Source organism: Tiliqua scincoides, chromosome 1 (assembly GCF_035046505.1).
Source record: "Tiliqua scincoides isolate rTilSci1 chromosome 1, rTilSci1.hap2, whole genome shotgun sequence".
Classification (NCBI taxonomy): domain Eukaryota; kingdom Metazoa; phylum Chordata; class Lepidosauria; order Squamata; family Scincidae; genus Tiliqua; species Tiliqua scincoides.
In genome coordinates, this window is record NC_089821.1 from 31,345,196 (window position 1) to 31,471,162 (window position 125,967).

The 125,967-nt window shown below is 43.9% G+C and overlaps 1 protein-coding gene across 1 annotated transcript; it reads right to left on the reverse strand.

Moving 5' to 3' along the window:
• Positions 1 to 10,574: 10,574 nt before the first annotated feature.
• On the reverse strand, positions 10,575 to 90,940 carry PRR5L (proline rich 5 like). The gene is made up of 9 exons (XM_066636423.1): positions 90,711 to 90,940; positions 60,629 to 60,905; positions 58,559 to 58,639; positions 53,939 to 53,987; positions 45,369 to 45,426; positions 38,841 to 38,932; positions 28,404 to 28,544; positions 27,247 to 27,373; positions 10,575 to 12,344 (listed from the first exon to the last, which is right to left on the reverse strand). Exons 2-9 carry the CDS (start codon positions 60,796 to 60,798, stop codon positions 11,962 to 11,964), a joined length of 1,101 nt encoding a protein of 366 aa, XP_066492520.1. The 5' UTR covers positions 60,799 to 60,905; positions 90,711 to 90,940; the 3' UTR covers positions 10,575 to 11,961.
• Positions 90,941 to 125,967: the final 35,027 nt, after the last annotated feature.

Consider the following 125,967-nt stretch of genomic DNA (forward strand, 5'->3'; position numbering starts at 1 on the left):
CTGCGATACAAGGACATCTGCAAGAAGGATCTGAAGGCCTTAGGAGTGGACCTCAACAAGTGGGAAACCCTGGCCTCTGAGCGGCCCGCTTGGAGGCAGGCTGTGCAACATGGCCTTTCCCAGTTTGAAGAGACACTTGGCCAACAGTCTGAGGCTAAGAGGCAAAGAAGGAGGGCCCATAGCCAGGGAGATAGACCAGGGACAGACTGCACTTGCTCCCAGTGTGGAAGGGATTGTCACTCCCGAATCGGCCTTTTCAGCCACACTAGACGCTGTGCCAGAACCACCTTTCAGAGCGCGATACCATAGTCTTTCGAGACTGAAGGTTGCCAACTACTAAATATGGCCTCCCTTCTGTCTTAACTGTCCCAATGCTTTGTGTTCTACTCCAACTTCAAATAAGCAGGTTAGAATAGTTGGTAACCACATAAAGCAGTGGTTCTCAAACTTTTTCAGCTGGGCCGTTGGCTACGGCTCTCCGTTAGGACTGCAATTCTATGTATATTGTGGGGGGGGGGGGTTTCGTGAGGATTCCGTGGCTCCTCTGGCTGGTTTCTGCAGCTCCCCAGGGAGCCACGGCTCACAGTCTGGAAACCACTGCACTAACGTATTAGCACCATATCATTTTGGATCTACTGTTTCCTCAGAAATCAATATATTAATTGACAATTATATTGTAACTAATGTACAAACCTGTATATAATAAACTAATTAAGCTATTATGTTGTTAACTACATTTTTTGTTGCCACCTGCAAGACAGTTGCATTAGGGATTACAATTCAGATCTCAGCCTGTCTACCTTAATAGGATTTTGGATGTGGTGTTTTCTGACAGCAGCCCCTTCTGAATCTTGTATGCTTACCCCACACACACTGCACAGCAAACTGGTTTTGCAACTGTAGGACCATCCAGTGCTGAAAATAAGCATGCTGCTCTTGGGCTGACCAGGTACTAAACTTCACAATCTTAAGGATTCCTTTTGATGTATGGAGATGTTGTTTTGCATATGGACAAAAGGAGACTACTTATTACTTGCTTAGTGCTACGTGCTTGTACATCTTTTTTTAGTACATCTTTTGATCATTTTTTTTACTTTTGTTTAAATGACTTACTAAAAAAAACCAAAATAATACTTTATATAATTTTGGTAAGTCACCACTACAAGATGCATGACAGATCCTAAATGAGGTATTTTATCTTTTACTTTTCACTTTTTTATCTTTTACGGTTCACTTTTATTTATATTGCCCCATTCCTGGATTCCTATCTGACCATCCCCCACCCACTCCTTGCCTCTGTAATTCCCTCCCAGCACTGTTCACAGTAACCAAATATTCTTATTGGAGCAGAAAAGGTTACCATGAAACCCAGCACTAGTGACAGCTATTTTAGCACAATTGCAAGAACCTGAGCAGGACTGGGACACAATCCCTTGACACCTGAAGGGCTATACCAGATGCCTCCCCCTTTATTTGGTGGTGCTCTGGTCCAGTGGTCTTTAACCTTTTTCATTCCCATAAATTGCTGCAACCCCACTCAACTCCCAAGGTTGAAGAACACTGTCCTAGAGATTATTATTATTATTAACAGTATTTATATACCGCTTTTCAACTAAAAGTTCACAAAGCGGTTTACAGAGAAAAATCAAATAACTAAATGGCTCCCGGTCCCAAAAGGGCTCACAATCTAAAAAGATGCCAGGGAATACCAGCAGACGGCCACTAGAACAGACAGAGCTGGGGTGAGGTGGGCCAGTTACTCTCCCCCTGCTAAAAAAAAGGAGCACTCACTTGAATAAGTGCCTCTTACCCAATTAGCAGGGTTAGATTGTGAGATGGCTGCTCCATTATAATGTGATGAAAAGCTCAGCCTCAAAGAAAAAGACTGAATTTCCATTCAGTTTACTATTTCACTGAATCCATGAAAGGGACCCCTCCCCCAGTTGCATACAGCTGTGCGGGAATAAGGACCTCTTTGTAATCAAGAACTTTGATGTTGCAGGGTGCCAGATCTCACAGAAGCCACTGCATGTGTGTAGGCTTCTTTTCAGTGGAACTCAAGTATGTCAGGGACAGGGCACTTCTCACATTCACTGAATTTGTGGAAGACAATGCCTGAATGGGACTTAGGGGAAGGCTAACATGCCAACTATGTCCATAAATTGAATAATTCCATATACTTTTGCTAGTCATTAGTTGATCAGTGCCCTACTACAGGGCATTTTCAAACCATGGATCATGATGTCTAGGGCATTGCAAAGCTCTGAAGAACTACAAATAAAATATTTTTCCACTAGTGATTTGCCTGTCCACCAGATAGTTGTTGCAACTGTGCCTGCTTAACTATATGCTCTTCCACTCCTGTGCCATATGGAGCACTCCAAGACCACCCCTTCTAGGTGAGGCAAGTGGGCAAGGAGAGCTAGCTTACGCTGGTCCGTCAACTGTGACGGTGTGTCAGTGTGATGGTGGGGTCAGTAAATTTATAAATTACACAGGCCTACCAAAAAAAAGCCCCTTTCTTAGTTGCCAAGGATGTTTGAACAATTTTAGGATATTTTGGGGTGTGCTGAATCCAAAACAGGCATCAGTTTTGTCCAATTGGCTCTAGTTGGGGGGGTACAGAATAGCCACCTTATATGCTGATTCAAGCAGCTTCCTCGTGAGGAAGCCATACTTGAGTCAGCATGTCAGGTGGCTATGCCATACCCCCAAAACTAAAACCATTTGGGCATAACCAATGCCATTTTTTCATTTGGCACCCCAAATATACCCAAGAAGAGGTCTAACTTTTGTACTGGTCAGTGACCGTAATAAAAGATTCTTCTTCTTCTAGGTCTAACTTTTAAGATAGGAACATGTGAATAGGCCTGTGTTATTTTTGGAGTTGTGGTAGCACATTTGGAGAACCCCTGCCCTCCTGCTTTGTTGGCAGCAAAGTTAACCGAATGGGTGCTTGTCCCTGTGCAATTGTGTATAGATCAGGGGTGTTAAACAAAAGACCTGCAAGTAGGATATGGCCCGTGATAGCTCTTCATATGGCCCACATGGTAATGTACCACTTTCCCAGCACCACTATCAGCTGCTGAGCTGCAAAATGATGCCTTGGCAGTGGTGAGAGAGCCCAATTATCATGTGGGCTGCCCTTTCAGCAGTGCCACTTCTACAGAGTTGTCACAGCTGAAAGGCAGACTGCATGATACCTGAGTTCCCAAGTAGTAGCTTATTATCCTATTTTAAAGTCAGCCATGTGTATGATCCTGTAACAGTGATCCAATTTCTGGCCAGTTCTTTAAATCGTACTTTCTGAACATGTGCCTTTTGAATTTCTGAAGTTGAATTTTTAGCTCAGAATTATTCTTAATAATTATTATTATTCTTAATTCTTAATAATGGTTTTTGACAGCTGGAGATTGCTTCAATACCAGTACTTGTATAAAAACAAGTCTAACACCAGGGGGCAGTGTTACTCCAGTTTTCAGGCAGTGTTTTCTCTGGGTTTCAAAAGAGAGCTTTGCCACAGAGATGTCCCTGGGGTTGATTTAGCAGCTTTGAAAGAAAGGTGTTTTAACATGCTGTTCAGTGAGTAAATGGCCGTCCTGTTTAACTAAACCCATGCTTGTTATCAACCATGACATTCCACCTTGCAGTACTTGGCCAAGAGACAGTAAGCAGTTAAATTTTAGTTGGTTGCTTTCACATTAAGCCTGTAGGTTTAACCTAATGATAGATGGAACTCCTGATGGAAATGCAGCTATGGATGGGTTTAGGTTGGCATTACAGCCACAAGGAAGCAACTTCTAAATGCACTTTGTGAATACTACAGGGAACTCTTCAGTAACACTATATCTTCATCTTGGTTAAGAAGCAATTAAACTTGAACAGATGATGGTTTAGAAGGTGTGTGCATTTATCAAATATTAAAAAGTGGTGAAAATCCTAGTGCCTGAGCAGAAACATCACAGAAGCAAATGAAGCAGAGAGAGTCAGGCAACCTGAGCTGAATCCTTAAAGCACTGGAACCAAACCGTTGGCATACTTGGCAACATACTTGGCATACTTGGATACTGGTGCCCTTCAGCCATGCAGGGTGCAGAGCTGGCCAGCAAGCCTTTCCATTCTTTATAAATATGCACCCAAGTTAGAAATGCATGTAACGTAAAGCAGATTTGCAGCTTCACTGTTGCCCAATTTATTATTATTATTATTATTATTATTATTATTATTATTATTATTATTATTATTGATTTTTGCACAGTCAGACAGGTGTTATCAACTGGTTTGTTTTATCCAGACATCGAGTCCTTCTGAAGGATGCCTGACTTTTATCGTATTTTATAAATACTGTCTGGGTAGCTCAAAACTCAAATACAGTATACTCAAATATTCAAATACAGTAGCTCAAATACTGTACTGGGAAGAGCAAAATGTAAGCTCTTCCCAGTAAAGCTGCTTTTTTGCAGTTGGTGGATGATAATTTCTGTGGCCCCTATGCTGTTCAGGTTCTTTTCAAGGTATTTTGGAATTGCACTAAGGGCACCAATCACCACTGTGGTTGGTCTTCTTCTGCCACAGCCTTTCAATATGAAAATCCTTTATATTTTGTTATTTTTTCCAGTTCTTTTTTTTTTTCTACTCTACCATCCCCTGGTGTTGCTGTATCAATTATTTTGACTTGTTTTTCTCTCTTCTCAATTACACTTTATCTGGTGTCTTCGGTTACCGATGTATATCTATTTGTAGTTGGAAATCCCATAATATTTTTGTGTCTTCATTCTCAGCAACTTCTTCAATTTTGTGGTCCGGCCATTTTTTGGCCAAAGGCAGTTTGTATTTTTTTTTTTTTACAGATGTTCCATTTGCTACCTTGCCATGCCTTTGTCTGTAGTTCATTTGGGCAATCTTTTTACAGCAACTAATTAGGTGGTCCACTGTTTCATCTCTTTCCTTACAGGCGGTACTGCTTTTGGGCTTTTTTATTTTTTACTCTTGCTTTTATTGCATTTGTTGTTAATGCCTGTTCTTGTGCAGTCATTACTAGGCCCTCTGTTTCTTTCTTCAAGTTGCCTGTTTTGAGCCACTGCCAGGTCTTGATGATGTTGGTTTTTCTAGTTATATCTCACAAATATTGTCCATGCAGTGGCTTGTTTTCCCACTTTTACACTGGGTTCTTTACTTGTTCTTTCTTGTAAGCCTGCAAGTTTCACTGATATTTAATAATGTCTTGTTTTTAACCATTTTAAGTGAATCCTCTTTGCTACTCTTTATATTTTTCAAGTCCCTTTTTTTCTTCCCCTGCTATTTGATGGACTTACAGCTTTTTTCTTCTACCTGAGCTGCGAGGGAGATACAGTGGTGGGCCAAGATCTCCACTTCTGGAAAAAATTAGTGCAGTGAGAGAGTCGTAAGCAAATATGCCAAAGAGATGGTGTCACCAGGGCCCAGCCCTGATGGTCAGGAGTTCCTCAGGAGCAGGGGTCTCCTCAGGGGTAGGGGCCTCCTCAGGGGTAAGGCCTGAGTACTACCAGGACTGGAGTCCCAGGCAGGACACCTACCTGGGAGTAGGGCCTAGTGCCAGCTGGGAGCAGCCACGTGGCCAGAAGGGGTAGAGCTGGCCAAACCCAAGGCTGGCTTCATAAGGAGCTTGGGAAGCCTAGAGAGAAGTCGTTCCTCTCCAGAGGGGAGTAAGGCCAGAGGGAAGGCCGAAGGGGATAACCACCCCAGCCTAATTGGGAAAAGCCAGAACCCCAAAGGGGTTGTGCTTACTTCAGCCCTGGAGAGAGGGGGCCGGGAGGGGGATCTCCCAGACCCAGGACCCACCCAGGCCCTGGGGGTGACTCCAGGAGAGCTGGGGTTCCAGAGACAAGGACTTGCAGCCAACCATACCCAAGGGGGGCCAGCTGATTGAAGGGCAAGCAAAGAGATACCTGGGGTCCTCCTAAGGCCAGCTAGTCTGACCCCGAACAACAGTGTGGCAGCTCTTGAGAACCCCTACCCCTGGCCAAGAGACACCAGTCGGAGATCTTTGCCTGGAACCGCAAGGGAGCAGGAATGGTCGGGGACAGAGTCTATCAGACGACGACAGCACGAGTCTGCATGAAGTATGGTGACCTGTGACGTAACAGGCCCCATGAATGTAAAGCGACTGACGCAAGTAAACCGTCTGTGTAGAACAGCTGTATCTGCCTCTCGTCCTTTTTTCCGCCGCTGACCAACCCTCAGCGACAGGGTAAGCCCTCCGCGCTCGGTAACGCACCCAGGGGCGGGGCCTCCTCCCGCCATGGACATTACAGATGGGCAAATCAAATGTCTGGAATGGCTTGCCTGTTTTGCACCATTCAGGAATTTTTGTGCTTCTGTATTATCTCACTGTAGCCAGGCAACTCAGGCTGTGCATGCTGTTAATTTTCCTGGAGAGAGTGAGGCCTTCCCCATTCCTCAGAAACAACCAGGACAGCGTTCCAGAGGCTGCGATAGCAAAAGTATGACTAGCTATACAGTAAATTCCCTATTTCAGTGGTATTCAAACTGGGGCGTCGCGACGCCCCAGCCTGTGGGTCCTGGCCTCTGCCCCCTTAAGGGGTGGGGGCAACCAGGAGACAGGGGGAAGGCAGCGGCACTCAGGGGCGCTGCAGTGGCGTGGGTGCACTTGCCCAAGCCTCCTGCAGCCTCTCGGGGATGCGGGGAGCCCTGCACAACCTTCGGCAGGGCTCCCCAGGTCAGGAAAAGTGAAAGTGGAGCGATTGCGTCCCGCTCCGCAAAACCGGAAACAGAGCACAATCGCTCCACTTTCCCTTCTGATGGGGCTGCAGGGACTGGGGTGCACTCACCAGTCCCTGCAGCAGCCGTCCCTGTTCGTGGGGAGCCCTGCGCAAGCGCCTGCAGGGCTCCCCAGGTCAGGGAAAGGGAGAGTGGGGCGATCGTGCGTTTTGCGATCAGGAGTTTTGCAATCGCTTTTGCAATCCTGGGGATTGCGTTGCTGCCTCCCCCCGCCCCTGCTGCCTCCCCCGCCCCCGCCCCCACAAAGACTTACTGCGGGTTTCAAACTCCTGGAGAGTTTGAAAACCGCAGCCCTATTTGTTCAGTGCTGAACAATTCCAGCTGCCAGTTTATTCCAAGGAAGGAGCACTAACCACTTAATGAGCCAACTTTATGGCATAGGAGTAACTCAGCAACTGTCTATAGGTTATCTTTTGATGATGCAGGACAGGCGGTGTTAGGTGGAATAGTTTTATTTCACAGGAAGCTAGCTAGACCCAGGTCTGTTTAGTGTGATGATGGTTAACATAGCAGTTTTTACATTAAGAAGTTGCAGTTTCTCCTAGTATATCCAAACTGTGGTAGCATTTTTTGCCTACCCTTGTATCCATTTATAGTGAAAACTCTGCATTGGTTCTATGTTTTGAGCTGCCTAAAGCTGCTGTAGGCTGCACCAAGGATCATTGAACACGAAGCACTAAGCTTCGTAGCCTACCAATTATCCTCTTGCACTTCATGCTGTGGAAGGTCAACAATTCCAAGGGGTCAAGGCGCTGCCATTCAAGTGCTCTTCTGGAGATGATTGCACAGCCAGCTTACTAGGGCCCTAGCGGAGCCCTGTTGCATTGTGCCTACAACCTGGTGTTACGGCAGTGAGATTCAATAGCTGCTATTCTTGCTCTCCCTGCAGTTAAGGCTAAACTGTGGCGCAACTTGGCTGTGAGATACCTTGTGGGTGGCAGGCCTACTCCAGGTTGGAAGCCAACTTGCAAGAGTGGATTGCTTTGCTGCACTTGTTGCCTACATAATCTCAAACAGGCGTGCAAGTGTGTAGGGTGGTGTGACACAAAAGCCTAAGTGCCTTGAATGTTGGCTTGACAACTCCCCTGGGGGGAGGGAGGAGCAGATGTCAGATAATCTTCTGTAGTATTCAGATCTATGTATGCATTATGAAGAAAAAAACTTAGAACACTCTCATAAATTAGATCTTCTACCCCTACTAAGTAGGCAGAGGCACTTTTTCAAGAGGTGCTCCTCTTATATTTCGCAGGGGTAGAGTAACTATCCCTCTTCATCCCAGCACAGTGTCTTTTCTAGTGGCTGTTCGATGGTTTTTCTCCTGCATAAATTGTGAGCCCTTTTAGGACAGGGAAGCATTTAGTAATTTGATTTGGTCTGTAAACCATTTGGTGAACTTTGTTGTTGAAAAGTGGTGGTGGTTGTTGTTAAGAATCAAGAGCTAAGAACTGAGTATAAAATATTTTGTTTTGCTAGGTATGTTTTTTTGGGGGGGGGGGGGGGACGACTCCACAAAATATATGTTCTCTATCAGCAAGATCAAGGTGACTCCTTTATTAGGGATAGCTAGTAGAGGAAAATCAAGAGGAACAGAGCAACTGATGCTGTCCAATTATTCCCAGCTGTGAGGCACCTGCTGTGAGTGATAACAGAACATTTATTAGTAGGAGATTTATGAGTAGTGCCCAGCTTGAAAATTAATAGAAAAAGAGGCCTCTTTCAGTTTCTGGAGGAGACTACATTTGTTGCTAATAAAACTGTAGCATTCCTGAAACGTGGGGTGGTGGGGGCAGGAGGAGAAAATATTGTATTAAAAAATATAGGCAAGACCCCTTTTAAATCTGTATTTAGAAACTATGTCCTTGGAGATCTCTGGTAGTGGATTGAGAGCACCTCCCTTGCCTAAAGATGGCCTAACCGGATGCTTCATGCAGCACAGGCAGTAGGAGCAAGTGGGACTTTCTCTATGGTGAAAGTGCATTCAATATGTACTTTTAGGTCCAAACTACATGTTGCATTAAACACGTGGTTGGTTCTGCTTTTTAATTCTAAATAGCAGCTATGTTGGGGGGGGGGGAGAGAGCAGGAACCAGACTATGGAGCTAACTTTGTTGTCTTGCATCGCAGTCCTGATGGAAACCACTCTCCCTCCCCAAGCCCTAAAGTGGTGCTTTTGACCTTGATGGTGTAATTCCTTGAAAGGACGTGATTGAAGATAGCACTGCCTCATTCGAATGCATTGTGTGTGACAGCTTGCCCTTTGGTTTCAATGCCGATATCTCAATGCAGGCCAACAACGAGGTAGGTGAATTAGAGCAGCAAAGTCCATATATGGGCGAAATTCTGTTTAAAAAAATGCTTTAAGGCTATCCTTAATGCTGACCACATCAGTTATAAGAGGGAGTAAAAATCTTGGTCATAGAGTAGGGGTATAGATGAAATCATTATCAGAAGGAAACTGGATCAGTATGTATGTACTGTACTGAAGATCTGGGAATACAGTAGAAGTTGTTGGCAGGGACTGTCTTGGAGGGTGCAAGACAGTCTTAGAGGGTGACTAAAAGATGGCATCCCAGCACTTGAGCTGCTAGTGCTTTGTTGGGCTTTAAACTGGAATGGATTTCTTTTCTGCCAAGTATATTGAACCTTAAGGGTTGATGGTTTTCCTTATGTTGAATGGGAAAAATAATGGTTGCATGAGCAATGAGATGTGCAAGGGTGATGAGGATGTTCGTGCATGTAGAGGTACGGGAAGAGCAAATTATGCAAAGACCAAAACATCTTTTAAAAATGTGACCCTAGAAAACTCAGGCAATGGAAAGCAGAAGTCATGCTTGTGAAGATGCAGGTACCTGTCCATATGACATGCCAAAATGGATAGATTTCCATCCCTGTGGTGCAAGTGAAAGCAGAAGTCTCTTGGGTGGAGTCCATCAAAGCTGTTTCAGGGGCAACAGGTGCCCCGTAAAGGGGCTCCATCATAATTCTTTAAAAGAATTTCAGTTTGGCATGTTGCCACAGGTTAGTTTCCAAACCTTATTTTGAACAATTCCTTTTTTTCTTTGAAAGTCTGATTGAGGAAAATATACAGTAAAACTAAGCAATACTAAGCCCTTCATGGATTAGAGAGAACCACCATTGTTGCTTTCTGATATTTCACAAGGGCAACTATACTTCATAAACTCTCCCTTTAAACTACATACAAAATCAAATGAAGACCAGGAGCTGGTTTCCATATCTCTAAATTTGATACCCATCTTGGAGAAAGAAAAAATGCTGCCAAACTGAACATTTTTTTTTTCGGATGAAGGCTATAACCTTACACTCACTTGCCTGGGAAGTAAAACCTGTTTAAACTCAGCAGGGTTTACTTCTGGAGTATAACACATTCCAATTATATGCATGGAAGACTAAAACCAACCCAGTACTGGTTTCTCTTCTTTAGAAGTGATCCTATGCATGCATACTCATGTAAGCCCCACTAAGTTGAATGGAGCCCTTTTTAGTAGAGGGCCAGATTATAAAAGAGATTTTCTCTAGCAGTTTTATTCAGCAAGTCTTCTTGTCCAATATGGTCTTTTACTTCTTACAAACTGAAGTCATCCTGGTGAAATTATGACAATATGCTCAGTGGCAAACTACTCAGAATTATCTGTCTCTGCAGTTAAAGATCAGATCATATATCACTCCCCACCTCATCAGAATAAAGGACATTCAGACTGAATTTGGTTCCTGGAGTTATGCTGTGCTCTCATAAGTACAGAATAAGTAATGGACACAGAACAATACCACAAACGTAGTTTAGAATGGGACATTTTAATAAGTCTGGCTTTTCTAATTACCAAACCATTCAGTTCTAGTTCTCAGAACTTTCCCCCTGCAGGGGAAGGAGGCAGGCCCCACACCTCATGCAAACTTTCCCACTAGATTGATTTGGATTCCCAAAGGCACTTGGTAATAGCTGAAAACTCAGGAATGGAGCTACAAGAAGACCAATTCTTAGAAAAAGAGACCAGTGAGGTCCAGGAAGTCAGAAGTCCCCAGAAAGTGAACGGCTGGAATTTGTGACATAGCCAGAAACAGAGCCAGGAATGGGTGGTAGACACACTCTCTAGTAGCCCACAGATTTCTCCCAGTTGTTTCTGAAAGTAGGAGTGTTGTCTCCAAAGAGGCTAGTTCTCTGGGGCTTACCCACAATCCCATACAATCCCAAGAGAGTCAACTTTCTTTAATAACAAGATTGTAGGTGGGCATACAAGCCATCTGCAATGTAACCATTTTTCTGTCAGCTACTCAAGAGTTTTAGCAGCAGTAGCACAAAACTGGTCTGTGATGCTTATGAGCTCCCCACTGGTGCTGTTTCTCTTGCTTCCAGAATCATGCAGGTAGAGAAATAGTCCCTAGAACAGGAGACAAACTGCCCCAAACCATGTCTTCTAAAATTTAAGGCGGTTCTTTGGAATATAGATGCACACAATGAAGATCCCTGAGAAGAACAATGCTTAAAAGAGAACCTCAACCCCCCTCCCCACTAAGCAACATGGCTTGAGCATCTTCCTCTCCCAATTATCGCTGTTAATTCCATGCAAGATTCGGCCCAACTCTGGACAGCTGTAATGCTGAAGCCTCCATAACTCCAATCCCTGCAACTATGACTGGCACTGTGCTTCGATATACACTGGTTATTGCAATCCTACAAAGACCACAGTGCAAGCTTTGAGACTGGCCTCCTACATTCCCCATGGGTGTGCCAGGGGCAAAAGGACCTGCCTTTTCCCACAGCAACTCTTACTTTCCCTTTTCCGCACAACAGAAACAAGCTTGGTTCATAAGGCACCACAGTCTGGGGTGATCCTAGAAGAGAAAATTAAAAGGACCGCTCAGGTTTGAAGAAGCCATTCTTTAAAAACAGCTCCCTTAACATCTCACTAAGGTAGATGCTGGAATGACTGATTTGAGCAGCCTTGTACCTTCACTGAAAAGAAGTCACACGGTTTAGCATCTGGAAAGAAGAGTATTTCCAAAGTGACATCAACAGCTTAAGTCACTGCCAGGATGTGGCAAGCAGATTCTTTTCTCAAAGTCTGAATGCTCTGCTCTGCATAGTGGTGCTTAGCATGCCCTTGTTTTGTTTAGTGCATGTGATTTTCTTTTCCCAAGATCAGCAGTGCTGGAGGCAGCAGTTCAGCAGACTGAGGTGCAGTTCAGTTCTGTTGGTTCCTGCAAGGGTGGTGTTCCCAGCTCTTCAGGCCCGTCTGTTATGCTGGGCTCACTGGAGCATTGCCTATGGTTAAAAGTGGGCTGAAGTAGAAGACAAGGGTCACCACTGTCTGGTTCTTCTACCACCATCCCTGAGTGCATCATAGAAGCCATGGCCAAGAGCTGGATGTCCGAGTGAGCATTGGCAACGGTGTGGCGACGAATACTCCCACATTTCTCTAGATATGCCTCCCCCTCCTGCTCAGTCAAGGGTGTCAAGGCTGTTTCGCTGGTCTGTCGGGCTGCCACAGTGTGAGAAGAGAAGCTCAGTCCATTGGGCTTGGGACGAGGTCGATGATACCTTTTCTCTAGAAGGAAAAAAAGGAATGTGGCTTAATCATGAACCTTAGACAAAGCCAGTAGCATAGATCAGGGGTGCCCAAACCCCAACCCTGGGGCCACTTGCAGACCTCAAGGATTTCCAATGCAGTCCTCAGGGAGACCCCAGCCTCCACTGAGCCTCTGGCCCTCTGGAAACTTGCTGGAGCCTGCACTGGCCTGACACAACTGCTCTCAGCGTGAGGGCGACTGTTTGACCTCTCGCGTTAGCTGTGGGATGAGGGCTCCCTCCACTGCTTGCTGTTTCACGCCTGTGATGTAGTAGTGGCAGCAAAGGAAAGGCCAGCCTTGCTTTGTGCAAGGCCTATTATAGGCCTTGAGCTATTGCAAGACGTTCATTCATTCATATAAGTTTCATCTCTAATATATTCATTTATGTAAATTTATTCCAATTTGAAATGTAAATTAATTCTTTTTTCCCAACCCCCAACACAGTGTCAGAGAGATGATGTGGCCCTCCTGCCAAAAAGTTTGGACACCCCTGATATATACCGTGATGGTATTATTCGTACATACCAAGGTTATTCACAATTTTGGCCAGTAGTGTCAAGTTCAGCTTGTTGCCCTGTGCAGTTGCCATCCCTGCACCCCCTTAGCTATACCACTGGACAAAGCCCAGAGCAAACCAATGTCTAGTCATGCCAGTGCCATTTTCCTCCAGCAATCTTGTTTTTAGTGCAGGATATAAGTCTGTGGATCAGGGCCTATAAAAAAGAAAAGGCATCCCACTTTCCCAGGTCATTCATCTATTTCACCCATATGTGCCCCAAGTTAAACACCTATTTGATCTTTTTATTACTACAGTAATAGCTCTCATTACTCTTCATTATGCAGGGGATCCAGTCTAGAAGGTTGAGTGCTGAACAAAACAGCGCCATGTAATCCATAGTTGATCTATAGGCAGGAAACAGGAGCTGACCTGCCAAAAGGCCTGGCTCCCTTGGACTAGAAGAGCTGTCACTCATGCCAGCACAATGAGCTCTGTAACAAGATTAAAGCACAGAAAAGGGCCCTTTCTAACAGTTAAATCCTATAATCGAGTTATGCCTGCTGAGTTGCAATTTTCTCCTCACCCAATCTCATCTGCCAGCAGAACTGATAGTGTGAGGTTACGGCAGCATAGTGAGTTTGGTGTACCACCATCCCATGAAGTCCGTCTCAAGTATGATGCTAATTGTAACCAGGACAGTGTAAAGAGAAGAAATGCTGGACTAGGAGTGTGATGAGATGGGGAGTGGCTTGTGTGGTTGGAATCCTATCCTCTGCATGGCTAGATTCTCATCCATGTGCAATTACAACAGCCATGGCTGTCCTGTGGCTCATGTCTGTCCTTCTGTCACCACATCAGATTGCCACGGAGGTTTTCTTGGCACAGGCAGGTGGTGTGGTGAAGCCAGCATTAGTACTGTCATGAAATAGAAGCACCTGCTTCTGCCTTTGAGTTCTAGAAGTCCAATGTGTGGGTCTGCACAGCTGTGAATCCCATGTGTGTGCCTGTACAGAGACCGTGAAGGAGAACCACCAGGTAATGGCAATCAAATGCTCATCTCATGGCCTAAGCCCCTTGGCAGACTACCAAAGGCTCTCAATCTATGTCTTCTGCTTCTGTGGAGTGTTATTTATGAAAGGCACCAGTGTCGCTCCAAGGTATTTAGAGTCATACACACTGATTGCTGCTCTTTCTCCAGTGCTGGGGTTTCACTGTGGCCTCTTCTGGCTACTGGGCTTTGCACAGTATGACAGCAAGACTTCATCATGCACGTGGACTGGTACTTTTCAAACACAGATAGCCTCAGTGAGTTATGCTGTCATTTTAGCTGGGCTGTAGGACTGACTTGATGAGTCACTTTTGTGTCCCTGGCCTCCCTTATAAAGAGGAGCAATTCCCAGAGAACTTCCATTGTGATTAGGGACATACTTTAAAGCTTCTGTGTGCTATAGTGAGGGCTAAATGTAAGAGAGGACACCACTATTTGTATGGATCCAGCATCCATTGTATGTTGTGCCCATGAAATTGTTTATTTTTAATTGTAAATTTTGGTTTAGCACTTCCCAGGCTGGCAACACCCTGCTCCTGGCCGGTCCAGAACCCAGAACTGCCAATGATGCAACAAGAGGATATCAGCACTTACTTCCAGGTTCCACAACCTAAAATCAGTATAAATTAGGTAAGGGCAGGTGGGAGGGCCCTAGAAACCCAGTGAAACAGGGCATAGCACATGGAGCAGAGGCTCTGCTCCATGGTAGATCACATCACAATTGTGCAGATGAGCGGCTTGGCCAGGGCAACTCCTGTACCACAGCAGGGACTTTTTGAGATGGCCCAGGGCACTGTGACACACAATTTGGGAACCCCTGTTTTAGTCCATTTAAATATTGTAACGATTACACAAAAGAATGCTACCCCCCCTTACAGCTAGACGATCTGAAGCAACGGCTTTGCTTTGCATTTTTCTAAGCTGTCCTAGGATTCATAAAATCTCACACAACTCCAGAACCAGGGGACAGCCACAAAAACCGATGGGCAGGAGACTTAGAATAGCCAAAACATTTCTTGACCCAGCCTGTGATTAGTTTCTGGCCCTCCTGGCCACAGCATGTGGTGCTGGCATCTGGTCTAAATGATTTTAAAAGGGGAGTAGACAGATTTATAAAGGAAAAGTCCATCACAGGTTACAATCATGATGTACCTCCAAGGTTTAGAGGTAGCCTATCTCAGAATGCCAGGTGTAAGGGCATGACAACAGGATGTAGGTATAGGTGGACCTTAATACTGGCCGAGTTTCCATTTTGGACTCCCCTGTGGATACCTGAAACTGTGGATAGGGGGGTGCCTTTAAAAAGATAGGGGAATGTTTAAAAAATCTTGTTCACCAAGATTTTTTAAATGTTTCCCCTTTCTTTTGAAGAGGTAGTCATGTTATCCATGGTACCCGTGGATAACTGAATCCATGGATACCAGAACATGCCTGTGCCTTGTTGTCTTGAGTGTTGTTTGAAGAATCTGATGGGTAACTATGAGATACAGGAAGCTAGACTAGATAGGTCCGAAGTAATTTACTGAATTTTAGTCATCTACTCCAGCAGAGGAAAGGTGGGATATAAATCTTTTAAATAAAATAAACCTCTCTTAACTTTCTAAGATACGTTATTCTAATGAAGTCTCATTAAAGGCCAAGTTGGTCCTGGTGGCAGGGCCCACCAAATTCTCTCCCTCCAGTTTATGTTGTTACTGATTTTGCAAAGTTACCCAATTTGAAGTTGAGCTACACTGGAAAATGCAGTGCATTACAGTTTGATGGTGTAATTGCTGATTTTTCTGAAAGTTAGCATTTGCACTGTTTCTACAAAGCTATTTCCTACATAGAATCTTGTTGCAACGCACAGTTGAGAAATATAAAAAGGCCTTTTATAAGGTCCCCTAGCACACTCTAAGCAAGCATGAACAAGAGAACAATTGGTACAAAGAAAGAAAGACGCAGCCAAATATTCCTCACACTCTGCCATGGACATTTCAGAAACTCTTCCCTGGGGAAGAGAGAAAAAAAGAGACCTGGCTTAAGTGAAAAAGCAGGATGGTGGGGCAGACAGACTAGGAACCTTAAAAGGCTTGCATTGCATTCATAATAAGAACACTCTCCTGGGCAGGATTCATAAGGTCTGAGTCAACACATTTAAATGGGCTCAGTTTGACTTGGGCCCAGAATAAGCTCAGAAACGGTCTGTCGAATACTTTATTTTGCTCTAAACCGTCACCATAATTATCAGGATATAATAGTTAAGACTTCAGCCATTTTATAGAAGAGCAAATTTTGGCAGGTGCCGCTCAACACAGAAGGGTTTAAAAAGCTGCAACTGCCAAAATCCCCTCTTCTGGTCACACAAAGTTCAAGGACTATCTCCCCCCCCCCTTTTACAGTCATTTGATGTTACCCAGAAGGCCAGATGTGTGGTTATGGACTTCCAGGCAAGACAAAAGGCTGAAACTGGGTTCACGTGTGATCTACTACAGCATGCCAACTACTAAAGACAACTACATTTTAATTTGGATATATGAAGATTACCTGACAACACAGGTTAGCATTCCAGCTAATAATTTTCTTCTGCCAAGCTGGGCAAGGCTGCTTGCAAAGTTTTTGTAACTTTTTGTAACCCACCAAAAATCAGCCCACAACCCACTGATGGGCCCTGACCCAAAGTTTGGGAAACACCATGCTACACTATTTAAAAAGCTAATATGCATCCTACAAAATTTATCTCAAAATTGCAGATGGAGCCCAGCCTCCGCAGGGTATGCATTCCTCCCCCCTTGGCTACTGAAACTGTGGATATGAAGGAATGCTATATAAACAGCACCCCCACAGCCCCCTGTGTGCCCATTGCAAGTACTTTTTATTTTCATAGTGCTTGCAGGTCTGCTACAGAGAGGAAACTAACTGAACATTAACAGGAAGCTTCCTGTTAGCGTTCAGTTAGTCAGCCTCTGCTATGCAGGCTGATTGCCAGTTTAGCAAGAATGTAAAGGAAGAGACACTTATGCTGCAAGCACAACTACAAAAATAAAAGGTACTCGTTATTTTATTTATATCCTGTATTTCCTATGTCAGAGCAAATGCTCAAGAAGGTTTACAATTCAAAAACTAAAAATATACAATATATAAAACAATAATAGGCACACGGGGTCCCCGCATCTGTGGATCCATGGATAATTGAATCACCGGCTACCAGATCTGCAGATATGGGGGCTTGCCTGTAGTCTAAATTTGATAGGAAAAGATTCCATGCCACATCCAATGACAATACAATGGCTGATGGGGAATAGATTTAGAAAAACTGTACTAAATTTATTCACCCATATTATCATGAAACATTTCTGTGTGTGTGAGAGAGAGAGAGAGAGAGAGAGGAGGGGGCAGTAGATTCTTCGACTTAAACTTTAGTTCAGTTCCAGGCTCTGCTTATGACAGTCACAAAATGTGACTCTCAGATTAAGGTGTTTTTTTTTATTCTTGAGTGTTCAACTACTTTTGTAAGCTTCCTTAAGCTTTCTAGTGTTTTTCTGCAACCAAAGGCTACACATGAAAAATATTACATCAGAGGGGAAAATCTAAGTTCATAAGTACTAAAATAGATTCCTAGGCATGATTCTTTCCTACAAAATCCACACTGATTCTTTTCATTGTTAATAATGGGTTTTGCAGTACTCCACAATGTATGCAAACTTGTATGCATTTTAGAATACAAACCTTGACGATTTCTAATGTTTACCTTATCCCAGGGGTTCTTAACCTGGGTCCATGAACCAGGCACAGAAAGTTTTATGTTTATGTGCATTTCTTTTGGGAGGGGGTTCATAGTTTTCATCAGATTCTCAGAGGCACCCATGATCCCCAAAAAGCTGATGAACCACAGCCTTAAACTAAGAGTTGTAGCCTAAGTAGCAATTGATCAAACTACTTTCCCTCGCCCCAGCCAGCTTTCCACTCATGGTGAGTGGGAGCTTCCCACTCACTCCATGCTCCTGCACCAGTGGGTCACGACCCAAATTTTGGTAAGTCATGAAACTAACGAGGCAAATTAAACTATGTGCATCAAGGGTTACACAACCTGCTACCTGGAAAGCGCTGCTGCCCAGTTATCATTATAGCCACAGAGGCTTGAGCAGCTGGTAAAGTGAAACTTTTTGGGGGGGTTGGGTTTGGTGGCTAAAAAATTTGGGAATCACTGCAGTAGGCTATTTGTGTCCTACTTGTTACTATTTAGAAGTTTGAGGGACCCTCCCTCCCCAATGTGGACACACACACACAAGCCTTCCACTTTTGCTGAAACTGTAGGCACCAATTCATATTTAAAATTGCTCACTCATCTTTAAGAGTTATGAAGCAAAAATACATTCTACCCAGACTGGATTTCTACCCTCTGTGCTATCACAAGCCGGTCTTTCTACAGTGCCTTTGCAAAAAAGTTACAGCCAACTGCAGTTCCTCCCACACAGAGACTCTCCCTCTGGTACTCTAAAAGCTGCAAACTGCAAGTTTGGTGGACTGAATATCAGACATTTGGTCTTTATGAGGAGCAAAGAGATGAGATTCCTACTGTTGTCATGGAACTCTGCATCTCTTTCCCTCCTGGGCTTTCAGTTAGAAATTAATATCATCGCCATTGTTCATGCTACAAATGATCACAGAGCACTGCTGAAGCAGCAGATCTCTGTATTCCGGCCCAGGGAAGATTGCATTGCAGCAATTATTTATCACTGGCTGAAATAATGGGGTGGAGGGCAGGAGCGGAAACATCACTTTTCGTTTTAACAGATGACTGGCTCCAACTGCCTTTAGCTATTGACTGAAGTGCACCTTAGCCCTGCAAAAGTAGCAAGCTGTAGTGCCGTGCCAAAGCACATTCATATCAAGAAGACTAGAGCCAGGTAGCAATGGCAGGACCCCACCCTCCACCACTATAGATAGGGATCAGATGCACTTGCACCAGGATCTGTGGCATCCCTAGGCAAAAAAAAAAACAAACCCTGTAGGTAGGGTGTTCATCAGGAATGATCACTTCTGCTGAACCCCAACTCCAGCGAGTATTGCCAGTGGCGTAGCTAGCGGGGGGCAAGGGGCGGTCCGCCCCGGGTACCACCCTTGGGGGGTGTAACACCACCAATACCCCAACATCGCTAACATCGCCAAGGTTAGGAGTAACCCCATCATGCTATATACCATTGGATGCAGAATTTCCAGCAAAATGCAACTCAAAAAACCGGATTGAAATATCTCAATTCCATCAAAAGTTATGGCCAAAAAAACAGAAATGAAAAAAAAAATGCATAGAACCCTATGGAAGATGAAACAGCCATATCGTGTGTTTACTCATGAGTCAGCAAACTTGCCATAGTTTGTCAGAAAGGGCAGACTGAGAAGAATCCAAAGACACCTGAATGGTTCCTATCCAATGAAAGCAGCCCCCAAAAATCACCCAAGAAGGAAGTCCCTCCCTCCAAGCAGGCAAATGTTTTGAGCACTATGGAAAGTGAAAGTAAGCCACCCAGTTGCATTTACTTGTGAGTAAGCAAATGTGCCTTGGCCAAGTCAGACAAAGGGGAATGCAAGGCTAGCTGCATGGTCCCCATCTAATGAAAGTGGAGCTCAACAAATGCTCCAGAAGGCACCCCCCCCCAAAAGAATAAAACAGAGGCTTGAGCTGGTACAGTGGGCACTGGAAAGGGCTGAAAATCTCACTGATTTATGTGTGTGTGTTTGGGGGGGTGTTATGGCAGGCAGGCTACAGAGAAAATTCACTTGGTGAAACAGGGCTGGCTTCCCCTTATTTATCTGTTTTTCTTTAATTTCATTACTTATAATTTTATTTTGCTTGATGACGCCACTTCCAGCCATGACATCACTTCCGGTGGGTTCTGGACAGATCATCATTCTAAAAAGTGGGTCCCAGTGCTAAAAGTTTGAGAACCACTGCCTTAACTCAAAACAGGCCAATGAGACATCGGGGTGGGGTGACACCCTAGTGACCAAAATCCTGGAAATCGTGCCTTTTAGGAATAATACCATCATGTTATATACCATTTGATGCAGAATTTCATCCATTGCTTGCGGGGAAATATTCACTGCATTTATTTTTCTGGCCATTATTATTATTCATTCCATGTCATGACTATTACTATCTCTGTCTCACCCACCTCACAGGGTTGTTGTGAGGATAAAATAAGGGGAGGAACCATGTACACCACCCTGAGCTGCTTAGAGGAAGGGTGGTATAATAAGTGAATTAATTAATTAAGCAATATAATTAATAATAATTAAGTCATATAGGGTGACAAAAATTTATGGGTGTCAAATGACCTAGCTACGCCTCTGAGTATTGCAATATTATTATTATTAATAGTATTTATATACCGCTTTTCAACTAAAAGTTTACAAAGCGGTTTACAGAGAAAAATCAAATAACTAAATGGCTCCCTGTCCCAAAAGGGCTCACACTATAAAAAGATGCAAATGAATACCAGCAGACAGCCACTAGAACAGAGAGTGCTGGGGTGATATGTGGGGCACATGAGTATTACTAGTTGCACTGGGGTCTGGGCTAAAGTTGAATACTAGCACCAATTGCTTGTCTCATAGGGATCATCACCATAGCAGCTCATAGGATCAGGTTGTTGTTGGAATGGAATATGGACGCCCTTCCACAAAAGCAGGATGGTAGAAACTTAAGGGCTCCAAAACCAAAAGCCAACAAAGAAGAGCTTCCAACATAGCTAACCAAGCTCTTTCGCATGGCTCCAGTTTCCAGGGCCAGAGCTCATTTAAATTGCTGGGTTTTATTGCAATCAGATGAGACAAGGAGAGAGCTGAAAAGCTGCATTCTGCTAAGCCAGCATATGATCCCACTTCTCAAAATTAAATTTTGCAACAGTTTCTCATGCATCTCATTCGTTCAGAGGTCTCAACTCAATGCCTCCAACTCTCTACTTCCAACTTGGTACTGCAGCAATAAAAAGCAGCTGGGGAAGTGTGTCTTGAAGGTGATGTGTTCCAGGGAAAGCTCTTCCAAAACTCAGTAATGGCCCCAATAAAAGCGACAGAGCCAGGAGAAAGCAAACATTGACGGCTTTGTTCCACAGTACTGCACTTGTCTGGCTAGCAGCCTAATACCGTATTCTGCTATGGCTGGACAGGCAGCAAATTCCTGCCCTCTGGCTGAAGCAACAAGAGATCAACAGGTTCAGCAGAGCAGATAAAGGACCGAGGCTAAAAATAGACAGGCAGTGGAACTTGAAAACACAACTTTGGCAGACAGAAGGCCAGGAACAGCTTTTGATCCCATCATCACCCAGAGTCAGGCCAGCACCAATATCTCCCTCCTTTGGAGGTTCCTGGGAAATAAAATTCACTTCACTGAATTATTGATTGATCCGACTACATTGGATGAATGTCACTTGAATAAATGTGCAACTCCAAAACCCCCAAACCATTTTTTTTATTTGGCCATTTAGATTGGGGGGGGGGGGAAATCTGCTGATCCCATTGCATTCAAACTGCTGACTACACAGACCGCTGGCACGAGGAGCAATTTAGCACTGCCCCACACTATGGACTGAAATGTGGAGGGTTTGGAAAGAATCAGCCAAGGGTAAGATTAGGAAGATGGTGTGATAGAATGATAAGCACAGGAGCAAAAGAACTGGGGGGGGGGGGGCGCAAAGGAGAAAGATAAGGCAGCACAACATTGATTCACTGCTTTCATTTCCATGTTCCGCTGCCAGCTCACTTCTACAAATCAGCTCTCCCATGAACAGAGTAGTGCTGGATCAGCAACAAAAGGCCGCAGAGGAGTGCAAGGTGTATTGAAAGAAGATAACCAAGACTGGAGAATAAAGAGGAGCTGCCACCATGAGAATATGGACAGGTTTTTGAAAAGGAGGAGTTCATGAATACTTCAGATTAATCAGTCTCAGAACAGAGCCCCAGAAAGAAAGAGGACCAAGAAAAACTACTGAGTTAGCCGAGGAGGAAACAAACCCAAAGATCAGCAGATATTGGAAGGCACGAGCTGGTAGACAGGCAAACCTAGGCAGAAGAGAGGGACAAATAACATTGGTGCTGAAACTGGGCACCAGGGTGGCCAAAAGAAGAGAGCAAAATTGGTTGAGTATTCCAAACTCTCCTTGGGTTTTACAGGGTCCCGGCTGAAAAATGCCACCAAAACCCCACATCAAAATGTTCCCTCAGTGCAACCTTTGAGCAGTTACCAGATATGGCTGTCGTTATCATTCTCCCCCCCCCCCACCATGAAGCTTAGTCTTCAGCCCACTTTCCTCTTACACCCCCCCCCCCGGTATCCTTGCTGGATCAGGCCAAAGGCCCATCTAGTCCAGCACTCAAGCACCTTCCGGTACTCAAGGAAGACTATCTGTGGGATGGTAGTGGGTTGACCATGCAGCTGCCTCAATAGAAAACACCTTGATCATCAACAATTGAGGAACTATTAATGTATCTCCATCAGTGTGATGCCATGGTTCAGTATGTACTGAAATATTAACAATGGTCAGGTATTCTGGATATTTTTCTTCAAACTGCCAGTAGATGGAGCTATTGCTTAATTCTGCTATATTGTATACTGTAGTAGAGGAACAGCAACATCAGTGGAGGATCTAAGGGCCCAACTACGCCTTATGTGAAGTATGTCATGGCTGTGCTTGGTACTTATGTTTCCTAAATAGAAATGGGGGCCATGATCAAGGCTGAGACTGCAGTGTCAGGGTGAGAGAAAGGGGATTTAACTCTTTGGCCCCATCACAATCCCAATCTAGATTCTGCTTCTCCCCATGCCTATCAGCCAACGAAGAGCTGCCTTCCAGATCTAAGGGCAACCACAGTGGGTACAGAGTGGTGATCCAGATCAGAACTGTGACAGGGGAAAGGGTTAAATCTCCTCTCTATATCCCATGTTGCCACATAGGGAGCAACAACTTCCAAAAAGCACTCAAAGACCAGGGAGATGCTTAATAGGCCTCTTCTAGTGGTGCAAGGGCTGGGATGGACCCAATTCTCCAAAGTCCAGGCCAGTTCAGAATTGAATGGTTTCTTTTACCCACTTCCCAATCACGCAGAGATCTCACAGCAGCCATAAGGTCTCAACTCACAGGACCATGAACACGCACATCAGTGTGTACCAGACATGTTCCATCCAGGAAGTAAGTAGAATGCAATTCCCGCACTTCTCAGAGCGTATGGAAGTTACTATGAGCAAACACTGCAGTACCCAGGTGCACTAAGAAGCATGAGAACTGCACTTTCATTGTTAAGTTGGGGGAGGGAGAGGCACTTGCTTTGGCAACCAGCGGCCTTGCCACATCACACTCCAGTGACAACATTGGGAGCACAGCAGGATCTCCATATGGAATGGATCCAAAATATAAACTCCAGGGGTCTGGCAGATGTACTTCAAATTATCTGTTAACTGTTCCTATTCTTAATGGGACAGACATGAATCTGTCATCAGTAATCTTTGCTATTCCAGATGGGTCACAAAAGTCCCTCCTGCTATCTCATCTATTTGTCTTCTGACTTATACCAGTTCACAATCACTGTCCACATGTCACCTGGGCCACACTTCCATACTGGGAAGCAGGTGAATCAATGGATACCTACAAAGGTACCTTGTGGTGACATGCAACAACCATGGCTGAATTGGGGAAAAGTGTTTATATATTTTTCCATAGCCAGGAGTTTTAGAATTAACAGTCTAACAACGAGGAAGCTAAAATTGGTTATCTTGAAAAAGTCTTCTTGATAGTGGAACAGCTGGGAGAGAAGGCTGCAGCAGGGCAAGGAGAAGGAGTGGAACACCTGTGGACCGCCTGCTGGATTCCAACTGCCTTTTCTTCTCCTCCTCCTCCCCACGTCTTCAGGCACATCGGCCTCTGGCATGCCAGAGGCACGAACCTTTGGCACGAACCAAAGGGCAAGAGCTAAAGGGCTCTTTGTCCATGGCTCTTCGCCAGTGGATCAGGAGACTGTATGACTCTTTGCTGTGTCCCTTGCTGCTGAGTGGCTCATCATCTTGGATCCCTGATCACCAGCTCTATAAATTATAAGAACATAAGAACAGCCCCACTGGATCAGGCCATAGGCCCATCTAGTCCAACTTCCTGTATCTCACAGCAGCCCACCAAATGCCCCAGGGAGCACACCAGATAACAAGAGACTTCATCCTGGTGCCCTCCCTTGCATCTGGCATTCTGACATAGCCCATTTCTAAAATCAGGAGGTTGCGCATACACATCATGGCTTGTGCCCCGTAATGGATTTTTCCTCCAGAAACTTGTCCAATCCCCTTTTAAAGGCGTCCAGGCTATTATAATTTATAAGTTGCCACCTTGAGTGCTCTTTTGTGGAGTAGAAAGGCAGGGTATAAATTCTTCTAGTAGTAGTAGTAGTAGTAGTAGTAGTAGCAGCAGCAGTAGTAGTAGTAGTAAGAATACTTTACAGCGCTTGCACAACTAATTTAAAAATAGTTTTAAAATATATTTTCCCAAATTCTCAGTCTATTCCTTCAAGACACAAAAAGGAGAGTGTCTGCCACTTGAAATGATGATGGCATTCCTCCTTTTCCCAAGTCTCTAACGAAGATAGTGTTCTGGAACAAAGACACTGAGAGTGCAATCCTAACCTCTTATGTCAGTACTTTCCAGCACCAGCATAGCAGTGCCAATGGGACATGTGCTGCATCCTGCATCTATTGGGTGTCACGCACGGAGGCCTCCTGAAAGTAAGTGAATGTTTGTTCCCTTACCTCAGAGCTGCATTGCCTTTATGCCAGTGCTGGAAAGCACTAACATAAGGGGTTAGGATTGCACCCTTAGAAAAACTAGATATGAATAGATTCAAACTGTTGCTAAGTGACTGTCCACTACATTTGTGAATGACATGTTATTCCCCAGCACACCCACACAGCTGCATACCAAAAGGTGCCCTTTCAGGCCATTTCCAGTAGCACATTAGCTGTACCAAGGTCTCAAAATATCAAGGTCCACAGTTGCTTTTCAGTGGTATGGCATCAGTAAGTGCTCTCTTGAAATTAACCACTTTAGATTTGCACCTGTGTTCACAGTGGCTGGGACAAATGTCAAAATAAGACATTTTGTCTATGATCCCTTCAAGGCCATCGAGTATATAAAGCTATGGTTTATGACACCAACCCAGGTTTATTGGCAGACAGAAAGATAGCAGGACGTTTTCACAACAGTCACATGGCTACCTTTCAAACAATCATAGCAACGTACAAGTAAGTCCCTGTACACATATTATATTCCTCCTGTGGAGTAAGGGGCATTGTTTTATTGGCTGTGAATCTCAAACAGTGCAGTGATGTTTGTACTGCAGGAGAGGTGCACCCAGCCAATTAAAAATATGTATTCACAGCTACTGAGATTTTACATAGCAAACAGATGCAGTATTACCTCTTAGAAACCTGTGGATCGCTTCCTGGAAAACAGAGTGCTACGTGATTCATCAATATAAGAGGTATTTATAACAGGTATTGGTCTAACATAGATGTATGCACAGTACTATGCTCACCAGTGCATTAGGTAGAAATCGATGGTATAAAAGACCACCAATGCTGTCACTCCTCCTAAATGGCAGTAGTGGAAGATGATGGGAAGAGCTACTCCCAGGAAGATGAGCCATGTTGCAAGTTATCCTTGGGAACTACAAGCTTCTTGCTGAAGAAGATGTCTTGGGTAAATTGCTCTACCCACTATTCTGACTCCCAAAGCATTTCATGGTAACAAATGGTTGACCCTGAGCTACCCAGGGTATACTGCTCTCATTGGTGTAGCACTAGCTAAAATACACAGCTTCCAATGGCTGAAGTCAGAGTGCAGACAGCTGTACTTTTCTGCACCAAAGCTTTGAATGATTTTATGGAGTTTAATCTTTTCCTTCTTTTATATATTACTGGGACAAAGAGTGCCATTACAAAAGTTTGTCACCTCCCCCTGGAATTATATTGTTCTATGTGAGAGCATGTTTTGGGTATACAAGTTTAACCATCTTCAGGAAGTAAGACTAGCAAAAATCTTTGCCCAGACTTTATGGAGCTGCTATCAACCAGGGTATTGTGAATTAGATGGACTATTAATCTGAACACATAACTTACTCTCAGTAATAAGTTACTTGCCAAAGTACTTGCCAATAACACTCCAAAAATAGGCAGGCCACCATAATTATGACCTAACAAGACAACCTCAATAACAACTATTATTGAAGATACGTCAGACCAGAATTAGGTGGGGGTCCTGATGATGTTAAAGGAACAGTGGGGTGTTCTGTGAAACCAGTAAACCAGCATTTCTCAGATTGTGAGTCAGGACCCACTAGGTGGGTCACGAGCCAATTTCAGGTGGGTCATGCAGCAATGAGCTCAGCTGCCATTGAAAATACAGGGTATAGAGCAGCTGGGCAGAGCAGGGGAGAGGCATGGCGCTTCACCCTGAGTAGGTGGGAAGATGGAAAGGGGAGAGGACTGTGTGATTGGAGAAGGATCCAAATCTATGTTCTGCTTTGATTTCCGAGCTGGAATGTTTTAATTCTGAACTAGGCAAAATAACAGCATGAGTGCATGATGTAATGGAACCTTTGGCTGTTTGTAGCTTAGGTTTGAAGCCTAAATTGATTATCACTTCCAGGTTTGTGACATCACTTCCGGTGGGAACCGACAGATTGTCATTCTAAAATGTGGGTCCCGGCACTAAAATGCTTGAGAACCACCGAGTTAAGCACTCCAGCTGCAAGAAATAAAGTCACATTGTGCCAGATGCTTTGCTTGCTTAGACAAGGCTTTAAGCACCTACAGAGGCAGCTTCCAAATAATTGTACATGTTTTATTATCGCTCAATAAGGTTCAAGAAAAAAAGAAATGAAGGTTAAATGCATACACCCAAATTATATTAAAAGGCAGCATTGATCAGTATCCGTTCAGAGACGCTTTAAGCTTTGGTTCTCAACATCTTTTGCACAGCGCTGCAAATTGATTGGATCTTTCTCATTGCAAAGAGACAGTCTGTAGTTTCCAACAAAGTTGGAAGCAGTAAGATAGAGGCAGCACACACATTTGGGGGCACACACATTTCTTTTTTTTTCTTTTTTTTCTTTTTTTTGCTGTCTGGTCAAACACGGATTGTGGATTTTGATCGAGTACAGAGGCAATTGTGGGATGACCGTATATTCTTTGGGCATTGGTGGATCCCTTCTACTGGAAAAAAATTGACTGCCTCCAGACTCCTTTTCCATTATCTGCCTGGCACGAATTCCCAAGTTACACCAATTCACAAAAGATCCTTCTGCATCTTACCCAGGGCACAGGTGCTGTCAGGGAAGCAGTGTTCTTCACACAGACCAAGGTATGGCGAGACCAGCCGTTTCACCAGCTCTTCCAACTGCATGAACACCTTACTGGGACCTGTAGGCTCGTGGACACCCTGTAGCAAAATAATCAAATGCACACATTTCAACATACACCTCAGGGTGCGTATATGAACACATACACTTGCTTCAGGAGTATGTCATTCTGCTACTGAAAGGAAGAAAAGGACTTAAGAAAAAGGGAAGCCATAGTATATAATTACCTACCGTGTTTGACTGATCATACAGCACTCTCCAACTCAGACGTGGGGGTGGAGTTGAAAAGCTGAAAATATGTTCCTTGCTAGATGACCATTGCAGTCAGTGCCCAGTCATGAACATCCCCCAACACAACCCCAACCTGAAGCAAGCAGCAATTCTACTTCTGCTTATTTTACTTGAACTACTTATTTCCACTATTCGTACATACAGACTCTGAGCAGTTTATAACAAGCTAAGCACTATAAACACATTAAGGGTGCAATCCTAACCCCTTATGTCAGTGCTTTCCAGCACTGGCATAAGGGCAATGCAGCTCCAAGATAAGGGAACAAACATTCCCTCAATTTGAAGAAGCCTCCGTGAGTTACACCCAGCTTCAGGATGCAGCACCTGTCCCATTGGCACCGCTATGCCAGTGCTGGAAAGCACTGGCATAAGGGGTTAGGATTGCCCCCTGAATGAAATACGATAACTACAGCATAATCTTATACATGTCTACTCCAAAGTAAGTTTTATTGTGTTCAATGGGGCTTACTTCCAGGAAAGCTTGGATAGGATTTCAGCCTTGGTCAGGAAACTGTTAACTAAGCTAATGGTAACTAAGAGGCACACAGTTCAAGAGAGCTTGAATCAGCCATGCCAATTCCTAAATTGCCTGAGTTCTTACAGATATGTATCTCTTTCATCAACCCTGCAGATTTTAAGATGGACTTTTCAACCAGGGGTTCCATAAAGCCACTTCTGGGACTGTCTCAGTTCCTCTTCAAACTGTACAACTTTTACTCCTTCAGGTATACACAGACCTCTCCAAGTCTTCCCACCCATTTGTTAGTAATCTAAACAAAGCATATATAGAAGAAAGGGAAAAAATATGTCATCTCCCACCTGTAAAATCAGCAGCATCTGGACAATGGAAGGTGGGACTTTGGTTTGAACCTGAGGTAGAATGTCATCCAGCTTCAATCTTAACAAGACCCAGTCTCGGAAGCCAAGCAAGGAAATCTGACGAATAGTCAATTCTTGACCCTGAAATGCATACACACTCAAGTCAGTACCCACGGGGATACATTCAACCAAATTTATAGCAGGACATTCGTAAATAGCGCCCATTATTTAAATGCATATCACAGAGGAACAAGAAAGCATAGCAAGAGAATGCATTACAAATGAAGACATTGCAGCTGCCTGGCCTTCCGAGGAACCCTAAACTTTGCTTCAGGTATTTGGGTGGAGGGGTAAATCTGCTGTTGTAAGAGTATATGTTATCAGAACATATCCTAGTAAGCAGGCTAAGAGTTCCCATCCAACTTTCCAGCACCAATGCAGGTGGCAAGAGAACAGGCATTTCCTTACCTTGAAGACACCTCCGTGACTGCCCCCCTCCTGCTACATGATGCAGTGCACGCCTTGTTGGCATGGCTGCATCAGCGCAGGAAAGTTGGATAAGGTTGGGTTCTAAGCTATCTATTGGTATCCTTTTCAAAGAAAGGTAATTGAGGGCTCAAAACACAAAGTTTGGAAATCAATAACAGAATTTGTTATTTGAGGGTGTCCTGTCCTTTTCAGTTCATTTTAAGATTTTTTTTTAAGGCTATTACAAACACTAGATTTTATTTTTTAGCACATTTAAACATGGTTGAAACAGATCCAGGATTTCATTAACCAATATTATGGGCATATTTGCAAGAGTTTGTTACTGCCTTAAACCAGCTGATGCCAAGATGAAGCAGCTCCAAACTGCCTCTCAACCCTTCCCAAGGCTTTGTTTAGTGCCGGGCCTCTGACCTCTTCTTTCACAAGTTGAACTGTGCCCTGTATTCTCCCATGGGAATGGGTGTATAGCTAACCACCCCATAACCAATGAAGCAAATCTCTGACTAGAGGGAATCAATGTTTGTTAATCATCAATTCATAATGGGGTTAATGCCACAATTAGCAGCTTCATCAAAATGCAAATGAGAACTAAAGGCAATAACCCTGAAGCTGGACTTGCTATTCCAAATATGTGTTGCCTTCTTTAAGCATCAGGGGGTGTTTACGGGCAAAAAGAAAAAAAAAATGTGGCCAGGACAGAATTGTAAAAGTTCAGGTTTCTACTGGATCACAACATTAGCTTTGTAAATGCACATGTTTGAGCTCAGTCATTTAATCTTGTAAAATGAACACATGCTGAACGATAGTTTCTTTAAAGTGAACTGTAGGGCTTTAAATAGCCAGAGTGGGAACAAGGTGTTATCTCAGCAAACACATGGCCTATATTTGCCAAGGTAACAAAAAAGTAGGGCCACTTGCTGGGAGAAGAGTCCCATGAGAGGGCTGAGGTGTTTAAGCCCCATACCACCTACACATTCCCACCTGAACATGCCACTCCTGTAGAAGATATTTTCTGCCCAATTTGTGCTCACTTCTGCTTCTGGGGTGACGAAGGGGAGAGAAGGGAATGATAAAACATCCAAGGGAGATGCATTGGCAGAGAGGTGCAGAAAGGTTGAAGCACATCCCTGTTCACCAATGCCCTCCTCAAGTCTCCTCCCACCTCCACACTGGCTTTATGAAAGAAACTTATTGGTGATGGTGTTATGAAAGTACTCTTAGAATGACCGGTTGAGGTGTCCTGGTAGCTACTAACTCACATGCTCCCTCCTCCCTTATGGCACACAAGAGGGTGAAGCAACAAAGATTTTACTTTTGTGAACCCCAGTTCTGCATGGCGTACAGACTAAGGAATATATGGGTTAGCTAAAACTTGAAGTAAAAGCTTTTTATTTCCTTTTAGTATGTGTGAAAGGAGGAGGAGCTGCGGTGGGAACACTGAAGCCCACAGAGGTTCATTCTCATAGTTTAGGTCTCCCACCATGTGGGAACTGGACAAATGCATTGCAAATGTTGTGAACTACTAACTAGACCATACCATCCATGTTTACTCAGACATAGGTCCTTCTGTGAACCATGGGGCTTACTCTCAGGTAAGCATATACAGGATTGCAGTCTTAGTTCCTCATTTTCACTCATACCCATTTTCCCCAGACAGACTTCAGGACCCAAAACAAATTATTACCTCAGAAATAAAGACTGCATGGTCACACTTGCTAGCAACTGTTTGGGCTTGCTAGGCTTTGTTGCCAGCTTTGTACTTCTAAACAGAATATATAACCCCAAATAATCTTTGCAACACACAATAAGGATCACAGTCTTGCCACTTCAACCTATTTTCCCATTTCCAAACGTTTCCCATTTTTTCCAGGCACAAACTTCAAGAAATACATACAGCAAGAACAAACTCTTAATGAAATTATTATTTTTAAAAACCAATTTCCTGAGTGTTAAATTAAGCCTAGATCCTTTTCTTGCAGATTATGTAAAGCCATGCCAATTTTTTCAATAAATTAAACCATCTTGAATTGTTTGTGGAAAAGTCTTTCTGAAATTAATGGGACTTATTCACAGATTAGGACTATAGTGTTCTTGTGGAATTCTCATTCTAGCTGTGCAATGCAAGAGAATGCAGATATGGGTTCACAGCAGCAGTTACACTGGATCCCATTACACAGGCCAACACACATTTTGCTTCCTTAAATGTTACACCAATTCCTGGGTATATTTGGGGTGCCGATTCAAAAATGGCATCCATTTTGCCCTATCATGTCTAGTTTTGGAGACACAGCATAGCCTCTTTAGTGAATGGTTCAAGCAGCTTCCTCATGAGGAAGCTGCTTGAACCATTCACTAATGAGGCTATACTATATCTCCAAAACTTAGACGTGATAGGGCAAAACCGATGCCATTTTTAGAATCAGCACCCCAAATTCATATCAAACTACCATAAAGTTTGGGAAAAACTTTTCTGACCCTCAATTTTGTAGGCCTGTGTTATTACACCCTGGTTCTGCTATCTACTGGAGACAAGTGGTCCTGAGACAAAGTCATTCTATCAACTCCTACATTCTTCCTCCAGCCAATATTTCCATTCCCCAAAGTATCTGTGGATCTCAAACAACTATTTGGGAATAATTACACTACAGCCAAGTTATTGGTAAGCATTCTACCTCATACCTTTACAACGTTTGTAACGTTACTTCTATAACTGAGTCCAATTTAACACAGCAGTTACGTTCACACTGAAAGGAAAATCTTGCAATATATTTGTGCTATGATCCCTTTACATAAGCCAGGCAGCCAGCAAGGCATGAGTTGGGTGGGAGGAAACTATTGCTGCATAATATTGCATGGAAAAGTCACTTTTAAAATAGAGTGTCCACAGACAAGAAGTGGTATCTTAAAGGAAGAGGCACTTATGAAGATGACAGATGTAACATGTATGGAACAGAGGGGGCAAGGTAGCAAGTAGACTCCTTACATTCATTTCAAACAGAACTATTCCTCTGCAGGAATATTCCTCCTCTGGGGGAAAAAACCCAGCAAGATCTGTCTGTGTATAATATTAAATGGCCAATGTCTGTGATGTTGACATGAGGCCTGCCCACTGCAATTTCAGAGTATTTGTACTCATTTTAAAAATGTTTCTGGTTGTTTTTTTTTTAAACTAATAGGATGATAAACGGGTTAGCATATAAACATGCATGGATCACTTAAAATATAGAAGACATACCTACATGCCTTTGCCAATGTGACAGAGGGCCAAGACTGATAGTTGAGTCAGCATTCAGTGAGCCAATATATGCACTTGTCATTACAGCAAAATGCTGGGCTCACCTTATGTTAGAGAGATGCCCTATGCATCTCTCATTTCATTTTTATTATGTTCCTCCATTGTGTTGGTGTTTAAAATACAGTAATTCTGACAAGCAATTACAGCCACTAGTTCTAACAATGGCCAATTAAGCTAATCTCTAAAAGGAACTAGTTGCTTATTAAGGAGTCATTTCACACTTGCATTGTTTGGAGGGCTGCAGCTGATGGTGCAAGAACAGCACTTACTGAAACACATAGAGATAACTTCATCATCAGGTCCTTACACTCATTATTCCCAAGCTAATAACTCATATTACAGCGATCAGACGCTCTCCTTTCTCATGGAAGCTTTGCATTTGATAAGGTATTACACAAGTACCCAGACAACATAATTCTTGTTCAGGACTCCCTGCTGGTTCCATCCTTGACCTAAAAATGAAGCTACCTTAGCATTTCTCTGTCTCCAACCCCAGTTTTTAAGTTGCCTGTCAATCACTCTCATCTCCAACATCCATTAGTGTTCCTATTCAACAAGAACTTGGGAATTCTTGTTAAAGAATACAGTGAAGACCATTAAGAAGTATAAGGTGCAATTTAGTTCTTGCCAAATGGGCATCCCAATCCTGAATTGGGACCCCCAAACCCTTTTCTTGCATTAGGAAAATGGGTATAATGCACCCAGCTGATGGGAGACTCTCACCATCTTGTGGATTTTCTTCGGTTCAGGGCCTATCCCTACAGATGAGGGACATATGGGTGTGGCCATTCCTCTCCCATTGGGGTGGACTTTGATAACACATGAATGAGGCTTACATAAAGGGAGAAAATTCTACCTTACTTCCACTGAGGATTAGATGCACATCACTTCAGAAGCAAGAAACAAAGAATTTCTAAAGTGGCTTCATTTCACTTGCTTGCATTCCCACACATACCTTCGAGCATCTATTGCAAGTACAGGAGGAAGATAGAGATGGGGTGGGATGAGAAAGGCAGCATGATGGGAGGGAGAGAGCGAGAGAGAAACATACCATAGAAGATTAGTATATTTGTACCAAGAAGAAAGCCTGCATTTCCATTCTTCCAGCCCTTTTGGAAAATGTCAGTTTGAAAAGGATTATATGACACAGTTTCCTATTGACATTTTGTAGCTGGAAGAAAAGAATCAAACCGGTCAATACGAGTTTGCCAAGAACAGCTACAAAGGCAAGAAAAGTAAAGTGCATTTAGCTTTCTAAAGATTTCACTCTGCCCCCACTTCGAACTGCCCCTGTGTCCCTCCATCTCCACTGTAGCCTAGACAATATTTCACTTCCTTGGTGCTCAAAATAAGTTGTCTATTATTTAGATCTTAGAAGATTTTTTTTTTTTAATCTTGTGGGTCCCGCAGCGTAAAGCACAATAAAGCACAGTGTAAATGCAACAAAGATTGAGGATCTAAAAGATGGTTGAAATCATCAGGACAGAGAAGAAGAAAAATTTTGTTTGGAAATCCTTTGCCTCCTTCCTGATGTTTTCCGAAAAGAATATTATTACTGTTAAGAATATTTGTACACCACTTTTCAACAAAAATATTCCAAGCAGTTTACAGAAAAAATCAAATAACTAATTAGCTCAAAATCAAATAATAAACACTAGTATGTAGTAGGTTTTTTTATAATACCCATTTAAAAGTTACTCAATAGTTAGATCAGGGTCTCCAAACTTTATGGTATGAGGGCCAAGTTGTGTACCCAACACTGTGCAGCAGGCCAGAAAATAATATATTCACAGAGAAATGATGTGCTGAAAGTTTGATTGAAAACAAAAAGTTGGTGGGGGTGGAAGGGAACAGAGAGCAAAAATGGATTTGCACAGGCAGAGAGGGAATGGATTTTGAAAAAGGATTGGAAAAAAGTATAGGTACAAACCATAGTTTGAAAATTAATCACCAGTCTTGGGCCCAATGCTCTCTTTTCCTGCATCCTCTCATTTGAAGTGTCAATTTGTTCCTCTGGCAAACTGTGAGCTTTTGCAGAATTTGTAATGGAACATCATGCAAAACAATACAGGGCGAAAGGAAAAGAGGCAAAAGAGTGCAGAAATCTTGTTCTTGTGCAAGATCCCGTCTGCTTTTGGAGATGTTAGCTGCATGGGTGCAAAGAGACCAGAGGTCTCCAGACTAGGGTGTCACAACACCCCAACCAGGGAAGCCCCGTTTCTGCCCCCATAAACGGCAGCGGTGATGGTGAAGGCAGTGACGCAAAGGCAGTAGTACTGTCGGGGGCAAACAAGTTTTTTGTTGTTTTTTTTACTTATCTGAAGCAGCACCAGCCCTCTGGGGGGAGGGGGTTTCAGGCAACCTGAAGATTCCTCTTCAAAAACTTCAGAAAATAGTTTAAAAAATGGCTACTTCCAGTTTTTGTTGCAAAGCTGAAAGTGGTATTTTTTATTTTTTTTTTTACTATTTTCAGCAGTCTGGAGACTTTGGGAGCGCTTCAGTGGGGTCCTCAAACCCCCCAGGAGGCCGCTGCTGCCTCCGATAGGTAAAACAAGAAAACTTTTAACCATGGCAGCAATGCAATCATAGTGATGATGTCATTTCTTTCACCCCTCCTTACAGTGGTTCTCAAACTCCCACAGAGATAGGGAACTGCTGAAATAAACCATTGCCCTCATACTCTATTCCATTAATGTATTAAAAGTAGATAAATCTGTCTAAAATTGCAAACTCTGGTTCCACCCTCTTCTCAATGAACATTTATATTTCCTGTGTTTTGGTAAGAATGCCTAGGTGTAAAATGTGTGAGCACCACCACCAAGGGCAAATGTCAGCTGTCTGTGACAGATCAGGAGAGCGGGGGTGGTGGTGGACAAGTCGATGAAAGTGTCAATCCAATGTGTGGAGGCAGTAAAGAAGGCCAATTCTATGCTTGGGATCATTAGAAAAGGTATTGAGAACAAAACGGCTAATATTATAATGCCATTGTGCAAATCTATGGTAAGGTCACACCTGGAGTATTGTGTCCGGTTCTGGTCGCCACATCTCAAAAAGGACATAGTGGAAATGGAAAAGGTGCAAAAGGGAGCGACTAAGATGATTACTGTGCTGGGGCACCCTCCTTATGAGGAAAGGCCTCTTCAGCCTAGAAAAGAGACACCTGAAGGGGGACATGATTGAGACATACTAAATTATGCATGGGAAAGATAAAGTGGATAGAGAGATACTCTTTACACTCTCACATAACAGAACCAGGGGGCATCCACTAAAATTGAGTGTTGGGAGGGTTAGGACAGACAAAAGAAAATATTTCTTTACTCAGCGTGTGGTTGGTCTGTGGAACTCCTTGCCACAGGATGTGGTGACAGCATCTGGCCTGGATGCCTTTAAAAGGGGATTGGACAAGTTTCTGGAGGAAAAATCCATTACGGGTTACAAGCCATGCTGTGTATGTGCATCCTCCCGATTTTAGAAATGGGCTATGTCATACTGCCAATGCAAGGGAGGGCACCAGGATGCAGGTCTCTTGTTATCTGGTGTGCTCCCTGGGGCATTTGGTGGGCCGCTGTGAGATACAGGAAGCTGGACTAGATGGGCCTATGGCCTGATCCAGTGGGGCTGTTCTTATGATCCAGAAATTTTTACATTCAGTGCTAAAAGACTAGATTTCATGCTGCCTTAGCAGCACGGTGATATTTTTAGCCATCTCTTCTTTCTCTCCGCTCATCCAAATATCTGGCTCCCCATCTAGAGTACATCCGTGTCCATGAGAAGAGAGAAACTTTATATTCTTAGAGGGAAAGCCCTGTTACACTATAGCAACAATCCCAACGATCTCTTGGAAACTTAAAACTAACAAGTTTAAGGTTTCATGGCCACAGTGCTCTTCCTTGAATCTGTTAAGTGTTATCCTCAATTGGCAGAGATACAGATAGAAAGGGAGGTGATGTTGTGTTACTGGCAGTGCTTTTTAAAAGACAAGTAACATGTGCACATGGGGGGAGGGAACAATCATGTGCAGGGCCAATGGCGCAACTGTATAATTTGGTGGTGAAAGAAAAACAGAGTGACTGTACACAGAAGTTCACCACAGGGCTAAAAAATGGCCAGGGGTCAAAGTGGGTCTAACTGAAGTAGCTCACGCATTTAATCTAAACAGAGTGAATTCTAAAGCCAATAGTCACACACAACGGAACTCTGGGGAAAGCACTGAGAAGGAGGGGAGACCAAGAGAAGGGAAGAGAGAAGATGGAGCACAGAGGGGAAAACAAGGAGAGAGAAGGGACGTAGGGTGATTTGCTGGGCTTCCTGAAGAAGCAGGGTGAAGGTAACAGAAGGCTTTCAGGTACCAAGGAGAAAAAAGGAGGAAGGGAAATGGGAAGTTAGTGGGAGAGAATGGAGAAAGGTTTTGGTGGTTCAGGCTGCTGCAAACTGCTGTCTGCAGCCTGAACCAAGGACTCCTTGGTTCTAATTAGCCTCACCCCTTGCCTGTACTGTAATTGGATCCCGAATGCACTTCACCCACTTGGGTTAGGTAAACTGATCTCTCCCATCACAAACCCTCTTGCCCACCAATATGCTCAAGTTTTCAAAAGGGGAATCAACTAGCTGACTAACCTGTAGCTTTGGAAGCACTCAGGGAGAGAGGAAAGAAAAAGGAGGTGTTACCAACCTTGAGTGTGGCTGGCACAGTACTTTTCAGAGGTTGGAATGAGGCAAGCAGGTTGTAGTACCACGGTTAACAATCGAAACAGACAGCAAAGCAGGAATGGATGATCAGTGAAACAAACACAGAGCCCTAGTACTCAAGATTTTTATACATTCTTGCCCTGCAGAACCCAATGGGATTCTTAGGTGGGATGACTCAATGGCTGGTTGAGGACCTCTCGTGGAGTCCTTCCTGTTGAGGATGCAGTAACTAGCATGGCTGGTCCATTGACTCATTGGTCTGTTTCCTAGATTGAGCCTAATCCTGTGAGGATTTTTGGATGTTTTTTTCCAAACTCAAGACTCCAGGGAGGTGCTATGGTCACAGGACATATATGCTGTTTGAGCAAGATTTGGAGCTGAAAAACTTTCATCTACATGGAGGCATGAAAACTACATTTGAATTTAAACAGTAAACAAGACTCCATTCAAATTTTGAGTTTGACTCAATGGACCAATTTTTGGGGGGGAGGGGGGAGCGATTGTATGGTTCAATGAAAAATGTGGCCTTCTTGGCCTGTAAATCTATGGCCTCTTGCCATCAGTCCTGCAAACAGCCATGTTACTGGTCATGTTACTGGTCTAGCCCCTTGCTCTCCACCTAGCACCAAATATGCATGCTTAGATGCATGTCTCCTGCACGCATTACACCGCAACCTCATTTTCTTCTTCCTGTACCTACATTTTACATATCTGCCAACCTAGGATAATACTAAATGGAGCGAATAAAATGAATTCTGGTCCACTCAACGTTATTCCACAATAAAAATTTGGTAGTCTTTAAAAAGGTGCCAGGAGACAGTCATTCAAATTCTAGTACACTTGCACACAGTGTTTATCCTATTTGGCTAAGTGAGAGAGATGACTCCTTGTTTAAGTCTCAGTGGCTGGACAAACAAACTTTGCAGTACATCTGGAGAAATTGTGGTTTAAAGCTCAGTTCTCTTTTTCCTGTATGTCTGTGGTGATGGGGATGGAGAATCCAGATACTGGTGCCACCCTTCTTTTCCTCAGATCTGTCCTTAATGCCAGGGTCAACATCAGTAGACTCCACTGCCCCTTTGTCCATGAGGCCAAAGACAGGCAGAGAGAGGATGAAAGTCTCTCTTTCAATTACGTTGCAATTCCCCACAAATGTAAGGCTATATTATGTAACTCAGAGTTTTGGAGGACTGGGATTGACTGAGTTCTACCAGCTGGAGGCAGACAATAGGTTAAAATATAGAGTTTGTTTAAACTATGTAGTGGGAGGTTGGATAAAGCAAGAAGATAGATATAAAACAAGCAGTCTTGGGAAATGGCTTGGGCGTTGGCCGTGTCCCGGTGCAAACCTTAAGCAAAAATGTAAGCAGGAGATCACAGGCAAACTTAGAAGCAAAATCATTTCCTAATGTGTGTAAATCTCACTGTTCTATCTGGCACTTACTCCAAAGTCAGCTTGAAGAGTCTATCACACCTCACTGATCCCTAGGAAGTGAGCAGAACACATCTAAGTATACTTATGCTTGATTGTAAGAAAACTAGGGATCTCATTGGTCCATTTGACTTGATAGTTTGCAATCAACTGGGCATGTCCATCTGCTCTCTGACCTAGGCTTGGATACTCAAACAACTGGTTCATTCCAATCTAAGCAGATGGACTAGCTAGGAGCAATTTTTCTTGCTGGACCCTTGTGAGGACAACAAGGAACACACAGAATAATTTGTCTTTTGACCATGGGGGTCTTTCTGCAGTGCTGCTGATTCAAAGAACTTCAAGGAAGCTTCATTCCTGCGGAACTTCATGCAGAAGAACCTTTCCTCAAGAAAAGCAAATGGGGAAACTGTAGGGAGCAGGGGAATTCATTCTTCACAAGACTGGAGACTTGTGTTACTCAACAGTTTTAAGGAACAGCAACTTTTGAGAAATTTTAACCATATTATCTGAAAAGCTTAACGAGACTTACCTGGACAGGATAAAATATAGCTTGGAGGGTAGGAAGAGTCTCTGTGAAGAAGTTATCCCAAATTTCAGATAAGGCATGGATGAGATTCTCTCCTAAAACAAAAAGAGGCAGCAATTAGTTTCACTTTTATTCAAGCAGTCATTTTTTTTTGTAATGCTCAGCATCTATGTAAGCCATTATTTATTACTAATAATTTTATATACACCACACTTAAACAAAAGTCACCCTAATACTGTACTGCCTAACTTTATATAAATGCGATCAAAACTTAGTAACTAGAGTTAAATTTATGTTTATCCTCCTACAAAGATAAAATGCTAGTCAATGTCCTGAAACAACCAACATCCCACCCTGCCTTGGGCTAAGGCTATAAAATATGAAAAAAAACCAAAAGAATTGTGCATCTCCTTAGGAAAACAGACCCTAGTTCCCAAAGTCGTACAAAATCTAGTTACACATTAACAAAAAACAATTAACTGCTGGGAGAGAGGAGAAGGAACAGCACACCATGGATGGATTTCAGGACAGAAATATCCAGAGCCTCCTCTACAACCAACCAGTCCCTATGATGTCTAGTGGGCAAAACACCTGAACATCAGAAAGCAGTTTAAGCCATGACACCATCACAAGGAGTTAAAAATTTGTATTCTCAGTCTGTAGTCTATTAGAGGTTTCCAAACTGGAGACCACTGTGGAACAAGCCTCCCCCCCCCCCGTCCCGAGCAGCATTCACCGTTCCACTGCTCTGATGTTTTGTTCTTCACCCATGTGGGCCATAGGGATGCTCTGGGTAGTCATGTCTATGGCCCACACATCCAGGTGCAAAGCTTGCTGGGATGTGGGTCATAGACATGACTGCCCAGAGCATTCCTATGCCCACATGGGTGAAGAATGAAGCAGCAGAGCAGTGGAACAGCAAGTGCTGCTCATGGAGCTGAGGGATTTTGGCAAATGCAGGATCTGGCCCACAGACCAGGATCTGATGAGCCCTGGTCTATATGAAGAGTATATCAAAAAAGGACTGCCTCCTGAAGACCTCAGAACACCCTCCAGATGCAACCGGAGCACAGCTCCTGTCACATTCAGAGGGGACACAGGGGCAAGCAAGTGGGGCAGGACCCCAACTTCTGCAGTGGGGGTGATATTGCTGCCCCCCACGAAGAATGTTCCCTGGGGTCCTGTGAACCTTGTGACCCTCCCCCCTCCCAGCATCGCTACTGCTCATGGAAGGCACTGCTCCAGGATGCCACAAACAAAAAGCTCTTTTCATAGAAGGATATTTCACATGTCCTTCTTTCATCACATTGCTTAACGGGAATGATTCTAGATTTAAGATAAGCCTCCTTACAGCAACAAAACTCACCATTCCATTGTCACCTACAAGGACTAGCAAGATTATCAATCAACAAATGGCTTATTAGATATAGTACAGGCATCTCACTAATAATGTGTGTTTTCTCTTGCTTTTTCTTATATACACCACACTTGTTGTCCTAATAAAGTTAGAAATTTAAAAGAAGATGTAGTACAGATATCTCCTGGTATCCTCAGGGGATATATTCCTGCCCACCCCTGTGGATATAGGAAGCCATGGATAAGAGGGGACCCTATCCCTGAAGTTCCCCATGCCCCAATTTCTTAGTTTGGTTTTATTGCATGAAGAGAGAAAGTGTTTTGCTTGAACAAATGCTATAAGCAGAAAGCTTATAGCAAGGCAAGCCTAGGAGACTGATAGTGAACATTCACTTCCAGCTTCCTGTTCGCTTTTAGTCTCCATTCTAGGCTGCAGGCTGCTTGCCTCGCTATAAGCTTTCTGCTTGTGAAGCAAAACAAAGGGCACGGGGAGAGCACAGGGATAACAGATCTGTAGATACAAATAATGATTTGTGTTCTTTCATCTTACCGCAGTTATATCAGTGCAATTCCCACTTTGCCCAATTTAAGAGGTGGGTCATATAAATAGCAGCATTAGGGTTGGAACCAATGCAACATTGGTTCACATGACAATGGACAGAATCATCAGCAGATACCTCCAAGTAGTAGCTGTTAAGTACATAATACTATGGCTGCAGGTTGGTCTTGGATGTGGGAGATCCACTAGACTGGCCATCTCACAGCTTAATCTAGCTGTCAGAAGTTGGATGTTAGGCTACCATGTCAATTTGAGCTTCCTGGAGGAAGAGGAGTAAACAATGTTCCAGATTCCAGCATTTCAATCCAGCTAATGATAACTGATAATGAAAATGGTGCATATGGAGGCTTCTCCACGCTTATTATTTGTTCAATCCAGAACATTAAGTATAAATCTGATGCACATTCTATCACCCAATGTAATGCATTCAAATGCAGATAACTCCTGTCCACACTACAATTTGTTTTCAGATGATATGCACTGGAATAATCATCCCCAAATACATGTTGATGCAACTAGTCGCCCATTAAGTACCTTTTCAGAAGCATGATACCAGTTGAATGTACTCGTTTGTGGACTCCTCTGCCATAATCTGTCCTCCAACGAGTATCAAATAATTTATATTCTACATTTCTATTGGTAAAGAGGCATTCAAGGTTCTTAACAATAGGAATGGAAATAAAACAATCTGATGATAGACCAAAAACAAAGTTACAACTCACAGCACAGTATTAAGCAGGATTTAAAGGCCTCCGTTGCAGAGCCAGTCAACTCAAAGGGCAGCAGAAATGCTTTTGGCTGGTCACTGAAAGCTGCACAGGAGGCTCTGTATTCCCTGGAGGGCCAAAAACCCTACAAGTAGTTCCCATTTTCATCACAGAGATAATACCTCTTTGGTCACAGGTTACAAACACTTTTCAGTCCATGTGCAATCGCAAAACTGAAAGGGCATCGGCGGAATCTTTGCTGTAACCATGGAACAGCAGAATCACTCATTTTTCTCCCCGAAAAAAATTTCAGCAGCCACATTGGCTCCATTTTAATTTCCACATAAATCTGAATGATTCAGAAACTCACCACTAAGAAGCTGCCAAATTAAGCTTTTATTTCCAGCCTGGAACCGCCATTTTCCAGCTGTTGGGTGTTTGGTCTCCTAAAGGAGGCCAGATGGGTAGACAGACAGATGCCCTGGCCTATGACATTGATGACACAGTTTCCACAAGTACCATGTGACTTACATTGCAGCTCTCAAAAGTGGGTCCTGCTAGTCTGAATATTACAGCTTTACCACCAGATCTTATTCAATGTACTCTGAAGTAAGCCACAGATTTCAGTGGGACTGACATCCAAGTAAGCACACCCAGAATTGCAGCCTTAGTGACCCATGTCCTGCTTATTTCCAACATAATTTTATTGCTTTCAAAATTAACTGGTAAAATTCTCCCTTGGAGGGAGCCTGCATGCTCCAAGTAGAAACAAGGAGACATTGTCTAGCAATTGGCAAACTTCATTAAAGACCAAGCCTGAGAGTTCCTGCATCACAAGGGGCTGTGAACCGGTGATCACTCGCTAAGACTGGTTTTAAAACAGACACAGTGGACCTAATCCATACAAAATAAAGCACATAATATAAAAGCAAAAAGGAAGCTGTGCAGCTGCTTTCCTTGCCTGCACTTTTGGGTGCTGGGTGTGGGGCAGACCTGCCAAGTGACAGGAAATAAAAACCACCATTAGAGGCAATTCACCTTTACAAGATTTACCCACAATGACAGAGTTACCTACTAGTGACCCCATAGGAAAGCCTTCTTAACTAGAACAGGGTTTATACATTTTTGTTTTGCCTTTGGAATCATGCGACTGTCACACATAATGTAAAAACATAGGTATACTCAGGCTGATAATTAAAATAATTTGTGGACAATGCAGGGGTTTCCAAAATTATCATCACATCATTATCATCTTTTGGTCATTTAAAGGCATACTAACCTAATTTGACTGTGGATTTGATTGACTTTTTTTGGATATAAAAATTTGGAAAGTAGCCCTGGATACAAAATTAGAAAGTAGCCCTGCAGGAAGTGGCTCGAATTGGTGTTGATAAAAATGGCTTTTGAAAATCTAAAAGATGATCATGAAAGCCAGGCCTTGTTGGTGGACTTTCTGATGGATTTTAGAAGAGAAATGGAGCAACAAGTCAGAGAACTCTCTGAACAAATTGGGCAAATAAGCTCCTCCCTTGTAAACTCACGGGAACAGATTATAAACAATAGAGAAGAAAAAAGAATGGATCAGATGTCAGATGAAGTTAAAGAAGTGGAGTATTTTGAAATGGGACACGAGATGGAAGAAGCAATTGTTATAATAACTGGGAATCTTAAGGAAGAAAAAAGACGAAATGTTCAGAGAGCAAGCTGTCTCAAGAAGAGGAAGAATTTATGGATTGAATTCAAGAATAACAGAATGAAAAAGAAGAAAGAAAAACAGGGGGGGGGGACTTAAGAAGAAAAAGAAGAAAAAGAAGAAGTGGAAGAACCAGTAGGAGGACTAAGAGGGAACACCAATAAGATAGAGTACAAAGTAAACAATAAGAAGAAGGGCGAAATGGTTGAATAATAAATAGAATTTTATTTTTTTTAAACATATTAAATTAAAATAGATGCAAATGAAAATTTGAAATATAAATATTGTGGAAATTAAGTGGTATTAAGATAAATATTTTATTAATTAGATTAAACTAAAGTGGATGAAAAGGGAATTTGGAATATAAGTATAATGAAAATTAAAGTGGTAAATATATGAAATAAATTAGATGGAATTGCAATTTTGGAATATAAGTATTGTGTAAAATATAGTGGTATTAAGACAAATAAAAGGGTTATTTTATAAAAAAGAAGGTAAATAAAATAAATTATAGATGTCAATTTATTTTGGAGAAAATATTAAATCTGTATTTTGGGTTAATAAATATGTGGTGGATAAGCGAAGTATAATATTATTGTAATTGGAGATATTTGTTTTTAGATGTGATATTAGAAATTAAGAATCAGATAAGAGATTGTATTTTAGAGGTTAGTTTAGTGGTAAGAAGAGTCTATAAGTAAAAGTTTGAAGCCTTTTTTGATTGGATAGTTATGGAAAATGATGTATAATATGTTATAAGAGATATTGAAGGAGGTAATACCATGGTAATTGGAGACTTTTTTTTAGATGTCATATTAGAAATTAAGAATCAGATAAGAAAGATTTTATTTTAGAGACTAGTTTAGTGGTAAGAAGAGTGTATAAGTAAAAGTTTGAAGTGTTTTTTTTTTATGATGGGATAGATAAGGTTAGAGGAAAAATATGGAATGTTAAAGTATTAACCAGCTGGGTTAAAGAATATGATAATTTTTGTATTGATTATTAATTTCGTTTGGATTAATGTTTGTTGTAATCGATGGCCACCACCCTCGTGTGTAACCTATGTAGTCCTAGCCCTAAGTCTATCCAATTTTCCTTACCTGTATCTGTAATAAATAAAGTATTATATAAAAAAAAACAAAATTATCATCACAACGTCTTAGGGCACTGCGGTATACTGGAACACTGCCTGATGTCCCTGGTGGCTTCCCTACCTGTCTCCCCAGGTGATGCCTTCTGGGCAGTGCCCAGGAGAGACAGGTGAAGGCAAAACCATGACAGGGCTCCATGACTGCAAGCTGCCATGACTGCAGCAAGCTTGGGAACTATTGCCTCAGGGTGAATGTGTGAAACTCAAGAAATTCTAGCTCAAACACAAAATTAAGTGCTCCAAATCAAGGGTTGTTGATGCCCCTTTCCTTCCAAAACTCCCTCCATCATCTTGTGTGCAAGTCTTGATTTGCCAGGGTAGTGAAAATCTGACAGACATGCCCCTCAGCCAATCACCTTTTTCGACCACAATGTTCTGAACAGACAACCACCTGCCAAGTGGTAACTGACACCTAGGTAGGCATATGGTCATCTGTATTGCCCTACCAAGCTGGAAAGGAAAATCTCACCACACTAGATTAGAAATCAAGGGAACCAAGGCAATGGTAAGATTCTTTACCCTACCAGGCAGAACAATGGCAACCAGATTGCAGTAGCATAGCTATGGGGGGCACATCACTAAGTTTTGCAGGATGCCTCAACCCGCCATGTAAGCTGTCCTTCCCCCTGGACATCAGAACCATTGCTAGTAGCAACAGCAACACAGTGGCATCTCCTCTGCACAGCCCTCGCCTCCAGTAATGGCTCCGATGGCGAGGGGCAGCTTGCACGGGGCATTGAGGTACCCTGCAAAACTTAGTGCTGTGCTCCCCCCTAGCGACACCACTGCCAGATGATCAAATGGTTTGATGTGCACACTTGTTTCAGGTAAATTCCTAGTTGGTGAAGGATGGTTTGTCTTCAGCCATTCTAATCCATGCTCTCATCCAGACCCTGCTGTGCTGCATGCACGACAGGATATTTGGAACGTTTAGCCATATGAATCATTCGGAGGTGGCGTTTTCTCCACAAATCCACCTCAGCTACCCAAGCTTCCAAGGATGACTCAGCACAAGGACTACTGGGGGCCCCCACAACCCTCCTCCCCGCAGCCTCTCTATACTTGCCTTCGCAAAGCTTAACCTTCTCCTCTATGAACAGCAAGCCCTTCGCAAGGAGCTGGTTCTGCCAAAGAGAAGAGAGAAAGGTTGGCTTTTTCCACAGACTCAAAACACACTTGAAGATTTCAGTTTTTAAAATGCCCTTTGTGATGGATTTGCTTAACCAGTTGAAAGAGCAATATGCTCTTGGCAGCGACCCAGGGCTGCAGCTACAGGAGAATACATATGCCCACAATACCGATTTCAATCAACCAAGCTGTCAACAGTAGTCATTTGCACGTGAGAACCACATCCAGGAAATTGGTCCTTAAACTTCGCACACGCAATAATCAAAGCAACCTCTGCAGATCAATTCAGTCATGATCTCAACTTACCGTCAAGCCCTTAACCAGGATCCACAGAGTCTGTTCAAACAGAACAGGTTTAGAACATGCATGCCATGCTACAGGCAAGACTTTTCATTCTGAAACTTAGAACTCCATGTCCTGCACATTTAGCATGTTCCGGAGACTACAGAAGAAAGGGTAGAGTTTCTCCCGAGTGCAAGAGAACTCACAATTAATAAATCAGAACCAGCACCATAAGCTGCTGTTTGGGTCTTCAAAGATGGCCTCAGGAAACTCACTGCTTATCTAACATTTAAAATAAAGCATAATATTATGACTACCCAATGAGTCTTGCAGTGTGGCAAGAACTGGAGCACAACACAATGAGGCTGCAATCCTAGGCACACTTCCCTCACAGTAAGCCCCACTGAAGACAATGGGATGTATTGCTGAGTGGGGCTGCATAGATTGTACTCTTATTTATATAGTACCTCTCACAGCATATCTTTACAGCAGGGGTGCCCAAACCCCGGCCCTGGGACCGCTTGCGGCCCTCGAGGACTCCCAATCTGGCCCGCGAAGAGCCCCAGTCTCGAATGAGCCTCTGGCCCTCTGGAGACTTGCTGGAGCCCGCGCTGGCCTGACGCAACTGCTCTCAGAGTGGCGGCCAACCTCTCACATGAGCTGTGGGACAAGGGCTCCCTCCTCTGCTTGCCATTTCACGTCTGTGATACAGTAGAAGTAGCAGCAAGGGAAAGGCTGGCTTTGCTTTGCTTCATGGATCACAGCCTACTTTCATTCATTCATATAAGTTCCATCTCTAATATATTCATTTATGTAAATTTATTCAAATTTGAAATGTAAATTAATTCTTTTTTTCCTAGCCCCCGACACAGTGTCAGAGAGATGATGTGGCCCTCCTGCCAAAAAATTTGGACACCCCTGCTTTACAGCATATGCTATCCCAAGAAACTGACAATCTAAAGCAGGGGTATCAAACTTGTTTCCTACAGAGAGCTGAATTTTACATTCATGGTGCCTGCTGAAGGCCAGAAGTGACATCATTAAACAGAAAATGACATCATTAAGCAGATTATGGCCAGAAATGAAAACTTTATTCTCACATAGGAACACATTAGCTGCAATAGAAGAGAGATGACAGAAGAGAAAATGTACAAATCTTGTTCATATTTCTAAGATATACGAGAGCCCAATTATAACGGGGGCTGGGTAAATTGCTTTTGGTGGCTGCATCCAGTCCATGAGCCTTATGTCTGACACCCCTGAGCTAAAGTTTGACAGTAGAAAGAAGGTAACTCAGAAGGAATGTGAGCAAATGCAACTTAACATGCATATCAGTAGATACCAACTGTACACAGACAGCCGTTTCCCTGGCATTAGTTTACACCTTAACACAGAAGAGCCATTTGGCAACCTGGTAAACAGCACTGCTCTGCCAGGTGGAAAGAAAAATCATGCCATTCTTCATCTGATCTTGGTAAGCAAGGCAGTGGTAAGATGCTCAGAGCTTGGCAGGACACTGCAGAACTCAAGTGGTTACTAAGTGGTTACATGCATATTGTGGTTGAGTTACTGCTAAGTAAAGCTGTCATCTGTATTTACCCTTGGTTGTCATTGGAAACAACAACAACGCGGTCACAAAGGCACAAGGGTTTTCTAGGTAAGTTTCCTAGATTATTATAGCAAAATAAGAACTTACTCAGATGGGGCAAAGCAGAGGCGGAATGGAGCTGCACCGAGACCCTTCATCCTTACTTCTGGACAAAATGAGGCACAAATGATTCTTCACAACCATCTGGCTCTCATGAAACCAAGGTGTATAGCTATACAGTGTGGCATGCTCACTGCTCAAGTATGGCCCTCAGCGTGAAGCAAGGCCTGCCAGCAATCAATCACAAAAAAGGGGCAGGAGGATCACTGGTCCCACAGGTTTTTATGATGCACGCTCAAAGAGAAAGAGGTGACTGTCCCATCTGTGCTTGAGTATCCACCATGGGTTCAAAGGTAGTCTAGGCTAAACGGAAACGATTCATTATTTTTCAATGGAAATCTGCATATGAAGGGCAAAGGACAAAACGGAGCTTTGTCCAGTAACTTTCAGCAATATTTTTATCAAACAGAAACACTCCCATCTGACCACCTAAACAAATTACTTCCCTGTATTTTTGTATGAGCCAACAGAGAAGACTGGAGCCAGGAAGAAGAGGACATGCCAAAACCTTAGCATGAGTGCGGGAGGCACTACTCCCATTTGGTGAAATGCAGCAGTTTGCTTGCTGTGCCTCCTTTTCAAAGGTCTATATTTATTGTGCAGGGATAGAATGACTGTGCCTGCCTGATTAAAGAAGACACAGGACTAAAGCAAGAAATTACTTGAGACAGTCCCCACTTAAAATAATTAAGTTTTCTTCTTGGTACACAGAGGTCTTTGTCTCTTAACAGCAAGACATTCCTTAGCATTAGTTAACAATTTAGCAGTGAAGCAAGATGGCGCAAATATTTGCTATGGGAAAATCTTTACCCAAGAGCTACCAAACAAGCAGACCTCCCCATTCATTTTAATGGGGGAAGGGAACAGCTCCATAGGAACCTCTGTCTTGTGCATCTTCTTTTCCCCACTGAAATGAATGGGGAAACTCTGTGAGTCTAGGAAATCTGTGTATGTCTAGGAGATCTGTGTGAGAAACTCCTAGTGAGTCTAGGAGATCTGTGTGCTCACATGCATTGGGTTTCTGCACTTGCAATTAGATAAAGAGGTTGAATGCAACCTACAGCCCCAATCCTGTCTAAACTCCCCTTCCACCAATGCAGCTGCACCACTACAGCACATGCTGGGGGAGGGGCAGAAGGCAGTCATGGAGCTCTCCACAAAGTAATGGAACATTTATTGCCTTGGGGTAAGACTCCACTGCCCTGCCCTACTTGGACCTGCACCAGCAATTTTTGCTGGGACATGTCAGAGTACGCCAGGGTAATTGAACTGAGTTAAGGGGGAAACAGAATATCAGTGGAGCTGCTGCTAACTATCCCTTCCTACACTCGACAAACTGCCATTCCAGCCCTGGACCCCAGCTGAGTCCATTCCCACCACCTCTCACCCCTCAAAGAGGCTGCTGTTACTTACCTGCTATCTCTCACCTTTTGCAACAGGCTGCACTCTATGGCCCATTGTGTTTTGCGACTGCAGTAAAGCATGTTGAGTGGCACCACTGGATTGGGCTGTTATATTACAGACCAGTCTTTCCCCAGAAAAACAGTTCACAGTACATAACAGCATATCACAGAAGACTTGTTTGTGTTGAGAGAGAGAGAGAGAGAGAGAGAGAGAGAGAGAGAGAGAGAGAGAGAGAGAGAGAGAGCGCTGCCTTGGCTGAACAGGGTGATTCTATTGCTGCTGGCCTCCCAGCAAAATCTGAGAACTAGAAACAGAACTAGAACTGGAAGGAAGCAAATTCTGGCATACTGCTAAGTATAGGATTATTTGTGGGATTGTACTTCTCAATTTTAGATTTAGATTCCAGAAGTGGGCTCTCTTTCCATCAATTTTCTTCAAAAGGTGCTATTGTTAAGCTAGTCTCTTCTGAGGAAACGCACCATTTCAAGTATTTTTGGTAATACGGCAACTCATTAGATCTTCAAAAGTTACACAAGTTATAAAACAGCTTCTACATTTTCCACTCTCTCTTGCATAGATGCTTCCCAGCTCCATTCCTCAACACTAAAGTCATTTTTAAATGACATACACACACTTTCCATAATGTGTTTGCTGTTAGCAGCTCTTTCAAGGGAATGAAAGTCTTAACTGCTAAAGATCAAATGCTTCTCAAGTGGATAGTATGGACTTCTGGTTAATCCAATTCCTAAAAGAATCATCATCAACACTACTGGAAAGAATCTTTTACTGCTGACTAAAATTTCAGTATAGAAAAGGCCACTGAGAAGCTAAAAAGACCCAGTCCATAAAACCATACTACCAGTACCACCTACTCAGTTCAACTGGAGACTGCTCATTTTAGCAGAGTTTTGTTCTCAAGCACACACACACACACACACACACACACACACACACACACACCTTTGCCCCAAATTGCACACATTCATCTTCCTGCTGATTGGGTCACTAATCCACCAGTGATAAAAACAATCTGCCCTCCCCAGATCATGTGTAGGGAAATATCCATATAAACAGCCTTCAGTTTAGATTAGACTGGAATGATAGGACATGTTCATGTGAACCCATGTGAGTCCTCTGTTGTGGGGGGATGGGTTGAACCCATCTAGTTCTCCAAGCCACCATGTGTTATCTCAGCAGAATCTAACTCACCTACCACTCACTTTAGTTTTTTCCCTCTGAAAAGTTTGTAGAAGAAGGAAACTACACTACACAGATGAACTTCAGGAATTTCGTGTCAAAACAGACCCCAGGAAAAATATCACCTGGGAATGGGAAGTAAACCAATGGAAAGGAAACATCAAGCAGAGATAGTAAACAATAGCAGACAAATGAAAAGACACCTTATTTTGTAGCAACTGGTCATAACACATTCTTCAGAGAGCAAGGCAAGGCAAAACTAGATGCAGATATAGTTTCACTGATAGAATGGGGATTAACTACCATTAAATTCACTAAATTCATTAAATGTCAGGAACCTTGAGCAGATGGCTTAGGAGGCTGCAGCACATGAGGGGAATCCGCAAAAATGGGGGGAACACCTTGAGCAAGTGAAACTGCTTTTCCACTTGCATAAGGCATTTTGGATATACTCTCTAGCTACTAGGGCAGTCAGATCATTAAAGAGAATTAAAAGCTGTCGCCTAAAAATAATTGACTGATCAAAATCAAATACGTTTGCATGAGCAAATCTTTTAAGAGGCGACGGAAAGTACGAAATAACTTACACATTTAACAAACAAAAACCTGCTCATCACTGTTAGAAAATTAAAATCTTTTTGTTTTCTTTTTCATTCCCTAACTCCATAAAGCAGCAGAAACAATAAGTAGTAATGCAGAATGCAACAGCTAGGTTATTGATTAGAGCCAGGGGTTGTGACCATGTTATGCCCCTAGTGTACTGCATTGAATGCATCTATGTTTCTGGACACAATGCCAAGTGCTGATCATGACCTATCAAGCCCTTAAAATTTGTGACCCAAATACCAGCAAAATCATTCCTCTCCGTGCAAATCTGTCCACCCCATGAGGCTCCCTATCAAATGAGGCTCTGTTGCAACCCTCATCCCCAGGCGGTGATTCACAACAGGGCCTTATCTATTGTGGCACTCAGCTTACAGAACTCTGTTCTAATGGAGGTTAGAACTGTTCCTTTTGTCTGCTGTCCCTAAGGGTGGTTAAGATTTTTTTTGTCTTAACCAGGAATCCAGGCCTTTGATTTTCCCTTTGTTTCTGGTCTTTTGTCGGTTACTAATCAGTTGTTACACTGTTTGTTTTCTTGTTATACTACAGAAAGTTCCTTTTAATGCTGTCAGCCACCTTGAACTTCCTTGTCCAAGCAGACAAGGGTGGGATTTAAGTAGTTAAATAAAAGCTTTCAAAGATTCACCTATTGTGGAGCTCACCTGCTTTGAGGATCCCCATTATATTCCCATTTTTCTCATTTATACTATTATAAAATCAACACAGTTTTGTGGCACCTTAAAAACTAACCAATTTATTTTAGCATAAACCTTCATGGATCACAGCCCACTTCATTCAGCACTCCATGAAAACTTACACTAAGTTTGTTGATCTGTTGCAACAAAAACAGAATCTTGCGGCACACCTTAATGCCTAAACACGGCTGAAAGCAGATACAGAATATCATGCAATAAAATTTATACATGAGACTATCACATCCAGTTATAGCTATGCTGCTGGCACAACCTACAAGCAATTTTAGTAAACTCAGGAACATTTTCTTGGCTCTTTTCTAATGGGAGACATTAAAACTTCCATTCTTGTGAGCAGCCCTGTTTCACTAGCCATCCAAGAGCCAAGCTACATACTACAAGCTAAATAATAAAATTGTACCATGGTAACAATAATGCTTCCTGCAATGAGTGAAGTGTGGAAGCAAAATGTGTGTGTACATAAAACTTAGATGATTTCCATATATCTCAGAAGTCTAGTTAGTCCAAGTTACCTACTCGTGAGGCTATGGATGTTTTAAGATGAAGTGTACACACGTTTTAACTTCTGTATGTTCACTGGAGAAAACACCAGAGTAACACTGATGTCTCCTGCAACAGTCATAATGTGCATAATTGGCATCCTTTTAGAGATTCATGTAGATCACAAGAACCACACTTTACTTGTGGTTTACAATAACTACCAATTGTGTACCATCAGTCAGAAGGCACCTACAGTCTTTCACTCTGACTTATTCATGGTTTCTCCTCCCATTTTCAAAATTATTATTTCTTTGCAGACAAGGTGTTAAATTTCAGAACACAGTGCCAAGCTCCTGGAAAGGCTTTTCTAATGAAAATTCCATTCCCTGTTTCAAATAGAATGCTGTTCGCACAGGAACAGTCCTGGAATGTGTGGGCCAAAAGCTTATCTAATATGCATACCACATATACATGCGATAGATTTCTATTTACACAGCAGTTCTCATCTCACCACCATATAGCTCTATAATTCTTTATTGTTGAAAAAAATACCATCTCTATAGTGCACAAATTCTTGGTGAGCAGATCTAGTCAAAAGAAAACTTCTTGCAAGGATGCCCACCTCCGACAGTCTTATCGAAGTGATCTATCCCCCCCTCTCATTCTTTTTTAGAGTTACTTACAGAAACACCCTATGAGAAGTAACAGAAGTATAAAATAAAAAGCAGCTATGAAATAGGAGGTGGGCAGGAAGCCGAGAACTACAGCACAGAACTTCAACCTATACTGAATGGGGTTGCAGTTCCTCTGCAGGAGCAGGTTCACAGTTTGGACATCATCTTGGATTCTTTGTTGCTCCTGGAGAAACAGGTAGTGGTGCAAGGGGCCAGGGGGGTGTTTGTCCAGCTTAGGCTGGTGCCCCAACTGTGGTCTTACCTGAGTCTATCATATTTTACCACAGGGGTCCATGTACTGGTGATGTCAAGATGGATTACTGTAATGCACTCTTTGGGCTGCTCTTGAAGGCCATCTGGAAATAGCAATTCATATAAAGTGTTGTAGCCCATACAACCATGGAAGTGTGGCAGTTTGACTGGCAGTCAGGCCATTGCCACCAGTTGGTTTCCAGAGGCAATTCAAGGTGCTGTTTTTGACCTTTAAAGCCTATTGACCTTAGGATTGTGCTATTTTACCTTCTATGAAACAACCTGTCCCCTAGGGTCATCAGGGGATTCCTCCTACATGTGCCACCATTAGCCAAAGCTAGGTTGGTGATGATGAGGGGAGAGCCTTCTCTGTGGAAGAACCACAACTCTGAAACTTCTTCATACTATAGTTAATAACTTCCTCCCTCTTGGTTAACCTTCTGGCAGGGGCTGAAAACCTCTTTTCATTTAGCTTTTTTGCCTTGAGTTGTTCCTTCTGAGCTTTCTCCTTGTCTTTATTATCATCATTATCCTTTTATGGTGTGCAGTTTCATTGTTTCTATCGCATTTTATTGATTTATTTTTTATTATTATGTTAGCTGCCTTGGGCACTTTAATTTTAAGGAAATGGTAGGAGTATACTTTTTTAAAAATGAAAAATAAATTTCAAAATTTTGACACAATTGGAGTTGGAATCCTGCCACTGAGTGTGGCTCAGTCGAAACAGACATGGGCTAGCTGTGAAAGCTTACTAATTTTCAGTGCCAGGGCTCAGCCCTGAAATAGAGAAAGCAATAGAAGGCCTTTTGTTGCCACTGAGTTACCAAAATTTCTATCCAGTCTTACCATAACAAATTGTGAGTCTTTGCCAACTTGTGCACCCTGGCAAACTGAAACAGAGTTGCACACCTCATTTTACAAATGTTATTGTTCAAAACAAAACACTATGTAGTTCTTTGTTCAAAATCCAAGGTCTTGTGCAAAAGAGGTCACCATTCACTGGGGCCACACCACCTGAATTTCTTTCACAGCAGAAGGAGCCAGAACAAGTTAAAAAAGGTAACAAGAACACAACTCTGGCATGGTTCAACCCTCTGCTTAACCCATTTTTGCCTGGCCCACAGGGGTACACATTTGGTCCCTGTTGTGTATATGCAACGCTGGGCGGAAATGGCTTAAAAGGAACAGAAGTTACCTGGAAATAGTCTGTGATGAAGGATCCAAGTTCACTCTTGAGTAATTGCCTGAAAAGAAATGGATCACATATCATACATTGTTTACAGGTGAAATTCCCAGAGGACTTTAAAATCAACGCTACAAACGTATCTATTCAAATAAAGAACACAATCCTAACCAACTTTCCATCACTGGCATAGCTGTGTCAGGGGGACATGTGCTGTATCCTGCAGTTGGGGGCAGTCACAGAGGCCTCCTCAAGGCAAGGCAATGCTTGTTCCCTTACCTCAGAGTTGCATTGCCCTTATGTCAGTGCTGAAAAGTGGTTTAGGATTGTGTCAAAAAACTATCATAATTTTTCCGCCATTTCTTGCATGATATTTCCATGATGCAGACAATTCAATGCAGGGAGCTGCAGGAGGAGGGGTAATCTGGGAATTTCTGGGTTCTATCCTCTGAATAAAGTTGTGCCTCAATCTTAAAGCTTGATGTATTAGCAAACAGATGTTCAATATGAGGCATAAAGAGTGCTTTATCATCATGGTATCACAAACCATGGCAGGTATTACAGTAATATGCTTCTATTAGATCATCATGATTCGTGCTACCATGATCATAGAAATATCTGGTTATCATTTGAGATTCAGCACACACAAAATATCGAAGTGTCATCTAAGACATAATTAAGCAACAGAATTCTGCAAATTTTTCTGCAGTAAAGTTTGCACAGTAGCCTGTTACAGCAACGAAATCGCATTCTGGAGTAATTGTTTTGTAGGGTATCTCCTTTTGGAACACAAGAGGTCTAGACACCGATCCAACACACATAGCAAAGACAGAACTAGGAAACACATGGTTTGACACTGAATATTATAGGGCAGTGGTTCTTAGCAACTTTTTAGCATCAGGACCCACCTAAAAAAAAAAAAAGCCTGACCAACCACTCAGGCCTCAGTGGTTATATAGGTTATTTGGCCATAGTGCTCAACCCCAAGTAGCAGATTGTTTAACCTTGATGCACACAGTCTAAGCTAATTGTTTAGTCTAGTATAACTGTCAGTTTCATGAGCCACCAAAAATTGGGTTGGGACTCATTGGTGGGCCACAGACCCACAGTTTGGGAACCACTGGGGTATTTGACAAGCAGCCACCCCCCCCCCCATCCTAGCAGTTCTCTATTCTTCTCACCACTTGTTTGTACCACAAGAGATCAGACCAAGCACCTACAGCATCCTGTTCTGATGAGTAGATGAAGCACCAAAATTCACCTAGATGATGCCAAGAGGCCCACAATTAGGGCATCAAGATTACAGCCCCACCCCATGCTATTGCTGTCAGGTAAATGCTTTGCAGAAACACACTGCCTGGGAGGTTCCATATAGCTGTAATGGAGAGTAAAAATTGATAGAACTAACCCCTACACACTTGGGTAAGCTCTCTCACTGGGCCTCTAGTGCTTACCAAGTCACAGTCAGAACTAACATATAGGTGAGTATGAACGACCATTCTACTCACAATGCCACTTAGTTTGGGATTTTCCAGCCTTCTCCCTCCAATTATTTCATATCGCATAAGCCAGTCTCCTTGACAAACGTTTCACCCACTACTCCTCTCCATGGCCAAAATTTCCAGTACAGCATTTGAGATCACTGCTGGTCTGTCTCCCCAACTGCTCAAAAGCTATTAAAACCTGAACTTCATCTCACACTTGGTCATACATGTGCATACATGTGGCCAATACAGAAAGCATGATCTGTATTTTCCATGTATTTTCCATGCATTTTCCCACACACACAGACCAACGCTCAAAGGTTCCTTTATAAGATTAAATTTGAGACATGCGTTAAGAAAACAGCTGGGGAGGGGAGGAAAGGGGAGGTCTTGTTTCCAGAGGCTGCTTTAGAAATCAATTTGTCAGAAGCAGTTGTCTTATTCAGATAATATGAAAGGCAGCAAGGAGAATTTTATGAAGCCTCAATTGTTCTCATCTATATCATGTGGGAGAAATTTTATGCCTTAGTGATCTTTTGCAAATAAAAATTTAAAAAAGGTACAAAAAAATGCTTTTACACAAGCATAGAGAATGTTAGAACCATTTCTAACTACCAGTAAGTGTAGAACTTTGCATAACTCCAGTAATGGCACACAAGGCACCAATAACCTGGTTCTGAAACATCTAAGCTTCAAACTAAGTTCACAGAAAGAGATGGGAAAAGGATATGAAGGAGGGGAAGGGAAAACAGGTAACACAGGCCTACAAAATTGAAGGTCAGAAATGTTTTTCCCAGACTTTATGGTGGTTTGATATGAATTTGGGGTGCCGATTCAAAAAATGGCTTCCATTTTGCCCTATCACATCTAGTTTTGGAGACACAGCATAGCTTCTTTAGTGAATGGTTCAAGCAGCTTCCTCATGAGGAAGCCATGGTGTAGGCTTCCTCATGAGGAATCTGCTTGAACCATTCACTAAAGAGGCTATGCTGTGTCTCCAAAACTAGACGTGATAGGGCAAAACGGATGCCATTTTTGGAATAGGCACCCCAAATAAACCCAGGAATTGGTGTAACGTTTAAGGAAACAAAATGTACATTGGCCTGTGTAATCTTTTATGCTTATCTAGGCTTGAAGGCAGTATTTTAAAAGCAGTGAAAAATAGAATTACAACAAGGGAAAAAACAGAAGTTGTTTCCATTTCCCACAATGTCTTGTCTACTTCAGTACCTATGCTAGGAAATTAATCTTTACTCAAATATATCCACCTAGGTTTTGTTTAAATAACTTACCATGCAACTTAATGGCTCAGAGTGCACTCTCTCTGCCCTCTCCTTTCTTTCATATGACAGGAAGACAATGAAAGCTTCTGCTTTAAGAACAAACTGCAGTTCCACATTATATATGACTTCAAAAAACTGTGGTTGATTAACCAACTGGAGTTGGAACAAATGAGATCAAATCTGAATCACACCAGTGGTGGACTTCCCATTCAGTCAATGGGGCAAATGCCCCAGACACAGAGCTTCGCATGGCTTTAGGACTTTGTGGAAGCCTCTCAGACTCCCGATGGGGTTGGAAACTGTGCTTCCAGTTTTCCAGAAGCAGAGTTTAAAGTGTTGGGGAACCCTCAGGAAGCTTCCCCTACGCGTCCTGGAGTCGCACAAGGCTCTGTGAGCTCCAGGTAAGTGGGGGGGGGATTTGCATGCAGGGGTGGCAACATCCCACAGGGGCGCCATCATGGACCTTTGCCATGGGGCTGGGAGGTCCGCCACTAAATCACACTGTGGTTTAAAATTCTGGCTTGCTCCAGTCCAAGTTAGTTAATAAATCATAGTCCCAAATTCATATGCAACATAGAACTGTGTCCTGCTCTAAAACTAAGCAAAGGCTTTCACTCTCTCCTCTCTTGTGTGAGAGAAGGGGGGGAACCTCTTGTGTGAGAGAAGGGGGGGAACCGTAATAGCCAGTGACTTCCTTACAATAATTTATGTAACTCTACTGCTGTGGTTTAGCAATACATCCAATCTAGCCCTACTGTCACCACATTGGAAAGATCCCTTGTAACGTGACAAGGATATCCACAATATTATCCACATCAAAACACGCAACAAAATCTGCTAAACTAGGTGCGTCAAATTCAAATGAGGTGAAAGGACAAGCTTTCCACCTAGTAGATTTCCTAGTAGATTACCCCCAGTAGATGTAAGGGGGTAGGCTTAAATTTTTTAAACACAGCCCATAATGTCACCTGAGCTCAATACCAATCCAACAATTCCACCTCAATTAAACTAGAAGAGAAAGATTTGAACTCCTTCCCCCCAAAAAGAGTGAGCTATCAAGACAGAAGCACAAGATATCAACAATTAGAATGATGGAAGAAGATAAGGCCACCCTAAGTGCAAACTTATGTCCCTTAAACCAGATCAGTTCATCAAGATGAAGAATTCACATAGCACCCTCCAGCACAGAAAGGGAACTCAACAATGCATCCATTCCAACAATCTCAGTATCAAAATAGAATTCTCAAGGACACAGGGCACTCCCCGCCACCCATTTTTTGCTCCCACACAAATACAACATATGTGTACAAGATACTCTTGTATACGTATATGTACAAGAGTACAAGACACATCACTGCCAAGGGCAAGTCAGTTTCCTACCAAAAGGCATTTTATCTAAAGATATTTTAAATAAAAAGAGCAGAGCATGGCAATAGGGGGAAAGACCTGGGGATACAAAGGGCACACTGGAGATACGAAGGAGTCCATCCACCTAGGCCAGTGTTTAACTGTTTTCTAAATGTTACAGCTAGTGCACGAAGAAGTTGCCACCAGAGTCCTGCTTTCTGCAGCAAAGGGATGCCCAAATCCAGCTCTTTATTGCCCGTTACTGCTACAGCCACAAATCATCGGCAGGGAAGACCATATGCAGCTTTCCATTTTGCTGTACAGTAAACACTTTTGCATTCTGATAATTCTTAGGTTTAGGACAACGTCTTTGTGCCAGTTTGCTGCAACTGCTTTGCACAACAGATTGTTGTGCCAGCTCCCCTGAGTGTGCCAACAGAAAGGGCAAGAGCTTGCAAAAGCAGCACGTGCTTGTCAGCAGGCAGGCCATTCCCCATTGCAGAATGAGAGCAACATACCTGACATTTTCATTGAGGGTGTAGAGTTCATTGTTTTGCAAGCCTCCCCCTTTGAACACATTGATCACTGCTGTTTGAACACTGCCAAATAGAAACAAGACAGTTAGGGCAGCTATAAATAACTAACATTCGTATGATTTACACCCAGCTATGAAATCGCAGTTGAGAGCCATGTAAATCGATCTGTAAGGAAAGAGGGTAATTAATTGTCCTTAAATTGCTTCTGCTTTTTCTCTCTTTCCCACCACTCACTCTCTCTCTGGATCACTGGACGTATTTGCCTAGGACTGCCAGTAAGTAACTGGACAGAGAACACAGCATTATACATACCCCAAGGGAGAAATACATTTTCAGCAGAAGGAACTATGGACTCCTACTGCCATTACATAGCTCTCCTTCAGAGCAGTTAAGAAGTCAATTTAAGTTGCAGGGCTGACAAACGTACTCAAAGTTGGGAGCCTTTGTCAGTCCATGTTCAAAACACACTCTGTAAATATGAGAGCTAAAAACCTAAAACAGGATTCACTGCATTTCACAAGAGACCACTGGCTACCAGAAGAGCTACTGTGCTGTGTATGGTCCTAAAGCTGCAGTTTTGCCACCCTTGTGGTACTAGATGGTCAGTAGAGACATGCCAAGCACAGTCAAGTGTTGCGGTTCCCTGTCCTACCAGAGAATTCCCCAAGAAAGTTGGGAACATATCTTTCCAGCAGCAGGAGAGGGGCAAACACGCCACTCAAGAAAATACCCTTCACTGAATTTAGAAACAAACTTATGAACCCCCACTCTGCTATGTGTATCTAAATCTACCCACCAATCAAGATGGTCACCATTATCAGTCATAAGAACACATTCTGCTCATTTGAAAAATAGGCACTGACCACGGTTTCCAGTGCCCCCCAAACAAAAGACTGATGCCATCAACTCTAAGAGCAGTGACCATCTGATAAGGACTGTGCTCATTGGTCCAGTAACAGGAGTTGCACACGGATGGATGATTCACATTTGACACCAAACCATGGTTTGACATTACATGATTGAGCCTCAAGTTTGAGCATTCTCTATTTCTCTTTCTCTCTCTCCACACACACATTCACACACCCCAAACACCCTCTATTCCAGGGGTGGGCAAACTTTCAACTTTAGGGATCCTGGACCTTTAACAATTGTGTAGGAGAGGCCATTTCAGCAGGCCATCTCACAGATCGTCTTCAGCAGGTCATCTCACAGAGGCAGTGTCATCTCACAGATGACAAGCTGCACCTGCTGAAATTGTCTCCCCTACACAATTGTTAAAGGTCCAGGATCCCTAGAGTTGAAAGTCTCCCCACCCCTGCTCTATTCAAATTCCTTCCCTAGCTTCCATTTTCCATTGAAAATGGAAGCCATTGGTTGTTATTACATCTGCATCAGCAAACTCTAGTTGACCATTACACAAGCAAGCCTTGGTTTGTCCTGCAAGCCACAACTTCAGGATGTGGCACACATGAACATCAGGCTTCCTCATATAGCACCAAACCATTACTTGGCATTAAAGGTGAAACTGATGATTAGCCATAGAAACGGAACGAAGTCTGCACGGCATCCATTTGTGCACACAGCCTCCACCCAAACTGAAACAGGAGAACAGAACCCGATTCTTGCACATATCTTGCATTGCTGGATCTTAATAATCATACAAATGCAAGCCTACAAGTAAAGCTTCCCCAGCATGGAGGGACAGTACTGCCACAAAATGTGGCAGAATCACATGCTATCAGTTTTTCCAGTACACACAAAAGTTGAGGCATTGCAGAAGTTAATTAATTGCATTGCCTTACATTCACAAAAGTCAGAGTAAGACAAGGTAAAGAGACAAATGTCCTCCTGCAGGCATAAGTCTCCACTAGACATGCAAAAGGACCACCACTCAGTGGCCATATGCTTTACATTCAAGATTCAACACCCAGCACCACCAGGTAAGAAAGATCGCTTCTGTAATAACTGGAGAGCGACTGCTGTTCAGAGTAAACAATACCAAACCTGTAGGGTGACCCAGACAGCTGCACATGTTCATAAACTTCCACTCACCTGTTCCACGCAGAATTAGAGGAAAACTGCAGAGACTGCCGAGCAGCCAGGAACCGTGGCAGATCCGTCAGGACTGGGGAGCTCATGAAACGTGGTCGAGGCTTCCGGAAGGAGCCCATCTTCTGAAACTGGAAGACAACAGGTGGGGCTACACTTGAACTCTTGGTCATAGATTCGGGTGTATAGGGGCCAGGAAATGGTTCCTCAAAGGGTGCCAAGGATTTAAATTATCTGGCACAGAGGATGTTTTTCCCTCTCTCATCAGTCAGAATTCAACCTGCAGCAAGAGAAAGAAATAGGTTGAACGCAGAAGGCCTTTAGCCGATACATACTGTGTATGAGACATCTTTGGATCCAGTTTTATAGACTAGCTCCCAGGGCACTGGACTGTGTTGCAGGGGATTTCTAGCAGGTAACAAACTCTCAAACACCTGTCAGCACTCCTGTGCTCACTTCATTTAATCTGATATGCAAAGCACCATGCGAGAAAGTCCTTTTTAAAATACAGTTCCAGTTTTATTACAACACTCTAATTAAAGAATACCAGAGCCTTATGAAACATAGAAATAGCATTCCACACACCCCAGAAACTTACATTTGTGATATACCACCAGGAAAAGAGCATATAAAAGGGAAAACGAGAAATAAATGGAGAAAGAGGAATTTTACATACAAATTGGGAACTGAGCCATCTATTATACTTGAAGGGTTTTATTTGGAGTGTATGGGAAAAACCTGAAACAGTTCTTTTCCCCTTAAAGAAAAAAAGGAAGCATCTCTCTTAAAAGATTAGATAAATAATGTAGCCAACTTCTGGATAATCAATAAAGGCATTTTGTTTAAACAAACAATTGCTGAACGTAAAGCTACCTTCTGATCAACTGCTCCTGGGGTTGAGCAAGTTACAAAGGCTCAGAATTTCACATTTAAATTTCCAAATGATTGTATAGGCTGCACCTGTATAAAAAGCGGTATTCAAGGTCAAGACGTCGGCTGCAATCCTATATACAGTTACTTCCTGAACTGAAATGCATAAAACTGCACTGTTAGCCTTGCAACACCATGGCCCGGACCCAGTACTCACTGTTGTCGTCAGTGGAAATTTCCTTTACAGTTCAGACACTAGCATCTCTGCAGTTTAGATTGTTACTAAGCCAGAGGGGGATTTTCTTGGGTCACCCAGTCTGAATTTGTTTTGATTCGTACTTTGACTCCAGATCAGGGACAGACAATGGGTATTTTTGTTTTGCACATGTTCCTTTTATTTAAAAATTCAGCAATGGCAGAGAATGCTCAGGTGACAAGCTGACAACTTACATGTAGCATCACATGATGCAGTGCAGCAATTAAGAGCCCAATCCTATTCATTCCCTCCCTCCCCCCCCGCAGATGTAGTGGAACCAAAATGGTTATCACTGCATCCTATGGTAAGAGGCAATTGAGAAGGTCTCCTCTAAGTAAGGGAACAATCATTCCCTTACCCAGGGGTAAGCCTCTGTAACACAGAGGGTACACTTGGACAGGCACTAGCTACCATAAATAGCTGACGCAGGTCCTCATGGACCCATGCCATGGGATCTGGTCTGGGAAGGGGGTTAGGATTCAGCGGCCACCTCTGCCACTAAACCCATTCCCTTTCTGGACTCAATCTGCCCATCCCTGCCCCACCCTGCCCAGTTTTGCCCCTCCGTATTCCTTTCCATCTTTCCCCCCATCCCCTTCCACTGCTCTGGCAAGCAGTGGGAGACTGATGGTGCAGGCCTTCCCGCCAGCTCTCCCAGCAGTGAGCTGTCAGAGCTCCTTTTATGACTGGTGCTGACTGCTTTATGGCAATCAGCACCAGCAAAGGACCCCTACCAAAGACAGCCAGTAAATATACAACTGGGCTCCAAGACTATGAACCGAAGCCCCTGGTTCATCTCTCAGCCCACCTATGTATTCAAACTGCCATTAGTCTCTTTTAATCTCAGCCCCCACATTGGGAATACAAGGATAATACAGCTTATCACACATGCTTGTCGCATGGACTGAATTAATGCATACAGCGTAGTTTGACACTATATATCAGGGGTGCCCAAACCTTGGCCCTGGGGTCACTTGCGGCCCTCAAGGACTCCCAATCTGGTCCTCAGGGAGCTCCCAGTCTCCAATGAGCCTCTGGAGTCTTGCTGCTGTCCGCGCTGGCCTGATCCAACTGCTCTCAGCATGACAGCCAACTGCTCAACCTCTCGCATGAGCTGTGGGATGAGGGCTCCCTCCGCTGCTTACTGTTTCACATCTGTGATGCGGCAGCAAAGAAAAGACTGGCCTTGGTTTGTGCAAGGCCTTTTATAGGCCTTGAACTATTGCAAGACCTTCATTCATTCATATAAGTTCCATCTCTAATATATTCATTTATGTAAATTTATTCAAATTTTAAATGTAAATTAATTCTTTTTTTCCCCGGCCCCTGACACAGTGAATGAGAGATGATGTGGCCCTCTTGCCAAAAAGTTTGGACACCCCTGCTTTATATTTAACACAACACTCCCTAAGTGTTACTATTTCACCATCTTTCAATCATTATCTTGTGGGAAACCACACTGCATTACCATCAAATGGACAGTCCTGGAGACTTTCCTCATGTAGCACAGACCAAGTCTGTTAGACTTATACTTGCAAATCATTTTACACATCAGTGCATCCTAGCCCAGCTGTCTTTCTGAATCACCACCACACCTGGAAATAAACTGGAACCATCACAAGTTTGGGTCGATTCATACCAAAGTGCTAAGGGACATTCCACCGCAGAAGAGCGAGAGTTTGGGTTAGATACAGAACAGCTAGTCTGACTACCTTGCTCAGCCACAAAGTGGACACCATTACTTTGTCTAGCCCACTTCCTTCCTGATCTGGGTGATAACGAAGATGCCAGAATCACACAGAATGCTTAATACAGAACTGAAATATGCTACAGAAAATGCCATTTTGGTTTTCAATGATACTGTGACCTTGTTTTACAACTGCAGCTGACTTTGTGTCTGCTCTAGAATACCCAAAGCAGAACTAACTGGGTGCAGTTGCCAAGGTCTTACTGCCTGGGCTCATGTGCAACACTAAGCTATGATTTACTGCCATGCACCTCAGACGTGTACAAGGTAACGAAGTGTATTAAAATATTAACACCACACCCTTTGGGACAAAGCCCCTCCAGGCAGCTAGCAAAATGCGATGATTACAGCTTCCATGACATGGGATTAGCACGGTGGTTGAAGCGGGCAGATCCTGTTTTGTTCTGACTGGCTTGTGATCAGGCAGGATATCAAACCAGAATCAGATCTGAGACCAATGTTATTGGTCAATGGAAGAGATCAACATTACTGATCAAGTCACCATGTACATTAGCTAGAGCACGGCGGTCCAACTTTGGGTAGCCAGGAGGGCCGAATGATCCTTGCATGACTGCCAGCTGGGCGGACCTGGGCGGACCTGGAAGTGTTTGACAGTGACAAGATGATGTCACTGCAAATTACTTCTACGTTCTGAGCCTGCCAAAGTCATTCGGCATGCTCAAAAGGGAGGCAGTGAGGTTTTTCAATCTCCCTGCTGCACCATTCCAGTTTTTTTCAGCAGGGAGACCAAAAAGCTGCCAGCAGGCCTGCCCCACTTGAGCTGTTGAGTTCATCAGCTTGAGTGGGGCAGGGCCACACTGGGAAAAGGAGCTCTTGTGAGGCTGGCCAGCCCTGGCATCAAAATGCTTGCTTTAAGGGTACACTGGAGGTCTACTGGCAATCACTCTTTAAAAAACCAAACGTAACAGCTCCCCCCCTTTTCCAGGTCACAGTGAACCACATGGTTGATAAACTAGCAGCTCTCAAAATCCTCTATTATAGGGAAGTTTAGTTGCTGCTTAGTCTGCCGTCATGTAAATGTCTTCAAAAGTAGTTCAGCTCCACTCTGAAGAACCTACTGCAGAGCAAATTTCACTCCCCAGAATAAAATGGCAAGAATGATTCCTTACACAACAAGCAGTACATCTCATCCAAAGCTCTCAGGCTTCCTTCGGAATGCTGCTCCATCAACTAAGGCAACTCTTAGTCATTTTGCTGGCCATGCCCCATCCACGTAGCCTCTATGTGTTATTTAGACCAAGACATTGTGGTTAGGAGTCATTAATAGAGCAGCAGGGTTCTTCGGAACTTTCTTGGCATTCTGGCACTTCTGGGTACCAGGAATGATTAACATAGCAGAACACAGAGCAATATGCATTTAACTGGTTGCTACAAAAACATAAGGAAGCAATGCTTTTAAACACACACGTGTGCCAAGGATAATTTCTACCACTGATGTTTTGAAGAGCTCCCTCATTCTGCTCAAAAGTGCTTCCTGAAACCACAATAGCCCTAGTGAAAGCGGTCAAGCATCAGAGCTTCAAGTCTATTAGTCGCAGGACTGAAGCACCACACGAAGAGCAGCCCCAGCAGAATGCAACTCTCCAGTCATCAAGGCTACGGGACTACAAGAACTTTAGCTGTTAAAACGTAACTGACCCAATGCCCACAGCCTCCAGGTTGCTTCTGCAATTGCCCAATTGGCCACAGGTATGAGAGAGAGAGAGATGATTTATTTCTTTGGACGGCAACCTTCATACCAGTCGAGGACAAAGTCTGCTCAGTTTATTCAAGCCAGAGAGTAGCGCTGACCAAAAGTAGCCCTTACCGATACGTCAGTCCATTTAGAGAAGAGATACAAAATGCATGGGCACAAACACAGACATGCTATCAGTAAGGAGGGAGGGGCAGAGGATAAGATGCTTCTCATATTTCGCATGCTTCTCTGACATTTTGCACTAAAGTGTCAAACTGGACATCCAGAAACATCCATAGCAGCTATTCCCTGCCTTCACTTCATTGAACATTCTTTCCCTTCCCACCAGCTCATGGTTGTTCCTTCCAAGTACTGCTTGATACCATGTGGATACTGTTCAGGAAATCCGAGTATTAAAATCCTGCAACAAGATAGAAGATGGACAAGAAGCCATCTCTAGCAGTTTTGTTACCTTATAATGCAATGGATTATTTTGAAATTAGGGGGAGTTGCTTCAAGAGGACTCAGTTCAGTTCAGAGAAAGCAGGGGGAAGTCCTTCCTGCTCACCAAAATACCAGATTTATAAACAGCCTGAGTTCTGAGGTTTGAAGCTTTCAGCGTTTAACACTCATGAACACTCTCATACCCAATTAAAATTAAAAAGGTAAGCAATACTTTTATTTATTAAAAACCAGCGTACGTGACACCTTACAGCAGCAATTTTCAACCGTTTACATTGCAAAGCACAGTGATAAGGCTCTAACACTGTCAAGGCATACCATCAGTTTTTTGACAATTAACAAGGCATATCACACTGATGATGTCTCCCCCAATAGCCCTACTAATAAATGATCCTTCTCCCCAAACTCCCCTGGCACATCTCAGGACCATTCATGGCACATCAACATGCCACAGAATACTGACTGAAAACAGCTGCCTTACAGAGTAACACAGGCAAAATACAACCAGCTCTCAGTCCCACAAAGAACATACAACTTAAAATAGCTGATCATTCAGTTGCTATCCCACAAGAGTAAATACAGGAGTTAACAAGCTCCCCCACCCACAATTTCCCCATGGCTATTCTTCAGCAAGTTAACCCTCCATCTCTGCAATCACCTCCAAAAGTTGTCTTAAGCTTGAAGTGCATCAGCCAGCAAAACCTCTGTAAACAAATAAAAATATCCATTGTATCCTCAACCTTCAAATCAAACTACTGCTAACAATGCATCCAAGCTTAGAAGATACACACTTCTCTCTGTTTCCCTCTCCAAAAACCCCTTTTTTAAAGCATTTGCACCTCTTTCTCCCTTTGTGATAACAGGGTCAAAAAAGCACTAGTTTCTTCACAATGGTAGAGCAGGAACTTGGAGGGCAACCACTGAAATAAGCCAGACTTGGGGGGCAATTACTGTAAAGGTAGCTAGCATCAAGTAATTCCTGGAAAGGCCCAAATAAATGCACATCAAGGTGATATCCCATCCAAGTCCACTGAGTAAAAGCAAGTTAGATCAACGTAAGGTTGCATTTGGCTGTAACCAAAGAAACTTCATCTGATTTTAAGTTGTATCAAACGCCAAGTGCTACTGAGGCATTTCACAGAACCTTGCCAATTTTGCTACAAAGACTGGGAATTTCCTGAGGCAACACTCACAGAAAACTAGAAAACTTGCCCCTTTTCTATCTGTGTTGTGTCAAGGATAACACCATTCTAATGAACTCCATTACGAGGACGATACAAGGACATCTGCAAGAGGGATCTGAAGGCCTTAGGAGTGGACCTCAACAAGTGGGAAACCCTGGCCTCTGAGCGGCCCGCTTGGAGGCAGGCTGTGCAACATGGCCTTTCCCAGTTTGAAGAGACACTTGGCCAACAGTCTGAGGCTAAGAGGCAAAGAAGGAAGGCCCATAGCCAGGGAGACAGGCCAGGGACAGACTGCACTTGCTCCCAGTGTGGAAGAGATTGTCACTCCCGAATCGGCCTTTTCAGCCACACTAGACGCTGTTCCAGAACCACCTTTCAGAGCGCGATACCATAGTCTTTCAAGACTGAAGGTTGCCAACTATAATGAACTCCAACCTTGATGTGAAATTCTGCTTCCTCTTCTCGTTAACCACTTACCAGATCTTTTTTCCCTACATTTCAACTTCAGCATACTGCAGGCCAAGCATCCTAAAATCTGCTGTACAAAGAAACATATGAATAAAAGTTGCATATTATTTGGGAACCCAGTTCTGAGAGACAACAGTGGCACCACAACTCTCCAACAAGCTTTCTGTTTGTATTGATTTTATTTTAATTCTATATTGCCCTTCCACCAAAGAGCTGAGGGTAGTGTACACATTTGAGGTAGGAAAGTACACATGTGAGGTGAGGTAGGAAAGGCTGAAAGTTAGTTTCTGGCCCAAGGTCACCCAGGAAGCTTCATGACTGAGCAGGGATTTGAACCTGGATCTTTCAGGTCTAAGTCCAACTATTTTAATGCATGATGTTTGTCTACACATGTACATGGCACTCATGGTGCTTCAGTCAGGAGTGCACAACCCAGGTCAGTCTTTCGAGATTTGAAATAAGTGGATGGTAAGAGGTCTCAAGTTCCACAGACTTGAATGAAGGCCACAACTTTAGTTTGTCAAAGTAATCACACACTCACACACCCCTCTAGCTGAGTGGCTTGGGAGAAGCCTTGCCTTTTTTTCACATCTTCAAAAATTCATGTTCTTGAGCAGCAAATTTGAACTTGTACAAAGCCATGACCTGGGCGCTTCTTGTCTCAGACAAAGCACTATTAAAGGAAGGTCCCCAACTTTTCTTAGTATCCTTCACAAATTCCGTGGTTAAATCTAAGAAAGCAATGTGTTAAATTGATACACTGGCCTCCATTAAAAGTAAAGTGTTTGTTGCAGCACCCTCAGCAAGGTGCAAAAAATAAATATAAAGGTTGTAATAAAGGATCTGTCCTGTATCCTTTATCCTGTATAAAGGATCTGTCCTGGGACTGGTGCTTTTCAACCTCTTCATAAGTGACCTGGAGACAGGGTTGAGCAGTGAAGTGGCTAAGTTTGCAGACGACACCAAACTTTTCCGAGGGGTGAAGACCAGAAGTGATTGTGAGGAGCTTCAGAAGGATCTCTCCAGACTGGCAGAATGGGCAACAAAATGGCAGATGTGCTTCAATGTCAGTAAGTGTAAAGTCATGCACATTGGGGCAAAAAATCAAAACTTTAGATATAGGCTGATTCTGAGGGTTCTGAGCTGTCTGTGACAGATCAGGAGAGAGATCTTGGGGTGGTGGTGGACAGCTCAATGAAAGTGTCGACCCAATGTGCGGCGGCAGTGAAGAAGGCCAAATCTATGCTTGGGATCATTAGGAAGGGTATTGAGAACAAAATGGCTATTATTATAATGCCGTTGTACAAATCTATGGTAAGGCCACACTTGGAGTATTGTGTCCAGTTCTGGTCATCGCATCTCAAAAAACACATAGTGGAAATGGAAAAGGTGCAAAATAGAGCGACTAAGATGATTTCGGGGCTGGGGCACCTTCCTTATGAGGAGAGGCTACGGCGTTTGGGCCTCTTCAGCCTAGAAAAGAGACGCCTGAGGGCGGACATGATTGAGACATACAAAATTATGCAGGGGATGGACAGAGTGGATAGGGAGATGCTCTTTACACTCTCACAAAATACCAGAACCAGGGGACATCCACTAAAATTGAGTGTTGGGCGGGTTAGGACAGACAAAAGAAAATATTTCTTTACTCAGCGTGTGGTCGGTCTGTGGAACTCCTTGCCACAGGATGTGATGCTGGCGTCTAGCCTAGACGCCTTTAAAAGGGGATTGGACAAGTTTCTGGAGGAAAAATCCATTATGGGGTACAAGCCATGATGTGTATGCGCAACCTCCTGATTTTAGAAATGGGTTATGTCAGAATGCCAGATGCAAGGGAGGGCACCAGGATGAGGTCTCTTTTTATCTGGTGTGCTCCCTGGGGCATTTGGTGGGCCGCTGTGAGATACAGGAAGCTGGACTAGATGGGCCTATGGCCTGATCCAGTGGGGCTGTTCTTATATTCTTAATGTCTCAACAAATATCTTACATTTAGGGCCTAGTTCTTAGACTATTGAATATATTGCATTGTATTGCATTGACAATGTCTGACGATGTCCCCTTGGCTACTGCTTGACCAGTGTTGTGGGATTCTTTTCAGCTTGTACAGCCTGAGGATGTGGACAGACTCCTTTGGAGTGTGAGGCCATCTGCCTGCCTGTTTGACCCTTGCCCAGCTTGGCTGATAAGAGCTGCCCGGGGTGGACTGGCTGAGTGGACGGGGAGGGTGGTCAACTCTTCTTTGATGGAGGGGACGTTGCCACTCGCTTTGAAACGGGCGGTGGTTCGTCCCCTCCTGAAGAAGCCCTCCCTGGATTCCACGGTGTTGGATAACTACCGGCCAGTCTCCAACATCCCGTTTCTGGGCAAGGTAATTGAGCGGGTGGTGGCGGCTCAACTCCAGAGGGTCTTGGATGAAGCGGATTATCTGGATTCTTTTCGATCTGGTTTCAGGCCGGGCTTTGGGACGGAAACTGCCTTGGTCACCTTGGTGGATGACCTACGCCGGGGACTGGACAGGGGGAGTGCGTCCCTGTTGGTCCTGCTGCACCTCTCGGCGGCTTTCGATACCATCGACCATGGTATCCTTCTGGGCCGATTGGCTGAGTTGGGAGTTGGAGGCACTGTTCTGTGGTGGTTCTGCTCCTACTTGGAGAATCGGTCCCAAATGGTGGTGCTAGGGATGCCTGTTCAACACCCTGGCCTTTGAGGTGCGGGGTGCCACAGAGTTCAATTCTGTCCCCCATGCTATTTAATATCTACATGAAACCGCTGGGAGAGGTCATCCAAGGGTTTGGAGTGGGGTGTCATCAATATGCTGATGACACCCAGCTCTATCTCTCCTTTCCAGACTCCAGGGTGGCGGTTGAGGGCCTGGAGCGCTATCTGGAAGCAGTGAGGATCTGGATGGGGGCTAACAAGCTGAAATTAAATCTGGATAAGACAGAGGCTCTCCTGGTTCGGAAATCCTCGATGCAGGTGCTGGACTATCGGCTTGTGCTGAATGGGGTTGCACTCCCTCTGAAGGAGCAGGTCTGCAGCTTGGGGGTCCACCTGGACTTGCAGCTGCTCCTGGATTCCCAGGTGGCGGTTGTGGCTAGGGGGGCCTTCGCTCAGCTTCGGCTGGTGCGCCAGCTGCAGCCGTACTTGGATCGTGCAGACCTGGCCACGGTGATCCATGCCACGGTGACATCGAGGTTAGATTATTGTAACACGCTTTATGTGGGGCTGCCCCTGAAGACCCAGTTCAGAAACTGCAATTAGTGCACAATGCGGCAGCCCGTGTGGTCACTGGAGCTAGGCGGTTTGACTCTGTCAGCCTGCTTCTACAGCAGCTACATTGGCTGCCCATTCGTTTCCAGGCCCAATTCAAGGTGCTGGTTTTGACCTTTAAAGCCCTATACCGCTCTTGGCCAAGATATCTTAGAGATCACCTACTTCCGCACAATCCACCTCATCCTCTTAGGTAATCAGAGAAGGCCTTTTTACAAGTGCTGCCACCTAAGGAGGTACGTGGGGCGGCGGCAAGAAATAGGGCCTTCTCAGTAGTGGCACCAACGTTATGGAACGCCCTTCCCCTTGACTTGAGAATGGCTCCCTCTCTTGAGACTTTTCGGCGAGGCCTGAAGACCCTTTTGTTTAAACAAGCTTTTTGAGTTCATGGTCTTTTTAACATCTTTTTTACATCTTTTAGTATTTTTTACAGGCTTGAGTCCTCTAGGATCTGCTGCTTTATGCTCTTTTTATCTGACTTTTTATCTGACTGTTTTTATGGTATCTGTTAATGTGTTTTAATATGTTTTTATCTGTTTGTTAAATTATGTTTTAATCAGTTTTTAACATGTTTTAAGCCGCCCTGGGTCACTTTGGGGAGAAGGGCAGGGTATAAATAAAGTTTATTATTATTTATTATTATTATTGCATTTTATTTTTGATTCTCCCTCCCCATTATTGAACCTTTAACCTTGCACCTTTAACCTCATCTCTCTCTTTCTTGTACGCCATTCCACTGAGTTGTGCTATTGATCATTGCACTTGATCTCTGCACACAAAATACCCATGTTTCTAAAGCTCATCTGTTAACACCACATATGGACAGAGACAGTTGTAAGCCACCATCGGAGAATCGTGTTAACATCTCCCAATCAGCAGGTCTGCTGCTTTCTTGAACAGTTCGTAAAGTAGAAGAAGCTACATTTGGTCACTGGAGGGATTTTTTAAAAAGATAACTAAAACACAGCTTACAATGTGATGTCATAACACTATTCAAAAGAAAGAGGTCAAAAGTCCCATTTGGTGTCTAGAAGGCGTCGGACATCGTCTGGGTTATGTTCCTAATGGCTAGCCAAAAAGACAAACACTTTAACTCGAATGGCCCAAACAGGCATAACTAAAGCAAAATGTTCAGACTCAGTGAAAGCTGTCCAAGGTTTAAGCAACTGAACAATTCTGAAACACTGTTCACTTGAATCCTATGCAGAAATTATTCACCCCGAGTACTGCTTATATGTGGTCAATGGGGGCAACAAACACACAAGCAAGCCCCAACCCTGCATGCTCCCAAAGCCTTGCTGCTTATGAATACAGTACAGCATTCGGCTGCAGCAGCACATGATTTACCTAGGGAGAAACCCTTCTCCTGACTGGAAACAAAGACAGCATTCAGGATCACGGGAGGATCTCTCCCTGCATCATGTTGGTCTCTACAGCCAAGTAGGGTTCTTGGAGTGCATGAATCATAGACTGCCAGAGTGGTCTCCTTGCCCCTCTCTGGGTCATACATTCTTCATCCCAGACAGCAGAACTTCTACATACATAAGAGTCGTATAGGAACAAGAAATAAAGTACAGTCCTGCAAATAAAGGCTAAATGTTCATTTACAAGACTCAAAAATTATTTGCAAAGCTCCAATGGCCTGCAAACAATTTTCAGTAGCCTGCCTGCTCACACATACCTGATTTGTGTCCAGTTCTAATTAGCAACTGAACTGACATGAAATCATTGTTTGTTTACTTCAGGCACAACAAAGACATCAAGAGACTTTGCTGAGCACAGCCTGGAGGAAATTTTTTTCTTACCCCCCTCCCCACACTTGCCTACTTATAAGGCCGATATATCACTTAAAGGGCACAGATTGCCAACCCAAGGCAAAGCGCTCCAGAAAAAGTAGATTCCCCAAACATTTTACATGTTTTGGGAAAGGCGTTCAAGAAGAGGACTTCTCTGGGTTTTCAAAATACGATACTGCCTTTTTGCCCAAATAGATTCACAACTGCATGGATCAGATAAGAAGGGAAAAACACAATGTGGAATCTAGGATGCTGCTTGCTTCCTTTTTCAAATCAAGTAAATCTTTAACTAGACATGGGATCAGCGATATCCTAGATCAGGGGTGCCCAAACTCCAGCCCTGGGGCACTTGCGGCCCTCAAGGACTCCCAATCCAGCCCTCAGGGAAGCCCCAGTCTCCAATGAGCTTCTGGCCCTCTGGACACTTGCTGGAGCCCACACTGGCCCGACGCAACTGCTTTCAGCATGAGGACAACTGTTTGACCTCTCGCATGTGCTGTGGGATGAGAGCTCCCTCCACTGCTTGCTGTTTCATGTCTGTGATGCAGTAGTGGCAGCGAAGGAAAGGTCAGCCTTGCTTTGTGCAAGGCCTTTTATAAGCCTTGAGCTATTGCAAGACCTTCATTCATTCATATAAGTTCATCTTTAATATATTCGTTTATGTAAATTTATGTAAATTTATTCAAATCTTAAATGTAAGTTAATTCTTTTTTTTCCCTGGCCCCTGACACAGAGAGATGATGTGGCCCTCCTGCCAAAAACTTTGGACACCCCTGTCCTAGATAAAGGTGCACCTGATAAGGCCCAGATTAAAGTTTATTTCCTAAACACACTTTTCCCCCCTTTTTAAGCATTTACTTCCTCACACGGCTCCCCTCCCAGCAGATGCATGCCACTCACATAAGCTCACTTTTGGCCTCTTCTCTGCATCACCATGTGCATGTGGTTACTTATTCCATATACTTAGAACAGCTACGATTCAAGGCGCGCCAAGCTTACAGTGTATTTTTAGTTGCTTTCCCCTCCCACACTCCAGTATTTCAAGACAAATTGTAATTGCTTTCTCAGCCACGAAGACAAAGCGGGAAGGCAGAAGATAATAATGTAGGCTTCTTGGGTGCCCTCACACACAACACAATGACAATTTTAATATAAACCACTCAAACATGCAGAAGCTAAAAACTGTAGCTTAAATATAGCCTCAGGAAGAGCTAAGAATAGGGATGTTACTGTTTATGCCACAAATATTCAAGATTTAAGGAGCAAATGCAGAATTGTGTTCTTTGAATGATCAGAACACGCCAGAACGTTCACCATCACCCAGCTCTGTACAGCCAACAGATCATCCTCGCAAAAAGATTACTACATTTCAATAGTCAAAGCTGGCATGGATATTTGTCTCGCACTTACTAGCCATCCATTGTTTAACTTCCACAAAAACACGCCCACTCATTGTCTCAAATTACAGTATCTCATTGGTCGTTTCTCACGTGACATACACAGCCTGCCAGAAAGTGCTGTTGCTACATGCAGCTAGGAAGGTGTACTGACTTGTCAATGGTATCAGCCGCCGCCGTGTGAAAGCTTATCACCATACTGCTTCCAAACATTCCTGGCTAGAGCCTGCAGCATCATGGAGGCAAATGTGGGTCAACTCATGTGGCAAACTGGGACACACAGAACAGCTTGTTTTGGGAGCATCAGTCACATGGTAGCTATATCATGAAAACTAGGTCTGAGCTATGAACACCACCTCAGGTGTGGCAATGAATCCCTGAAGGTAGTTATGTGTTGCATGACGTCTTTTCATTTCCTTGTCCTTAACCTACTGCCAATCAATTTCTTTGGAGGAGTCAGACACAGAATTCTGAGTTTGTCATAGCCCAAAGTGAGTCATGTTGAACTGTGAAATTCTGGAAAGTTGCACAATATAAAGGATATATAGTGATCCTAGGCAAAAGTATCTACATACTTGTAGGCAAATTGTATCTTAGGGCCCAATTCTATCCTTCTCAACACCAGCAGTATGTGCGTACCACCAAAGCTGGATGGTTGGCAACCTTCAGTCTCGAAAGACTACGGTATAAGCCTACAGCACCGAGTATTCCCTGGCGGTCTCCCATCCAAGTACTAACCAGGCCTGACTCTGCTTAGCTTCCAAGATCAGACACAAATTGGTATGTGCGTACCACCGGCGCTGGATTAACCCACATTCACCTCAATGACGCTGCAAGTTCTAACCAGGAATGTTTGGAGGCAGCATGGTGATGAGCTTTCACATGATGGTGGCTGATATCATTGACAAGCCAGTACATTTTCCTTCCTGAATATAGCAACAACACTGGTTATGCCGTAAAGCATGTTTATGGCACCCAGGAGGAAGGCGTGCCAGCACTGGGCCTCAGCACTCGGAAGAGGACAATGCTGAGCTGCCGGTGGTAAGTAGACCGCTGGGCAGTTGTGCTGCTTTTCAGGGTGGGGGAAGGCATTCTAGGGCAGGAGGAGAGCAGGATGGGGTGGGACTGGCCCAGGTGGGGGGGCCGGACCGGCAGACCTGACCTCCTCCATCAGATCCTATCCCACCGCATCGGGCTGCAAAACTCAACACAGGGCTTCTTTTGTCTGTGCCAGCAAAACAACTGGTGCAGACTCAAGTAGCCCCATTACCTGGGCTTTCCTGGGGGGAAGGGGACAAGAGTTCCCTTCCCCCAGGGAAACCTCCAGCAGCATCCCTGACCCTGTAGCCATTTTGGCACCACTGCACCCAGTGGCGCCGGTGAGTTTACAATTGGGCTGTTAGTCTCCTGCAAAACTACAACTTTTGATAAACTTCTAAATCAGGGGTGCCCAAACCCTGGCCCTGGGGCCAACTGCGGCCCTCGAGGACTCCCAATCCAGCCCACTGGGAGTCCTCAGTCTCCAATGAGCTCTGGCCCTCCAGAGACTTGCTGGAGCCCATTCTGGCTCAACACAACTACTCTCAGTGTGACGGCCAACTGTTCGACCTCTCATGTGACCTGCTTGTTGTTTCATGCCTGTGATGCAGCAGTGGCAACAAAGGAAAGGCCGGTCTTGTTTAGTGCAAGGCCTTTTATAGGCCATGATCTATTGCAAGACCTTCATTCATTCATATAAGTTCCATCTCTAATGTATTCATTTATGTAAATTTATTCAAATTTGAAAAGTAAATTAACTTGTAAAAATGTAAATTTTTCCCAGCCCCCAACACAGTGTTAGAGAGACGATGTGGCCCTCCTGCCAAAAGGTTTGGACACCCCTGGTCTAAACTGTACTTCACTATACTACACTGAGTATACTACACTATACGTACTATAGTGAAGATAATAAAGACTAAAGATTACTTTAAAAATTTAGCTGGTTAAATATACAGTAATACAAGAGATCTTATTTTATATATTCATGTAAGGGTTGCAAAGCATTTTAAAGATGCTTAGAATCCAACAGTAAGAAGCAAAGGGCGATATTTACTATAAATTAATCTTGCATCCAATTTCATAAATTGCCAGTATGCTTAAGAGACTTACTAATGTTATAGTTCTCCCCCGTGATGAAAGCCACCACTATACTTTTCAGTTACTGTTTTCCATTGGATTAGTAAGAATGCATCTCCAGCCAGTGAACTTAAAGCATTCTCTCTACCATGGTTCAGTTGAACACATCACTTTAGCCTAGGAAAAGCTGGTGGAGCCCCACGGACCTACAGTATCTGTAAATAGTATAGTAAAAGTGGAATATATTACAGATATAGTCAGAATGGTTATTATCATCATCAACAGTATTTGTATACCGATTTTCAACAAAAAAGTTCACAAAGTGATTTACAGAAAAAAATCAAATAGCTAATGGCTCTCTGTCCCAGAAGGACCCACAATCTTAAAGGTTGTAAAAGAACACCAATAGACAGCCACTAGAAAAGACACTGCTGGGGTGATGTGGGTCAGTTACTCTCCCCTTGCTAAATAAAAGAGGAGCAACCACTTGAAAAAGTGCCTCTTGCCCAGTGAGCAGAATAGAAACTGCTAAAAAAATTTTAAGTCATCAGTTATTAAAAGGTTCTCCCCTTCTCACTGTCCAACTCAAAATCATGGTTGTTTTCAATAAAATGTTTATGCTATCCCATTTGTGGGGATTAATTTTGTGATAAAGCACACAATAGTCAATATCTGAACTACTTTATTAAAAAATAAAAAGGCTAGAGTATTTCTATCAAGTATAAAAGAAATAAAATTAAAAATTGAGTTGTTTGTAAGGAAGGCTTTTCTAAAGTTAGTACTGATAATGATGATAATATACATCAGCTAAAGGGTCAGAACATTTAAGAAAGATCTGATTTATGCAGAACATTTTCTATTCCTGGCACTTTCCTTCCAGAATATGGATTTAGTGTAGGTCCCTTACCTTTAGATCACACTGAAGAGCAAACATCTGTCTCTCAAGGAATCAGAGCAAACACTGTTGCAGCACACACAGCTGAAAGTGGGAAGGAACAAAGAAGGATGCCCCTTATCATAGCTCCTCCCTCAGTTGCCCACAGTAGGCAGGCTGGACTTTTGTCCTGATTATTCCACAGACATGAAGCAACTCCAGCTGGAAGCACAGGGAAGATGACCAAGATTGGCTGGACTTCAAAACAAGATAATGCTGGAAGAGCCCCAGCTTAAACACAGTGCTATACATTCAGTGACCTGGACTAGACACATAAACTATAATTACAACAGCCAACAATAAGGAAGATGATCGTGCTAGAATGGGAGGCAGGAAGAACCGAAGATCACAACAACATTATTTTAAGGCTTCTTAACAGCGGAATGAAACTCTTCAGGTTGTGAAGCCTGAGAATGTGGACAGGAATCCTTGGAGTACAAGGACATCTGCCTACCCTCTTGACCCATGCTGATTAGATCTGCCTGGGAGGGGCTGACCCAGTAGACAGAGAGGGTAGTAAATTCATCTTTAAGGGAAGGGATGCTGCCGATGGCATTAAAGTTGGCGGAGGTTCAACCCCTCTTGAAAAAGGCCTCTCTGGATTCCACTGTGTTTATAATTACTGGCCAGTCTCAAACCTCCTGTGTAGATGACCTATGCTAGGGCTGGACAGGTGGGGGCAGTTAATCCCTGCTGGTCCTTTTGGACATCTCAGTGGCTTTCAAAACCATCAGTCATGGTGTTCTAATTTGACCATCTGCCCCAGAAGAAGTTGGAGGCACCATTTTGCAGTGACTCTGCACCTTCTTGGTCAATAGGTCCCAGACAGTGGTGCTGGGGGACAGCCGTTCAGCACCTAGGTCCTTGGGGACGTGTGACGCAGGGTTCAAGACTGTCCCCGTGGTATTTAACATCTATATGAAACTGTTGGGAGATGTCAGTGGGGAGATCATCTCTTCCCCTGAACAAGCAGGTCTGTAGCTTGGGGGTTCTCCTGGATGCCCAGGTGTTAGCTGTGGCCAGGGGTGCCTTTGCTCAGCAGATGGCACAGAAACTGTGACAGGAAGAGCTAAAAAATGGACAGATGAAGACAGACAAGTCATGAGTGTGACAGGGAAGATTTGTGAACCACGCATAACTGAAGTTGCAGAAACTGAGCCTGCACATATGAGGTGGATACGGTATATATGTATATATTTTAATGTTGTTGTAAGCCACCTTGGGTGCCCTTCAGGGAGAAAGGTGGCATAAAAATCAATTAATGCATGATAGCAACAGATAACACTTTTTCCACTACAGCATCACCATATTATGAGATGAACCACCTGCTGAGCTTCTGCTTCTCACTGAGCTGTTACAGGTACATGTCCTCTACACCGGGGGGGGGGGGGGCGGAGGGGGGAAGCACAAAAAACCCACAAAGAGGAAGACATCTTAGACACCACCCATCATAAATGATCTGAGTGGTTCCCAGTGGGTCCCAAACTGTGGGTACTGGACCTACCAGTGGGTCATGACCTAATTTTTGTTGCAAAACTGACAGGACAAATTAGGCTGTGCGCATCAAGGGTTAAAGAAGCTGCTACTTGGGAGGATTACTGCTGCCCAATTGCAGTGATAGCCACACCCCTTGGCATTTAAAAATCAGGAGATAGTCTCTAGGGTCTCTGAAAAGTTTGGGAACCACAGCACTTTACACACACACACACAGCTAGTAGTCAACTAGCATTTGCCAGTATCCAGACTTTAGAATTTGGTTTGCTGCTCTGGGAAGGATGCCTTAAAATAGATGATGTTGTTGACAAGTCAAGATGCAATTGATCTGGAAAGCATTTGGCCTAAGGTGGTACCAGCAGGTTTAGCTCTTGATATGAATTACGGCTGTGGATACTGATGCATGTTTCATTGCTGGCCTAGCAATTATTTTAAATTGTGCTATGGGTTGCATTTTAGTTGTTTTATTATCTGTTTATGTTATTAGCACTCAGGAGGTTCATCTCGGTCAGAAGCAACATAATAATTCTTCATTAACAACTACTGTAAACACACAACTCCAATCCAAAATAGCGGACCCCACCAGCACACAGGACAAACACTAAAGAAGAAGACTGTATTTGTATTGGCAACCTTCAGTCTCGAAAGACTATGGCATCGCGCTCTGAAAGGTGGTTCTGGCACAGCGTCTAGTGTGGCTGAAAAGGCCAATCCAGGAGTGACAATGTCCCTGGTCTGTCTCCCTGGCTATGGGTCTTCCTTCTTTGCCTCTTTGCCTCAGACTGTTGGCAAAGTGTCTCTTCAAACTGAGAAAGGCCATGCTGCACAGCCTGCCTCCATGCGGGCCGCTCAGAGGCCAGGGTTTCCCACCTGTTGAGGTCCACTCCTAAGGCCTTCAGATCCCTCTTGCAGATGTCCTTGTATCGCAGCTGTGGTCTACCTGTAGGGCGCTTTCCTTGCACAAGTTCTCCATAGAGGAGATCCTTTGGGATCCGGCCATCATCCATTCTCACGACATGACCGAGCCAATGCAGGTGTCTCTGTTTCAGCAGTGCATACATGCTAGGGATTCCAGCACATTCCAGGACTGTGTTGTTAGGAACTTTGTCCTGCCAGGTGATGCCAAGAATGCGTCGGAGGCAGCGCATGTGGAAAGCATTCAGTTTCCTCTTCTGTTGTGAGCGAAGAGTCCATGACTCGCTGCAGTACAGAAGTGTACTCAGGAAGACTGTAAACACAGGTATAATATGCCACTGGTGGACAGATTCCTGGTTTCTCGCCCCGAATGTGCCTGTTTTTAACTTAAAATACCAAAAGTCCACTAATCAGAGCCAAGTGCAAAATAGTGGGGTGCTGGTAGATAAAAATTAAGGAATAGGTTATCACAAATTTAGTCCAGAAAGTTGTTTCTTGAACCAGCCCCAAGCTTTTCACACAAAAAGCTATTCCCTGTTGTCCCCCAGGCTCTCTTTGTTTCAGCAGCCTAAGTTTTATTTTATTTATTTTGGAGTGGTGGTTGATTTTTTCCATTATTGCTGCCACTGTGAAACAACTGAGAACTGGAAACCCTTGTTGATTTATTATGCAAAGCACCCGAAGATCTACCAGTAGATAGGTAGCTTCTGGCTGCTCCTGTTAAAGGCAGCTGTACCAGAGGTACAGTCACATCTGAAGAGTTGGCGCTTAGCTTAACAGACAACTTTTGCTTTGCAAAAACATTTATTTAATTTATGCAAACGAGCATATCCTCATATTAATTTGTGGTGGTCGTTTGTCACAACATCTAGGCTTCTTAGTTCTTAAAGCCCTATTAACTGAGAGCCCAAGCCTATGCATGTCTACTCAGAAGTAAATCTCATTGTAGTCAATGGGGCTTGGTAAGTGTGGGTAGGATTGTGGTCAGAGTTATCCCAATTCTTGCTAATCTCACTGGAATTATGAACTCAGCAGAAGGGAGAACACAACACTGCTGAAATGCACACTTAATTTCTGGAGCTGGCACACAAAACTGTCACCACGTTTCAGCGGTACCAACTCAGTTTTGTTTTGAGTGGCTGAGGTCAAACTAAAGTAAGGCATAAAAAGAAGATTATACAAAATGAAACCAGAGGAAAGTGCAAGCATGCATCTCGACAGAGTTGGGGCTTCTTAAACAACAGATCAGCTCCTTTCAAATAATCTGATTTACAGTCCACAAGGCATTTACTTGGAAGCAAGCCCAATTGATTTCAATGGAACTTCTTTCTATATAAACAGGCTGAGGATTCTCCAAAGGGAAGAAAAAGCAACACACAAATTGCTCCCAAAATTGGTTTTTCTCGCAGTGCAAGATTTCCAGGTAAGAGCTTCTGGGTGACTCCTTTATTACATACCTTGAATCGGACAAAACAACAGCGTATTAAGCCTAGCTACATTTACCCCTTTGAATCAGTGCCATGCAACAAGTTCTTAGTCTTTGCTTTATTTCTTCCCTGGTCCTCCCATCACTAAAATACTAGAAGAGACTCTCTATATGGATGCCAAGCTTTTATAGTCACAAATAATATATACAAAACCTGCCACCTTCACTGTCGTTGCTGTAAGCAAACGTTTCCTCTTTTCCCTCAAGGAATAAGAACTTTGTCCTTAAAGACATTACAGTTAGCTGATCCTGATTAATGCAAAGTCCACTCCTGATCCAGAGACAATCGCCCAAATCAAGGCATTAAAAAAAGACTACTACTAGGCAAGAGGACACTGTTTCATGCATATTCCAGTGTGGATGATAAAATAACCTCACTCATCTGGTATAAAGGCCCATATTGTTACAGTTAAATGCAACATTGAATAGCCATATGCTGAATCGTCCACGACCACTTGCGTATCTGTGGATCTGCAGCTATTGATTGGCTTACGTGTACACAACAGCATCTAGTACCAACCTATTTGCCTAGAAAACTGGAAGCAAAATAGACCCAGCATGGTACACAATTCCATGAACACCAAAAACCTTTTGATGATGGTAAATGCGCCCCATAAGTTGTTCATCTGGGGGGCAGAGGGGGGGCAAGGAAGGGAGGAAAAGAATTTCTTCACTCTGGTTAAAGTGGGGAGAAGGAAAGGATGGCACTTTCTTGCTAGAAACTGGCATCACAACTAGCTCATCTGGATTCTAAGTAGAACTGCCGGCGGAAGGGGGGGGAGGCTCATAAATCACCAGCAAGTTTTTGAAGTGTCACATTCAAACTCAGATATTAATCTACCTGCAATTGTTTTGACAATTCATTATGTGTGGTTCTTGGGTGCAGTGCTGTTTTTCTACTTAAAAGTGTTGTGAGGCTGCAGGGGGTGGGGTTGGGGGTGGGGAAATAGCAAGAACGGTTTGGCGAGGAACATCCATTATCCTTTACTATACCTGAAAGTCACTTCTGCAGCACAGAGCACTGGAGTATTTTTAAGCAGATCTAACATTTCTCAGAGCTTTACGTAAGCATATCAATAATATAAATTCCTTAACAGAAGGTACTTTATTCTCCAATTCGTAGCAATTAAAGCTTAGCAGCTATTAATGTCTCCTTTTCCTATATCTACCTGCCAACAATCTGCTACATTAGAATGTAGTGAAAAGATCTGTTTAGGTAGAAGTTTTAAATAAAAGTTAATGAAAATTCTTTTAAAGGGAGTCCTGCATGAAGAGAGATAAAGGAACTACAGGGATGTATTTAGTACTTTGGTTACCAAGCACCTTAAAATGTAACATCCAGGAGTCTGGATGTTACATTACTCCATTCAGACAGACCCTCTTAAGCTGTACACATTGGGTCTGTAAACTCATTTAAAAAAAAAAAATCAATATTCCATTTTTGCCTTTTAAAAAGAAGCTCACAACAGAAAATATTAAAACATCATTAATAAAGCAGACTTCAGTCAATAGTATTAAATGTGTATTAAAACAGCAATGGCAAAACTCAACCAATGCTGAAAAAGAGATTTCTCTTCAAGTGTCATGCTTTGGTCCCATGGAAGAATGCAACACATACAGGATGGGAGTCATTCTAGCCTAACACGGCAGGAGTTTCACAAAGTCTGAGCTACCCCAAAAAATTAATAGGCTGGATATAGTGTAATGTTTTACAGCAGCTGTGAATTTAATATTCTAGTGCAAAAATGTACAGCTCAGAAATTTACAAACATTTAAAACAGCCCAAATCCAAATAGAAGTTTCGCCAATTTTCAGAACAGAAGGAAAATATAAGACCCTAATTAGATGTGAAATGGACAATATGAGGTTTGCAACAATTTGTATTTTCAGACCAGTTCTCTGTTGCCAAGTAACCACTAAAATAACCTAGCAGGATCCTGTGCCATTAGCAGCAGTTTCTTCTGCAGAAACTACCGTTGGGTTTTCACAGCACAGCAATAAGCACTATCACTTGTTCATATAACAAAACAGGACTAGGGGCAGATAAAGAAGCTGATAACTCTTCATGTGGTTGGGGCGTACCAGAAGTTTCAGTTCAACTGCTCATTGGGTTGCCAATATTTCTACCTTGTCTTGTACCTTTTAACAAGGGTTTTTGTTTGCAGACAAATTTATTACAGTCCAGTCTGAATAAACATCACAGTCCTGATTTCACCACCACAGTACCTAGCACCCAAAAAAGAACATGAATCTCATATGGCTTTTGCTGATATGACTTGGGGGCATCAATATCCAGCACACAGTACACACATACTTCTGCTATGGTAGTGTTTTGTTCCTTAAAGTGCCACACCTTGGAGATTACATCATGATCTCTATCAATATGTTCAATATGATAGAGTTCATTGAAACTACTACAGGAAATGGATTAGAAAAGTTGTTAACACAAAAGCCTGAGTGCTATTAAGATAACACAGCAGCATGGACTTCTAATTAAACTACTGAATAAACAGATCTCTCACCCTTCTGCTTTACAAGGCTCATATTGCAACATGATAAACCCTCCAACCACTTCTGAGGTCAAGCTATAAGTAGCTCAGAGAACATCTTGCCCTTGCTAGAAAACCTCCATGTATTTTATCCTCTCACCAGATTTCCATTCTGTTCAAACGAGCAGACTTACTGTACCATACAACCATATGAGGGTCACTAAAATCTTTTACCTAAGACAATAAACCAGCTGGTTACTCTATAGCACAAATGTTGTATATGGCCTTCAGAATGTTCTTCAGAAGCCTTTTCTCTTTGCTGTACACAGTGGAAGACAATGGATAAATGCTGGACTCAAAACATGAAAGAACTTTGTTAAAATACTGGTTCAGCCGTGAATCATCTGGTCTTTTAAGGCTACAAGCCCATGCATAATTACATGTGAATAAATCCCATTGAACCCAGTGGTACTTACAGTTGAGTAAACATGCATAGGATTAGGCTAGGTTTCTCAGCCTGCCTAGTTCTCACCTGTATTTTGATCACTCTGGCCTGGCAGATGGACTGAGATAGAAAAGAGATGGAAGAGTTCCATTGAAGTCAAAGCTGACTGTGCCCCTTCAGGATGTAAGGGCAGGGGGCAAAAATCACATTTCGAAACATTCTCCTACATTAAAGTGTTTAAAACCCTTTGTAAGGATTAAAATAGCACAGCTGGGAGTGGGCTGGATTAGAACCTCTCTATGTGCATCAATAATAATGTTAAAGAACAATGGGGCTTTTATTTTTTTAATATAGGAGAATGTTAAAATGTTGTCTTACCCCATTTGCTGTATACCAGTTTTCTCTGCTGCTTGGGTCAATTTGGCCTCAGTGACTACAACATGAAGTGGTGCCTCTTATGTTCTTGCATGAGTGAGGCTTTTCACACAGTCAGGTGAAAGCTGTAAGGAATGAGACACTGAGTGGCCCGCACTGAGCAGGGGGGCTGGACTAGATGATCTCCAATATTTCTTCCAACTCTAACATTCAATGACACACAGTTGAATCGGTTTTCAGTTCCTCATGAGTAACATGACAATTGTAATAGGTTTGAATTCAGACCACCCTTGTTAAGTATTTGAAAGCATGATCAACAAGTATTTGAAAAGCATGATCAAATGGTTTATGTCAGAATGCCAGATGCAAGGGAGGGCACCAGGATGAGGTGTCTTGTTATCTGGTGTGCTCCCTGGGGCATTTGGTGGGCCGATACAGGAGATACAGGAAGCTGGACTAGATGGGCCTATGGCCTGATCCAGTGGGGCTGTTCTTATGTTCTTAAGTACAAGAGAAAGCCTTTACAGATGCTCCCAGCCCATGAAGAGAAATCATAGGGTGGGCACCTCCAGCTGCTCCCATCCCCATCACTAATATAACGGCAATGCAGATGAATGCAGAAAGCAGGAATGGCCACAGCATAGCTATGGAAGATGGGTGTCAGTCAGAAGAACCCACAGGTGTTCCCACTCCACAAAAAGGAAGTGTTTGTGTGCAAGTGTTAGGGGTGCTTTGGGATGCAAACTTCTTAGTATATCAAAAAGCACCTCTGAACCTTCCTGTTATAGGAATTTGGAGTTTTTAACAGGAGTTTTACAGAAATATTAGTCCCAATATGTACTTTTTAACAAAACAGGCAGATATATATGTGAAAAGATTCTGCGTAACACATACACACAAATCCCAAGATGAAACTGCAACACCATGCAACACTGAGGTTAGCATGGTAGATTCACTGAGGACTTTTCTAGTTCAGATTTCACCTGTTGTGAAGTCACTAAGGCCTGGAACTCACCTGTTAGGCTTGCCTAACTCCTTGAACTCAATGGGTTTAGAGGTACTTAACTCATCACTGACTTAGGGCCAAATCCTATCCAACTTTCCAGTCCTGGTGTAGCTGTGCCCGTGTGATGTGTGCTGAATCCTGTGAAGGGAGGATAGTCATGGAGGCCTCCACAAGGTAAGGGAATGTTTGTTTCTTTGCCTCGGGGCTTCACTGCAGCTGGAAAGTTGGATAGGATTGGGCCCTATATTCTGGTCAGACTCTAAATGTTAGTAAAACTCCCCTGATACCCTTATTTGTAATAGCATAGAAAATGGATAGCTACTTTACTTAACCCTATAATACTAAACTAAATGAGGTCACACATCCTCTACCTTCAAATGGCAGGCACTGTGTACAAAAGACAGGACAGAGTTAATGAGAAAACTATGCACAGAACATCCTGCACTACAGGGATATTATGTGCTATACCAGTGTGACAACTCCATTCTGATAAACTGCTGAAAATTTGCAACCCCTGTTAACAAAGGCTGTTCTAGTGACCCACACGTTTGTCACTATCAAAGCCACTCTGGGCAATCTTTTTGTTTGTTTTAATTGAGATGGGCAAATGCCATCCCTACTCCCAGTCTTGGAATCCATCGTTTTGTTTTTTGACAAGAGTTCTTGTTCCCCCAAGAGTTTTGAAAAGACTGGGCCAATTTGGAACAAGGTCTCCCCCATCCCCATTCCTCTTTGCTGCTGTTTTCAAAAGATGGGTTAACCAACTCTCTTGTTCTCTCCAGCATCATCCCAAAATATGAAATGAAGAGCATTCACTAGAATACTTTAAAATGGTTGTAGAATTTGAACCTAAATTATATGTTCATGCAATTTAAGCGAATGTGGGTAAGGAGGACAGAGCATTGGGAGTTGGACCAGGGAGATGGAAAAAGAGGGCCCAATCCTATTCAACTTTCCAGCAGAGCCACAATGCAGCCCCGAGGTAAGGGAACAAATGTTCCCATACCTTGAGAAGGTCTCTGTGACTGCCTCCCCGCCACAAGATGAAGTGTGCACCCCATTGGCACAGCTGCACTGGCACTGGAAAATTGGATAGGATTTGGCCCTTAGGCATGAAGATTCCTGGATGACAATCACACATTCTCAGCTAAACCTACTCAACAGCACAGTCAGTCATGTCTACCCAGAAGTAAGCTCCATTGTATTCAATGTGACTTATTCCTAGGGAAGTGTTATAGAATTGTATTCTCACAGTATTGTTATGAGGTTAATATGACTTTCATGCATCATGCACTGAGCTTCTTGGAAGACAGGATGGATAAAAAGTGAATAAAGTATGCTTTATCTTTAAGAAGTAATGCTTATATGAAGATAAAGATATGCTTTATCTTTAAGAAGAACAAAATAGTTCTTGCTAAAGGGTAAGATGTACATTTTCAGTGCATCCAATTCTTAGAGTGCATACTCATTCCAGCAGCTGGAATAAACACCATGCTACTAGGCTGATGGGTACAGCAATGGAGAAGCTATGCACCCCTCTGTGCACCACTGCTAGGTGGCAAGTTAGGAGGATGAACCAACTGGTGCAGTTCCACAAAGCTGCACTGCCTGGTTGCTGCTTGCAGCAAGTGCCAAAAGAATATGGCTGACAACTTTTCAACTGGAAACTGGATCGGAGCCTTTAATAGCCTTTTGTGCAGTAGTAGATGATGACATTTATTCCCATGTTACAAAAAGCTTCACTTGTCAATTTCTGCACATCAGGCTGCTGTTAAAGCAGGCCTGTCTTTTTCTGGTCAGCTCGCAAGGATGCAAACTAATGATACAGTATTTGACAACAGAGGCTACTAACTACGCACTTCTGTGTGTCTGAATCACATGAACTAAGCCCTCTCTGTGCCATATCTGAGTGCATGGTTGTGCCCCCTCCTTGAAAAGAACTCCCCTTCAGCTGTTTAGAAGCAAAGCCCACACTTAGACTGTACTAGCATACAGTGTGTGTCAATCATTGCATGTTGCACAGCCGGCTTCCAGTGTATAGAAGATGGGTCCCAAATTAATAACATAAGAAATGCCCCACTGGATCAGGCCAAAGGTCCACCTAGTCCACCTTCCTGTATCTCACAGTGGCCTACCAAATGCCTCAGGGAGCACACAAGACAACAAGAGACCTGCATCCTGGTGCCATCCCTTGCATCTGGCATTCTGAGGTAGCCAACTTCTAAAATCAGGAAGTTGCACATTATGGCTTGTAACCTGTGATGAACTTTTCCTCCAGAAATCTATCCAATCCCCCTTTGAAGACATCCAGACCAGATGCCATCACCATTTCCTGTGGTGAGGAGTTCCACAGACCAATCACATGTAGGATAAGGAAATATTTTGCTTGTCCTAACTCCCAACACTCAATTTTAGTGGATGTCCCCTGGTTCTGGTGTTGTGTGTGAGGGAAAAGAACATCCCTCTATCCACTCTACCCACCCCCTGCATAATTTTGTATGTCTCAATTATGGGAAGGATAAAGTGGATAGAGAACTCTTTACACTCTCACATAACACCAGAACCAGGGGACATCCACTCAAATTGAGTGTTGGGAGAGTTAGAACAGACAAAAGAAAATATTTCTTTACTCAGCTTGTGGTTGGTCTGTGGAACTCCTTGCCACAGGATGTGGTGATGGCGTCTGACCTGGATGCCTTTAAAAGGGGATTGGACAAGTTTCTGGAGGAAAAATCCATTATGGGTTACAAGCCATGATGTGTATGAGCCATTCCGGGTTGGGGGGAGAGCAAAACGGAGGTGAATTAGATTGGACATTAGATGGGTCCTTCGATGTAGCTACAAGGGGTACAAACCATTAAGTTTTGCACATGCATGAATGCACTACACAAGTGAGTCCTCCCCTTTGGAGTCATTCTGTGTTGGGGGGAGCAGAACAGAGGCAAATCAGATTGGACAGTACATGGTAAATTAGATTAGACATTAGATTGGACACAAATGGGTCCAGTGGCTTAGCTAGAGGGGGTGCAAAACATTAAGTTTTGCAGGTACCTGAATGGGATGTGCAAGCAGCCCCTCCCCCTCAAAGCCATTCCAGGCAGTGGGAGCAAAACAGAGGTGAATTAGATTGGACATTAAATGGCGAATTCAATTGGACATTAGATGGGTCCAGGGGCATAGCTAGAGGGGGTGCAAAGCACTATGTTTTGCAGGTGCCTGAACGTGACATGCAAGCAGCCCCTCCCCCTTGAAGCCATTCCAGGTGGTGGGAACAGAGGTGAATTAGATTGGACGTGAGACTGGACATTAGATGGGTCCAGTGGCATAGCTAGAGGGGGTGCAAAGCACTAAGCTTTGAAGGCGGCTGAACATACTCTGCAAGTGGCCTCTGCTTTGCTGCCCCCATCAGGAATGGTTCTGAAGGGGAGGGGCAAGGGCCACTTGCAGGGTGCATTGAGGCTCCTGTAAAGTTAGTGCTTTGCCCCCCCTTCTAGCTACGCCACTGCTTAGAAGGGTCCTGCAATGCTGGCTCAAGGAAAGTGAAACCTTGCAGGCCACCAAATTGCACAGCTGCCTATAAATACGCCCAGCAGACTCGTTGCTGACAAACAAAACTCCAGGCGAGTGGCTGAGTCATTTCGGTACTTGGAAGGGGGGAGACCGAGAACCGCGTTGGTGTTTTGAGACGCTCGCAGGCTGCGCCGCCCGCCCGATCTGCATCGGGGCATTTGCATTTCTGCTCGCCTCCAGCCAGAGCTCGAGTGGGGATTTTTGCACAAGCAAAAGGGAAACGAAAGAAACCCATCCGGGTGACGGATTGTCCCGAGTGGGAAAGCAAGGTCTCCAAAGCCCTTTCCAAAGGATCAAGAGCTCCCCAGCATGGAGAGAGAGACCCAAAGAGGTCCATGAGTGAACACCCAGCCCAATCCTATCCACGCTTTCCTGGGAGTAAGCCCCACTGACTCTAATGGGACTGACTTCTGAGCAGAAGTGCAGTGGATGGGGCTCTCAGGCACCACACTTTCCTGGGAGTAAGCCCCACACAGGGCCTAGGAGAGGGGGGTAAACGGGGTAATTTGTACCCAGGCCCAGGGGCAAAAGGGGGGCCCAGGGGCCGAAGGAAGGGGCCCATTAATTTCCTGGGATCTGACATTTTCCTGTCTACTCAGACTTGTTGCCTGCATGGGATGCTGGGGACATTACCATGACTAGGGATGCTGGGGACACTACAGATGCCACATGGGTGGGTAGACCTGGGCTCCAAAGACTTTTCCAGCTGTCTCTACCCTCCTCTCACCCTGCTTCGCCCCTCCCTGCCCCATCTCTGCTCACCCATCTCCCCCCCCCTCTGTTTCACCCTTCCCCCTTTGCAAAGGGGCCCCAAAGAAACTTTGTACTCCCTGATAAAATTCCTCTCAGAGGCCCTGGCCCCACGGACTCTAACGGGACTTCTGAGCAGTGGTGCAGAGGATGGGGCTCTCAGGCTCCCATCCTATTCACACTTTCCTGGGAGTAAGCCCCATTGACTCTAATGGGGTTTACTTCTGAGTAGACATGCATAGGATTGCGCTGACCAAGCGCTCCCCTTTCCATGCACCAGATCCAAGCGAGGGAGAAGGGGGGGCGGGACGGCTGGGAGAAGCCTGCCAGCCTTCTCACTGCGAGGCTCCAGCCGGAGTGGCAGGCGGCGGCTCCGCTCTTAATTAAACTCACCGAGCACAATGAGAACCGAGAACATCGCCTTGCCTTCCTCCGTCCCCACCCACCCTGGTTTCGGAATTGCAAAGCTCGCTCCCCCCCTCCCCCAGGGGGAGCTGAAACGGAGGTGTGCCAACCGGTGGCTCAGTCAGAAGAGGAAAGAAACCCAAACCCTGAAGATCGGCGGTGGTTCACGCAATCCCCTACTCGGGAGTAAGGCTACAATCCTAGCCACACTTTCCTGAGAGTAAGCCCCACTGATTATAATGGGATGTGCTTCTGAGTAGACACGCATAGGACTGGGCTTTAAGGCTGCAATCCTATCCACACTTACATGGGAGTAAGCCCCACTGACTATAATGGGATGTACTTTTGGGTAGACATGCACAGAGAATTGGGCTCTAAGCCGTGCGCAACTCATCAGGGCTTACTTCCAAGTAAGCACCCAGTGGCGTAGCTAGAGGGGGGCCAAGCACAAAGTTTTGCAGCGCTGGCCTCCGTTCTGCTCCCACCACCCGGAATGCCTGGGAAGGGGAGGGGGAGGAGCCGCTTGCACGCTGCTGTGAGGCTCCTTGCAAAACGTAGTTCCTTGCCCCCCCTCTAGCTACGCCACTGGCTGCACCGCCGCCGCCCCCCAGCCGCCTGCACAGTCACTGAGGAACAAGTCGCATTCGGTTCCGCGGGACTTGGACTGCGATCCTACGCACACTTACCTGGGAGTAAGTCCCATTGACTACAATTGACTACAAGTTGACTACAATGGGACTTACTTCCGAGTAGGCATGCGTAGGCTTGAGCTGCTTGCTCCGGAGTTGAACGCGCTGCACAAAAGGATGGGGCCGCTGGTTTGGTTTAGGGGCTGAACACCCAGGGGACGAAACGCTGGTCATTCTCCCGCCACAACAATAAGAAACGGAAAGGTGGGGGGGGGGGGGAGACTGCCTACAAAAGGGGAGGGGATCGTGGTGTGTCTGCCTCCTACCAGATCAGGGACGGCACCATCGATCAGTCCTCTGGGTCTGGTGCAACCCACTCTGTGGCCGCCGCTGGAGATCCACAACTTAGTTGCAAAGAGTCGGATTTGGCGAAGCGACAGCCTTTGCAGTGATCTCCTCCTTCCAGCAAGGCAAGCGCTGACAGCCTGATGGGGATCAATCTCACAGCCGTCGCTGTGGAGACAGCCAGAGCTCACCAGGCGCGCCCCCCTCTCAAACTCCTCCCACCCCCTTTCAACTTTGGGGAAGTTTTCGCCATGCGTCGCATCCCTGCACATTGCTGGATCCGAGGCAGGGAAGTGTGGCTTCCACTCCCCCCCCCCCCATCAACAGAGCCACAGCGCCGCTCCTGGAAGCGTGGGAAAGCGGAGGTGGCTCATGGAATTGCAATCGGTTGACTGGGCCTAGCAGATGGGGTTGTGTGAGATCGTGAGTATTTGGTGGGCCGCTGTGAGATACAGGAAGCTGGACTAGATGGGCCTGTGGCCTGATCCAGTAGGGCTGTTCTTATGTTCTTATGTGTCTGTGTGAATGTGTCTCCCCCTTGAATTTTCCTTGCAAGTTTCAGCTGGAGAATGAAGAAGGGCATCTCACTTTGCCTAGCACCTGCTATCTAGGCCAGTGATTTTCAACCTTTCCCGGCACACTTGACAAGGTACTAAAATGGTCAAGGCACACCAGATTTTTGTCAATTGACAAGGCTCTGCTAGTGTGGGGGCCTCACATCTCCCAATAGCCCTACTAACTAATGACCCAACCCCTGGCACACCTGTGGACCACTTGCGGCACACCAATGTGCCATGGCACACTGGTTGAAAATAGCTGGTCTAGGCAAATTCAGCACCACTGGCACAGCATCGCACTGAACTGGCTTCAGACCAGTATTTTATTTTTAAAATAACCAGACCAGTGTTTTATTTTTAAAAACTCTCATCTCCCAGGAATAGATGAATGCAAACAAAAACCAACACCACATCTGTAAGAAGTTTAAATTGCTAGCACTTCCCTTGTTTTGCAGAACTTCCATGCAGCCTGGGTCTGTTCAGAAGTTAAGGTTGCGATCTATACACCAGTGCTTCTCAAACATTTCAGCACCAGGATCCACTTTTCAGAATGGCAATCTGTCTGGACCCACTGGAAGTGATGTCATTAACCTGGAAGTGATGTCATGTCCAGAAGCGATATCATCAAGCAGGAAAATTTTTAGCATGCATACAACAAAATCAATCAAGTAAACAAGTAAGGCTACAATCCTATCCAAACTTTCCTGGGAGTAAGCCCCATTGACTATAATGGGCCTTACTTCTGAGTAGGCATGCATAGGATTGGGCTCTAAGTAAGTATTGGTAAGTAAAGCTGCAATCCTATCCACACTTACCTGGGAGTCAACTCCATTGAATATAATGGGACTTACTTCTGAGTTCATAGGCTTGGTCTCTAAGTAAGATAAAAGTTTGCAATAAGTTTAAAAATTTGTTTAACCCTTCTAACCCTCCCAAGCCTTTATTGATCTGTTTAAAAAAATTTTTGCCAAAGATCCCAAAGCCTACAATCCTATCCACGCTTACCCAGGAGTAAGCCCTATTGACGTTGATTGTTAAAAGCATATATATAATAGACTGTTAAAAGTACAGATCTTCCACATTTCCTCAAAAGCAGTCACAAACTATGGTTGCATCAAGTCTAATACATAAAAATAAAATACACATTGAAAATGAATGGGGACCCACCTGAAATTGATTCACAACCCACCTAGTGAGTCCCAACCCACAGTTTGAGAAACGTGGCTATATATACTTTCCTAGGAGGGAGGGAGGGGGGAGAGAGAGATGTATATATGTTTAAGATTGTGCTGCATGTCCCACTGATTTCTGAGCGGCTGTGATTAAAATGGGACTTACTGCCAAGTGAACACACACAGAACACATCAGACTGTAATAGTATTCTCAAGTAACTTGGTATAGGTCTGCAGCCTTAAAGATAGCCTGCCCAACAGTTTTTAGTGTCCTTAGCAAATGGAAATTCCCTGCCTACAGTATTTTACTGGATGCCAAGCAACATAACAAAACACGTTAAATGATAAAAGAGTTGTTGGCCAAGATAGTTTTTCTTTTTTGCTCTCATTTTCCTGCTACCAACTGCAGTTTTGTTTTTATTTTCGTGTTCATTATTTTGAGATTTTGATGACCTGCTTCCAGTGCAGAATATAATCACTGTCCCAGGTTTCTCCAGTACCAACCCTACTGAACATTAAAAAGGACACCTAGTCTGTGACAAGGTGACATAGGCATTTGCCGTCTTCCCATATATGTCCTTTGCTGTCTGGGGACCAAAAATTGATCTGACATGAGAGTTCCATGATAGACAACTCACAGAATTAGGAATACATTTTCCAGGATCAGGGCTGGTCATTTATTGGTTTGCTTTCTACAAAATGGATATTTTGCAGCAGGAAATGTGGGCTCAAAGGGGCAGTGTGGTATTGAGGTTCTGGCACACTTTCTGCCTTGGCAAGGCACTTGCTTTTCCAAGTATCCAAGGTTCTCTTTTCAACAGTGGCCAGCCAAATGCTGCTGTGAAGTAGGGCATGAGGGCATGCGTGTTCCCACATAATCTGTCTCACCGGGCTTCACAGAGAAACTGAGATATGTGTTTTGTATGGCTGCTTGTGTGTATAAGAGCAAGAAAAAGATAAAAGTCTGTGTTATCAACTCTCTTTTCTAACATGGGTAAAAGTTTTCTAGAAAGCCTTCTTTATTATTGATCACATAATGCAGCATTTCTCAAACTGTGTATCGGGACCCACTTGGTGGGTTGCAACCCGATTTCTGACAGGTCCTGCAAAGCCTTCAATGACAACAAGGGTGAAGGAAAGATCAGGTAACTAATTGCCTCAATCCCAGAAACATTTCAAATCAAATAGCTGCTAACTGTCCTGCAAAGAGTTAAGCTCCTGCAGTTTGCAAGTCGGTGTAAATACAGGAAGATAAATGTTTGAGCATCTTTTTCTGGTATGTCTTTTTTCCAGGTCCATCAGTAACAGATAGTAGGGGCAAGTGAAGGCTAGGTCTCATAACTAACAACCCAATTCTGAACTGCCCAGGGCTGCAGCAGTGCTGAAAATGGCTGCCACTACATCCTGTGCACTCAACAGGCAGCACGGGCAGCTCCTCAGGAGAAGGGGACTTTTGTCCCCTTCCCCCAGGTAAGGCAAGTAGCCCCACAATGGGGCTACTTGATTCTACAGTGACCCAAGGGTCGGTGTAGAATTAAGAGCCTTCGTGTCGGGCCAGTGGCTGGACATAGAGACTCAAGTTCTGGTGGTGCAAAGCTCCACCAGTACCATCTCCTCCCACCCCACTCCTTCCCTCTGGTGCACCTCTTCCTTGCCCTCTCCCCACCTTCCTTCTACCCCCCCCCACTCCAGAACACCTCTTCCCTGTCTCCCCCATGACCCCACCTACCTCCTCTCCGCTGCGTGATGGTCTGCGCAACCGTTGAGTGGTGGAGCACCAGTGCTAGCCCAGCGTTGGCCAGCACTGAGTGAGCACTTGCGCTTCACCAGTGCTGAGGGCCGCAAATATGCCTTACAGCACATTTGTGACACACACTGGCACTGAGCCGGTGCACACTGCATAGGATTGGGCACTAAACCCCTCAAGCCTTGAAGCTATTAATTAGGGCTGCCATTACAAGAAATGGATCCAAGTAAGTAAGTAAGTAAGTAAGGGCCCAATCCTATCCAATTTTCCAGTGCCGGTGCTGCTGTGCCTATGCACCGCTTCTTGTGTTGGGGAGGCAGTCTTGGAGGCCTCCTCAAGGTAAGGGAACATTTGTTCTCTTCTCTTGGGACTGCATTGCTGCTGCCCCAGTACTGGAAAGTTGGATAGGATTGGGCCCTAAGTAAGTAAGTAAGTAAGTAAGTAAGTAAGTAAGTAAGTAAATAAATAAATAAATAAAAATGTTACTTGTAAATAAATAAAGGTAGAATTATTTTCTAAACCAATTTTTTAAAAAGTTGCATAAAACTACATGGGTCCCAAAAGACTGTCATTTTAAAAAGTGGGTCCTGGTACTAAAAAGTTTGAGAACTGAATAATGCATAATACGTGTGGTATGACCTGTAGACATTGGCTTGACTCACTTCCTCGAACTAATCTTTTCTATATACAAGTTGTATCATGTTTTCAGGTGTTCAGACAGGTGTTGTCTGAATCAAGTTGAGCTACAGGAGCCTCAGAGCATGTATGGATGTTGTTCACACTGTGACAGAGGATTGGTAAATACATATAGCAGTAGCAGTAGTAATAATAGCATTTGCATACCGATTTCAGAATGAGCAAAGCCCTTCATATGCACTACCTTGATGTTGTCCTTACAACAACTTGTTGTTCTCCTATTGCAGCTGGAGTGTTAGGGCTGAGAGGGAGATTCTGTTGGTGAGTGGTCTTGTAGAGGTGCATGGGACTTGTAGTTTTGGAGGTGCTGCAGCTTCTTTACTCCCCCCCTCCACCCTTCATAATAATATATATGTCCTGGAAAGCCTGGTGGAGAAGGGAAGGCTCTTAATTACATTTCCTGGAATGCGGATCTTGCCCAGTCAATGAACTGCCCCTAGAATGATCACATTCCAGCTGGTTGCCTGTTTAGCCTGAATCAGTGGGAAAGCCCTGGCCTTAACTGATCCATGGAGGAAGAGGACAGGCTGATTCTATGCAACAATTTCAGGAAGCTCTTTGTTCTAACAGGAAAGAAATGACCAAGATGGGAGGAAGGATGCAGCAATGCCAAGCTCATTCCTTCTGCTTCTCCTGCCTTCTTCATGGTACTATTTTTTTTGTAGAATAAAAAAAAATGCCTGAAATGAATAAAGCAAAACATATCTGAAGCAGGAGAATTGTAGCGTGAGTGTGTGTGTGGTTAAAGTCTGCAATCCCACCCACCAACACTTGGGTGTAATTCCATCTGAACTCTCAGTGAGACGTACATGTAAGTACACTTGCATAGGACTGGGCTACAAGATTATAAATCATGAATTGCTTAATTTTTTTCAGTGCTGATTTTAGTTTGCTCGAGGTTCTACACTCTCCCACTCAACTTTATCGTTTGGAAATGTTATCATAGTAAAAATATGCTGATGTTGCATTCAGCCATCCCAAGGATTCTTTCACTGCAGAGGCACCATAAACTGAGACAGACACACAGAAATACATGCATTTTGTATCTTCAGAGATTCCTTTGCACAGGTTTTACGTCTTGGGTTACATAACACAGTAGACAGCAGTCTCCTGTGTAAAGTTCCATGCAGCCAACTTTTAAAGACTGGCACAAAACTCTTGAGATCTAGACAAAAACTTTAGGCAATCTCTTTCAAGCTCCTCCCTTTTTTACAAAATAGTTCCTGAGCAACTGCTGCAGACAAAGGTACTCGAGGGAGGTGTCATCCAGCACAGCTTGCCAAAAACTGTTGATTTAACTGCACATCACATAATCTGAAGCAATTTTAGCTAAATATTCCAAGCAGTTTTGGAATTGTTCAAGAATTAATTAGAGGTGAGAGAAATGTACCAATCAACAGCACAAAGGTGTAAACTGATGGCCAGTCTTACACTTGGCTTGTAATTCCCTTAATGGAAAACTGCAACTAATGTATCCTGCTTTCTCAGAAAGAGCATATGCTACAGTTGGTTTCAGTGGAAACATGCCAGAAGTGGCTAATCTTAAAAAAATATTCACTGTTGTCACAATGTATGGAGATACTTCAAAGAGAAAAGGTGATAAACTGCTGGTCAGATGTACATGCCTCCAAGGTGGTATTGTACAAGCAGGGGGAAGACAAGAGGAAGGACTGGCATTCCATCCTCCAAGATGTATTTTCTTCAGTCTTCAGAAACTGTATCCTCTCTGGCATAGCTCCTGAAACTCTGTCTCCCTCTGTAACTCCATGGTTTCTCCAAAATTGACAAACAAATTCCCTATAGCACTTTATGGCCTGCCAGATAACTGTGCGGGTATCATAGTCATCTGGCAGGCCATAAAGTGTTAAACAAGTGTATTCCACTACAGGTCTTATGTTTTACCTCTAACCGGCCATTAGTCTAACCCAGTGGTTCCCAAATTTACTGTGGTAAAAGCATACTTTCATGGTAGCATCTTTCTCCTGGCTCGCCTGGGTGCCACCATCTTGGATCATGCAAGATCTTACGTAATCCAAGATGGTGGCATCTGGGAGAGCCAGGAAGATGGGTGATGTCATCTTGGATCTTGCGAGAATTGTGTAAAATCTTTCACAATGCAAGATGGCAGGGCCCAGGAGAGCCGGGAAGAAGCCACCAGGGATATCCCACAGTGCCCCTGTGAGTTTGCTGCAGCACAGTTTGGGAAACACTGGTATAACCCATTATAGCTTACCCTTTACACTTCAAATCAAACTTACTGTATCAGAATAATCCTTGGAAACTAGTATTTGCTTAGATACACTAACTTCTTAGTTTTTCATGTAGTGGGTACAGTATTTTGCAGAGATGCCTCCCTACCTGACAATGCGTTTTGCAGACATACCTTCCCATTTGTGCCACAGTTTAAACTTAGTTCTTTTGTTGCCCAGTGGTGCACATCTTGGCGCTGGCCATGGGCAGCTTGCCAGAAAACAATTACACCAAAGCTTTGACTCATTTTATGAGGAAGAAAGTGTATCTTGGATACAATTGTGCTTTTCTTTGCAACTGAGTGTCACAAGTGATTCACCAAGATTGGAATGATTCAGATTAATACATAAATATCATTCAGTAGAATCTGAAGTGCCAACTCCTTCATTACAGCTTGTCCTTGGTGCACTTTCCCTTGTTCGTTTGATGCCTCACTTTGAATCATTCATTTTTCTCATTTGCCCACAGGTCCAAGCAGGAAGGTTTGACCTTCACCGGATGCTGTGGTACTCGTATTTGCGTATAAAGTATCTTTCCTTGCTGATGATACAGAATTATTTAAAAGCTATTCAATGTTTCATCTCATTTGTAAGGCCTCTTCTAATCTACAATGCCTCTTGTCTTTTTTTCCTTTATAAAAATATAAATGAATGGCAGCATTTGCTCTTCTTGTACATGAAAGCTCAATGATGTGGGGGCAGAATCCCCTTCTTAGCACTACAGTTTAGGAGAACTGTTGGAGACAAAGACAGTGACAAACATCAGCTTCGCAAAGGATGGAGGGTGGCCTGAAGGAATTCATTCCCCATTCTAGGCTGGTTTCCTACTTGCTTTCTTCTTGCAGAGCTGACATCTTAGGATCCAATCCTATCCAATTTTCCAGCACCAGTACAGCCACAATGCAACCCCAAGGTAAGGGAACAAATATTCCCATACTTTAAGGAGGCCTCTGTGACTGTTGCCCCACCACAAGATGCCATGCATGCCCCATTGGCACAGCTAAAACGGCACTGGAAAACTGGATAGGATTGGGCCTTGAGTCCATCAGATGAAACTTACAGTGCAATCCTATGCATTTCCACACAGAAATAAATCTCATTGAGTTCAGTGGGCTTTATTCCCAGGTAAGAGTGTATAGGATTCCAACAGCCCCTGCCCCTTTTGAACCAAGAGCTTAGTTCACATATTATCCATCATCACACAGGGGCAAAACATCTACAAACCCAGCAGAAACAGAACTACTGTTCCTTAAACACTAGTTATAACTTTTTAAAAAATAGATGTTAAGCCTAACTTACATGACCAAATAGCACAAATAAAAGAGAAAAAAAAACCCTAGTATAATTTGATCAGGAAAATACTTCTCTGGGAAGGTAGCAAGATTAGTATCATAAGTTGTCATACTGGGAATGTGAGGCTCCCAGATGCTTCTCATCTTTATTTATCATTTATAAGTAATATACCTAATATTGTGCTAAAAGTAGAGGTGTCCTCTGGCATTGACTTGTAATTGCCTCTCTATCCAAAGTGACATAATTTTGGTATGGGCTTCTGCTGTTCATGCCAAATTCTAGAGTTCAGATGGGTTGTTTTTTAAATCACTGCCTTTCCTGTTAATTGTCAAAACATCCACTCCTCTCTTAGGATAATACTGTATTGTTTTTCTCTCTTCCTTGAGTGATGAAAGTTCAGGTTAGCCTATGCAGAGTACAATAAAACAGCACCACTGTCATAAGATTTTTATATGTCTGTGAAAATTCAATGGATCCAGGTTTACCAGGCCTGCAATTATACTTGTCTCACAGCAGAATCAATGCAAGCCTAACAATCAACAAACTCAGCTTCTCACTGAAGTTAGCCTTGCCCAGCCTCTGGTTCGTTCCAACAGCTTTTTTTCCAAAACTATTTCTCTAGATGCTGCTTTGATGTTCCACTAAATTCTCTGCATCAGAGGCAGCTTGGCACTTTTGATGGAGTCCTTCCTCATTTTTATGATTTTGCCATTCCACTAATTCGATTGTTCCCATTAAAAAGTGGACCACTCCCTGAACAGCCTGTAATATTTGCTTCTGCAAAAATTATACAGACTGAAAATTATACAGACTGAAACAAAAGAACTTTATTCTGTGTATTTCTTACATAACATGGAAAAACCCCTCTGAGTTGTTCTTTTACAGAATGTTCTCACACTTCAAGAACACCTCAGTTCCTGCTTTAACTCACAGATACTACATGGTCTCAGCTTCCACAGCAAGATAGCATCCCTTGGCTAGTTATGAGAGAACTAGCCTACTTTACAATAGTTACTGACTGTAAAGACTGTGTAGACTGTAAACCTGCAGTGATGCATGCATGAACAAGTGAATAGTTCTTTGGACTCCATGGTTTTATTCACTCCATAAATACTCTGTATGTACCAAGCACTACAGATCATTTATCACAAGGCTACCTAAATGGGCATACACATGGATATAACTCTCAGGATTGTTAGTGTATTGGAGTGACTTTTATTTCATCTCTATATAGAGCAAGGGATATTTCTTATTTCAAGATACTCCAGAATTCTGAATTTCAATACCAGACAAGTTCTACAGTATTGTCCTTACAGCAAGCCTTATCAGCACATGCATCAGGAAGTAGGTAAGAGAAAGATATGAGCACAACACAGAGAAGAGAAACAGACAGAGATTGGGGCAAGTAAGAGAAGAAGAGATAGATAAGAACAAGAGAGAAGATGGAGAGAGAGAGCATGCCTGGTGGCTGGTAGGAGGGTGTCCCCAAGCATTGGTTCCTCAATGACCCTGTGCCTGCTCTCACCCCCTGCTTAGTTCACCTTGGCAGCACTTCTCTAGCTGCCAATGTTAGATGTGGATGTTGGGCCTAGTTGGATGTGATGATTGGCTCCTTGGACATCACACCAATGATACCCAGCTGTCAGAACAATGACACATGACCATCACACCGATGATATCAGGACGCCTCTCTATGGATAATGGGCGGTGGCAGTGTTTCCATGCTGGGGGTGTTAATGGGAGGGCTGCAATACTACTGCTTTGCCAGGATAGGCTTGGCATTTGGCATTTGCGCTGGTTTCTGTGCACCAATGGTGTAACATTGCCAAGATGGCCTTAGGGCATTGTACAGGTGTCCATGTGCCATCAACATGATGTCTGAGTAGGATTTGGCCTCTAGCCGCTATGCTACTCCAGCTGTCTCAAGAGAGCTGTACTCATACTCTTAGAGGTACATCTAAGAGAAGAATACTGTATTAATTACAGGAGAGTCTATTACATTGAAAAACAGTCCATAAACATTTTTTAGATTCATTTTAAGAAGCCTACAATCTAATGTTGAAAAGAAAAACAACCTGTCATGAAGCCAGAATTAATCATTTATTAATCAGAAATTGTTTCTAGTTTTCTAGTTTTTCAAAATGTGCCTATTAGTCAGCATGGCAAATGTTGGCAACCTTCAGTCTCGAAAGACTATGGTATTGCGCTCTGAAAGGTAGTTCTGGAACAGCGTCTAGTGTGCCTGAAAAGGCCAATTCGGGAGTGACAGTCCCTTCCACACTGGGAGCAAGTGCAGTCTGTCCCTGGTCTGTCTCCCTGGCTATGGGCCTTCCTTCTTTGCCTCTTAGCCTCAGACTGTTGGCCAAGTGTCTCTTCAAGCTGGGAAAGGCCATGCTGCACAGCCTGCCTCCGAGCGGGCCGCTCAGAGGCCAGGGTTTCCCACTTGTTGAGGTCCACTCCTAAGGTCTTCAGATCCCTCTTGCAGATGTCCTTGTATCGCAGCTGTGGTCTACCTGTAGGGCGCTTTCCTTGCATGAGTTCTCCATAGAGGAGATCCTTTGGGATTCGGCCATCATCCATTCTCACGACATGACCAAGCCAAAGCAGGCATCTCTGTTTCAGCAGTGCATACATGCTAGGGATTCAAATACATTCCATAAGTGGAACAACTGGACTCCATTTAAATTCATTTTTTATCAGTTTGTATATTAATAATGTGTCATCATCATCTTCATTCATAATGCTCTTTAAAACAAATAAACTAGTTAGCATCCAGCTGCTTCAAATAAATGGTTTTTAGCTATATATAATTCAAGGTTAGTCCATATTGGTGACTGTAAATGATCATATCGATCAAATTTCATTAAGACAGCACTGTAGTCAAACCTGTTGAGCAGCTCAAATGGTAAGGGGTGAAACAGCAACCTAACTAACATTGCCAGAAGAGAATGTAGAAATACCAGCCAATGGCAACTCTAGCCTACCATGAGTCAAGCTAGATCAGGGGTGTCCAAAGTTTTTGGCAGGAGGGCCACATCATCTCTCTGACACTGTGTAGGGAGCCGGGGAAAAAAGAATTAATTTGCATTTAAAATTTGAATAGATTTACATAAATTTACATAAATGAATATATTAAAGATGAACTTTTATGAATGAATGAAGGTCTTGCAATAGCTCAAGGCCTATAAAAAGGCTTTGCACAAGGCAAGGCTGGCCTTTCCTTTGCTGCTGCTACTGCATCACAGACATGAAACAGCAAACAGTGGAGGGAGCCCTCATCCCACAGCTCACGTGAGAGGTCAAACAGCTGCCCTCACACTGAGAGCAGTTGCATCGGGCCAGTGTGGTCTCCAACAAATCTCTGGAGGGCGAGAGGCTCATTGGAGATTGGGGGCTCCCTGAGGGCCACATTGAGAGGCCTCGAGGGCCACAAGTGGCCCCCGGGCCAGGGTTTGGACACCCCTGAGCTAGATGGTGATGGTGAAGATCTGTGTATTTAAACTCAGATCTATTCTCCTCCCACTGTAGAGAAAGCAGGGAGTGGTGACAGTGCAAGCTAAACAACAAAAGCATGACATGTCTGTTGGTCCTCCTGAATCACCTGAACATTTTCCCCAAAAATGTTCAGGCCCAGTATTGATAATGGGACTGGTTGAAACAAAAGTATTTGGGCTGATGGACTGAGGAGCAATAAACTATATAAGCCACACCTCACAGAGCACCCCTTTTGCTCTCAAAATTAGATCTTAGTCCTTATGCTCTACATCAGGGGTGTCCAAAGTTTTTGGCAGGAGGGCCACATCAGCTCTCTGACACTGTGTCGGGGGCCCGGGAAAAAAAGAATTAATTTACATTTAAAATTTGAATAAATTTACATAAGTTTACATAAATGAATATATTAAAGATGAACTTATATGAATGAATGAAGGTCTTGCAATAGCTCAAGGTCTATAAAAGGCCTTGCACAAAGCAAGGCTGGCCTTTCCTTGGCTGCCGCTATTGCATCACAGACGTGAAACAGCAAGAAGTGGAGGGAGCCCTCATCCCACAGCTCATGTGAGAGGTCAAACAGTCACCCTCACGCTGAGAGCAGTTGCATTGGGCCAGTGCGGGCTCCAACAAATCTCTGGAGGGCCAGAGGCTCACTGGAGACTGGGGGCTTCCTGAGGGCCGCATTGAGAGGCCTCGAGGGCCGCATGTGGCCCCAGGGCCGAGGTTTGGGCACCCCTGCTCTACATGGTTGGGGGAAAATTGGATTTAAACACACCATTCTGCAGCCATCACGTCTACGTGGGCCTGAGATCAAGAGCAGCTTGTTCAAAACCATCCAGTTTGTGACTGAACAAGAACACGTGTGCCGGGGTATGTCTGGGTTCAACGCTCTAGTCAGCGCAGTGTACCTTGCTGGATCCATGTGCAATACAACTGTTTTCCCTGTCAATTAGGAGATATTCATATTGTCTGCAAGCTGCATAAAACTAAGCAATGGTACAAGAAACTCAAAGTGCCAGATAAACTTGGGAAGATAAGAAAGCACATAGCTAGAGTGCATATATTACCATCATAATGAGATGCCATTGTTTACGGAACAAACAAGAACTAGTATGCAAGCAGATGGTAGTCCGGATAAGTAAATAAGAAAGGCCAGGGTTTAAGTCTGAGAATGAACAATAGCCCCGGAAGAACTCCACCCCCTTTGACCAGACTTCCATTCAGGAAACCCGAGTCAGAGTATAGACCTCCTGTATCCTGTCCTCTGTCGGAGGGCATTGGTTCAATGCCAGCTAATCATACTGGCCATGTTTTCCTGCAGATGTTGCAGGCTGCAGATGCAACAGGGTTATAGTATGAAACATTCCTTAAAAGACTGTTCTGCAGAATCTAAGAGGAAGAAAAGGAACTGAAATTCTGGGATACAGACTACAAATGAGCATAAGGACATATGAAACTGCCATAAAGGCTACCTTTATCAGAGGTGCCATCTCTCAGTGAAAGTGGATCTACTTTGCAGAAGTTTCTCTGTCCTTTCAGGTAGGACAGAGAAAAATTCCTGCTTGAAATCTTGGATTGCTGCTGCCTGTAACCGGTCTTCACTACCGTACTAGGTGAAGTCTAGATCACTGATCCACCAGCCTGTGACTATCTACTCTGTCTTGTGTCTTAAGCAGAGTTCCTGGGACTCTTGGGTCCTTGGGTCTCAAGCAGAGTTCCTGGCCACACACAAGTGCTCTTTCTTCCCATGGTGCCATAAACATGCTATACGGCACGTATGCAACACGCTTGAGCTCAACGTGCCCATAGGATTGGGTCATTACTCTTAATCTTCTGGCAGTCCTGCAGTTTCCAAGTTTACTTGGAAAGACCAGGCTGTAAGTGCTAAAACTGGTGGAACACAATCCATAATCCTCCTCCTCGGGGGGGGGGGGGGAGCTATTACAGATATTTTTCTGTCAAGTTACATATATTTTTCTGTCATTGATCAAGTAACAGCTGAACAGCAAATGTTTATATCAGGTAAACGGCAGAGAGGGAAAGGGTTAAACATGCTCAGCTGTGCACTGTTTCCCAGTCCAATTAGTGGGCCCTCTGGGGCTGCATTTAGTAAAAAGTGGAAGATCAATCACCCATCTTCCAGCCTAAGCTGTCACTTGGCCCTCACTTGCATGTATTTAAAGGAATACATTGCCAATGTATTCCTTTACACTTGCCAATTTAAAGGAAATCCATGAGTCAACCTTCCACTAATTAGCTGACTCCCCTCCTGCACAGCAACAATGACATCTCTTTGTGGAAATTATAATAATCATAATAACAATCCAAAGAATTTGAGAGGAAAAGAAGATGACTGATATACTCTCACCTCCAATTCAGAAACTGGGACAACACCATTGCTATTGTTTACATTTCCTAGCAGGAAGAGAGAGAGAAAAAATTACTCCAGACTCTGTTTTCCTGAGCTTAGCCAAACAACACATGATGATGACCCAGAAAGATTTGTGGACCCTGAAATCCCTGCATCAGCATCAGATCAAATCAAATCTCTGTTACGAGTGTGTTTGTGTACATACATTCCTCAGTGAAAACACAGAGTGTTTTTCCACAAGACGTGAACAAAATGCATCCTTTGTACATGCTGTTAATCTCTACTTGTCACTTCAAAACATCTTCCATTCACGTGTTAGGCACATGCCCTGATGCAGGGCCTCTGAGAGGAATTTTATCAGGGGTACAAAGTTTCTTTTGGGCCCCTTCCCAAAGGTGAGGAGGGTAAAATGGGGGGAGGGTGCCAAGAGCCAGAATAGTTTTTAGAGTCTAGATAATAATAATAATAATAATAATAATAATAATAATAATAACTTTATTTATATCCCGCCCATCTCCCTGAAAGGGACCCAGGGCGGCTTACAACATGTAAAAACATTTTAAAACATGTAAAAACATTTTAAAAAGCATGATTTAACACAGATAAAAGCATATTAAAAACACATTAACAGAGGCCATAAAAACAGTAGTCAGAATAAAGTCAGAATAAAAAGAGCATAAAACAGCAAATCATAGAGGAATCCAGCCTGTCAAAAAGAAACTAAAAGATGTATAAAAGTGTTAAAAAGGCCATGGAATCAGAAGGCTTGTTTAAACAGAAGGGTCTTTAGGCCTCACCGAAAAAACTCAAGAGAGGGAGCCATTCTCAAGTCAAGGGGAAGGGAGTTGCACAACGTTGGTGCCACTACTGAGAAGGCCCTATTTCTTGCCGCCGCCCCACAAACCTCCTTGGGCGGTGGCACTTGTAAAAAGGCCTTCTCTGATGACCTGAGAGGACGAGCCGGATTGTACGGGAGTAGGTGATCTCTAAGATAGCCTGGCCCGGAGCAGTATAGGGCTTTAAAGGTCAAAACCAGCACCTTGAATTGGGCCCGGAAACGAATGGGCAGCCAATGTAGTCCCCAGATCTGCTGGACTTCCCAATACAGAGCCCAGGTCTATCTGCCCACATGACATCAGCAACTGATGGTGCTTCACCGCTCCAGAGAGCTGGCCACAAGAAGGCCCACTTGCCCACAGATCCTGTGCAACACAGGAGGAGGGAGGAAAGCCCCTCCCCAGACCCTGAGAGCCAAGGGCAGAGAGGGAGAGAGTCTGCCAGCCAGCCCCTGTGTCCAGCACAGGGCCTAGGACAGGGGGGTAAAGGGGATAATTTGTACCTGAGCCCAGGGTCAGAAAGGGGGCCCAGGAGCCAAAGGAGGGGGCCCAGAAATTTCCTGGAATCATACATTTTCCAATCTCACCCAGTCTCACTGCCCACACCAGATGCTGGGGGCATTATTGTGGGCACATGGCAGCAACTACTGCCACAAGCCATACACACCAGGTCCAGGAATGTACATTCCTTAACAGTATCACATCTGGGAGAAAACTGACCTGCTACAGTAGCTCTTTGGCTTGTGGACCTGCTTACCATGAAGGAGTGTATTGGAGTAAGGAGTGTACTGTATCAGTGACACAGTTGCGGCACTGCAGCTGCTGCAAAAGTCAGTTTAGGCCGCAATCCTAACCAGCACCGACATAAGGGCACTGCAACTCCGAGGTCAGGGAATGAACATTCCCTTACTTTGAGGAGGCCTCTGTGAGTGCCCCCCAACTGCAGGATGCAGCACATGCCCCACTGGCACAGCTATGCCAGTGCTGGAAAGTTGGTTAGGATTGTGCCTTTAATGCACACAGGACACTTTCCATTCTAGTGTGAGGCTAAATACAATGATACTGATTTCCTGCAATGATTTCCTGTATTTGAAAGATTTTAGAGAGACTTAGGAGTGTGTTTGGTTTTTCGTATTACTGTAGCTAGCTGCCAGTGCCGGGCAGGCAGGTAGACCTGAGCTCTGTAGTGGGAAGACTGGTAGACCTGGTTTCCAAAGACTATTTCAGCTGTTGCCACTTTCCCCCTGCCTGTTTTGCTCCCATTCTGCTCACCCCCATTTCCACCCCCCACTCTGTTTCACCCCTTATCTCTTTGGGAAAGAGATGAAGCTTATGAAGCTTGCTTATGTCAAACAGCTCATTCACTTAACACACAAAATGATTGTACCTTTACAGCACTGGTTCCCAACCTGTGGTCCAGGGGACTCTGTGGTCTGTGAGACTCTGAGAAGTGGTCCACAAGGTCTCTGGGGAAAAACAATCACCTTTGATCACTTCCAGTGCCTCACCATGCAAGCAATCTGCCATGGACTACCAAATAGGGCAGAGAATGGCCTGCCCGCAGCCACAACCATTGAAGTGTCATCTGTGGCTGTGGGCAGGCCATTCTCCGTCCTCTCTGACAGTCCACAGGGGAGCGCTTGGGAGATGAACCACCAAGAAGGCAGAGACAAAACTCTCCACAACCACAAGTGGTCCATGACACTTCCAATTTTTGTCTCAGTGGTCCGCGGGCTTCTAAAGGTTGGGAACCACTGCTTTACAGGCATGCCCCCTTATTCTCAGGGGTTCCATTTCAGAAACCCCCACAGATAGCTGAAACCACAGATACAGGTGAATGCCTATCCCTGCGGTCTGCCCCCCCCCTCCAGAGGCGAGGGGAGCTCTGCTTCCCTTGCCTTCAGAGGGGCTTCTGAGCTGCTTCTGACATCTGTCCATGGCCTCTGCCAGGCTCAGGATGAGCTCAGAAAAAGTGATTTCCAGTTTCATGGAGAAATGGGAAGTGACGATTTAATACCTTATAAGGCATTAGGAGGACTAGGGAAGCTTATGGCATTAAAAACATCACTTCCATGAAACCGAAAGTCACTTATTGTGATCTTGGAGAGAGATCTTGGGGTGGTGGTGGACAGGTCGATGAAAGTGTCGACCCAATGTGCGGCGGCAGCAAGGAAGGCCAATTCTATGCTTGGGATCATTAGAAAAGGTATTGAGAACAAAACAGCTAATATTATAATGCCATTGTAGAAATCGATGGTAAGGCCACACCTGGAGTATTGTGTCCAGTCCTGGTCGCCACATCTCAAAAAGGACATAGTGGAAATGGAAAAGGTGCAAAAGAGAGCGACTAAGATGATTATTGGGCTGGGGCACCTTCCTTATGAGGAAAGGCTATAGCGTTTGGGCCTCTTCAGCCTAGAAAAGAGGTGCCTGAGGGGGGGCATGATTGAGACATACAAAATTATGCATGGGAAGGATAAAGTGGATAGAGAGATGCTCTTTACACTCTCAGATAACACCAGAACCAGGGGATATCCACTAAAATTGAGTGTTGGGAGAGTTAGGACAGACAAAAGAAAATATTTCTTTATTCAGCGTGTGGTCGGTCTATGGAACTACTTGCCGCAGGATGTGGTGACGGCATCTGGCCTGGATGCCTTTAAAAGGGGATTCGACAAGTTTCTGGAGGAAAAATCCATTATGGGTTACAAGCCATGATGTGTATGTGCAACCTCCTGATTTTAGAAATGGGCTATGTCAGATGCAAGGGAGGGCACCAGGATGCAGGTCTCTTGTTATCTGGTGTGCTCCTTGGGGCATTTGGTGGGCCACTGTGAGATACAGGAAGCTGGACTAGATGGGCCTATGGCCTGATCCAGTGGGGTTGTTCTTATGTTCTTATTGTCAAGCTCAATCTGAGCCCAGCAGAGGCTGTGGATGGACGTCCACAGCCTCTGCTGAGCTCAGAAGCCCCTCTGGACCCAAGGGGAACAGAACTCCCCTCACCTCCAGAGGGAGTGCACAGTGGGTGTGGGGGGCCCCAGATCTGATCCATGGGTACGGGGGCCCTCTTGTACAGTCTTTCAGATGTTGGATGGATAGTTCTTGTATTGACACAAAAGTTACTCAAAATAAACAGAAGCCCTTTCATAGCCCTTTTTAGCTCAGGGTTGTCCAATTCATTTTACACAGAAGGCTAAATAGCATTCATGGTGCCTGCTGAGGGCCAGAAGTGACATCATTAGGCAGGAAGTGATATCATTAAGCAGAGGATGGTCAGAAATAAGCACTTTGTTCTCACATAGGAACTCATTAGCTGCACATGATTGAAGAGAATATACCCAAATCTTGACCATATTTTCAAGATATGTCAGAGCCCAATTATCATGCTAGGAGGGCCCGTACTGGGGGGCTGGATAAAGAGCTTCCATGGGCCATAGCTGGCTCATGGGTCTTCTTTTGACACCCCTGATTTAGAATGATAGTCTAGAAATACAAGCCAGAATGTACATCAGCATTGTCTGTACCTAATAGTACATACACGTCAAGACTGATTGTGCCTTTGAATCTTCTTCGGATACAGCTCTGGCAGGCACCATGTGACAAGATTCCTTTTGTTGAACAGTGTTTTTGAATCAAAGCCCTGAGCATAATACCCTTATTGTGACAACTAGGGATGAAATCAGCTTCTTTGCTCAATGTACCAGCCAGAGAAAAACAAAACTGCAACATCCCAAGGCGGTGCCTTGGCCTGACTCAAACAAAGAGATCAAAACATAGGAATTTCCCAAGCTGCTGCCTTAAATGCTGGATTTCAAAGCAGACGCACATATCATAATGTGGGAATTATAATCAACATTCACATTTATGGCATGGCCTAATTAGGACTATTGGTTGCTCTGCTACTGATTTGCTTTGTGAAATTCAACATTGAAATGATTTTCCTATAGCAGTGAGCATTAACAATAATCTCTTTCCACCACGAATGCTGCAAACTTGGGTATGTGTCATTTCATCCACTCATCTTAAGTGGCTATGTGTAAAGTGCCATGGATCTCAAACTGGAGACTCGAGTAGCAGAGCTTAGGCACCTCACTCCCTGCACCATCAAATGAATTTCCTAGGCAAAGGGAGTTATCACACTGCTTTCTGCTGCATTGAGCACCACCCTTATATAGTGGTTCGAATCAATACTGCAGCTTTTTGCCCAGGTGACTTAAGGAACCAACAGAGGCCTGACTGGCCCTGTATAACTGTTTCTCTAAGCTTGGTTCCCCTGTCTGAGCAACATCACTCAAATGAATACATTTTGCCATTTTACCACCCACCAGGTCTTGACACCTTGAGCCTAGTTAAGCTCAGCAAGCAAGGACCAAAGAGGTGTTCCACGCCACCACCACCACTGCTCTCCATCTATATTCCTTTACTCTCCATTCCTGTCTCTGTACCTTTGGCATGCAAATTCTCTTTCTCCCATCTTCCAGAAGAGAAGACATAGAATGCAGAACCAGTAGCCTCAATGCTCCACTGCATGCCCGCAAAGAAGCTGCCACAGCAGGAATGAGGACCATTACTTAGATATGGAAGTAGCTGAGACTGGCAGCTTTCATATAGTTCTATGGTGTCACCCTAGTTGGGCATACATAAAATGCAGACATGGCTGTGGTAGCACTTTGCTGTGTTCTGAGTTGGTGCAGTGCTATGACATTGCTTGTCACAGCCAGGGAAGTCACAGAAAGGGTGATGGTCATGTTCGCCACTCATATGCTTGCTTGGAGACAAGTGCTAGAAGCCCCTGAGAACAGATAGATTTTCCTGCTCCAAACCCACCCAAGCAGCTCCCCCTATAAACTGTAATCTTAAATAAATAAATATTTATTTATTTGCAGAAGCGCACGTGGCCTCTAGGACACCAAGTGCCTCAGGAACAAATGTCAGGTAAGGCACCGCGAGTTTAGCATCTGTGCAAGGAGAAGGCAAGTGAACCTCTGAGTTTTGGAGAAGGAGAGGGAGGACTCTCTGAGATGTGAAGAGGAGAGGAGGAGAATGAGAAGGAGAAGGTAAATGTACTCTTTCTAACTCTTTGTCTTTCTAACTCTTTGTCTTCCAACTTTAAATCAACATTGAAATTTAGCTTTACCTAAGTTAGCACCTAATCTAAGGTCCAGCAAGTTGGGGCACAGGAGCTAGGCAAGGGCAATAAAAATAAATATGTAAGTGTGTACATAGGTCTACTCTGAGCAGCAGCAGAATCCTACTCATGAGTAAGGGCCCAAGGTACAGGCACTTGGAAAAATAAATAAAACAGAGGAGGACAAAATGGAAAGCAAGTTCTTCTACTTTGTTTAAATTAACCCTATACTTAACCCAAGTTAAACTTAATCTAAGTTAGAACATAATCTAAAAGGTTCAGTAAACTGGGACACAGGATCTAGGTGAGAGCAATAAACAAACAAACAAACTCAAATAAAAACTAGCTTGAGGTTAAAAAACAGTCCAGCCTAAGAGAACTGAATTAGGAGGGTAAGAATCTAGGAAGGGCCAGTTCCCAACCAGCCAGGGCAATTTAGCTTAGCATAGTCATAAATTTAGCAATTTAGCAAATTAGCATAATCATTGTCCTTTAGAAGGTGATAAGAGCCCCATTAGGCAAATCCAAGCAACCCATTCAGAAGCCTGCAGAGTGGATTAAGCCCATCAGCAATCTTTTGCCTTCCTGATCTTTTGTAATCTCACCTGGGAAGACCAGCCCCCTTTCAATCAGCAAGGAGGGAGGTAGGAGGAGCCAGCTAGGGGTATAAAGCTAGTGCCTGCCACTACAGCTAGTGCATGAGCCTCTCTGTAGAAGCATGTGTGGCCTCTGAGAACCCAGTGCCTTGGGAACAAACTGCCAGATGAGGCGCCGTGAGTTTAGCATCTGTGCGAGTTCAGCAGCAGGGGTCCCAGACACTGCCCTTTTCTTCCCTTGAGAAGAGGGCAGCAAAACCGTGTAGGGTTTTGCAGCGAGTCATGGACTCTTCGCCCACAACAGGAGAGGAAACTGAGCGCTTTCCACATGCGCTGCCTCCGACGCATCCTCGGCATCACCTGGCAGGACAAAGTTCCAAACAACACAGTCCTGGAACGTGCTGGAATCCCTAGCATGTATTCACTGCTGAAACAGAGACGCCTGCGTTGGCTTGGTCATGTCGTGAGAATGGATGATGGCCGGATCCCAAAGGATCTCCTCTATGGAGAACTCGTGCAAGGAAAGCGCCCTACAGGTAGACCACAGCTGCGATACAAGGACATCTGCAAGAGGGATCTGAAGGCCTTAGGGATGGACCTCAACAAGTGGGAAACCCTGGCCTCTGAGCGGCCCGCTTGGAGGCAGGCTGTGCAGCATGGCCTTTCCCAGTTTGAAGAGACACTTTGCCAACAGTCTGAGGCTAAGAGGCAAAGAAGGAAGGCCCATAGCCAGGGAGACAGACCAGGGACAGACTGCACTTGCTCCCGGTGTGGAAGGGATTGTCACTCCCGGATTGGCCTTTTCAGCCACACTAGACGCTGTGCCAGAACCACCTTTCAGAGCGCGATACCATAGACTTTCGAGACTGAAGGTTGCCAATACAATATAAAAACAACCAAAAAAGCTATGCAGTCAGACAGCCAGCAGCAGGGCAGGGGCTATCCAGTGTTTTGCATCAAGTGCCACATGTATGACTATATGCCTCTGGGGCATAAGTCATGGGTGTGTCCTTGGTGCAAGGAGCTCCAGGGACTCAGGGAATGCATTTGCTCCCTTGAAGCCTTGGTGGCTGACCTGGAGAAGCAGAGACAGGCAGAGAAGGACAGTGGGGAGACTTCTGGGGATGATCAGGCTTCATCCTACCCTCAGGCACACAGCTCCTCAGTTGCTTGTGTGGGAAGTCTTGGGGCTGGAGGACGTCATCCTGGAGAGGAGGGAAACAATCCCCTAGGGGGGACCTCTTCTCCAGGGGACGGGCCCATATCCGAATGCACTCAAGATACTTCTCGGCAGGAGGGGGGTCAGGGGCTTCTTGTAGTGGGGGATTCGATTATTAGAAACATAGAGGGGGGTTTGCGACAGATGTGAGGACTGCATGGCAACTTGCCTGTCTGGTGCGAAGGTTGTGGACATCACTTCTCGTCTAGACAGGCTGGTAGATAGTGCTGGGGAGGAGGTAGCGGTTGTGGTGCATGTCAGCACCAATGACGTGGGCAAGTGTAGCTAGGAGGTCCTGGAGGCCAAATTTAGGCTATTAGGTAGGAAGCTGAAAGCCAGGACCTCAAGGGTAGCGTTCTCGGAAGTGCTGCCTGTTCCACGCACAGGGCCAGCTAGGCAGGCAGAGATCAGGGGTCTCAATGTGTGGATGAGATGATGGTGTAGGGAGGAGGAGTTTAGATTCATTAGGCACTGGGGAATGTTTTGGGACAAGCGGGGCCTATACAAGAGGGATGGGCTTCACTTGAACCAGACTGGAACCAGACTGCTGGTGTATAACATTAAAAAGGTGGCAGAGCAGCTTTTAAACTGATCCCTGGGGGAAAGCTGACAGGAGCCAAGGGGCATCCGGTCCGGGACTCCTCATCCCTATGGGACGAGGCTGGGGAGGTTAGAGAACAACAAGGCAAAGGCAGAATAGGAGAAGAAATTGGGAATGGTAGCATGATGGGATGTGATAGACGGTTTGGCTCAATGAGAGGATGCGGGGATAAAGGAGCTAATAAGCAGCCCATCCTGGGGCATTCCATGTACAAATGCTTTTATGCAAATGCCCAAAGTCTCCAAGCAAAGATGGGAGAACTAGAATGTCTGGTGACAAGAGAAAACATTGACATAGTGGGCATAACGGAAATCTGGTAGAATGCGGAGAATCAGTGGGATACTGCAAGCCCGGGCTATAAACTCTACAGGAGGGACAGGGAGGGGCGTGTTGGAGGTGGGGTGGCTGTTTACATTAAGGAAGGGATAGAATCCAGCAAAGTAGAGATTAAAGGAGGGTCCGACTCCACCATAGAATCTCTATGGGTTAAATTACCAGGCCTGAGGAGCGATGTAATACTGGGGGCGTACTATGGTCCTCCAGACCAGAAACTGGAAGGGGACCTTGAAATGAGGAAACAGATCAGGGAGGTGACTAGGAGGGACACGGTTGTAATCATGGGGGACTTCAATTATCCTCATATTGACTGGGTCAATTTGTGTTCTGGTCATGAAAAGGAGACCAGATTCCTTGACATGCTAAATGACTGTGCCTTAGAGCAGCTAGTCATGGAGCCCACCAGAGGACAGGTGACTCTGGATTTAATATTGTGCGGTACTCAGGACCTGGTTAGAGATGTCAATGTTATGGAGCCATTGGGGAACAGTGATCATGCTGCGATCCGTTTTGACATATATGTCAGGGGAAGAACACCAGGCAAATATCTCACAAAAACCCTTGATTTCCGACGAGCGGATTTCCCTCAGATGAGGAGGCTGGTGAGAAGGAGGTTAAAAGGGAAGGTTAAAAGAGTCCAATCTCTCCAGAGTGCATGGAGGCTGCTTAAAACAACAGTAACAGAGGCCAAGCGAAGTGTATACCGCAAAGGAAGAAAGGCTCCACTAAATCCAGGAGGGTGCCCGCATGGCTAACCACCCAAGTTAGAGAGGCCGTAAAGGGCAAGGAAGCTTCCTTCCATAAATGGAAGTCTTGCCCTAATGAGAAGAATAAAAAGGACATAAACTGTGGCAAAAGAAATGTAAGAAGGTGATACGGGAGGCCAAGAGAGACTATGAGTAACACACGGCCAGCAACATTAAGGGGAATAATAAAAGTTTCTTCAAATATGTTAGAAGCAGGAAACCTGCCAGAGAAGCAGTTGGCCCTCTGGATGGTGAGGGAGGGAAAGGGGAGATAAAAGGAGACTTAGAGATGGCAGAGAAATTAAATGAGTTCTTTGCATCTGTCTTCACTGCAGAAGACCTCGGGCAGATACCGCTGCCCAAACGGCCCCTCCTGACCAAGGAGTTAAGTCAGATAGAGGTTAAAAGAGAAGATGTTTCAGACCACATTGATAAATGAGAGATCAGTAAGTCACCGGAACCTGATGACATCCACCCAAGAGTTATTAAGGAACTGAAGAATGAAGTTGCTGATCTCTTGACTAAAATATGCAACTTGTCCCTCAAAAGGGCCACGGTGCCAGAAGATTGGAGGATAGCAAATGTCACACCGATTTTTAAAAAGGGAAGGAGGGGGGACCCGGGAAACTATAGGCCAGTCAGCCTAACATCTATACTGAGTAATATGGTGGAATGCCTCATCAAAGATAGAATCTCAAAACACATAGATGAACAAACCTTGCTGAGAGAGAATCAGCATGGCTTCTGTAAGGGTAAGTCTTGCCTCACAAACCTTACAGAATTCTTTGAAAAGGTCAACAGGCATGTGGATGTGGGAGAACCCATGGACATTATATATCTGGACTTTCAGAAGGCGTTCAACATGGTCCCTCACCAAAGGCTGCTGAAAAAACTCCATAGTCAGGGAGTCAGAGGGCAGGTCCTCTCATGGATTGAGAACTGGTTGAAGACCAGAAAACAGAGAGTGGGTGTCAGTGGGTAATTTTCACAATGGAGAGAGGTGAAAAGCAGTGTGCCCCAAGGATCTGTCCTGGGACTGGTGCTTTTCAACCTCTTCATAAATGACCTGGAGACAGGGTTGAGCAGGGAGGTGGCTAAGTTTGCAGATGACACCGAACTTTTCCGAGTGGTGAAGACCAGAAGTGATTGTGAGGAGCTCCAGAAGGATCTCTCCAAACTGGCAGAATGGGCAGCAAAATGGCAGATGTGTTTCAATGTAAGCAAGTGTAAAGTCATGCACATTGGGGCAAAAAAATCAAAACTTCACATATAGGCTAATGGGTTCTGATCTGTCTGTGACAGATCAGGAGAGAGGTCTTGGGGTGGTGGTGGACAGGTCGATGAAAATGTTGACCCAATGTGCGGCGGCAGTAAAGAATTCTATGCTTGGGATCATTAGAAAATATATTGAGAACGAAACAGCTAATACTATAATGCCGTTGTTCAAATCGATGGTAAGGCCACACCTGGAGTATTGTGTCCAGTTCTGGTCGCAGCATCTCAAAAAGGACATAGTGGAAATGGAAAAGGTGCAAAAGAGAGTGACTAAAATGATTACTGGGCTGGGGCAGCTTCCTTATGAGGAAAGGCTATGGTGTTGCGGCCTCTTCAGCCTAGAAAAGAGGCACCTGAGAGGGGATATGATTGAGACATACAAAATTATGCAGGGGATGGACAGAGTGGATAGGGAGATGCTCTTTACACTCTCACATAATACCAGAACCAGGGGACATCCACTAAAATTGAGTGTTGGGAGAGTAGGACAGACAAAAGAGAATATTTCTTTACTTAGCATGTGGTTGGTCTGTGGAACTCCTTGCCACAGGATGTGGTGATGGCGACTGGCCTGGACGCCTTTAAAAGGGGATTGGACAAGTTTCTGGAGGAAAAACCCATTCCGGGTTACAAGCCATGATGTGTCTGTGCAGCCTCCTGATTTTAGAAATGGGCTATGTCAGAATGCCGAATGCAAGGGAGGGCACCAGGATGCAGGTCTCTTGTTGTCTGGTGTGCTCCCTGGGGCATTTGGTGGGCCGCTGTGAGATACAGGAAGCTTGACTAGATGGGCCTATGGCCTGATCCAGTGGGGCTGTTCTTATGTTCTTATGTTCAGATGAGTGGCAAGTTGCATGGATGGCTTAATGGTTCCTCCATTCCCATCCTGCCTTCTCCTGATGTTGTCGGATAATCTTTTCCTTACTATGCCCCACTCTGTGAGTCTTATACCCCAAGCAGACAGTAGTTAATTCGAGAACATTCCTGATTTAGGGATGGAAATTGGGTTATGAATTAGTACATGGTGGTTACTGTTTTCCTTTCTGCAGAAAATGCCTGTGTTAATTTTCACCAAGAAAGCATCATTTATTATATAATTGACTGTAGTTAGGGATGAAACAGCTCTGAACATCTGGCACAGTTTCTTGCTTTCGGAAGGGGAATTGCTTCATCAGCTGTCGTAAGTCATACATGTCTCTCTGGTTGGCAGCCAGAAGATTTTTGGATGAAGGATCAAGTTTGTTTGTTTCTTAATGTTTAGGGTGAACACAGTAAGAGCCCTGGTAAAAAATAATTAGCTTTCAATGTTACAAGGTGAAGTGACATGTACAGATTTAAAGGAAACACTTTAACCATCGTACTGGAATGAACTCGTCCCGTCCCCAGGTGATAGGTTGTTTAGGAAACACCGTAATCTCTGTGAAGATAAAGGTAAAGTCTATGTGAGACCAACTAGAGTCATAATGACCGTAGAGGTGCAGGCAATTCTTCTTTATGTTCACCTGTGGCACACACAGTGTGATCCAGCCAATGTTAAGCACTTTTAAGGCTCATTGATTTCCATGGGAATATGCATAATATCCTTCAACTGAAATCACAGGGACCCAAATATGCATAATGCTTGCTGAACTATACCCACAATCTGTCAGTTGACGCACAATTTTATAGTGCAGCCCATTTTTTTCTCTGTGGCACCCCAACAACATACTGTTAGGGCTGTATCTGCTCATAGGACTTGTGTGAACTCAGCTGTTCTAAGGGGGAAAATGTAATCAAAACCACTAAGGGCACAATTCTAACCCACTTTCCAGCACTGACATAAGAGCAATGCAGCTCTTAGGTAAGGAAACAAACATTCCCTTACTTTGAGAAGGCCTCCATGAGTGCCCCCCAACTGCAGGATGCAGCACATGCCCCATTGGCACAGCTATGTCAGTGCTGGAAAGTGGGTTAGGATTTGGGCCTTAGTTTTTTGTCCCCCCTCCCCCCCGGAACAGTGACATACACTGTGGCTTAGTTGCTTCTTAATGGTACACAAAATCTGCCACTTTAAGCACCTACGTGATGTTAGGTTTGGCCTTTCAACACCTTGTCCTGGACCCCAATTCATCATTTCAGAACTACTTATAAGGAGGGCGAAGGAATTAAAGCAGCTGAAGTAGACAGGAAACTGGTCCTCTTGTATTCTATATACAGTATAAACATATTCCCAGTCTGAGCAATCTAAAATTCCATTTCAACAGAAGAAGCAAGAGTATTTAACGTTTGTTTAATCACATCAAGTATTACTTAGGGTAGGAACGACAGGAGAATATTTGTCAGTGACATCTAGTGGCAATAGTTGGTGTTTATTATGAACACCATAATAAAGATTTGGAAGGTGCAGAAGATGAAAATATTCACATGGAATCACATTCAAAATGGGATCACTTTTTTCAGTCACATATCCCTCTTCTGTCTCTGGTATATCTTTTCCCCATTTTGAACACTTCACCAACATCGCAGCTTTAGTACTGCATAGCAAAATAAAACAACATGAAAATTCTGGACCAACATAACCTAAATTCTGCTCCCTGTTATACAAAACTAGCACATTTGCTTGTATTTCCCTGTTTTTACACACTGAAACTAAGCAGGTCTTGGCATCTGGGAATCCTATTGATGTACAGTACAGGTATTTTTAAAAATTCATTTATGTCTATGCTGCCTTTTGATCCTTTCTGAGGGACAACCCAAGGAAGCTGACAAAAATTAAGCCACTGTATCTAAAAACATTTTAAAATCAAAATTCAAAAAATTAATAACACAAAAGTATCATGCAATATCAACAAAAACAGTAACTAAAATAAAGCAATCCAATCAAACAAACTCAAGAGAAGACTGAACAAAACAGAAATGTTATTATTATTTATTACTATTATATACAGTTTTTCAACAAGAAGTCGTACACACCCATACACACAAGAGACACCAGCAACAACCACTGGAAAAGATGCCATGCTGAGGTGAAGGAAGACATTTTACTGCTTATTTAAATATGCCGTAAAGCAGGTTCACACCACCATGATAGTTGGGGAGGCCAGCGCAAGGATGGACGCCAGCCTCCCCATGCCAGATCTGGACCTGCGCAGATAAATTTGCACAGGTGGTGAGTCACCAGCCTGGGGGTTTGGGGAGGGCGGGGGAAGGTGTTTAGGAGGTGTTTCAGAGTGGGGGAGCATGGGCCAGTGAACAAACTGGGCCCAGAAGAGGGTTGGGACTGGCCTCTGGCGCTTAGGCTGGATTATAACCATCCTCCTGAGCAGCCCGGCTTTGCAGCGGACTGCTTGAATCTGTGCCAGCGATTTAGCTGGTGCAGATCCAAGTAACCCAATTGAGGTGGCTGCTGCATGACGTGGGGTAAGGGGAAATAAGGGTGCAATCCTAACCAACTTTCCAGCAGTGGCATAGCTGTGGGGCAGTGCTACATCCTGCAGTTGACGGGCAGTCATGGAGTCCTCCTTAAGGTAAGGCAATGTTTGTTCCCTTACTTCGGAGTTGCATTGCCCTTTACCTCGGTGCTGGAAAGTTGGTTAGGATTGCGCCCTAAATCCTTTTACTTGGAGCTGCACGGGATCCACCTCCAACCCTGGGCTGGAAACATTGTGAGCCAGCTGGCCTGCCTGTTCCAGCATAGGCTGAATTGGGCCGCCTGTCTGAGTCAACCCTCTCGGCAGAGGGAGCTCTATAGGCTGTGACTGTCACCTTGAGTTCCATGAAAGAAAAGATGGAAATATAGAAACAAATACATGCGTAACTTGTTCTGCTTTCGGTTTGAGAAAGGATTAAGGGTCCCAAAACCCTGCACTGCGCTACCTTGAAATGTGGATCCACATTATGGCCATTCCACCACCTTCTGCAATTTCACCTGGCATTTCTTCAAGAGATTTAAACCTGTCGACAGAAACCTACATTTTAAAATGGAAGCTAAAATTTCCCAGGTGCCAAGGTCTCTGCTCTGTGTCAGAAAATGTGCTTGCAGAAAACTCCAGAATACAAACCAGGCAATAATTTTGTCAAACTCACAAATTATCCTTATTGCTTGCATGTGTATGGACTTAACTGTATTCACTATAATTGTCAATAATAATATTAAGGCACTACAACAGTGTTCTTTCTTTAAACATTTCCTCAAAGCAAACATCAAGCTCCTGATTTTCCTTCAAGTTATTTAAAGTTGTTCACTTTCTCTTTACTGTTACACTTCTACATAAGGTGAAGGAGAAAGATGGCCTCAGGTTCACTGTTAATCCCAAGTCAATTTTCATCCTCCACTCACCAGTTGCAAAGCCTGCAATAAAAAATGTTCCAAGGCAAACACAAAAGTACTTTCATTCACTTTTTATTAAACTCAAAACATTTCCATTGATTGGAGGCTGCTACGCCAATTTTCTCCAAGTCAAGCTCAATTGGTTGCTTAATCGACCCAATGATGTCTTACCCTTCCGTAAAAGGTTACAATATGATCAGAGTTGTGGGTATTAATTAAAGTTTCTCAATCACTTTGGTAGCTGGATCAAATGAGATTAGAAAGAGATATATACCAACAAATGTAAGTAAAACTGTTAATTGCATAAAAATATAAAGCCAGTGGGCTGAGAGTAGCAGGTAATAATTTTGGTCCAAGCCTAAGAGGGCCTTATGCTGCCAGAACTAGTGTTTGGGCAGAAAAAGGTCCTTTATGGCTGTCACAAAATGCTACACACCATTCAGCATGACCTGGCAAGAGGACCGGGAAGGAGCACTGGCTCTGGTAAATCTGTGTGGGGGATGAGGGAGGAACCGAGTGGAGAAGAGGGCAGATCAAGGCCAGCAAAAGGGCAATGTGGTTGGCAGTGGCACCACCAATATCCTATCCTCCTTTCTGGATCCACTTGAACTTGCACCAGTTGTACAGCCGATGCTGGTCCAAATAGACCCAATGGGGTGGTGAGGGTTTACCCCTGGGCATCAGAACAAATGCTTATCCCAAGGAGACATTCACAGCCTAAAACTCCCCTGCAGGATGCACAGCTGCACGGGGAGTTATGTAGGATTGGGCTTCCGTTCAGCACCTAGGTTCAAATTCCAAACAGCCATGATGCTAATTGGTGACCTCCAGCTGGCCACGTTGCCCATTTTTGGTGGCCCAGAAATACCTCTTTTGGGAACCCCAAGAGTGTCATTGGTAAATGTTAGTAAATTATTTCCAATCAGTACTGATGCCACAACAAACAATTACAGTACTTGGAGAACTTGGACTAACAGGGAGTTCCTGGTTATCTTTTGTGCCTTGTGTTGAACATTTGCTGCTTGTTGGTACTCATGGAATTTGCTCAAGTGCTTTAGGGAATGGAACACTACAACCAAGAAAGGTTCTGTTTACCCTCAAAGTGCCTGGGTGGATCAGATGTTAATAGAGTCAAGTGATGCAAGATCCTTCTAGCTCAGTGTTTCCCAACCTTTAGGAGCCCGCAGACAACTGGGGCAAAAATTGGAATCATCATGGACCAACGGTCATCATGAACAATCATGGCTGTTGGGAGTCTGGTCTCCAACCACTCTGGTGGTTTGTCCCCCAAGCACTCCCCCACAGCGTATCAGAGAGGACAGAGAATGGACCACCTACAGAGAAAATAAAAACAGCCCTTACCTCAGGACTGCATTGTGGCTGCAACGGAGCTGAAAAGTTGGTTAGGATTGGGCTGAAAGCCAGTTACAATATACCAATAGCTAATCTGAAACTGAAAGGTAGTACTTGAAAAGGCTTAAAGCCAGTCTGGAGATGCTGGGGCTTTGTACTAGATGAGAGCCATTGACTTTAGAGTCTTGTTTATGATGGTGTTAGGTGGATCAGATCCCAAATGCACAGAAATAAAGGGCTTGAAGCCCAGCCAACTTTTGGCACCTGGTCGCTCTTATGGAATGTTGGTCCACAATACTGTCAGAGAACTGAGCACTTCTGGAACTTTAGACTCCAATAGTAGCATTTGAAACCAGAAGGGCACCAATCTTTTTCAGCTTTGTCTTGGCAAAGCAGTCACTGAAGGGTGCTTTCATATGAGTCTAACAAAATACCATCTTAGGTCTAATTTTATGCTGCAGTAACAAGTTACTTTTTGTTTAGACTTGACTTGCAACATCTTCCATGAAAAATCTGAAGTTCAGTGCAAGCAGCCTTGGAAGTTGAGTTATGGACCACTTTCAAAAGATGTAAAACATAAATGTTCATAAAATGTCAAAAGGCATAAATGACATAAAGTAAGCAATCATCATCCAAAAATAAACACTTGGCAATCATGTAATTAAGTAAGTTTCATAGAGGTAAGTAAAGTTAGAGTTACAGATCAATGTGACCCTAATATTGCAGGCTGATCACCCATGGAAAACAATCTTGTGAATGGCTCCTCATACAGTACTAGCCAAATAGGACAGGGAACCATAAAGTTATGGGATGTCGAGAAGTTTGCTGCTCCTATGTGTGTTGTGTTGAATCAGACGTAAAGGAGCTGTGTGTCACTCTAGACCTTTTACTCTCTATGGTTACTCCATCCCGATCACACTTCCTTTTCTCCAGCTTTTGTTCATTCTGCCTGACATAAAAGCTAATCATATAGTCAGGTTAACTTATTTTTCCTATTATTAACAACAACAATATAGTTAATTCCTTGTACAACTCTGCACCAAGTTTTTGTGAAATGTGCTGTTTTAATATTTGAGGAAGGCAAATTCCTCATTTTCACAGTAACATTAAAGTAATGCCATGTATTAGCATTATCAACATTTTTCTCAGACATAGTTGCCATGCCTTTAACAGTGGTAGAAATTCAACAGGTGACTCTCTTCTTCAGACTCAAAACTGCATCTGTTGGATGTCTGTCTGTCTGTCATGCCCATGTCATTTCTCCAGTTGGCGCTCCTGGAAGGGAGGACAGGCTACAACTGTGAGTAAAAACAGTAAAATGCTACAAACCACTACAACATGCAAAAAGACTGTGGAGCATAATTAGGGGTAAGGCTGCATGTGTTCGGAAAAGCTCAAAGAATGAACTTTTGCTGGGTTGAATGGAAGCTTACAGCCTTGAGAAAAAGGGTTTTGCTCAGCAACAGTAATCAATAAGAAAGCATCCCTGCAAATTACCCAAGGCTGATCAATAAATCCAAATTACACTAACAAGAAGTCTGTCATGTTGAGATGATAAATGCAAAAGCCTTGTTCACATGAGTGCAAGGAACTTTAAATCAATAGACACTTAAGCCATGCTGTTAACTAGCCTTATTTGTATGGTTGAGGTTCATTTTGTAATCAGCAACACTGATGAATTATGGCAGTGATTTTCAACATTTTTCATCTCACAGTACACTGACAGGGCATTAAAATTGTCAAGGCACACCATTAGGTTTTTGACAATTGATAAGGCATACCATGCTGTCAGTGGGAGCTCACACCCCCATTGGCCCTACTAATAAATGACCTTCCCTCAAATTCTGGTGGCACACCTGTGGACCACTCACGGCACAGTGGCTGAAAATGACTGGCTTATGGGAAGCATTGCAAATAGGATTAGTAGCATATTGTGATATGTTTGATCTGATAACAAATATCTTTGCTATTCCAACCAAGAGCCTGAATCAAGGAGGTCAAGTCCTTCAAAAGTTATGCAGCAACATTCATGATTACTCAATACCTACAGCCATGCAACCTGGGTTAGATTGGCCCTGGAGTAAATGAGAGACCAACTGCCTCAGTATCACCACCCAAATGTCCATTTTTTAAACCAAAGTACTACTGAAAGCAGAGTTCAGTGAACCTATATACATGAAGACTCAGGATTTGGTAATCAAGAGGCTTGCATGTCAGGCGATCCACCTGAACTCAGGTGAATGACAACCTTCTGCTAAGGTGGAAATACTCCACTCCAGCAAGCACATTGTTAAAGATGCTCCCTACACAAGCTCCTTACAGTCTCTTTAATGTTCTGAATCCGCACAAGTATTCCTGCCTTACAGTCTATCAATCTTAATTAATTTCAGGAGGCAACACATGGTAAAATGATACTCTCAAACAGTGCCCTGAGGAATCCCATTTCCTACTGCTCACTAAAAGAGAGAGAAAGGAAATATACTTTCTTCACAGTTTCTAATACTCTTGCCAAGAATTTAAAACACCAAAATGTAAAAAACAGTCCTTCTGCAAACAGGAGCTCAGTCCTTGCATCTCCAATGCAGCGCAAACAATATTTGCATGTTTAAGAACATAAAAGAGCCCTGTTGGATCAGGCCAAGGGCCCCTCTAGTCCAGCTTCTGTCTCTCACAGTAGTCCACCAGATGCTTCAAGGAGACAAAAGGGGACTTACATCCTGGTGCCACTCCCTTTCATCTGGCATTCTGACATAACCTACTTCTAAAACCAGGAGGTTGCACATACCCATCATGGTTGGTTACATGTGATGACATTTTCCTCCAGAAATCTATCCAATTCCCCTTCAGAGGCATTATTTGGGACTCAGCTGCAATCCTATGCACACTTACCTGAGAGTAAGCCCCATTGACTCGAATAGTTCTTACCTCAGCGTAATAGTTAATACGCTGGGCTGTCATTCTTTTATTTCTGGGAAAACATATAGATGAGACCCAAGAATCCAGTGGTATAAAAGATACATAGAGAAAAGGAAGCCTTTGGAATACATGATATAAAACACCCGGGAAATGATGAATTAAAGAGGGCAAAAACTTTTACTCATAGAAATAAAATTTTAAACTCCTTTGACTTGACAAAAACTGTCTCCAGTGTCCTGGATTTTGTGACATAGAGAAATGGTTTTCAATCTCAATTTCAACTTTTTCCACATTGCTACAGAACTATGACTATGTGCAAAGGACTATGGGGTATGTTCTCCTCTGGGACATATTTGGTTCACTGGCCAGGTTTGTTGGATTGGGCAAGAGGGTAGCCTAGAGGGTAGAGCCTCCGTTTGCCTGAAGATAACATCCGCAGGTCGCTAGTTTGAGGCCACTGGCACCATGAATGGTGACACCTTGAAGCAGCTGAGCTTCAGTGTGTGCTCTTTGGTGTGAGCGAAGAAGTGTCTTCGCTGCCCTCCATGTGAGAGATGAAGGAGCTGCTTGTCAGCTTGCGTGGGAGGAAACTGGAGGCCAGAATGTGATACCAGATCAGAAAGATCCATCTGAAATGTTGTGGTTCTTGAAAGATAGAACCTTTCTTCAATTGTAAAAATCCCTACGGGGATTTAGAACAGCCTGCCTATGTGAACCTCCTTGAATAAAGTCTGAGGAGAAATCTGACGACCAAGAAAGGTAGGTGGTATATAAATACCTGTATTATTATTATTATTATTATTATTATTATTATTATTATTATTATTATTATTATTATTATTATCTCACTTGCCCCAATTGCTTAGGAGTGGGAAAAATTTGAGCAAAGGGGCAAACAAAAAAAGGAGAGAAAAGAAACAGCAAATTGCCAAGCCAAACCAAGAAAGTTCACTATGTTGGCACATAAATCACCATTCAAATTGTCATCCAAAACAACATCACAAAATGATGATCACATTTCATCAGCACTGCATAGAGAGCAATCAGGGACTTCGAGGCTTTTAAAATTGACTCCATGCAGTTTCACACATTACAAGATCCAGTCGGGAGATGCTTTCTGACATATCTTGCAATGTCTGAGAACTCAACACTTCTCCATGTAATGTGAGCAAGTGCAACCGAGTGGTGCTTCCCACATACAAGGAAAAGGAGACTTGCTGGCACACCCCTTGGAGGTGCACCTTCTCCAGCCACTGAAGCAACTGAGAGCTCAATCCTATGCATGTCTACTGAGAAGTAAGTCCCATTAGAGTCAATGGGGCTTACTCCCAGGAAAGTGTGGATAGGATTGGGCTGTCACAAAGTCCTTTGCACACTGTAGTGCAAGTGTAAAAAACAGGAAGGTCAATTTACAGCACACTTCCCCTAAACCTCAACCTTCACTTCCTTCTAGGTAGAAGGTAGGAAGGTAGAATGTAAAGTCATTCTAAAGTGGCATTTCTTTGCACGCTTGCTTGACAGGGAGAGCTAACCTAAATATTGTGCAGACTTAGGGCCCAATCCTATCCAATTTTCCAGGGCCGGTGCAGCTGTGCCAATGGGGCATACACTGCATCCTGTGGTGGGGAGGCAGCCACAGAGGCATCCTCAAGGTATGAGAACATTTGTTCCCTTACCTTGGGGCTGCATTGCAGCTGCACTGGTGCTGGAAAGTTGGATAGGATTGGGCCCTGAGATAGTAGAATTTGGACTATATAACACTTTAGGGGATGGGCATTTCTTTCTTTTTTAATACCTCCCTTGCAAAAAACACATAACATACATTTACAGACACAAACCCTCATGCACAGTAAATTCACAATTCGGCAGAAAAGTGTTGCATGTCTCGTTAGTGCATTTATTATTTGCAGGACCTGAGTTGTGGCCCCAGAAGCAATTTGTCTGGCCCCCATTATAATTGAGCTCTTCAGCTTGATCATTGGGCTCTCTTATATCTTGGAATTATGAACAAGATTTGCACATTTTCTCTTTGGCCATTTGCAGCTAATGAGTTTCTATGTGAGAACAAAGTGCTTATTTCTGGCCATTAACTGCTTAATGATGTCACTTTCTGCTTAATGATGTCACTTCCAGCCCGCAGCAGGCACCATGAATACTAATTTTGGTCCTGTGTGTGAAACAAGTTTGACATCCCTGCTTTAAGCATTTGTTTGTGTATCTCTGCAACCAGGTTCATTTGCCTCTTGTAAAATTGGTGTCAGGATTTCGATAAATTACAAGGATGATGTATCAATTTTATTATCTCAATAAACCTCTGTGTCCAATCCGGTAAATATAGGCAGA

Excerpts from the sequence above, each read along its gene's own strand:
- PRR5L (XM_066636423.1), bottom strand. The coding sequence starts at position 60,798 with ATGACCAAGAGTTCAAGTGTAGCCCCACCTGTTGTCTTCCAGTTTCAG. Across the intron at positions 58,640-60,628 it reads TCTAATTCTGCGTGGAACAG|TGTTCAAACAGCAGTGATCA; the intron begins GTGAGTGGAAGT and ends TCTATTTGGCAG. Across the intron at positions 38,933-45,368 it reads GAAGGTTAAGCTTTGCGAAG|GAGAGAATCTCATCCATGCC; the intron begins GCAAGTATAGAG and ends TTTTTGTTTTAG.